We start from the raw sequence: 144,179 nt of genomic DNA, 5'->3' as shown, positions 1-144,179 counted from the left end.
CCCATTATATATTCCAATATTATTATTATTATTATTATTATTATTATTATTAGATCAAATACATATTGAGTATGTTTGACCGATCAATGATTTGACATTGGTTAGTTACTTGAATAAGATTAGTTAATTTTTATATTACTTTCATTAATGGAATTTTTTTTTTATAATATAGAAAAATTTAAGTTGTATTTATTTTTATAAATTTATACAAAAAAAAAATTAAAAATTTCGTCAAAATTTGTACTTCTAAATCAAATTTAGATACTTGATGGGAATTGAATATACAATGTATATATATATTCATATTTAACTTGCACATGCTAAGGGATTTTTTTTTTTTGAATTGAAATATAACATAATAACATTTAAATTGTATTTAATTCCTTATAAACTATTAAAAAATTAAAATTAAAGATTTCGTCAAAATATATATTCCTAAATTAAGCTTGAATATTTTGATAAGAATTGAATATGCAACATAAAAATACATATTCATATCCAACTTACACATGCAAAGAAATTTTGGGTAAATCCATACTTTAAAATAAACTGTTTGTTCATATCTATTTGTATGTGTATTACTTTCAAATTCAGTAGGGTCTAATGTACTACTTCTCATGTTTTTAATGAAAATAAATAAATCTCGGATATTATTATATCATTATATTTATATATATATAAATATATATATGTGAAAATTTTAAATTATTAATGCATCTAATCTATCAATTAATTATGAGTCATCAATATAAGTACGTAATTCTACAAACATAAATAATATATTTAAATTAATTAACATGTCTTCAATAATACTACCGTTTTTCTTAGAAAATATAGGATTGTTACTTGTCATTGGGAGCCTTCACGTTAATCTCATTTCCTCCAATGTTATTATTTTTAGGATACATTCTTAAACAATAATCAAATATTATTTTAAAATCATAAATCTATTATTAATGTATAATAATATAACAAACTAAAAGAAATATCCTAAACTACCCAATCCTACCCAAATCATATTTTATGCTTAAGTTCTAGTAAAATCTATATACTAGAGTATGTAGAACTTATATCCTATTCTCTGATACCAATTGTAAGGACCCGAACCCGAGTGGATTTCTACATATAAATTTTTCAGCGAACGCAAATAAATCTAAATTATTTTTATTACCAGAGTACTAATTAGCTTTATTACAAATATATGTCTCAACTATTAAAATGCAAATTTCTAAAATTCTAAAATACACAAACATATTCTAAATTGTATTATGCTAATTTTTTTTTTATTCTACTCTGCTCTTTTTATTTCCGCACATACACTTGCTACACCAGATTTCTGATACTCTCTTCAAAATGATCTGAAATGTAAAATAATGATTGGGGTGAGACAACGCTCAGTAAGAAAATAAGATTATTATTAGTATGTGGTCAAAAAGAGTTTTCATAATTTTGTAAAATAATATTTAATACTATAAATTCAAAAAATGCTTTTAAAATAAATATAAATTTAAAAATTTCTGTTTAAAAACTTTTGTCATTAACTACAACAATAATATTTTATAATCTAAATTAAACTTTTAACTTTCAAAGCTATAATTATAATTTTTAATTATATACATATATATATTTTTTCTTATACGTTACCTTTAAATCATCATTTAGGCACAATAATGGTCATGTTCATATAAACTTATACTTTACTTTCAAATCATCAATAACTTTGTATACGTAATTAAATATGTATATACATATACTGTAAAAATCACTCTTAGACCTGTTAATTGTAAGTCATGTTTACCTCCATGATTGGGTTGTGCGGTCTGAAGATTGAATTTAACTGACTGGTTGGCCAAACTAAATCAACGTACATCATTATTAAGTAAGATTTTCCTTATTAAACCATAATCCGACTCAGGTGTATACTCAAGAGAAATCTACTACCATATAAAATCACTTTGTAAATAATGTGAGTGTACTCTGATCCGTTTAAACTTTAAGTTGCGGTATCGAACATCTGTAACTTTGAACTTTCTTTACCATAAGGGGTTTTAAAAATATTTTTACTATATAATTTGTACAATTAAAAATAATATCCTTAAATTTCATTTTTACTCATATTTTCATGAAATATGTAACGTAAAAAATCAACTCATGTAATCTTTACTTATATTTTCGTGAAATATGTAATATATAAATAAACTCATATAATACAATTTTTGTGTTAAAAATATTTTCTTGAATAGAAATTAATGATGTAAAATATCCGAGAAATTTAGAACATTTTTTAACTCAAAAATAAATACAAGTATATTAAAAATAAAACTAGTACAATTAAATATGCGTAAAAAATAAACTCAAAAGAATTTTATAAAATTAATTGACATAATCGAAATTTACTTACAAATAAATTCGGGTATGAATTTTAAATAAAAATCTAACATAATCAAATTTACTTACCTTTTCTTTTACTTTATGCTACGAACACAATGAATATCTCTAAGAAATAAGATCGCAAAGAGAACTTACTCAAAAATTCTCTCTCCATCACTAATTCTTTTACTCACTAATCCTTCTCTTCCTTTGAAATTTTTTGTGAAAAATGAAGGTTAAGAGCTTCCTATTTATAGGAAAATTTTGGGAAAGAAATGAAATTTGTAAAAGTATGGGGAAAGCGGTGAAATTATAATTTTTTTTAAAATTAAAGAATGGGCAAGGGATGATTTAGGTATGAGTTGAATATAAGATAGGGATGGAGGTCATGTGGGAGTGCTTACCACCACTCCCATTTAATTAATTCTTAATTAATTAATTATTTTATTTTTTAAATATTTTTAAATCATTACTACTACTACTACTACTACTTCTACTATTATTACTATTATTATTATTATTATTATTATTTTTAAGACATGTTTTAGTAAAAAAAAAAAAAATTCGAATTTTGAAAACTCATGTGGGTCCCACACAACGTCGAGACTCAAGTAGGTCCTACGTAACTCCAATAGTCCTCACACGGTTTTATGAGCCCTATATAGTTTCGGGACTCATGTAAACCCCACATAACTTCGGAACTCATGTGGACCCCACATGGTGTTGTGGACCCCATATAACTTCAAGACACAAATAGGTCTTACGTAATTCCAATAGTCCTTATATGGTTTTATGAATCCTACACAGTTTTGGGACTCATGTGAATCCCACAAGACTTCGGGACTCATGTGGGCCCCATATAGGATACTTATATTATTATTATTAGTATTATTATTATTATTATTATTTTACCATATATTTCTATAAATTATGTTTGTCAAAAAACTATTTTATATATATGTACTTATTTACGTGTATAAATAGTGTTTATCCTGTTTATCTTATGGAATTCCATTTTAACCAGGCCAACCTCCAGGGAGCGATTGAGCCGCAATGGTCTCTGAGCACTCACTAAGATAAGGTCTTTTTTATGCATCAAATATGGAATCAATGATCTTACAAAAAACACTTTTGTATTGATATTAATTTAATGACCATTTTTATTATTTTATTATTATTATTATTATGTTTTAATCATACATATATTTTTGGGTCATCACAGAAACCAAGATCGTCCTTTTGGACTTTTCTAGCAAAAATTTATGTTCCAAATACTAAAAGGTGTTTAGGACTCAAGGCACATTACGTTAGTCGATAATTGCTTTATTTTTCCTTGTTAGAAAGCCTTTTAATGACTTAAAACTTTCTTGGAGAAAAGTATATGAAATATACAAGTCTAATGAAGATCAAAACTTGTCTAAGTGAGTTTCCCTTTGAATATAAGATATATTGTTTATGAAAACATTTTGAAAGCTTATTTTGATAATTTATATGCTTAGTATGTCCTTTAAAAAATATGCTTGACTTTCTTTGAACCTTTAGGACATAAGACTTGTTTTGATAAAATCGGGACTAAGTATGTAAATGTTTATAAAACCAAGATGTTTGAAAACTTATCCCTTTAGAAAACATATTTGAGTTTAGGATTCATTTGACAAACTCTTAAGTTTAACTTTGAAAATCATGAAAGTTGAATTTGTGAATTTAGTGCAATCCTATAAACTTATGTGTCCTAGTATGCATGCATTTGCTCAACTCTTGCTCAAAAATCGTGAATGAAACAAAACCGTAAGAATTAAAAAATAGACTACCTTAAACACATACCCATTATAGAGATTCTACACTAAGCTTCCTTTGGTTGTGCTTGGGTCCATCCGAGTACATGACCTTTTGATCTTTCCTACTTCGATTGTCAACTCGGTCTGATCTTTGCCTTTTGACCAATACTTCAAGTATTCGTCCCTTGAACCTGTACTAAATATAATTTGCAAAGATGGAATGCATAGGGAATAACAAGTAGGTTAATATTGTAGAGACCCAAAAAATTATAATAATTAAATAATAAAAGAAAAGAGAGAAAATGATTTTTCAAAAAGGAATTTCAGCAGGGTCTCACTGACGAGTGAAGAAATGCTCGTCGACGAGCAGGGCTCTTGGGCTCGTCAACGGGAACGCGTGTTTCGTCAACGAGAAATTACCGAGATGACTATTTCCAGAACCTGAAACTCATCGATGAGGAGAAGGTGTTCTTCGACGAGCTCCCTTCATTGACTCGTCGATGAGACAATGTGTCTCGTTGACGAGGTCATGTGAACCAACATTCTATAAAAGACCAAAAATCACTTTTGTGCGAGAGAATCATGTAGAACCCCTCTCTCTCTCTAAAAACTCGTCTCCTCCTCCTTTTCTCTAGAATTACGACCCTGATTTACGTCGATTCGACGATCCGAAACTGCCACGTTACTCTTGGGAAGATTCTCTACAAATCTATTAGAGTGATTTGTTAGTTAGACCAACTTGGGGCACCATCCCAAAAATTAGGTAAGTTAATTATTTTAATATTTATTAAGGTATTTGGTATTTCTAGGCTAAGGAAATGTATTAGATGAATTTATACTGAAATTTTGTTAGGAAAAATGTAATTTTAGGGTATTGAACTGGAAACAGCACAGGTGTAGGATAGGTTAATTTGTGGGCTTTTCAATAAGCCATGTAAGGATATAAACTAAGTCGGTATTTTTCATGAAATTATTTACCATATTACAGTATTTATTTTTAAAAATTATGTATGTATTAGCAAAGTATTTAGGAATACTGCAGTTGAACAGGAAAATAGATTTAATGTTATTTATCAGGGAATATGATTTCAAATCAGGTTTATGTTTAAAAACATTATTCATATTTGTGTGGCATGAGTATAATTTTTCATGAAATTGTATTTATCATAATATTGTGATTTTCCCATAATAAGCATGATTTTCTTAATTTTTAAGAAAACCATGAAAACAGTACATGAACTATGTTTAAAGTATGGTATTGAAATAGTACATGGATTTCAAAACTATGTATGTTAAAATATGCCGACATAAGGGTCATGGTTTTACACGATATACTCTGCCGGCGTAAGGGTCATGATTTTACATGATATACTGTGCCAGCACAAGGGCTGTGATTTTACATGTTATGCTATGCCAGCGTGAGGATTGTGATTTACAAGATATAATATGCTGGCGTAAGGGCCATGATTTACATGATATGATATGCAAAAGTTTATGAAAATATTATCATGACATATATTATTATGAATATTATTGAAGTATCCACTAACTATCTTTAATTATCTTAAAATAATTTTTAAAAACATATTAATTTACTATATTAAAACACTATTTTTAATTTGTTATAGTTATTGGGCAAAAATTGCCGAGCATTTGTGATACTAGCTGTACTAAAAAAGGTTATATTAAAAATGTGGTGACTTATATTATTTCATAATATAAAGACATAATGATTTTTTTAAAGAAAATTTACTAATTTTTTTTATATAATTGATGAGATAAATATGATAATGCACATTTTATTTCTATTCCTAAAATGTCAAATGTAAGAGAAATTATTAAGCACTATGTATAAAATATAATGTGATTTAGTTATTGCGGGGACAATAGAAAGGGTAAGGGTAGGCTTAAAATAACTTAAGGATTTACACAAAATCGAAGCACTTCTCTCAACCAATCACCTCAAGTTACTTCAGGGGTTCACGGATCCTCCAAGGACCCGAAAACACCAGATCATCCAAGCCCATCTTCCCCACCAGCGACCATCACTGGACAGAGTGAGCATAGAACCGAGTCGAGGCGAGCAGTGAGTGATTAGGGGAGGGCGCGACGATCAGCGACGATGTTCCTGCGGGTAATCGCGCGGCCATTGATGGCCAAGGTGAAAGAAACGACGGGGATCGTTGGGTTAGACGTGGTGCCCAACGCGAGGGACGTTCTAATCTCTCTCTACGGCAAAACCCTAAAGGAAATCCAGTCCGTCCCCGAGAACGAAGGGTACCGTAAGGCTGTGGAGAGCTTCACACGGCACCGTTTGAAGGTGTGCCAGGAGGAGGAAGACTGGGAGCAGATCGAGAAGCGGCTCGGGTGCGGCCAGGTCGAAGAGCTCATCGAAGAAGCCCAGGACGAGCTCAAACTCATCGCCAAGATGATTGGTCAGTAGACTCTTTATATTTCACAAAAACCAATCTTTGTTTCTTCTTTAGATGAATGATTGTGGGTACATTTCGTGAAAACCCATCTTTGTTTATTCTTTAATTTTGTGTGATTTTTCTTGTAGACGATGATCGGTCTGTACATTTCAAGAAAACCCATGTTTGTTTTTTGTTTATTTTGTGTGATTTTGGTTGGAGAGGCGTGGGGAAATGCAGAAACAGAAGAGAGTACAGTTTTGGGTTTTCAAATTTTCGTTGGTTTTTTTGGTATGAGAGCAGTGAATGGTAACTGTGGTGAGTTGTGTGAATGCAGCTCGTTGGTCAGTTTTATTATCTGTTAATCAAGTCCTGTTCCTGTTGTTTGAATTGGAGAACATTTGGTATGTTTGGTTGTTGGGGAAATGTGGGAAGAGAAAGGAAAAATGAAGTTTAGAGTTTAAACTAAAAGAGTAGAACCTGTAACCAGTGTTGTTTCGATTTTTGGTGTGTTTGGTTGCCGAGGAAATGTGGGAAGAGGAAGGAAAAATAAAGTTTTGAATCTGAAGTAAAAGAGTAGAAATTTTAATAGGTGCACTTTGGTTTTTCAGTCTATTCAGCTTGTTGGTCAGTTTAATTATCTGTTAATCAAGTCCTGTTCCTGTTGTTTGAATTGGAGAACATTTGGTATGCTTGATTGCTGAGGAAATGTGGGAAGAGAAAGGAAAAATGAAGTTTAGAGTCTAAACTAAAGGAGTAGAACCTGTAACCAGTGTTGTTTCGATTTTTGGTGTGTTTGGTTGCCGAGGAAATGTGGGAAGAGGAAGGAAAAATGAAGTTTTGAATCTGAAGTAAAAGAATAGAAACTTTAATAGGTGCATTTTGGTTTTTCAGTCTATTTGGTTGCTGAGGAAATGTGGTAGAAGGATGGAAAAATAAAGTTTTGAATTTCAAGTAAAAGAGTAGAGAATTGTGCAGTTTCATCCATCTAACTAGATCGCTAGTTTGATCTGTTTGGTAGATGAGAAAATGCAGGGTAAACTAAACCTGAAGTTTGAATCTCATACTTTTCACCTTTTTGGGACTTAACGGGGGATGAAATTCACTCTCTTAGCATGTTGAAGTGTGGCACGGGAGCTTGACTTTGTTTAATATGTGAAAAAGAAAAAAAAAAGAAAAAAATTGGGTTTTAAACTTTATGTAAACACTAAACATTTGGTTTAACATGGTTTTCAATAATAGTTGTGAGTACCTTAGCATAACGGTAATGGGTGTAGGAGGAAGCAAGAGTTGTGGATGTTACATAATAGGAAATGGGGTGTAATGGCTATGAATTTTTTTCAAGCACGCCTAAGCTTGTGCATATTGTTTTATTTGCATGTTTTAAGCTCTCAACCCTTCTTAAAAAGTGTTTAAGTGTATTTTTTTTAACTCAACTTACTAGCATTATTTAGTAAGGCGATAAATTTTACATTTGTTACTTTTCATTTATCATATGTATTGTTGCTACCAAAAATTGGCTAGAGAATGTGGATTGATCTTTGATTGTGGCTACCCACAAGGAATCAAACAAAAGAGACTTAGAGGACTTAGGATGTGCTCAGGGGTATTGTTCCGATGCCTAAGATAGGGAGTGTGAGAGGATAAGATTATTGCAATAGTAAGAATAGATGAGAATAAGATCAGATGAGATGACTTACGTTCCACGGGGAGTTATTTTAATAGGAATTCGAGATACCCTCCTCCCCCCTCCCCCCTCCCCCCCTCCCCCCTCCCCCCCTTATTGATTTCCCTATCAATGGATCACATGGGTTACATTTCGAATAGGTTAGGCAGTAAAGATTGGTGTGCTAATCCCATACTTTAATTAACGGACGTTACCTTCTTTTCATTAATCTCTCAATGTCGTTTTAGTTTTTGGTCTTACATTACTTAATGTTGAGTTTAATGCTACGGTCGCTTTTAGCTTATATCAGTTGCCTCCCTACTATCGAGTCTTAAAGAGTTACCTTTTTGAGTCAAAAGTATATTGTATTACAATAAGTCCTTTTATTATCACGACATTCTAATGAAGTCATCAAATGAGCATCTTTGGGCCTCATAAGCGATGCTCATTTGATTTCATTAGATGGACCAATACTTTACTGAACAGTGCCCGTTTCTTGTTGGATTATGAGTGGTGCTTATTAAAATGAATCTGTACTTTGCCAAGCAATGTCTGTCTTTTGCTGCCTCATGAGCGTTGCTCATTAGATGCATATTTTTGGGCCTTATGAGGGATGCTTATTAAATGGACAATTTTTTTGTCAAGCAGTGTCTATCTCTTGTTGCCTTATGAGTGATACTCATCAAATGGATATTTGGGGGCCTCATGAACGGTGCTCATTAGATTGGCCAATTTTTTGTTGGGCAATGTATGTCTCTTGTTATCTTATGAGCAATGCTCATCAAATGGGCATTTTTGGACCTCATGAGCGGTGCTCATTAGATGGACCAATTTTTTGTCAAGCAATGTTTTTGTTGCCTCATGAATAGTGCTCATCAAAAGGATATTTTTTTGGGTCTCATGAGCTATGCTCATAAGATAGACCAATTTTTTGTTGAGCAGTACCCGTTTTTTGCGTAGATTTTTCTAGCTTGATTCACATCTCTTAAAGCCTCGTAGTCTATGTCATCTCCTTTTCTCCTATAAATGGTCTCTCTCACCTTTTCTTATTCTCCATATTTGGAAGGGAAGTCTTTACTAGAGGTATGTTTCCTTACTCCTCCCCTGATGATTTCATCAACGTCTCTAGTATATTTTCTCTTCAAATTTGATATGCTTGTTTATGTGATGATTATCTCCTTTAGGTTGATATATTTTTAGGCTCACACCATTAGTTCTCCTAAATTACTCAAGGCTTTCTTCCCTATGAAATTTAGAAAGTTACAAGCTTGCAGAGTTGTTGTCAAGGCGGCTACTATTACTCTATGGTCAAAGTTTCTGATCACCAGAGTTGTGTTGATAAAACAACTCATGAACTCTTTCAGCATCTCCTCCTCTTCTTAAATAAGACTTATAAGGTGGGCCGAAGTCTTCGCCATTTTCGATTGCTAACAAAATGCCTCACAAACTGTTGCTTCATCTTAGAGAAAGACCCAACCAAGCCGGGATTCAATGTCCAGTACCACGCTTTAGCATTTCCCTTTAGGGTTGCTGCAAATGCTCAGCACATAATGACATCAAGTGCACCTTGCAATTGCATCAAAATTTTAAAGGTGTTGAGGTGGTCGAAGGGATCTAACAACGCATCATATACTTCTATGTGAGGAATCTTGAATTTACTAGGCAGAGGGATCTGCATTATTTCCTTGGTAAAGGGAGGATCAAAAGATCTAGCTGAGGTTTCCCCTATTAAGGGTTGGTTGTGAACTTCTTTTACCAGCTTTTCCAATTGATCAATTTTCTTGAGTTTTTATTCCAATTCTTGGAATCCTTGTTCATTAATGCCCAAACTATTGGCGCCTTCTACTTTCTTTTTCGGATTTGAAATTTTCAAGTATGCTTCCTATCGTACCACCACCTTATATATAGCCCAAACTATTGGCGCCTTAGATATCATTTCTGTTTGAACAACCCCTTAGCCATGTTCTTCAAATTTTTTTTTCTGTTGTAAGATCATGCTAAACATATCTTTCACTCCCTTTTGAAAAGCTAAGAATTTGTTTAGGGGCACACTTTGCGATGAATTGCCTACCGGCGTAGAGTCGATCAATTGGGGTGATTGATCCTTAGCAACAGGTCTTGATTTGGAGTTATGCACGTGACCATGGTCAAAGATAAGAATCCTCCCGGTTTCCCATAGATGGCACCAATTGTTACTACCAAAAATTGGCTGAAGAACGTGGACTGATCTCCTGACCATAGCCACCTGCAAGGAATCAAACAAGGGAGACTTGGAGGACTCGGGGTGCACTCTGGGTGATTGCTCTGATGCCTAATTCAGGGAGTGTGGGAGGATAAGATTGTTGCAATAGGAAGAATAGATGAGAATACAATTAGATGAGATGACATACCTTCCTTGGGAGGTCCTTTTTATAGGAATTCAGGATACCCGTATTGATTTCCCTACCAATATATCGGAAGGCTTACATTTTGGATAGGTTACTAGGGAGTATAGATTGGTGTGCTAATCCCCTACTTTAATTAGCGGATGTTACCTTCTTTCCATTAATCTCTCGTTGTCTATTCAGTTTTTGGTCTTACATTAGTTAATACCAAGTTTAATGCTAGGGTCTCTTTTAGGTTATATCATGTATGATAAATTTATTATAAAATAATATACATTATACGCTCCATTAATTTATTAAGCATATAAAACATACAAATAATACAACAATTTACAAGTTCTGTTATTTTTCTTGTTGATGTAATAAAAATCTAATAAGTTTAGACGATAAGTGTAACTCCTATAAGAGATAAGATAAGGGAGGGGTGGTGTAGATGGTTTGGACATGCAATGCAAGCCAAATAGTTCACCAATGACGAGAATTGAACTTGTTACTATGAGAGGTAGTATAAGGGATAGGAGTAAACCCAAAATGACTTGGAATGGGACAGTGAATGAGGATTTAATAGCCCTGAATTTTTAGGAGGAAATTGCCCATTATCATTGTGTAAATTGATGGGAAAGGATTCATATAGCTGATCCCACTTAGTGGGACTTAAGGCTTGGTTTATTGTTGTTGTTGTCTCATTAAACAAATAAAGTACTAACAACTTGAACACGACAAAAACTAGAAAGAGAAGAAGTTTGTTGTTGAAAAAGAAAAGAAGGCATGCCTCCACACACACGTAGTTTGATTATCTGTGCATACTAACTTTCATCCAACTAGATTCTGCTTTTGGTCTGTTTGGTTGATGAGAATGTAGGGTATAAAACTAAATTTAAAGTTTGAATCTCAAAACTTTCCATTTTTTGGGACTCAACAGGGGATTAAATTAACTCTCTTAGCATGTTGTAGTGTGGTGTGGGAGCTTGGCTTAGTTTAATATATGAAAATGAAATCAGCATTGGGTTTTGAGTTTTATGTAAACACTAATCATTAGGTTGAAGGTTATATTTTCCTTTGCTTTCTTAGTTTCTTTAGTTTTCTCAAAACCCAATAGGGGTGTAGTGTACTAGGTTATTATTAGTTTTACATTTGTTTTTTCAGTGGTGAAATCATTGCACAAGGGACTTGAGAGTTATTTTGCTAGCACATGTGGCGCGAGATAAGTTTTACTTTGTTTTGTTTTGAAAATACATTGGGGGCGTCATTTTGAGATATTGTAAACCATGTCTATTTTATGGATATGATTTTGAAACTTATTAGTTGCCAGACCCTAGGAGCTATAGGGTGAGCAAGGAAAACCAAAAATTGAACGAAATCGACCAAAAAATAGTTAATTATCTTACGGTTTTGTTTCAGTTCAGGATTTTTAATTGTTTTGGTTATTGGTTCGGTTTTGGTTCAACCTAGCCAATAATCATAGTTAAATGAACCAAATCGATATATTATAAATATTAAAATTATTATATACATTTTATTAATTTTAAATTAAAGAACAATTGTATTACTCAAAGATCGATGCTTAAATTCTAATAATGAATATATTAAAATTTACATGTTGATTATTATGGAAGAGTGAATATTAATTTATAGTGCTTTAAAATTTTAAATTAGATCAAACGGTTTGGTTCGGTTAACATTGGATATTGTTCTAAAAACTGGTTAACTGAATTTCAGTTAACCATTTGAAATGGTTTGGTTTTAACTTGCATTTTCTAGTGAGCCAAAACTTTAGTTTGGTTAAAGATTAAGGGTGTATGACCGAACCATGCACAACCCTAGTTGGTGACTCTTCCACTTCAGAATATTTTTCCCTATGCATATAAACTTGATAGAACTTCACTCCAATCATGACAGAATTTCACTCCCGTTACAAGAAACAGAGTTTCCGCTCCCATCTAATAGCATAAATGTAAACTGATTCACGGACCTGTTGTTCTACCTTAAGCAATGTGGCATATCCATTTCTAACGTGTACATAATTAACCTGTCATACTCCTTCATTTTCTCTTATTCCTTGCTTTTCTTCTGCTTTATCTCACTTCTTTTCCTTTTCCTATCCTTAATTTAGCATCTCTCTCTTTTGCCCTTCCTGCTTATTATAACGTGCCCCCCTTCTTTCATTTCTCTCTCTCTCTCTCTCTCTAACCATGCAGGTCATTATCACCAATCAAACCACACGCAAGCATGCCTGCCAGCACACACATGCACATCCTCTGACTAAACATTGAAGTAGTTCCTCCTTAGACGCTTAAGTAATTTTCTCCTTGCAGTACTGTTTGCAAATGAATAGACCTTGAGAGTGCTTTTAATTGAGAAATCAGCTCATTTAAAATTGTCATAAAATATTGTCTCACTATTTTTACTCACCCTGCAATTCTCAAAATTATTGTTTTCTAATTCGACTATTAAAAAATAATAATAAAAATTAATTATAAACAACAATATGCATTGCACTAGGATTTGCCTAATCATTATAATGTATAAACCTCAAAATATTTTTAGTAGTCACAGAGGTTTATTATTATGGATTAAATAGAGATGGAGTAGCAATGAAATTTTGCTTCTGTGGCATTGTTTTAAGAAAATATTCTGTGCAATTGTGTCAGCTGGACATATATTACATACTTATATATATATATATATATATATATATATATTTATGTTTTGAAAATATCATACTTATAAATTTCATAGACACTCTCTAAATCCATATAATCTTTGATGCTTATATATTTCCTTGCTCCCCACCCCGGTGCTCACACTTCATGTATCTGTCGTCTGAAATGTCCTCATTACCTTCAACCAACCAGCACCTCAATACAATTACATGTAAATTAATATTTGTCTTAATTCAATTTGGATTTGTAAAATTTGTCTTTGAAAGCTGCCAATAATTATAACATTCAAAGTGAAAAAGCAATGATTTGTTTCTAGATTGGATTAACAACACAGGAAAGTTCATTTGATGATTTTGGACTGAGATGTGTATGTATATATGTATGTAAATATGTATTTATTGTTTTTTTTGGGGGGGGGGGGGGTATGCGTCTGTTAACCAATATTATATATGGCTACCTGTCACAGATTGATTCATCATATAATCTTTTAGATCAAAATTTTTTTTTTTTTTTACCAAAAAAGAAGAGAAAGAACATTATTGTGTCATTTTTCAGCATATGGATTCTCATCTCCTCCTCTTTTGTTTCCATACTCCTTACTGACATCCATTCAAGACATCCAACAGTACTCCACAACTTAATTGCTACGTTGACATTTCTCGTCTCCATCACATACAAAAGTCTTGAGTGGACATTGATATGTAAGCCCACATAGTGGAGAGAAGCATAGATGCTGTGAAAGAAGAAGTTTGAGCCCATTGCTGGTCTCTTTTATGGCCCAAATATGCTTGTTTTTGTATGCATCAACATTCATTCACCATCTCTCTTCAGAACTCCAGTTGATTGATGGACCGTAATTCTCATCTTATTCTTAGGTACCATCAAGGATCTTCTCACCCAGAGCAACTCCTAATAGAGCTAGTGGTATTTTATCTGTTTTGAGTTTGCTGATGATTTTGTATTCCTTCTCTCTTTTTAAGTGTCCAAGTAAGCTGGAAGATTGCCAGGCTATTGATGTCATGAGGTCATATGGACTAATAATAATCTTAAATGGAAGCATTGATTTTAAAGATTAGGTTGTTGGAGCAGTACGACAAAAAATAAAAAATAAAAAAATTTGGTTGTTGGACTAGCAGTCAGCCTTTTAATCAGCTGGAGATGAATTTTCTGTTGATGTTCTTGATCGCAAGTGTTCTCTTCTATAATTTTTGTTCAATTCAGTGTATGCTAACTCTGATGACTCATTACATTGAGGGGAAAACAGTCACAAATCAATTTTTGGTAATACATTGAAATGAGCAACGGGTACGCATATAAAGGGATGTTTCATATGGTCTAATCCAGTTGAAATGGTTTTTCCTGTATTCCATATTGCCTTTTTCATTCTACCCTTACCAATTATTCATCTTCTCATATTGCCTTTTTTATTCTACCCTTAGCAATTATTCATCTTCTCTGTAATGTAATTCTGGAAGAGGATTCTACTTCGGGCACTGCATTGTTCTAGATGGAAGTAGTTAAAAAGAGTCTCTTGTTATTTCAAGGATGGAAAGTATTTGAGTGAGATCAACTGTAAAGAACTGATGCTTTATTGCTCACTTTTCAAGCATTTGTTCTCTTCACATGGAAAATAGTTGGAAGCCAAGGTAATAAGCTTGTTGCTTTGGCATCATCTAGTTCCATGATACAAGCATTTTGATCCCTTTGTCTTTTCTTGTCTGTTACCCTTTCCTTTTTATATTTTCCAATGGCTGTAGACCTCTAGCTTGCTGTACTTTGAGATATCTATTGAATATTAGCTGGAGGATTATCAAATTAGTAGCAAAACTAGAGCAAAAAGGGGTTATAGTGTTACTGATTTCTTTATTTTTTTTCTTTTTCTGAGAAGTTCCCCCTTTTGTCGTGTTGGATTGCAGAGTGGGACCCATGGGGTGTTCCTGATGACTACGAATGCGAGGTTATTGAGAATAATGCTCCGATTCCTAAGCATGTTCCACAGCACCGGCCTGGTCCTCTCCCTGAAGAGTTCTACAAGACACTGGAGGCTGCTACCACAGACCCTAAAAAAATTCAGCCAGAAGTGGCATCCAGTGAGTCACAGTTGAAGGAGTAACATGCAGCGCAGTTTTATTTTCTCACCAAGAAACCAAAGAGTTCTGAGGCTGAATGTTGTATTTCTCCTTCGTGTTTATTTGTTAAGCCTGTGTTATATTTTGCTATATTCGATAGACCTTAATTGATGGGACAACTTGAACTGTTTAATTAATAATCTCCAGTTCAAATGGTTTCTGAACTTTGTCATTGTTTTGTTGATAAGTTATGATTCCCCAATGTAATGTGAGAGTTGAAATGATTAGTTTCCCATGTAAAGGTAAAAAAATTTTTAGCTCAAATTAATTTTATGCCTATAAGGTGACAATACAATTTAAAGTACCTTCGTCTCGGGCAGTGACAATGCAAGTGACCCCTAAAAACTGAGTTTGTTACTGTATATGAAAATTTGTTTTTCATACCTAATTTGTCTTGGTGTTTGGAAGCAAAGATTTCGAATATTGGATTTGGATTTGTGTGGATTTGGAATAAAATTTAAATAGTATTTGGGAGTATGGATTTTGAGACTTGGATTTTGTTTTGTATGAATTTGAAAAAAAGTCTGTACAATTTTGTATTTATGTTTGATTCAGGTAAACACATTCAAATTCAAACCCCAAAATACACACAATTGCATTCTATTACATTCATATTCAAGCTTAAATTCCATGTTTATAAACATGGAAATTAAAGTACAAGAAAATATTTTCAGCAAGAAGGTAGTGAAACACCTTTAGCCTTTATGGGATTTTTTAGAGGCTTGAGTGTTTTTTCTTCCCTTTGACAAAACTACATTGAAGTGTTTTTGAAAAAACTATATTTAGAGAACATAGTTTAAACTTTTAATGGCAACACATATTGTTGCTAAAGGAGATGAATCTTGCTTGCATTACAAGGACAATTAACCCTTGGTGGTTTGTAAGCTACAAAAACCGTTCAATGAATTCGGCCTTGAGCCTAAGTGGTTCATGTCCCGGCTCTCCGTTAGGGAGACTAGTTCCTTTGGATGAAGGATTTTCCCAAATTTTAGAAAGACGTATGGTGGGTTTGCAATGCTAAAGGCGCCAGGAGAGGGGAGTGGGGGTGTAACGACCCCGACCTGCCATGTGGGCCCGGAGTGTTACTTTAGTGATGTCAGTATACTTAATACCGTATTCATCAAATATAAAATACACATACGCAGCGGAAATAAAATATAAAACTCTCAAATTACATTACCAGAGTTCTAATTATCTTTATACACAAATATACTCATTTTCACATAATTACAACAAAAATAAAATCTCTATCTACACACTATCTACAAAAATTTACACTTCTAGCTCGGCTCCACTAGCCCACTAGACCCGATCTCTAAGATTTCCTGAAAAGATAGTTTGTAAAGTAGAGGTGAGACACAACTCAGTAAGAGAATGACTAAGTTAATGTTAGTATGTGGCCAGCATGCATTTAGTGTACAGAAAATAACCAGTTCACTAAATAGATAAACACATTAATGAAAACTTTCTTATTTTACACTCATACACCCAATTAGCCGAGGATAGGGAAGATTACCTGTAACGTCCCGAATAAAATGGTAGTTAAATAATAAAAGAAAAGGGATATGGAAACCGGAAACAGAAGGAGGCCGTCGACTTCGTCGACGACATTGAACTTTGGAAGGACTAAAGGAAAGGGGGTCAGCAGGGCTTCGTCGACGAATACAGGGGATTCGTCGACGAAGGCTTTAAAGATTTCGTCAACGAACACAGGATTTCGTCGACGAGAAAATACCGAGAGGGGTTCTGAAGCAGCCTGAATTTTGTCGACGAATACAGGATCTCGTCGACGAAATTTGTGAAGGACTTGTCAACGAAATCCTCTGTTTTATATATACGAAAATCCGAATTTTTATCTTATGAAAGAAGCCATCCCTCTCTTCTCTCTCTCTCTCTCTCTCTCTCTCTCTCTCTCTCTCTCTCTCTCTCTCTCTCTCTCATCATTTTTGGGTCAGATATACGTCGGATCGACAATCCGAAGTCACCACGACGCTCCTAGAGGAGTTCTCTCCAAATCTGCTGGAGCGGATCGTGAGAGAAAGTTAGTTGGAAATCATCCCAAAGTTGAAGTAAGGCTTTTTAAGTCATATTTGGTCTTACACTAGTTATAAGAAATGTTATGCGCATGAAAATATTGAAGTTTAATACTGGGGGTTTTCAGTTTCAGAGTATTGGTCAGGGAACCCCTCAGGTGCTAAACTTGAATACTTTTGGATGAAAACTTTCTACTCAATATTTGGGTTTTTGGAAGTTGAGGAAAATATTGTATGTTTCGAAATACTGAACTTTAATTCTGAGATTTTCCATTTTCAGGGTGCTGAGTTAGGAACCCTGCGGCTGCGGGACAGTTTTATTAGGGGCTTTCCAGGAATCAGGTGAGGGGATAAACTAAACTAGTTTCCGTTTTTGAGAAAATGCTTATATATATATATATATATATATATATATATATTTATCATTTGATTTATGGAAAATGTATATGTTTATATATATATATATATGTTTTATATTTGCAAAATGCTATGAAAATGATCATATGTTGAATATGTGGAAAATCTATTGTGTGGCATGAGTAAAAATGTTGTGAAATAATGTTTTTCTAGGAATGTGGATGATATGGATTTTTATGATGGAAAACCGGCGTACGGGCCGAGATTTTTATGTGATTTGCCGGCGTACGGGCTGTGCTATGTGACTGTGATTTGCCAGCATACAGGCCGTGCTATGTGACTGTGATTGCTGACGTACGGGCCGTGTTATGAGATGTGATTTGCCGGCATACGGGCCGTACTATGGGATTACTCTTTGCCAGCATATGGGTTGTGCTATGTGTAGCTGGCGTACGGGCAGAACTATGATAAAATGTGTAATACCGACGTACGGGCCGATGATTTTCATGATACATGTATATATTTGAAAGATGGGGAAGTTACTTTAGTAAGTTGTTTAATGAAAACCAAATAGAAGGCTTAAATTTAGAATTGTCAAATGAGGAAAAGACTAAAAATATAAGATTTATTCGCAAAATTAGAGTTAACGAAGTTAAGTTTGCACTAAAAAAGATGAAAAATGGGAAAACTATGGGACCAGATAACATCCCAATTGAAGTTTGGAAATGCTTGGGTGATAACGGAATTATATGGTTAACTAATTTATTTAATACAATTGTAAAAACTAAGAAAATGTCAGATGAATGGAGGAAAAGCACTTTAATACCTATATACAAAAATAAAGGAGATATTCAAAATTGTAATAATTATCGTGGAATAAAACTTATGAGTCATATGATGAAACTATGGGAAAGAGTAGTTGAACAGAGATTAAGGTTAGAAACGAAAATCTCATAAAATCAATTTGGTTTTATGCCTGGGAGATCTACCACAGAAGCTATTTATCTTTTAAGAAGATTAATGGAAAAGTTTAGGAAAAAGAAGAGGAACTTGCATATGATATTTATTGACCTTGAGAAAGCATATGATAAGATACCTAGGGAAGTTTTATGGTGGGTTTTAGAAAAAAAGGGTGTATGTTGTAGGTATACCGATGTCATTAAATATATGTACGATGGAGTAATGACTAGTGTAAAGACTATAGATAGAGAAACTAGAGAATTTCCAATTACCATAGGTGTACATCAAGGATTTGCTTTGAGTCTTTATCTTTTTGCTTTAGTAATGGACCAATTGACTAAGAGTATTCAAAAGGAGGTACCATGGTGCATGTTGTTTGCAGATGATATTGTATTAATTGACGAAACTAGGGATGGAGTAGAGGCTGAGTTAGAATTATGGAGAGAAGCTTTGGAATCTAGAGGCTTTAAGATAAGTAGAAATAAAACAGAATATATGAAATGTAATTTTAGTAATGATAGGAGGAATATTGGAGACAAAGTTAAACTTGATGATGAAGAAATAAATAGCACTTGTAGATTTCGATACCTTGGATCTATTATGCAAGTTGAAGGAGAAATTGAAGATGATGTAATGCATAGAGTTAAAGCAGGTTGGGTAAAATGGAGAAGTGCTTCAAGTGTTATATGTGATAGTAGAATACCCTTAAAATTGAAAGGGAAGCTTTATAGGACAGCTATAAGACCAGCTATGCTATATGGATCAGAATGTTGGGCGACGAAGAAACATAATATCCAAAAAGTAAAAGTTGCTGAGATGAGGATGCTTAGATGGATGAGTGGTATAACGTTGAAAGATAAATTAAGGAATGAACCTATTCGTGGTAAGCTAGGTGTAGTTCCTATAGAAGATAAAATAAGGGAGGGACGACTCAGATGGTATGGACACTTGCAACGTAGGCCTTATAGTGCACCTGTGAGGAAGAGTGACTTAGTTACTGTGGGGGGCAGTAGAAGGGGTAGGGGTAGACCTAAAATAACTTGGGGGGAGATAGTGAGTAAAGATTTAATATCTTTGAATTTATAAAAAGAAATGGTCCATGATCGCATAAATTGGCGAAAAAGGATTCATATAGCCGACCCCACTTAGTGGGACTAAGGATTGGTTTTTTTGTTGTTGTTGTTATGTATATATGTGAAATGATATGATTGATGTGAAAATAAATGATATGAGATATTTATATATCACGGTTTCAGTATATGTATATGATATCAGAACCCGGTTGGTTTGGTTTAAGCTAGCACTTGTATGGTACCGTTGCTATGTGTCTATGGTCCTCGTGATCATGATATCTGTGTTAACGCCGCTGTACGGAGTGGTGTGAGATTGGATGGTCGATGTGGTTATTTTAAGAAGTGTGTTGTTATCGCCCCTGGTGTACGGACCAATCTAGGTAGACCCATCGGACCTACAGACTAGACTATTGACTTGGCAGTGGTCGGCCAACCATTGTTAGGTCCCGCCTTCGGGCCACACATGTAACGACCTGCTTAATAAATTGAATTTTTATTTTTTTACTATGATTATCTACATGTTCTGATACCCTACTGAGATAAGCCCATCCATAAACCTAAATAGCAAGAAACAAAAATTGAATAAACACATCCATATACGTTATGTACAATACCAGAGTGCTAGTATGTAACCTCTGAATACACATGTATCACTGTTCCCAAAATAACCTTAACTGGTGAGGGCTACACAAAAATGCTCTCAAAAATTATACTCACTCTGCTGACAGGGCACTACAGATGCCCCCTATTTACGAGCCTGATCTGCTCGCCTACTTGGATCACCTGAAAAATATTTCAACACTAGGATGAGCCAACGCTCAGTAAGAAGAAATATGCTATTATTAGTGTGTGGCAAATGAACTAACAATAATGTGCTAAATCTGATTTCATATAAACATGTATAACTGGATATGTTAAGTACAGTATCAGTAAGAAAATGCATCCCCTATCCATGTTTCATAACAGTATTGTAAGTTATAACTCAAAATATTTCTAATGTACATAAGTAGGGTCCCCGAACCAGTAAATCCATACCTATGTAATAATAACTGAAATTGTTCCCTGTGACTATCTGTGTCATGACATGCCCCTCATGACGAGATTGTGCGGCATGTAGGCTGGATTTACCCTGGCTGGCCAACCAGGAATAAATCACTGAACTTTGTCAGTCAACCTGCCCACCTCAACCCATATCTGGATGGGGAGCCTAACCTCTTCAAGGGCCTAGGTGGTTGACTTTACCACGTATATCTGAATAGGTGGTTGCACTCGTAAAGTAACATAGTATCTGTAGCAACGGTACCGTGCTCTGTAGCTGCAAGTCCAATAGGGTCTAATATCATATAATATATTTCTATACATAACTAACTGATTTACCATGATTATGAAGTACTAAAATAATCATGATGCTGCATAACGTATTGAAATCTGAATAATCATAACATGGAACTGCATATCCGTAATACTGGAATTCGTATAATCATGGTACTGAGATTCACAAAATCATGGTACTGAAATCCACAAAATCATGATACTGAAGTTCGTATAACCATAATACTGAAATTCATAAAATCGGGAAACTAAATTCCTAAAACATATCCCCGTACCATATACATAATCACAAGCCACACCATACTAAAATACGTAATTTTCGTAAATAAATAAACTGTATAATATTTAGAAATTTCCTAACATAGCATATTTCCCTTACTTGACTATTGGAAAGCCCCTAGGGAATACAAGCCTAACACCTGCAGGGCCTCCTACAAAACACCCTGAAACCAGCATATGTCAAAACTAAACATCAGTATTTTTCCATCTATATCATTTTCTATAACTACCACAAGGCCAAAAGGAGACTAAAAGGCATTATCCTGAATTTGGGATGATTTCCAACTCCGATTTTTTGATGATCCGCTCCGGTAGATGCATGGAGAATTCTGCCAGGAGCGTCGTGGTAGCTTCGGATCGTTGATCCGGCAATTGGTGGGGCTGAAAATGAAGAGAAAAGGGAGAGGGAGTCGTAGGAGAGAGAGAGAGCGGCGAGAGAAATGTGATAAAATCCCGGGTTTCCACTATTTATAAGGCCAAGTTCGTCGACGAGGCCCTGTGTTCGTCGACAAGCCCTTCACAAAATTCGTCGACGAGGCCCTGTGTTTGTCGACGAAATTCAGAGCAGCTCAAACCGTCTCTCGGTATTTTCTCGTCGACGAAATTCTGAAGATCTTCGTCGACGAAACCCTGTGTTCGTCAACGAAGCTTGGCAATTTCTGAAATTTTGATTATTTAATATTATCTCCAAAATGCAATGTTGTCGACGAAGTCTACGGCCTCCTTCTGTTTTTGGTTCTATTTTCTCTCCCTCTAATATTTAAAATGCTATGATTCTTCGGGTCACTACAACACAACCTAGTCATGTGGGGGTAATACATGACAACAGTCCGCTAACCTATCAGGGATTGTTTTATGTTATTATTATGATATGAGATGAGATATTATGTGATGAAAATGCAGTATGTTCTTCCATGTTTTGAAATACATATGTTTTCCCAGATTTGATAAATAGTATTGAATATGTTATATATGATATATGTAGAACACGGATACTCATGTTGCCACACACTAGTATTAGTTTATTTCCCTTATTGAGAGGTGTCTCACCCCTAAATCTTATACATTTTTAGGAGCCCCTGATAGGAGAGCGGGAAAAGCCCCGCTGATCTAGAGTAGTGTTTGCCCTCTTTGGAAGGGTAAGTTTTTGGTAGGGACAGTTAGGATTTTTGTGGAAATTGTCCCTGGATATATTTTTGGGATGTATACATACTGAGAGATAGTGTTTGTAGTACTCTGGTATGATGTATTGTACATTATGACGAGATGTATATGATTTTATACTTTTTGCTGCGTAGGCTTCTGATGTATGTTCTGATGTATCCCTGGTACCTACGAGTCTAGGTGGATTGTGACCTGCTGAGTTGTGATGTTTGATGTTGATATTATTTTATATAAAAAAAATATATGTAGAAAATGAGCAGGTCGTGACAGCACCCGCCTATACAAGTAGCTTCCCTCTACTTTAGTACCATTACTGCTATCAGGGCACTCACCTTTCCCTGTAAGCCCTCGAAGTTATCTTATTAATTAACCATATTCACATAAATTAACAGATATGCATATAAGACACTCCTTGTGATAAACTCGCCATTTACATTCCCATGGCACTGGTTGTGCGGCCCGAAGGCTGGACTAAGCCTGGGTGATCAGCCTAAACAAAATCAAATACAACATCCTCTGCAAACACATCTGCATGCATCCACAACAAAGCTGCAGGTCCAACGCCCTTACTTCAACCTCACGCAGACAGTCTACTGGACCCCGTACACTTCTATCCAGACAATGTGGGTGCACATGGTGTAACTAACAACGGTACTGTACTCACAATACACTGGTCCCCAGGGTTCCTAAAGCATACTATGCAATTTAGATAATAGAAATCATCATTTAAAACACTAATTCATATATATTTCCTGTTATTCCAAACACCTAGCCCTGACCACAAAATACAATCCGGCATATAGCCACCAATTAAAACTCAGTTCTCGACCGTCAAATAATAATCCTGGCCCTTGGCCAATCAAATAACACCCTGCTATTGGCCGTTAGTTCAAACTCCTACATTTCATAAACAGTTCTAGTATTTTCACAAGCATTTCCAGTATTTTTCAACCAATTCAGTGTTTCACAGAAAATTCAGTATTTTAAAATCCCAAATCCAGATATACAATAATCCATACAAATTAAATCATCTGCCACACGATTTTTCACATTTTAACAAATTCATATAAACAAACAAACTTTCCACCGTTCATTTTATTCAAAAAAACCATACCATATATCTTAGGTTTGTAAAAACCATTTTGAACGATTGGTTTCCAAAATATCTTTTAAATTCCTAAATGAATAAATAAATAAATAAATAAATAAGTATATTTATATAAACATAACAATTTAATTGATTCAAATTTCATAAAATTGCTAACTTAACTTAATCCCCTTACCTGATTCCTGAAAAAACCCGATAACACCTCGACCTATGCCCCAGGTGTTTAAAAACCCCTAAAACCCTGAAATTCAAAATTCACTATATTATTTGTCACAATTTCTAGAGCAACTTTCTCTAAAATTCCCCTAAGTTCTAAATACCCTAAATAGCCTAATAAAATTCTAAATTATCAAACTTACCCCCGATTTAGGATTGGTACCCCAGAACTCTAATTCGAAAACTCGCTCCAGCTAGATTGTAGAGAATCTCCCAATGAGTCTCCTGTCAATTTTTGTTCGTTAATGCGGCTTATAGTTTAAGAGAAATTGAGATAAGTTTGAGATTTGGCCTTACCCTAAGAGATATGCCTACGCCGCTCCCACGACAGATCTGCTCTAATAGAAATGTCGGTGGCCACGAGCGAAACCCAACGGTATTTTCTAATTTTTGATCAACAAAATAACGGAGACGAGATGGAGGAGAGTGGAAAAGAAGAGACGAGGAGTGAACGAAGTGGGAGAGGCGTTGGATGGCGTGTCTGAGATTTCAATCTTAGACTATGATCTCGATCTTGAGATCTCAGTGTGATCTCTATCACTTTATATATATTATATATATTACTATAATATTATATTATTATTATATTTATATTATTTAATTAATAATAATTAATTATTAATTAAATATTTTTAATTTTTAATTTTTTAAATTTTAATTTTAATTTAAATAATTTAATTTTTATTCATTTTTTTAAAATTTTTTTTCAAAATCACTACATTCTCCCTTCCTTACAAAAATTTTGTCCTCAAAATTTGTTAACTATTATAATCACATTCTTAACTCACTATCTCTGTCTACAAAAGAGTCAATAGCCACCCACATAGTGGCCCTGTCCCACGTTTATTAACTACCCTCACTTATGCCGGAGGAATACAGTGGTTACAATATTGCCTTTGGGAAATTACAGTAACCATAACAAATTTTCCCAAAGACTATCCATAATTAAAACTATACACAACTAACCACACAACCTACTCTAATCCCTCTACATACAACCATACCCTTACCCGTCTGGCACTAGCCCTCGCTGAACAGTTGCAGGTACTTCTGGATTATTTCCGTTTCTAACTCCCAAGAAACCTCATCAACTGCATGATTTCACTACAGCACCTTCACTAACAGTATATCCTTAGTACGCAGTTCCTGTATTTTCCGATCCAAAATCTGAACTGGTACCTCCTCGTATGCTAGAGTATCCCTGATCTCCAACGATTCATAACTGATCACATGTGAGGGGTCTAGAACATACCTCCTCAACATGGACACGTGGAACACGTCATGTATCTTGGACAGCGCTGGGGTAATGCTATTTTGTACGCCGCCGAACCAATCCTCTCTAGAATCTCGAATGACCCAATGTATCTAGGGCTCAACTTGCCCTTCTTTCCATACCTCATCACCCCCTTCATCAGAGCAATCCTCAAGAATATCATATCACCTACTTCGAAATTCTAGTTCCTGTCGGCGAGTATCCACTTAACACTTTTGCCAACTCTGGGCTGCCTTGATCCTTTCCCTGATAAGTTCGACCTTTGCAGAGGCCTGTTGAACAAGTTCTGGACCCAAAATCTGCCGCTTGCCTACTTCATCCCAGTACAACGGGGATCAGCACCGACGACCATACTATATGGTGCCATTCCAATGTTGGCCTGGTGACTGTTATTGTATGCAAACTCAACTAATGGCAGATATCAGATCCATCTACCCCCAAAATCTAACACACATGCCCGTAGCATATCCTTGAGAATCTAAATAGTTCATTCAGACTATCCATCCGTATGAGGGTAAAATGCAGTACTGAAAGTGAGTTGAGAACCCAATGCTCCCTGTAAACTCTTCCAAAAACAGGAAGTGAACCGCAAATCTCGATCTGAAATGATGGACACGGGCATGCCATATATTCTAACTATCTCCTGAACATAGAGTTCTGCCAACTTATCCATGGAATAACTGGTTCTACCTGGAATTAAATGGCCAGTCTTTGTCAATCTGTCAACCACTACCCATATGGCATTCTGCTCATGCAACGCTGAAGGCAATTCAGATACAAAGTCCATTGAGATACGCTCCCATTTGCACGTAGGGATGTCCAATGCTTGAAGTGGTCCCGCTGGTCTCTGGTGTTCTACCTTCACCTGCTGACATGTCAAGCATTAACCCACAAATTTAGCAATTTCCCTCTCCATGTTACTCCATCAGAATGTTTCACATAAGTCTTTATACATCTTCGTACTACTTGGGTGAATAGTATAGAGAGAGCGGTGAGCTTTCCCAATAATCGTCCTCTTTATCTCTGCGTCATCAGGCACACACAATCGAGGGTGAAATATGAGAACTCCATTCTCAGCAACATTAAAGTTTGTGTGCTGCTTTTCTGTATCTTCTCTACTATCTCCATCAACTGAGTTGTTCTGATTCTCTCCTATAAAGTTGATTAAACCATCAGACTAGAAATGAACACCTGATGATTCCCTTCTACCAATTCTACACCCAACCTCTCCAAGTCCATCACGATATGGTGAGAAGCCATAACTGCTGAGGCTAATGTTCCCCTAGATTTTCGTCTTAATGCATCGGCTACCACGTTCGCCTTTCTTAGGTGATAGCTAATGGTGCAGTTGTAATCCTTTATCAACTCGAGCCATCTACGCTGCCTCATATTCAACTCCTTCTAGGTGAAGAAATACTTGAGACTCTTATGGTCAGTAAAGATCTCGCACCTTACACCATAAAGGTAGTGTCGCCAAATCTTCAATGCAAACACAACTGCTGCCAGCTCCAGCTCGTGCGTAGGATAGTTCTTTTCGTACTCTTTCAACTGGCAAGACGCAAATGTAATGACTTTCCCCTGCTGCATTAGCACACAACCAAGTCCTTTCTACGATGCATCACTGTAAATTATAAATCCACCCTCACCTGATGGAAGGGTTAACATTGGGGGTAGTGACTAGACACTGCTTCAACTCCTAGAAGCTCTGCTCACATTCGTCGGTCCAGTCAAACTTCATATTCTTCCTCGTGAGTCATGTCAAAGACCCTGATAATCTGGAGAACCCCTCAACAAATCAGCGGTAGTATCCGGTAAGACCTAGAAAACTTCTGACTTCTTGCACATTCTTCGGCCTTGCCCAGTCAACTACAGCCTCCACTTTAGTCGGATCCACTAAAATCCCTTCCTTGGATGCCACATGACCTAGAAATGCAGTCTGCTTTAGCCAGAATTCACATTTCTTAAGTTTAGCAAATAATTTCTTTTCCCTAAGCACCTGAAGTACTAGTCTCAGATGCACTTCATGCTCCTCAGAGCTCTTTGAATAGACCAAAATATCATCTATGAACACAATGACAAATTGGTCTAAGTACTCGTGGAATATCCTGTTCATCAGATCCATAAAAACCGCTGGAGCATTCGTCAACCCGAATGGCATAACCAAGAACTCGCAGTGGTATAACGAGTTCGAAAAGCAGTTTTCGGTACATCATCTGATCTAACCTTCACCTGAGGATACCCAGATCGTAGTTCGATTTTAGAGAAAATCTGCGTACCCTGAAGCTGATCAAACAGGTCGTTAATTCGGGGTAATGGATACTTGTTCTTCACCGTTACCTTATTAATCTCTTAGTAGTCGATGCACATCCTCATCGACTCGTCCTTCTTCTTCACAAACAACACCGGTGCACCCCAAGGCGATACACTCAGTCTGATAAACCCCCTGTCTAGAAGCTCTTGTAGTTGCTCCTTTAACTCTTTTAATTCAGCTGGAGCCATTTTGTATGGGGCTTTGGAGATTGGTGCTATCCTTGGGATCAGATCAATTGCAAATTTCACCTCCCGATCAAGAGGCAACCCTAGTAAATCCTCTAAAAAAACCATCAGAGAACTCCCTTCTCACTGGGATATCTTCCGACTTGAGTTCCTCCTTCGGTGCTTCCTTCACCATTGCAAGGTTACCCTGGCATCCCTCCAAAAGTAACCTCTTCGCTTGAATAGCAGAAAGTATCTGTGGTACTGAACGTACACACGACCCAACAAATACAAACTCTTGCTCTCCATGAGGTCTGAATACCATCTCCTTCCTGCGACAGTCAATGCTTGCGTAGCTAGATGCTAGCCAATCCATGCCCAGAATAGTGTCAAAACCATGCATATCAAGGACTATCAAACTAACAGGCAACACTCTCCCTTGAATCTCAAGTGGATAATCCCTGATCACCTTACTACATACTAGCACTGACCCTATCGGTGTGCCCATTACTAACTCTATCTCTAACAATTGAGTCTCTAACCCACATAGTTTAACAAATCCTAGAGACACAAATGAGTGGGTTGCACCTGAATCAAATAATACAATGACACTATCTGACAATATGGAAATAGGATATAACCCGACTTAGAAATTTCACATTTAACATAACTAATGCAAATATGAAATAATGGAATTGATTTAATATACAGGTTCTAATTTAATAATTCATATTTCAATTTTATCACAAAACCATTAAGGTAAAAATCTCCATCCTAACATTAACTTTACACATATACCCACTCATCCTAACATTCCAACCTAAATTTTCTGAGTTCAAGTCCCTCAACCTAGAAACGAAACCATCGATGGATTTACCATGATTTTTTAAAACTCGCGACTGATTCAGAAAATCACAGAAGTCCGTCAATAGATTTTTGCCTCCAAGCTTCCAGACCAAAACCCATCTTAACCTATCCAATCCTATCCCTATCTTATTTCAACCTATACTCTGGTAATTATCGATCCTCAAAGTCTGCAGAACCTAACAAACCTAGGCTCTGATACCACCTGTAACGACCCCGACCCGCCATGTGGGCCCGGAGTGTTACTTTAGTGACGTCTACCGTATTCATCAAATATAAAATACACATACGCAACGAAAATAAAATATAAAATTCTTAAATTATATTACTAGAGTTCTAACTATCTTTATATACAAATATACCCATTTTCACATAATTACATCCCATAAAACTAAACAAAAATAAAATCTCTATCTACACACTACCTACATAAATTTACACCTTTAGCCCAGCTCCTCTAGCCCACTAGACCCGATCTCTAAGATTTCTTGAAAAGATAGTTTGTAAAGTAGGGGTGAGGCACAGCTCAGTAAGGGAAAGACTAAGTTAATGTCAGTGTGTAGCCAGCATGCATTTAGTGTACAGAAAATAACCAGTTCACTAAATAGATAAACATTTATGAAAACATTCTTATTTTACATTCACACACCCAATTAGCCAAAGATAGGGAAGATTACCCGCACATACAAGTAGCTTCCCTTTACTCTAGTACCATTACTGCTACCAGGGCACTCACCTTTCTCAGTAAGCCCTCGGAGTTATCTACCATATTCACATAAATTAACAGATATGCATATAAGACACTCCATGTGACAAACACGCCATTTACATCCCCATGACATGGGTTGTACGGCCTGAAGGCTGGACTAAGCCTGAGTGATCAGCCCAAACAAAGTCAAATACAACATCCTCTGCAAACACATCTGCAGGCATCCACAACAAAGCTGCAGGTCTGACGCCCTTACTTCAACCTCACACAGGCAGTCGGCTGGACCCCCTACACTTCTATCCAGACAGTGTGAGTGCACATAGTCTAACTAGTAACGGTACCATGCTCACAATACATTGGTCCCCAGGGTTCCTAAAGCATATCATGCAATTTAGATAATAGAAAAATATTAATTCATATATATTTCCTGTTATTTCAAACACCTGACCCCCGGCCACAAAATACAATCTGGCATATAGCCACCAATTAAAACTCGGTCCTCGACCGTCAAATAATAATCCTGACCCTTGGTCAATCAAATAACACTAGGTCATTGGTCGTTAGTTCAAACTCCTGCATTTCATAAACAGTTCCAGTATTTTCACAAGCATTTCCAATATTTCTCAAACTCATATAAACAAACAAACTTTCCACTGTTCATTTTATTCAAAAATACCATACCATATATCCTAAGTTTGTAAAAATCATTTTGAACGGTTGGTTTCCAAAATATCCTTTAAATTTCCAAATGAATAAATAAATAAATAAATAAGTATATTTATATAAACATAACAATTTAATTGATTCAAATTTCATAAAATTGCTAACTTAACTTAATCCTCTTACCTAATTCTTGAAAAAGTCCGATAACACCCCGACATACGCCCCAAGTGTTCAAAAACTCTTGAAACCCTGAAATTCAAAATTCACTATATTATTCGTCACAATTCTTAGAACATCTTTCTCTAAAATTCCCCTAAGTTCTGAATATCATAAATAGCCTAATAAAATCTTAAATTATTAAACTTATCTCCGATTTAGGATTGGTACCCCAAAACTCTAATTTGAAAACTCGCTTCGGCTAGATTGTAGAGAATCTCCCCACGAGTCTCCTGACAATTTCCGTTCGTTAATGAGGCTTATAGTTTAAGAGAAATTGAGATAAGTTTGAGATTTGACCTTACCCTAAGAGATATGCCTACGCCGCTCCCACGATAGATCCGCTCCAGTAGAAATTCCGGTGGCCACGAGTAGAACCCAACGGTATTTTTGGATTTTTGATCAGCCAAATAACGAAGACGAGATAAAGGAGAGTGAGAAAGAGGAGACGAGGAGTGAACGAAGTGGGAGAGGCGTTAGGTGGCGTGTTTGAGATTTCAATCTCAGACTGTGATCTCAATCTTGAGATCTCAGGGTGATCTCTATCACTTTATATATATTATATATATTACTATAATATTATATTATTAATATATTTATATTATTTAATTAATAATAATTAAATTATTAATTTTTTTAAATTTTAATTTTAATTTAAATAATTTAATTTTTTATTTTATTTTAGGATGACTAGGAGGTGGGAGGCGTTGTTAGCTGTGGCGGACCAGTGGTCCTTATGAGGGTTATGCGTTGGTTGCATGATTTATTAGAAAGAAAAAATAATAAAAAATAAACGCAAGACTACTACAGCCTTTCATGGCAATAAATGTTGTTGCTAAAAGATATGCGTTTTAATTTACATTAGCAAGAGCTTTTGTCTCATTCACCAACATCAAGAAATCTCATAACTGGATTTCTTTTTAAAAGGAATACCTGTGGTGCAGAGAGCTTTCATGGGATGTAAAGTTTTAGTGGCTACTTTCGTTATCACTAAAAGATATTTTCAACATTGCTTGTGATCTCCTAAAGGGACCTTATTCATTTATAAAAAGTTACACTGTAGTGCCTTTGGAGAATTTCACAATCTAAAGTTGCTGTAAGAGATGAAGTCTTGTTTACATTAAAAAGACTCTAATATTCATTTGCAAGCTTTGGAAATATTGAAAGAAACTCATGGCTAATAGTTTCCTTTTGTTTTCCAAGTTTCAATTGAGTCTTGTGCAAATACTACAACTATTAACTCTTACTATGTGTTTAATTTTGAATTTGGATTTAGTATAAATTGTATTAAATTTTTTCTAAATCTATACAAATCTAAATTTCAAGCCTCAAAATCTGCGTTCTCAAACACTGGTCTGCTAGTGTGGATTTTAACCTCAATTTGAATTTATAATAATTTGAATAAAATGTAATATAAAATTGTATTCAAAATTTTTATCAAATACAACCTCCAAATTGCATGCAAGAGACAAGCAATTACATTTGCCCCAGAAGAAAGTCGAGCAACCCCTGCCAGTGGATCCACGAGATTTGACATCACTTCATAAATGCAGCTTGAAACAATCAGAGAAACCCCATAAAAGAGGACTCCTGTTGAAGTCAGTCCACGAGATTGAAATGAGTGCATCATTGAGAGAATAAGACGAGCAGCTAAGCATCACAGAGACTATTAAGAGCAACGTTGAGAATCCTGCGCCATCTTCACCAGGAGCAGCTATGGTCAAACTTGACATCTACAGAGATAGAGCAGAAATTGAAATGGAAAAGGGGCACTTAACTAATCAAGCTCATTAACTTCTGGATAATTGTAAAAACAAGTAGAAAATGGATAGGTTAGAAAAGGAACATATAATTGATTGGAGATACTCAAAAGTCATTCACCAAAGGCAAAGAGTGCTAACATGGTAAATACTAATGAGCTAAATGTACTTCTTGTGGGCATTTGGGTTGTGCCATTTGATTGAAGTGAACGCTCTTAAACAACAGTAGTTGATGTGGAAACTATGCCTCAAGAGGATGTGAAAAAAGAAGTGGCATCACTAATCTGTTTCCTTATCCTCCTTTCCTCCCTTTTTTTCTTGTACAAGAAATCTGAAAATCAAGCTGTCAATTTGGCAAGCCAAGAAAGGTAACTACAATTTCTGTCATTGCATAAACCAGACCGGCATCTTCTCCAAGTAATGGTTTTAGGTCCTCATGTCATGGAAAGAAAACTCAATGCCAAAAGTGGTTGTTGTTCTGAAATCTGAAGGGACATGTGTGATGTTGTCTAGTGCTTGACTCTTGAGGAAATGACCTGGGGTCTGATGTTACTTGACTACAAAACTAAATTTAATCCCCCAGCCTCTCAAACATGGCAAAAGCTGAACGCCACCATACATATATACCAAGCCTATATATATATTCACTAGTTTATTACAAACTTATCTCCTAAAATAGAATTTCTTGCATCTCTTCGTAATGGATTGATACCCAGCACTTTCTGCGGTGATTCCTTTGCTGTGGTTGGTGTCCTTAATGAACACGAAGTTCAGTTATTGCGATGCAAATCCAGTAAATGTGATCACTTGCAGAGGAGGAGAAAGAAGAGCCCTTTTGACCTTCAAATAAGGCCTCATAGATCCTTCAAACCGGCTCAGGTCTTGGACAGGTGAAAATTGTTGTCTGTGGGAAGGAGTAGGCTGTGACAACATAGCTGGGCATGTTGTCCTGCTTAATCTCAGCAATCCATATGATTCATCTACTGAGTCCACAGCGTATGAAATGTCTCGATTGGGTGGTAACATATGCAATTCTTTGCTGAAGTTGAAGCATCTTCACTACTTGGCCCTGGACTACAATTACTTTGGAGGAACGCAGATTCCAGATTTCATTGGCTCCCTCAACAATCTGGAATACCTTGGCCTGTCTGGTGCAGGATTTGGTGGTGTTATTCCTCCTCGGCCTGGAAATCTTTCAAAGCTACAGTATCTTGGTATTGGAGGCTATGGTTATTATTTAAGCATCAAGGATATTGAATGGATTTCTTGGCTTTCCTTCCTTCGATTTCTTTGCCTGACTGGAGTTGATCTCAGAATGACATCTAATTGGCTACAGGTGATGAATCAGCTCTCTTTTCTATCTGAGTTGCGTTTATCAGGTTGTGGTCTTTATAGCATTGAACCTCTTCCGTATGCCAACTTCTCACATCTCATTGTCCTTGACCTATCATCCAACTACTTTACTTCTCCAATACTCGACCTTTTTCTGAGTACCGTTCCGTCTCTTGTTGAACTTGATGCAAGTCGCAACCTTCTTAAAGCCATTCCCATTGCTCTAAGGAACATGAGTAGCCTTGTGGTTTTACAATATCACTAGCCTTGAATTCCTTAAACTTTCAGGCAACAATGTTGGAAGTACAGTTTTAAGCTTCATCCATAAGCTCACTTCACTCACAGAACTGCACATGACACTTGCTGGCTTTGAAGGGGAAATCCCAAGATCCTTGCGAAGTCTCTGCAACTTAAAAATTTTAGATTTGTCCCTCAACCAAGTCAATGGAGGCACATCTGAATTTTTAGGTGGTTATTCCGCACGCACTGGGTTAAAACTAGAGCAATTAATTTTGGGGAGTAATAAATTTTCATAGAATTTGCCCATTGAACAACTGAGGAAATGTAAAAGTTTATCCATTTTGGACATTCCCAATGACTCTATCTCGGGTCCAATTCCTGAGTCCATAGGAGAACTGTCGTCCCTGATATATTTGGACCTCTCCAGGAACCACCTAAATGGGACTCTTCCAGTAAGTCTTGGCAATCTTTCAAAACCTGTAGCATTAGGCATATCTTATAACTCCTTTGAGGGTGCTCTTTCTGAAGCCCATTTTGCAATTCTAGCATCACTGAAGGCCATTTTTGCCAGCTCAAACACGTTCACTTTGCAAAGGAACTCTGATTGGATCCCTCCATTTCAACTCACATTTATGAGAATGGGTGATTCCCATTTGGGACCTCAATTTCCCACGTGGCTTCAAATACAAAAGAACTTAACAAATCTGGAACTATACAATGCTGGAATCTGTGACCCCATTCCGTCTTGCTTTTCCAGCTTCTCCCAACTTTCACTTCCAGATCTCTCCCAGAACCATATCCATGGCAATTTTCCAACCCTATTTCAGAGCTTGCCCAAGCTTTCATATCTGGATCTCTCTCAAAAACAGTTCGATGGCAATTTGCCCCATCTGTCCTTTGGTGCGGTTTTCTATCATGCCTCCAACAACTTCACCGGCACGTTGCCTAGTATCTCTTTTCAAGTAAAGGCACTTGATCTTTCCAGAAATTCATTTAATGGGTCACTTGCTTCCATGCTATGCCAAGGGACACACAAGCCCAGCAAGTTGGACACGCTAGACCTTTCAAGAAATCTGCTTTCTGGAGAAATTCCCAGCTGTTGGGGGAACTGGAGGAATTTGACAGCCGTAAAACTGGGAGATAACAATCTAGCTGGAAACATACCCAGCTCCATTGGCTTTCTCAGTAAGCTTGGATTACTAGGCCTGCACAACAACAGATTCTCTGGCAGCTTACCACCATCTTTGCAAAATTGCAAGTATTTATTGTCTTCGGACATTAGTGGCAATGAATTTTCTGGAAGCATACCATTGTGGTTAGGAACTAGTTTTTCCAACCTCCTAGATCTTTTGCTTCATTCAAACAGGTTCAGTGGTTTAATTCCCTTTGAACTTTGTCACCTCAGTTTACTTCATGTCTTGGACCTTGCACATAAATATAATAATATCTCAGGGACTATTCCAAATTGCCTTGGTAACTTAAGTGGCATGATGGCAACCCAAACTAGAGCAGATCTCCATATTGTGTCTCCACATACTGTAGATCTTTCTTTGGAATTGGTGGTAAAAGATCAAAGGAATGAATATAACAAACTTCTCTTGGTGAAAACAATGGACCTTTCTGACAATAGTTTGTCTGGGGAGATCCCTGCAGAACTAATGAACCTTCATGGTTTTATTTCCCTGAACTTGTCCAGGAACAAACTCCAAGGAAAGATTCCAGAGAAGATTCATGCCATGAAATTGTTGGAGTCCCTTGATCTGTCACTGAACCAACTCTCAGGCCAAATTCCTCAGGGAGTGGCAGATTTGACATTTCTGAGTTGCTTGAATTTGTTTTACAACAACTTCTCAGGCCCAATTCCACTGGGCACCCAAATTCAAAGCTTTAGTTCACTCAGTTTCGTGGGTAACCACGAGCTCTGTGGACCTCCAGTCTCAAACAACTGCAGCACAGATGATGCATCTCCAAGTTTACCTCCAAAAGATGATGGGAATGAAGACGATGAGGATGATGAATGGGTTGATATGAAGTGGTTTTATATGGGCATACCATTTGGATCTGCTGTGGATTTTTGGGCAGTTTTGGGTTCTTTAGCATTGAACAAGGCTTGGAGGTATGCTTATTTTCTGTTCTTGGAGGGCCTCGAATACAAATTATTTGGGTGCACATTGTCTGAAAAGTTCATGTGATTGTCAAGCCATGTTTGGTAGCGTACTAAGTTTGATGTAGCTGTATTTTATCTATTTTTCAGGGCATTAATTTTGCTTACTTCGCATCACTTGCAGAAATATTAGCATAACTGAATAAAAGCAGATGGTGTCCTTAATTGTAAGCAATGGACAATGGGTATTATGGCTTGTTTGTTTTGCGGAATGGAACCGAGGAAAGAACATAATCAAGCTAGGACTGGAATCATTGGAATGGAATGAAATTACACATTTCATTCCAATGTTTGGTTCAAGTACGGAATCAAGAATGGTATGGAATGCCAATTCCAACTGTTTGTTACGAATAATAAAACCATGGAAGTAAAATTAAATTTATGTTAAATTTACAGTGTCTTTACGTACAAACAATATTCAACTCAACCCATTAATTTTGGTTAAAAAATCCCTGCCTATTTAATAAATTTACTCCCATATTCAACTCAACCTAATGATTTTAAGACACATTAAACTGCCAACTAAACCTAGAAATTTTGCCATGAATTATACTATAAAATTACTATTTTGCTCTTGGAACTTCTAAATGACAAATTTACCTTAAAATGTGAAAGATTATTGATTTGCCCCCAACAGTTTTTTTCCTTATTTACTAGTCAAAATTTAGTTAATATATCACCATGACCCAATTAATTTTATAGTGGCAAAGAACGACCACATGCACTTTAAAATCATTTCAATTTACTACTATTGAAGAAAAGTAATTATAAGAAAGATACTTGGATTACACTGTCCAAAAGTTCAAAATGTTGTGTAAATCAATGCTGAACAGAAACAAACAACCTCCCAATGCAACACTTAAAATTGAAACATACAAGAAACACTATCACACGGATTATAATGAAAGCAATAAAAGAATGACACGAAAAATTACGTGGTTCGGCAATGCCTACATCTACCGGAGCAAACAACAATGGATTTTTCATTATCTTATGACAAAAGACACTGAGTTACATCATACAACATGTATATATGACTTTCCTGGAGGTTTTCCCCCTGAAACCCAACCTATGTAACTTCCCAGTTCAAAATTCGAAAACCAGCGCTGAGTAACCGGGCCAAAACGTTGACAGTTTCAAACATACCGTCGACGGTTCAATACCGAGATCAAATACTCGATGTGACAGAACCAAAACAGTTGACTATTTCTTCATATCCTGACAAAACCACTGATGGTTTGCTCCTGCAAACCACAACTGCTGTTTTCTACCATATTTTCTCATTTGTACATGTATTCCACTCAACATATGAGCCACATATTACAAAACAAACCATCTGCATGATTACCCTTCTCAAAATATAGCATGAATGTAGGACTTCAATTTTCAGGATGACAATTAATCTCATCTACTAAGGTCTCCAATGCTATTCAATACATATAGCCACGATTTAAACAAAATAAATATGGAATGTAACAAAAGGAAATCCTCTAAAAACATAACTAGCAACAAACCAACATCATAGAAAGGTAAAGACACAAACTGCCCCAATTCAAGATAAAGAAAAAAAATTAAAAAAAACAATTCAAGGGCAACAGGTAAACCACAATTTAGCTGCATTAGGTCCGATCATGCCACAGATGAGAACCTGCATAGGCAAAAGAATAGAAATAATAGAACACAATGAATATATGATAAACTGAGAATTAGAGATTTAGAACTTCAAGCATTATATGATTTTTGAAACATGAGGAAATCATTATTTTAGGACTTACGCAGAGACATTCTATCCTTGCTTATTGCATATTAGACTGGAACATGCCTGTCATAATAAGTACAAGAAAAACTATCTACCATGCACCCTTTTTTAATAGATTAGGAAAAAGAAATCACTCCCATTGAAAAAATAACTTGAATTAGCTAGCTAGCAAAAGATAGTAATTAAAACATACAAACAAATGCCTAAACACAAAATGCAATAAAAATCCTCCATCTCATGGGCTAAAAAATTGGCATATTTAGAACAGGTGAAAGCACATTAGAGTAACCAATAGTGAATTAGTTTGATTTCTCCATATAAATGAAAAAGCATGCAAATGCAGTAGCAGGTTCAAGAAACAACAATGAAGCCATCAAGAGTACAAAACACATCCAAAGCAATTCGAAAAGATCCTTTGCGCATCATATAATCATTAATAAATTGCTACAAAGTCAAAGTAAGCATTTCTATGGATCTAAACAACAAAAATATACTTTAATAATTAATTTATTGATTTTTTCCCCCTTATTTTTAACTTCTTTCAGTCATTGCTTAACTTTTTAATTTTTTTGGTTAAAAGGGCGACACCTCCAAGCTTTATTAGAAAACCCCTCACTTATGGCGGAACAATACTGTTGTTCCAATCTTGAGACTTTGGGACAACAAAAGCAAACTCCAAGACCCTAAAACTAACTTAACCAACATAAACCAAACCAAAAAACCAAAGACCCGCAACCAAACAAAAAACACTAAGAACTAAACAACTATAAGTGGAAAACAAACAAAACTCCAAAAGATAACACAAAACATCATGAGCGCAAAGAAGGAAAACCCAACAAATCCAATCGAATCATTCCCCTAACTTGCTGAGGAAGATCATCCTGACAACTATATGATTGAGAAATACCAGATTCACCCTGTTTGGCAAAGAAATCTGCACTTTTATTCGCCTCCCTGTAAACATGTTTCACTTTGAACTGTATGCCTCTCAATGCTAGCATAAGCTCTTCCCACAATTCCCACAAGTTCCAAACCGAGCACTTCCCATAATTTATCCACTGAACCAACAAAGCAGAGTCACATGCAATCTCCACTTGATCAAATCTGAGATCTTTGCACAGATTAATCCCTAAAATAATCGCCTTCAATTCAGCCATGTTATTTATTCCATAACCTAATAATGAGGAAAAAATTGTTTTAAATAAACCTTTTTCATCTCTTATCATGCCTCCACCACCACAATTACCTGGATTACCTCTACAGCTCTCATCCACATTCAACTTAACCCAACCTATCCCAGGTTTACACCATCACTTGTTATGTGAATTGGAACAAAATATCAAATTTTCAAAAATTGTTAACACTACTTGTAAAGATACACGTTTTGACAGTATACATATCCAAAAGGCAGTGGCTGTTGATGCTACCACAATTTTCTCACCTACCCATGCCTCCAACACCCAGCATTTCAAGTAATGCAGCATGGTCAAACAAAACATAGCCCTTGCAGTAATTAATGAGGTCGAGATATTTATAATAGAAGAATCTAGAATTTGATTCATCAGCTAATGATTGGCCAATGGTCATCATGACTTAGAAAAAGTCTAGAATTAGCTGGAGTTTCCTTGTTTGCTATGAAGTCTCTAACATCATCACCCCAATGGATATTGGTGGCTTAATGAACCTGAACCTCCCCTATTTTTGTAAAATCTTCTCTTAGACTTTTTTTTGTTTTTTTTTCCAGATAAACTAATCAAGGACGTTTTTGTTTTGTCTTCTGTTTTTTGTGTTTTTTTTTTTTTTTTTTGTTCTTTAATTTAATTTTTAATTTTTTGTATTTGACTTACTGCAACTAAATCAAAGAGTGGGCGTTAGATCAATGGTAAGATTGCTCCTTTGTGACCAGTTGGTCATGGGTTCAAGTCTATGGAAAGTTGCAAACAACCTCTCTGCATAAAAAAGCAGGGGTAAGGCTGCATACATTGTGACGATCCTCCCCCTACACTCACAAAGCAAGGAGGCTTGTGGCCCAAAGACACCCTTTTGCAACTAATCAGATATACTTTCAAAAAATAACTGAGTGCTATCTGGCCTCCAAATCACATTAGAACCACTGGTTTTACAGTCTCCCATACAACCTCCAGAACCAGAAAATGAGTTGGAAAAATGGGAATAGAGGCCTAACATGCAGAACCACAAAACAAACACTGGTCTGAATGAAAATTTATATGCTTGTTAGAGGTTATATATGTCTTTTAGTATTATTATTAAGTGTGTTAGTTTGTTAATTAGTGAGTTAGTAAGGGTGCTATTGTCATTAGAATGTATTTAATTTGTATTATAAATAGAGGGAGAGACCTATCTTCAAGTTAGGTTATTCATTTTAATTAAATCTTAACATGGTATCAAAGCGTGATCCAACATACACCCTATTCTCCTCACCCATCGCCAGAAAACACCATTCCTGCAGCTGTCCTTCCCAGATCCACCTCCACCCCACATTATTTCACAAAACCAACCATACACCCAGAAACAGAACCTGCAAAAGCCTAACCCCAAAAAACCTCATCGCCGGAGGAGCTCCAACATGCCCCCACAGGCCAGCCAAATGCCGGCCATGCTGACCCCACACACCGGCAGGGGGCTGCATTTCCGACCACCTTTTTCTTTTTTATTTTTTCTTTTTTTTCCTCTGCCATTTTCTAATTCCTTCTCTAGACAATATTATCAAGCTGTTAGACCTATTTTTTGCTCAAAATTTCAACCTTTTTCGACTGTGCACCTGCGATACTTTTTTAATCTCTGTTCAAGATCAGTGAAGGCTTCTTTTTGAGTTCTTTGGAGCAGTGGCAGCATTCGTATGTTCAGTTGTGAGGCTGTGGCAGTGCTATATCTGTCAGTGAGTCGTTCACCACATCCATGGTTGTGTCGATGCTTCATATAGTTTGTGTTTGTCCTGATTAGTTTTGAATCTTTTTATTGTTCTTCTTGTTTGACATTGGTGTGGTTACTGATTTGTGAGTTTTGGAATGAAATCTATGAATCCGAAAAATTTGTTTCCTACATTGCTGCCACAAACAATGACTCAAAAGTTGGACGGAAAAATCTATGTTCAATGGTCTAAAGTTGTTCAGGTTTATTTAGTACAAACCTAACCACTTGCTCCAATCTAATCCCTCTAATGAGAAGAGAAAAAAGACACGTGAGTTCAAGAGGATGCCTTGATTGTTACCCTCTTATGGAACTCAATGGAGCCACAGATCGCACAGATGTGTATGCATCTAGACACATGCAAGGAGATTTGGGATTATGTCGATCTTCTATACTCTAGTAATATTACTTGTATGTATGATTTATCCCAAGAGTACTTTCAGTTACGACAAGGAGATAGAAATATTGTAGATTATTTTGGAGAGATGAAGCATATTCATGAGAAGCTTAACTTTGTGCAACCTATAATTGCCGACATGAGATGCAAAATCAGAGTGAGCAGATGACAATTCTTCATGTTCTAGGAAGCTTAAGACCCGAGTTTGAGGCTGTCCGGTCCCAAATACTTAGAAGTGCCAAGCTGCCATTATTTGCCAATGTTTATTCTCATGTCCTTCATGCGTCCTTTAGCATGCATTCTCCTGCTCTTGCATATAGCTCTAAGAGGATAGCCTTTGGTACACAGGTTGATTCTAGTTCTCTACCAAACAACCGCAAAAGTTATTGACGTGGTCTGAGTGGTCATAGTGGTAGAGATGAACGAGGTAGAGGTACTCCTCGCAAGTGCACTCATTGTGGACGAAGTAATCATACTATTAAGCAGCGTTGGGATCTTCATGGTAGACCTTCACGTGTTGCCAATGCAGCCACCACCAACTTCTCACCTTTGGGGCTGAGCAGGGGCAACATATTGTATCCATGTCAGAGGAAGAGTATTCCAAGTTCCAACAATATCAAGCATCACAACAAGTTTCTCTTCCAATTGCATCTATTGCCCAAACAGGTAATCCCACAGTATGTCTGTAGAGACCCAGATAATTTCCATAAATTAATAATAGGAGAAGGAAAGAAAAGGAATTAAAGTTGGAAAATTAACACAGGGTCTCGTCGATGAGAACACACGAGGGTCTCGTCGACGAGGGCGAGTCTTGTCGACGAGAAGATACCGAGAGGCTATATTCCAGTTTTGAATTTCGTCAACAAGTAGACATTCGTCGACGAACTTCCTTCTTGAGCTCGTCGACGAAGTGACGTGGCTCGTCGATGAAGGTCAGTGTATAAATAGCCTAAACTCGAGTTTTCTGCAGATTTTTCACACAAAAGCTCTCCTCTCTCTCTCTCTCATGTTCGTCTCTCCCACCTTCTCTCGAGGTTTTTGGGCCGGGTTCTTGCCGGTTCGACGATCCAAGGCCACCAAGACGCTCCTAGGAAAGTTCTCTTTAAGTCTTCCGGAGCGGATTGTTGGTGGGGCTAGTTTGAATTTCATCCCAATCTCAGAGTAAGACATTTTATTCAATATTTGCCTTTCCCACAGTTATAAGAAATGTAGTATACGAAGAAATACTAATGTTTGGTTCTGGGAAATGTTATTTTTAGGGTTTTGAGCGGGAAACCCTGCAAGTGTAAGGCCAAGGTACAGTAAGGCTTTCTCAGAAATTAGGTAAGGGAAATATGCTATGCTAGAGAGTTTTTAGTATGTATAACAAAAGATTATGTATATTTGCAAGCATGTTGATCGGTTATTTTTCCAGAATATCATGAGTATTGTTATTTCAGTGAAATTACATAAATGAAGCATAAGATTTTAATTACACAGTTGTGTGGCTTGAGTTTATAATAGTTTAATATGTTGATTATGAAATTTTACAAATATCCAGTTATACAGTGTATTAGTAGAAAGTAAGATTTACAGCATTTTTCAGAACAACATGATTTCTAAACCATAACACTCAGATAGATATTACAGATATTTCAGATAGATATTACAGATATTACAGACAGATATTACAGATATTTTAGATGTTACAGCTCAGCTTTATAGTGTTATGGTTGTTTTGAAATCATGTTAAAACAGCAAGATAAATATATATTTATATATATACAGTATTACACAGTATCAGATCCCTGTGGATATTACAAACAGAGATATACAGCAGAGCACGGTACCGTTGCTATTACAGATAGAGTGCAACCACATTACTCAAATAGTATGTGGATTCCGTCTAACCGTGTCAGGAGAGATTGCAGTCTCCCCAACAAGATGGGTTGAGGTGGCCGGTTAGACGAGATAGATTTGGAGATTGCCCAGAGAGATTGCAGTGGGCCAAATTGGCAGATGTTAGATACAAATTGACTTGCCTGGTAGGCCAACCAGAGTAAGTCCAGCCTACGGGCCGCACAATCCTGTCATGAGGGGTTATATCATGACCTACAGATCCCGAGGTATAGCAGAAGTTCCTATGTATATATAGATATATCATACAGCAGCAGATTATTTTATCATATTAGCAGTATGTACAGATAGTAAACTTAGATACACAGTTATATTTTAAACTACATTACATGTGTTTTGTACAGTATATCAGCTTACTCATTGTACAATATTAGTATTATTTCAGTATATTAAATATGCAACTCAGCCACCACACACTAGTGATAGCATATTTCCTCTTACTGAGCGTTGTGTCACCCCAGTGACTTACTATTATTCAAGAGATACAGTTAGGTGAGCAAATCAGACTCGCGGGTAGAGGTTGTCTTGTGCTGCCCTTGCTGGAAGGGTAGGTGTATTTTTGGTGCTAGTGAGTTGGGGTAGATCCTAGGTTTTTTGATGTTGTCATTGGGTATTTTGTGTTGCAAATATACTTTAGAATATTATAGCTTTCTGGTATTGTATATACGACAGTTTATAGTTTCTTGTACACTGCTGCTTAGGTGTGTATGACATACAAAGTTTCCTCAGTGCTCCTTTGAGCCTGAGATATTTTCAATAGTATCTCAGACAAATGGCATTTATGTTATATATATATATATGGAAAAATAAATGCTATATAAGTAGCAGGTCCTTACAATGTCTATCATTTAGTACTTCTCATCCTAGTCCTTGGGTCATAGACTCCACTGCCATTGATCATATCACAGGTATACCCAGCTTCTTCTTCACTCTTCAATATTCTACAAATTTACCTTGTGTCACTCTTGCTGATGTATCCACCATTGCAGTCAAGGGAAATGGGATTGTAAATTCCACTTCTTCTATTTCTCTTCCTTTGGTTTCATATATTCCCAAATTTCCTTTCAATCTTATGTCCATTAGCAAAATTACTAAATCCATGAATTCATAAGTGACATTCTTCCCTGATTTTGTGGTTATTTAGGATTTGTAGAGGAGTAAGATGATTGGCGGAGGGCATGAAGTTGGACTCTATATCACTTTGAGACGCTATCTCCTTCTACCACCTGCACTACTGCTGCCCCACCTTTCCAAATTCATTCTTGCGTTGGTCATCCTTCATTGGAAAAGTTAAAATGTCATGTTCCTAGTTTGAGTTTTGTGACTAGTCTCGATTGTGAGTCTTGTCAGTTGGGAAAGCACCATCGTGTTAATTTTGCTTTCCGAGTTAACAAACAGCCTGCAAGCCCTTTTATGTAAGTTCATTCTAATGTTCGGGGTCCTAGTAGGATTGTGTCGAAGTTGGGTTTCTGGTACTTTTTAACATTTGTGGATGACTTGGTTATATTTAATAAAAGATTGTTTTAAGTTATTTCATGTATTTTGTATCTTTTGTTCTGAAATAAAGACTCAATTTGGTTTGCCAATTTGAATACTTCAAAGAGATAATGCTAAAGAGTATTTCAATGCACAACTCACTACTTACATGACTCACTTTGGTATTGCTACCAATCATCTTGTGCCCACATTCCTCAACAAAATGGAGCTACAAAATGGAAAAATAGACATCTTGAAATCACTCGCACATTAATTTATCAAATGCATGTACCTAAAGTGTTTTGGAGTGTTGTTGTACTTACTGCTTGTAATCTGATTAACAGAATGCCATCCTCTGTTCTCAGTGGTAAAATTCCCTACTCCATCCTCTTTCCTAATTCACCTTTATTCTCTCCCTCGTATATTTTGGTGTGTGTCCTTTGTTCATCAACTAACTCGTTGGGTGGATAAGTTGGATTCTTGTGCTATAAAATGCGTCTTTCTGGGTTACTCATATACTCAAAACAGATATCGTTGTTATAATCCTGTGCTCCATCTCTTCTTTGTTTCTGTTGATGTTACCTTCTTTGAGTCTACACCTTACTATACCTAGTCAGTGAGTGCTTCTAAGCTCAATGAGTTTCTTCCTCTAACTAATCTTCCAGATTCTACTTTGTTTTCCTTGCTCAACCAACCATCTAAGTCTCCATGTAGTTTGAGTCCTTCTCATCATCTTGATCATCCTGATTTGCAGGTGTATTCACGATTGTAGCTCCAAGGCTTCTACTACCACACCTTTGATTTCCTTGTCTAATGATCATACTCCCTATGATGTTGATCCTCCTATTGTTGTTCGGAAAGGTAAACGTACATGTACTCAACATCCCATTTCCAACCATGTTTGTTATGACTCCTTATCACCCTCCTATTATTGTTTTGTTACCGCTCTATCATCAACTACCCTTCCTAAATCTGTTTCGAAAGCCTTCGCCCATTCTGAGTGGAGGGATGCTATGGTTGAAGAGATGAATGCTTTACATCACAATGGTACCTAGAACTTGGTACCTCTTCCGCTTGACAAGTGTATGGACTAGTTGGTTGTCACTGAGTTTACATTGTGAAAGTCAACCCTAAAGGTTTTGTGGCTTGTCTAAAGCCCATATTGTTGCTAAGGGATACATTCAAGTATATGGTCTAGATTATTCTGATACTTTTTCTCTGATTGCCAAACTTACTTCAGTATGTCTATTCATCTCTCCTTGGCTACTACTTGTCACCGCCCTATACATCCATTAGATGTGAAAAATGCCTTCTTGCATGGCATCCTAGAGGAGGAGGTTTATACGGAGCAACGACCTGGGTTTGTTTCTCAAGGGGAGTTAGGCTTAGTGTGTCAGCTCAAGAAGGCTCTATATGGTTTAAAACAATCTCTCAAAACATGGTTTGGTGGTTTCAGTGCTATAATACTTGAGTTTGGACTTCGATGGTGTGTTGTGGATCATTTCATGTTTTATTGTCATACTTCATTAGGTAGGATCCTTCTTGTTTTTTTGATCCTAAAGGTAAATGTATTGATCAAAGTGTATATTTACAACTACACTGGGCATTCCTAGGCATAGGGGCCAATAAAACCCCATCCCAAATGCATGGCATTACATCAAAAATGAATTTACATCATAGCAAAATTCTACAATCAAATACTACAAACTACTAATCCAAAATGCCCAATTACATAGAAATTTACATAGAATGTATTCCAAGTTTATCAAAAACCACTCCGAAGGTGTGTCTCTATATTACCCCAATCAGCTCCTCTGGAGTAATGGATTTGTCTTCAAACCTCTTTCTGTTCCTAAAGTTCCAGAGGAAGTGCACAGTTGTAGCCAACACAATTTTTCTCCCAATCGGCTTTACTCCATTTCCTTTTGCTTCCTTGTGTAGCCATTTTACAGCCGCTTTAAGGACGTTATAGTCCTTGATATATCTAGCCAACTCCTGATATAATCCCATACCCGAGAGGAGTATTTGCATTTGAAAAATATATGATCAATTTTCTCATCCATCTCCTTACAGAATACACATTTTAGGTCACCCTCAAACCCAACTAAGTTACCACATGTGGGGAGTTTACCTTTAATACCGAGCCACAAGGTGAAGGCATGTTTGGGTGTGCTCCCACTCTTCCATACCACACTATACCAGGGCACCTTATTTGCTTTGTGTCTCCAGAATTTATAGCGCTGTGCAGAGCTTTTGTGTTCTAGTTCCCACCCTTCTACCGGCCTTTCCGCTGTATCAGGTTGATTGCCACATTTCATCAAAATCTAGTTCTTGATAATTATCATTTTCTTAAACAGTGGAGAATCTTCATGCTTAGAAGAAGATTCCCACAAATTAGCACCTTTCAAGTACACATGATGAACCCATCTGGACCATAGGGAGTCCTTTTTCGCTTGAACATTCCACAAAGTTTTTGTAAGAAGTGTCATGTTCCAAGCTTTTAGATCAAGGAACCCTAGGCCCCCTTCATCTTTTGGTAAGCATACCTCCTTCCATGCCACTAGTGGCTTGCTTCTACCACCCCAAAGGAAAGCTCTGCACAGCTTTACAATGTGTTCTAGAACATTATTTGGAATGGGGAATATCGCAAGCCAAAAACATTCTATTCCCTGAATTACGGAATTAATAATCTCCAGTTTACCTGCATATGATAAAGTATTCCCAGGCCAACCTTTAGACAAGTGATGATATTGTTATTACAGGTGATGGTGACAAAGGCTTTCAAAATCTCAATCTTTTTCTAAAGACTACGTTTAAGACGAAAGATTTGAGACCGTTAAAATGCTTCTTGGGTATAGAAGTATCTAGATCTCGTATGGGAATTATTTTGTCACAAAGGAAGTATGTTCTTGATCTGTTGAATGAAATTGGATTGTTGGGATCTAAACCGGTTGATACACACATGGATCCTAACAACAATTTAGTGTCGGATGAGGGTGATTTGCTACCTAATCCTGGACAATACCGGAGACTTGTTGGAAATTTGAATTATCTCATAGTCACTCAGCTGGATATATCTTTTGCAACAAGTGTTGTGAGTCAATTTCTAGATTCTACGAGAATAACTCAATAGTACGCAGTAATTCACATCTTGAGATATCTCAAAGGTAAACCCCGGAGAGGTATTTTATATCATGATCAAGGTCACACTTATATCCATGGATGTATAGATGCAGATTGGGCTGGGTTGCCTTCCGATGGGAGATCCGCAAACGGTTACTATATCTTAGTTGGCAGTAATTTAGTTTCTTGGAAGAGTAAGAAAAATACTATGGTGGCAAGGTCAAGTGCTGAATCAGAATATAAAATTGTGACTCACACTGCCTGTGAACTTGTCTAGTTGAAGAACATGTTAGAAGAATTGGGTATTTCTCATTCTCAGCCTATGCAGTGCAGCGGTTGATGTGTGACAATCAAGCTGCTCTTCATATTGCCTCCAACCCGGTCTTTCATGAGCGAACGAAGCACATTGAAGTTGATTGCCACTTTGTTCAGGAAAAACTTGTACAGAAGCTCATTACAACCACTTATGTGAAGTCGGATATGCAGCTTGCTGATTTGTTTATTAAAGAGTTGGGGGGTGCTTGTGTTAAATTCATTTGTAACAAGCTAGGAGCATATGACATTTTTGCTCCTACTTGAGGGGGAGTGTTAGAGGTTATTTATGTCTTTTAGTACTATTATTATTAAGTGCGTCAGTAGGTTAATTAGTGAGAGTTAGTAAGGGCATTATTGTCATTAGAATGTATTTAATTTTTATTATAAATAGAGAAAGAGACCTGTCTTCAAGTTAGGTCATTCATTTTAATCAAATCTTAACAATGCTGAACTAACATCTCCCTGGCATCTGTTATGGCAACCTGAAGAGAATCCAGTTCTCTCTGGCTCATTTTTAAACTATAGCAAGCAATAATGGGATTTTCTGGGAAAGAAATTGTTTATTTGAATTATTCATAAGAAGTATAAATACACATTAAAATATAGACATGCCTGAAAATTCAGGGAAAGATAAACTTACTGAACTTACTGATTTTGATACAGATACATAGATATAATCTTCGCAGTTTGTTTCTAGTAAAATCATGGTTTACTCTGGGAATAAGAAAGTTGATAAGAAAAAGCATTTTATTCATCTCCTAATCCTGGCACTTCATAAGGGGCTTAGTTGGAAGAAATTGTGCAGCAGATGTCTCTCAATATTCCAGAAAAGGCCACGTAAACTGCACATACAGGACTCCCTTGCATCATAAGGTAAAACTATTCTAGCATCACTCATCTCACTAGCCCTTAAGCAGGCATGCCATTTACTTGTTTCTTCTTATATTTGGAACATATGAATCATGTAGCTCTTCAAAAGATCAAAAATAAGTAAGCAACAGTATAAGTAGCTCCTCTCTTCCACACTTTGGTTACTTGTTAGGGTATCCATGGATATGCTAAGAACTACAGAACATTTTGCCATGCTTTCAGTTATTTTTAGCTTTGGCAGTAAAATTGTATGCAACATTGCATACAGTAGCAGCTGGATAGTAGAGAAAATCCAACTGAACAATTTTTCAATTTGGCTATCCAATGTAAACCTTGTCGCACAAACACAACCCTACCATAAGTTGCCAGAAAAGGTTGAATGAAGAAATTAAATTTGTTGAAAATTGAATTAGATGGTGTCATCTTCCCTTCAGCAACACTCATAACTGATGGAGTATTTTCAGAGAATCTTCTCCACACCTCGCAACTGACTTTAAACCTCTGTTTATCCAAGGGATCTACATTACTGACGAGGAAAATAATCGGTTTTGTCAATAATTTCATGGTCAAACAGACCTGTTTAAAGGCCTTACACAATCAATTATTCATGCACAATGCATTCTAATATGCTTCATAGGACCATACGAACACTGGAATCAGAGCATTGGAACCACTGAACCATCAAATATTTCATGGCACTCAGAAGAGCATTCTTTACATACATCATGCCTGAATACAACAATGACATTCCTGGACTTGCAGGCTATACAAAAATTCATGTATAACTGCACCACAGGTAGGGAAATGGTGTCAGAATTATCAATCGTCTTCTTCAAAATTCCACATAAAGAGTGTAAGAAAAAATATTTTACATTGCATTGTTGAATAGGGTCCTCTTAACGTGCAGGCCGCAATCTCTAATGCATAATGCACTACTAGTAACAATCCTTGCTCACACCATCGACAATCTTTCTCATGATTCCAACAACTCCACCAGCCATGCCACAAAAGACATCATTCTGATTTATGTTGACTAACGAGCTTAGGTTTTTTTCATCTCCTCTAATATTCCAAATAATTTATCCACGCTGCACTTGCAGAAGAAACCACCTGTATCACACCAGAGTTGTAGCAGAATAGAAGAATGGATCTGGGGTACAGCTGGCCCTCACAAAAACAGCTTGCTGTCATATCAACATCTACGTATGTTTACAGAAGTCAACCACCAAAATGCCAAAATGGTGTAATCATCCACTTAAAAATCTCATCTGGCACATCACATAATAGCATAATCAAATACAACAAATCCATGAAAAGTTTCCTCCTCTGTGATGCACTACCAATAGCCTCTGCATGAGCATGCTCCCTTCTTGAAGGAATGGAAGCGGTTCCCATCCCTCACAATTATTTCTCTATCAACAAGCTGAGTAATAATCATTATAAATTTATGACAATCTCTACAAATGCGTATGTTCTTAAATATGCGTATCGGAGCCACTGTCGGCATATTGAGAAGGCCAAATGCAACAGCCAGCTTCTCACTGTGATAAGATGTATCTCCATTTTCTTGATACATATACCCTCGAGTCTTTAACTCAGCTATTAAAGATTCTATCTTTCCATGAATCTCATTTATCTGCGGATGCAACCTATCTCCTGCCATGAAGGAATGGATCTGGTTCCTTATCTCCACCCAGCTCTGGCCAGGGTTCTTCCTCAATCCTTTTTCCCTCATCATCTGGCGAGTTTTATCACCTAAATCAGACTGGCCATGATCGTCATACATGTTTGCTAGCAGCACATATAATGCTGGATCAAAAGGGTCAAGCTGTATACCTTTCCTTGCCATGTCTTCTCCAAGAGGTATGTTTCCATGTAATTTGCAGGCATTCAGTAAGGTTTTGTAGATCAAGGCATCTGGCCTAAAAGGCATGGTTTCTATCACATTCAAGGCCTCCTCTAGCCTGCCAGCTCGGCCAAGAAGGTCAACTAAACAAACATAGTGATCCAACTGTGGTACTATATTGTCTGTTTCTCTCATATTTCGGAAATAGTCAAAACCCAAATCAACCAAACCTCCATGACTACAAGTGAAAAGCACTAACAAGAATGTAATAGAATCTGGTTCGACTCCTGCTAACCTCATATCTTCGAAGGCAGAGAGAGCAAGAGAGATATGCCCATTTGATGCCAATCCATGTATCAAACCATTCCATGAGACAACATCTGGCTTAGTTATTTCCCTAAAAGCTTTATGCACATCATTTATGCATCCACACTTCCCATACAAGTCAACTAAGGCATTTGAGACTGAAATCCAGCTGCCTAGGCCAGATTTCACAGAGTAACAGTGGAGCTGCTTCCCTGTTTCCATCGTGGTTAGGCCAGCAGATGTGGATAGGAAGCTTGCTAGACTAAATTCATCTATCTTAACATTATCATTAAACATATGGGTGATCACGCTTAAAGCCATTTCATGAAAACCTGTCTCATTAAGTCTTGTAGCTAAGCTTGTGTATGTAACAGCATCTCTCTGATTCATCATACTAATTACATGCCAGGCATCATCTACCACCCCTAATCCAGCATAAACGTCTACTAGAGCATTCTCAACCACTATATCGCAGTTTGGATTAGTTTTAATTATATATCCATGAAGCTTCCTTGTTTGACTTAGAGATTTTATTGTACTGCATGCCCAAAGGACTCCACAGAGAGTAAAAGAATTTGGTTCCACCCCCAGGGCTCTCATCTCCATAAATGAATGAAAAGATTGCTGTTCAAGACCATGTTCCACAAAAGCAGAAATCAAAGATGTCCAAGAGATGACATTTGGTGAAATTATCCCTCTAAACACTTTGAAAGCACCTTCTATAATGTGGGAACATCTTGCATACATATCGATCAGAGCATTGCCAACAGAAACATCACCCTCGAAGCCAACCATGATAACCCGTGAGTGGAACTGTTCCCCCAATTCCAATGCGAGAATGGATGAGCAAGCATTCAGGATTCCAGAGAAGGTATAGTTATTAGGCTTTATTCCAGACACTTCCATCTCATGAAATGCAGAAATAGCCTCCCTGAACTTCAAGTCTTGAGCAAAACCTGAAATAATAGTGGTCCATAACAATACATCATATTCCAGTGTCTGGTTTGAAACTGTAATAGCATCCTCCATCCTTCCGCATTTTACATACATGTCAACAAGGGTTGTCTTCAAAACCAAATTGAGCTTAATTCCCCATATTATCAGAAGAGCATGGACTAATTTCCCATAATCTAAGCCGAGAAAACTAGATGAAGCTAAAAATTTCACAAAAGTAAACTCATTTGGAGCAACCCCAGCTTCAACCATATGGGGATACAGTTGCAAAGCCTGATTCCATCTCTGAGCATGGACAAGTGAAGAAACCATTGCTGTCCATGAAACAGTGTCGTGATTATTCATGTACTCAAATACTTTACCAGCTTGTTCAGTTTGATTACAATTGGTGTACAAATCAATCAGAGTGCTGCCCAAAATCGGATTTGACTCAAACCCATGTTTTATCACATAGGCCTGAATACGAGTACCCTGTTCAAGTTCCCACAGAGAACAACATGACCGTAAGGCACTGGAAAGAGTGAACTCATTGGGGTATTCACCAGAAACTGTCATCAAATCAAACAATTTAAGGGCCTCCTCGGGGTCTCCGTTTTTGTTGTATGCGGATAAGATCCCCGTCCAGGACACCACATCCCTGTGAGGCATTTCATCAAACAGCTGGCGTGCCTGTCCCACTCCAGAACATTTCGCGTAAAGCGACAACAGATTGTTGTTTAGATACACCTGGTCTTGAAGACCCAGTTTGATTATTGGGCTGTGAACACAAACACCCTCTTTCAAAGAATGTGATTTGCAGAAGGAGAGAACCTCCAAGCAGGCTTGTTTGAAGTTGAACAAACCCAATTCGTTTCTGTTGGAGATTTTGGGCAGTGTCTTCCACATTGTTCCTCCTCCATGAACTGAACTAGTGTCGAATAAACACTGGCGTCGTGATGTTGCTCATGACTCTTCTTTACTCTTCAAGTGAACCTCGTCAGAGAAATCATCCATCGTACTTCGCGTTTTACCTGCAGAAAATAAAATTAATTTTACGCGCGAAACGTTGATCGTTGAAAAAATTCAAACGACGTCATTTTATCAGGCAATTTTATATTTTTATTGTTTTTTCGCCTCACGGAATTATAAAAATAAAAACATTTGATTTGTTCTTATTATTGAATGACCACATATGCCTAAGATTTTCAGATTTTAAATAATTACAAAACTATTGATTATTCAAGATATTTAACTTTTTAATTTTTTAATCACATCATAATGTATATTAGTAAAATATTATTATTAATTATAAACTTTGCACCATAAGAAAATATATTGTAAACTTAGTTATTCTATTTTAAAAGCTAATTATTTAATTTAATTCGACTAATTAATATTTAAATAAATTACTAAAAATATGTTTTTATCCACTGTCAACTAATAATATATTCCTCAAAATAAATATGACTTTGACTAAAGAATAAAAAATTAAATTTACTAATTTAGAGCATTTTTTTAAAAAAAATGTAAATTAATCTATGAGTCTACTTACTCATATAATGATTGTGTCTTATTTTTTGAAAATAATCTTATAAATACATATTTAAACTAAAAAAATATTATTTATTTATTTAATCATATAAATTTATTTTAATTAGTTTTATTATTTTTTATATTTTTAATTCAAGGTTTCAACAAATTATCGTTGTATTTTTATTTTCTTCAAAGTTTTTCATCTAAATCTTGAAAATTTGAAAGTAAAGTGACACTTTTGAAATTATATAAAAGGTTGAAACTAAATATGACAAGTACTTTATGCAATTAAAAATACGACTAAGAGTTTGGTTGATAGACAATGCTCTTTTTTATAAGGTTTGCAAAAATATATAGTCTATTGATAACATTTTGTGGATTTCTTTTAGGTATTGTTTGGAGTGTGAATTAGAGTTTGGCTTTAAATTTGTGTGGTTTTGGAATAAAATTAATAAAATTTGGTATTATAATTTATCCAAATATCTACAAATTCAAATTGAAGGTGTTAATTTTATGCTTTCAGATGCGATATTAATATTTGGTATTTTCAACACAATACTTTTTCCTAAAACTACAAAGAAGTGCATGTCTATTTGTCAAATCGGATGCTTATGAAAGTATTAAAATCTCATACAAAATTCACATCTTTTTGCCAAAACCTCAGGCCTCGGAGAGATTAATATATTTTACCCTAAAAGTCTTTATTTATTATTTATTTTTAAATAGTTGAAAAATGATAAAAGAATTCACTTTAGAGCTTATTGATGGCCAAAAATCAAAATGAACCTCTTATTCTTGTAAGTTAATATAATTTATTTTGAATTATTTTGTCTTCCACCAACTTTAATTGCTAGGATGTCTCTTAAGAAATTTGATGTTCCTAATTCTAACTGTAATATATAGAGTTTTTGGCCATCATAAGAAAAAAAAAAATACTTTTAATGTTTGGTCTGGGAGACACAGCGAGAGAGAAAATAAAATATAAGGTGAATCAATAAAATTTTGATTTGCGCATAATTCTATAAATAATATTTTGAAAATTATATCATAACAATTTTTTTTAATAATACTTAACATAAAGTGAAAAATATAATTAAAACTAAATTTACTTCTTACTTCTTAACCTCTTTTTCACCAAACAAAATCTTTAAACAGAATTTGGCTGGTGATATCCTTAGCAATTGATTATCCCACATCAGTTGTTGTAAGGCTTGATGGTTAGTTATTAATTGTAAAAAAAAGTTTAATCTCATGAGCTAACGTTTGGAATTGAGAAGATCTTAAACTACCCATCAGTGGTATCAGAGACATAGTTCAACATTCTCTCTCTTGCCGGATTTGTGCTGCCGCTGCTATTCTTCTAATAAGAACATAACAAATCAGCTGGGCAGGTGAAAAGCTCTCACCGACTATTAACCCGCCATCAAGGGAGCCACAAAAAAACTTTAGTGGCGAAAACCCAAGTATGGATGTTTGTGCATTTATGCCTTGGGAAAACATGAGATGACACATGTATTTCTATATATATATATATATATATATATATATATATATATATATATATATATATATATGAAACTTATTCAATAACAACTCTTTTTAGAATTAATGGTTTTGCCTTTGATGATGATATTTTCTCTAGCTGCATTGATAGATTAGAGAACGGTAAAATGTGCATAATGGTTGACATCTCTAGAAAGATCAACTTGGGAAGTCATCTTGGTTATTGGATTGGCATGACCAAATGTTTGGTTTCCCCAGGAAGAGAATTACACAACTGAGGACATTGCAGTAGCAGACGTACGGAGAATTGGCACAATTCCATGCACAATTCGCATGGTAGAAATTGTGAGTTGGCTTGTCCTAAAAGGTCTTGAAGCATTTTGCAATGTTTTTGTGCGAGGCAAGTGCATAGTTTAGCAGCAAGAAGCAAAGGACTAGTGGACCTAAACCATCAAGTGAGCCTACATGCTACAAAGTGGAAGTTTAAAATGGTGAGAGAGTCATGGCAGGCAAGACATGAAATGAGTGCCACTAGAGCTTCACCATTAGCATAAGAAGCTGAAGTTGGAGAAGGTGAATTGTCATTTCAACCAGCTCATCAGAGTGTGCTTGACTGCATTACTTGTTTTCGATTGATTAACTGGCTTTATCGCAGCCAAGTAGTGATTAATATTGATTCTTGATCGAGGTTCACTACCCATGGGATGATGATATCTCCTCATCGGTAGTGTTTCATTTTTTCTGGTGTTCTAATTTTTTATCCTCACATGATGTTATTTGTTTCAGTGTGTCAAATGTTTTGGTGTATTCTAATATGAACACAATTTAAGTTTGTTATGAACTTATCAGGGGGCCTTTTTAATGCATGATCTTTAGGCTTGGTTATTGAATGATTAACAACTAGAATTGAAGATTGGTAATGGGCAAACTTGAGCAAATCAAATAGCCTAATTTTCCAAAACACAATGCCTTATATCCCTCTTTAGAACAAATTTCTCGTTGGACGTGAATCTCTCTACAAAGGAGTAGCACGAAAACCAAGTACAAAATGGCTATGTTGATTGAAATATATTTGATTTATAAAATGTATATTCTTCAAACTAGAATTGTTACAGTATAAATTTAAGAACTTACAAAGTAAAAAAATTGCTGAAAGTTCTATAATTCAAATGACAATGTAAAATTATTTTGTAAAAAACAAAATAAGACATGAACATATGTTTCTATGTTAAATTTTTTATAATAATCATTCTTTGTGGACAATGTGCTCTATTGTCCATAGAAAAGATAAGTTACATCATTAGAAATAGTGCATGAAGTTTCACTAAATTGTATTTCACTTTTTCACTTTTTAAGTCTAAATTGCAACATTTTGATCTTTAAACATTCAATTTCCATGCCGATGAGATATATGAAATTTAAGAAATACATTTAGAAACTTCAGAGATGTAGTAAAACTTCATATGCTTGGAACTTGTTTACCTAAAATTAAAAGAGGAAACACATACCAAGGTGATGATTGCATATCCATGTATTATGACACTTTGAGCAAAGGTAGACACTTACATGGTAAAGAGAAACAGTGAGGGAAATTAAGAAAATCATAATTTTGGCTCCTGGGAAGTTTTCAATTGCAAACGATTCGACAGGACAAGTTTACTCATAAAGCAAAGATAATGATAATTAGGGCAAACTTTAATCGATTTTTAGTTTATGTTGTAGTAGAATTCGAAGAGAGATATCATTCAAGTTTTGAGCGATATAATAGTTTTTTTGAGAAAATATTTGGTATCCTAATTGTAATAATCAATATGAATGGTATGTGTGGATTAGTTAGATTTTTGTTGCACATTCATGCATCATGTACAGAGAAAGTCTTATAAGTAGCAGTCACTCCACATAAGGCTTGAAATCCTTCAATAACAAGATGTCATATTAGCGTTAATATCCATACAAGGACTATTGCTTTATGTGTGTCTTAATAATGTGAAATCAACATTCACATGTTAATATAATATATTGTAATTGGAGGGTTTCAAATTTTAGATTGAGAGACCATTCCTTACAAGCCTTTCTCTGTATACGGAGTCCCAAAATTTGTATCTTAGAGATATCCTTAATATAGTCTTCGCAACTAGCCATGTCTCATTGAATGTCTGTCACAAGACAAATCACAAAGCCACTGATAATTTATTTTAATTGAATTAAATATTAAAGCAAACCTAAAGCAAACCTAGCATGCTCAGTAGTATTCTAACTCAATATTTAATATATGATAAAATAGAATATATCATAAATGTAACAAAATAAAATATAAAAATATATGAAATTATATAAATCAATTTCATTATACTTTGTTTAATTTTCACATATCAAACTTATTATAAATATACTTTATATTTGTAAAAATTTTGAATTTAAATTTATATTAAATTTTTTTAAAAATATACTATAAAATTATATTAAAATTTATTTAAATTTATACAAATTCAAATTAATATAAGGACAAATTTCTATCACTCTATTTTTTTTTCACTTACTCCAAAAAGCCCACCCTACCCCGGTTCCTTTTTTTTTTAAAATCCCGTTTATAGACCTTATTTACCCACTGCTATCCTAATCCTTATGCGTAATCTCTATCCATATTTCCGAAGTCAAGCATCTTTCTTCGGCACTCTCTAATCAAAGTCTTCTCAAATCCCCCTTCCAGAGCCTTCGCTAACCCTCGTGTTAATGGCTTCGGATCTGGAGACGAGGGCCAAGGAGGCCTTCATCGACGATCATTTCGAACTCGCCGTCGATCTTTACTCTCAGGCCATCGACATGGACTCTAAGAACCCCGAGCTCTTCGCCGACCGTGCTCAGGCCAACATCAAGCTCAACAACTTCACCGGTACCGCTCCTTACTCAATGCTTTTCGCCCCTTTTATTCCTCTGCAGGCAAAGGAAATCAGGAGAGAACAAGTTTTGGCTGTTGCTTTGGTTGTTTTTGTCGTGCTTAAATATTTTGGAACCTCGAATTTGTTAGCTCCGAAATCAACAGTTTCACCGGAACTGCTGGCTTCCTGCTAGTCAATGGGTGCTCGTTTTTGGTACCCATTTGGCTTCCGAGATAGCTGAGAAGAATAAAAAGGAAAGAAATATTTATGTTTGTATTGGTGTTGTTTTTGTTGATTTAGTATTTAAAAAAGCGAAAGAAATTCTTAGTTTTGTCCTTCGTGCTGTACTACTAGTTAAAAAATTTGAAACTAAATTGGCGTCTTCCCTCCTCTCTGATTTTCCCTCGTGCTTGGGCTATGCATTTTTTCCGGGCAAGCAAAGGGAAAGACCGAAGTGAGAAGAGTTCAGTCCTGTCTTTATTTATTTAGTAATTGATTAAACATTAGAAGTTTTAAATTTCACTGTTAAAGTTATACCATTGTTACCTAAAACTGGAACAGTTTTGGTTTGGGGAACCGAAAAAGGATCACGGTTTGGCACATGCTCTAAAATGTGGAATGTTAGGGGTATACTTAATTAGATATATTGGTGTTAGAACTTAGAAGTGTAATGACACTTGAATAATTTGGAGAGGATGTTGAGCTGTTTCTAAATCTAGATTTCTGCTGTGGTATAGATTAATAATGATAGAAATATAATTAAATTGTGATGATTCCCCGCTTTTACCTCAGAAAAAATTATGGTATGTGAAAAATATTCAACTAAAACTTTGGATTGTTAGATTTTGTGCTCCAGAAGAAAATGTACCATGTTTGGAATGCTTGTACCAATACATGGTTCGCTAGGGTGTTAGCTTTTTCTGGTAACTTAGGAATGGACATTTTAATGGTGAAATTTGGGAATAGTTATTTATTGTTATGGATTTAATAAAAAATTTTACAGTGTTATTTTTCATATAACTAAGTGTAACTAATCTATTAATTATTATAACTAATCTATTGCTAGGAGTAGGCATTCTTTGAACCAAACGTAACCTTACTATTTTGCAGTAGCAGCTTTTAAATCCAACTGATTCTGTGTTTCTAATGTTTTTATAATTAAATTCTCCTGTATTATTTACCCATAAATGATTTTTGACTTGTTGTGGAGAAAACAGAAGGAAAGAAAGGAAAAAGATAAATTTGAGAATTGTGCCTGGGGTTGTAGAACGACATATTTTGTGTTTTCTGTTCCCGCCTTCAAAATCATATAAATTATCCTAAGCCAAGTGGTTGTTTGAGGCTTGGTCTTGTGGAACATATTCATTCTTGTACCTCAAATATGGGGAATTTAAGGTCCGAAACACTCATTTATTGTTCTCTTTCCTATGGTTTTGAGCTTGAGTTTGCTATTTTTGGTGGCAGACAGACAGACTGGATGTTGTTCTCATGCATAACAAGGTTGTTGAAGATGCCTGGAGGAGGAACAGAAAAGGCTCTGTGTTTAAGTTAGATTTTTGGAGAAAACTTATGAGTTGATTTTTTTTTTGGATGGGGTTTTGGTTCAAGATGAGGACAGTAGATTAAAGGTTGTTCCTCATCGTTGTTATGATTGTTAATGGAGAACCTGACATTTGGTTTTGGCTTCTACACTTTAGGCAAGGGGTTTAACTGTCTCATTTTTTATTTCTATTCTGTTCGTTAATCTTTTGGCTAAAATGATTGATAGGTATGTTTTGTTCACAGTGATCAGGGTTCATGATGTTTCACATGCTACATAGTTTTAAGAAAATTTGGAGGCTGAGGATTAATTTTTGTAAGAATGGGCTATGTGCTATTAATTTAATTTCATATGACACTTCTAGTTTTGCTTCTTTAGCATACTGTAGGGTTTTGTATTTTATAGTGCCTTATGAATTATGTAGGAGTCTCAGTAGGTGCTAGGCTGCTAACCCTTTATCTTTGTCTTGACAAATGGGGATCTGTTTCCTGTGGTCTCCAATTCTCATTGGGTTAGCAGCTAATTTTGAAAGGGTTATGAACTTATGAGAGAGGTTCTTTGGTCTGGACTTTGGTGCCGGTTAGGATCTTTTGAGTTTGGAGGTTGTTTGTAGGTTTTAAGACTCAAGGGAGAATGGTCCTAATAATTTAGTGTCTAAGAATATTGCTCTTGTGATGATTTAGTTATGGCATTTTGCCATTTCTGTTTAAAATTAGTTCTCTTTTGCTTAAAGTGACCAAGAGTAAATTTAGTGGGCGAAGATGATGGATGGGAGGCTAATTTTGGAGTTAGATTTTCTCATGAAAGCTCATTTGACAGATTTCGTACCTATGGGCATATCCTTTTATAAATTATATAGGAGGAGCTGGTTTTTGGGTTTGTGTTGGGAGGATTATGCTTAGGGAAGCTTTTGCTTTTTGGTTGATTTTTTCTGTTGTATTTTCTTCTTATCACCCTTTATAATAAGCCTATGTCCTCTTTAATTTTTGTGGGGGTTGCATGTCCTTGATCTTGACTTTTGTAGGAATCAAAATGATAGGGGGAGGCTAATCTTTCCCTACTTCTTAAGTGGATGGTTATGGTTAATAGAGTAAAAAAAAACAGTTGGAGATCCCCAGAAGACTCTGTTTTAATTTGTTAAGTGGATGGATATTTTTGTTTGGATTTGCTTGTTATCTTTCAAAAGTAGTAGTTGTTTTCTTCAATTCATTAGATATTGTTTTTCCTTATTGTTATTATAACAGTAATACTCATATTTTATTATTATTCTAATTGTTATTCTCATTCTTATTGTTGTTGTTATTATTTTTCAATGTTTTAAAAGCGAAAGCATAAGGTGAGACATTTTACCTTCCGTGAGGCAAGGTGTAAGGCTCAGGCGTTGAGGCTTGAGCATTTTGGGACTGTATTTTTTTTTAAATAATTAGTAAATAAAATAAATTTATGTATAGTATAAAAATGAGAAAAAATTTATAGTAATGGAGAAAAAAATAAAAATATAATTCTTAAGTATCATATAGGCCAATGTTAGCTAACAAACTCAAACAATGCATGTTATTGAACAGCAACAATCAGCAGCTGCAGCAGGAAATTAATTATTTTTTTAAGAATTGAGCTCTTTGCAGGACATGGGAAAAAGAGCAGCAGAGAAACAGCAGCTCTTCAATATTTGTGGACAATTTAGGAAAAATTGAAAAAATCTAAAATAAACAGCAAGGAACATTGGGGGATAACTGGATAACTAATAAAAATTGAAAAGTTGAAAATTGAAACAGGCTCAAACGGTAGTAACCGAAAATTGAAATGTGAAAATTGCAGTAATTGAAATTAGAAATTGGAACAGCAGCTCTTAAATCAACAAGGATTCATTAGTTCATTAATTGATTTCATTCTTTCAAAATTTTCCAATTTTTCATAATTCATAATTTCATATATCATATATGAAAATTGAAAAATGAAAAGTGAAAATTGAAAACAAATCAAAACCTGCTGCAACTCACCTCGACTTTTAGAGACATTGGCTGAAACCTCAAAGATACCTCAGACTGGAGAGAGAGAGAAAGAGAGTCAAATCAGTTCGAGTCTTCCAGAAGAGACCTTGAAGCATAGAGGTTGTAGGGTGTCGCGTAGAGAGACGAGAGGCTGTACAGGGTCGCTTGAGAGAGACGAGTGGTCAGAAGGAATCGTCGAAGAGAGATGAGTGGTTAGAAGGGGTCGTTAGAGAGAGGCAAGTGGTTAGAAGGGGTTGTTGGAGAGAGACGATAGGTCAGAAGGGGACTCCGGAGGCAGATGATATGTTGGAAGAGGTCGTCAGATAGAGACGAGAAGATGGAGCGAGTTGTCGAAGACAAACAAAAGCTTGAAAGAAAGAAGACTGTTGTTGTTCAGATTCCCCCCCGGGGGGGGGGGGGGAGGGGGGAGGAGGTCGTCATACAAAGACAACAAGATGGAGGGAGTCGATGAAAGCTTGGAAGAAAGAATAAGTTTATCGTCGAAACGAGAGAGAGAGAGAGAGAGAGAGAGAGAGAGAGAGAGAGAGAGAGAGAGAGAGAGAGAGAGAGAGAGAGGGGTTGTTGACGTTCTTTAGCCCTAACAGTTATGTTTATTTGCCTCTCTTTTTTAATATTTAAAATATCGTCTCCTCCCAAAGGCGTATGCCTTCCCATTTGAGGCTTAAAAAGCGTGCTTTCTATCTTGAGGCGTATGCATCTTCCCTTGAGGTGTGTGCATTTTAGGAATCTTGCCTTTCAAGTTACACCTTAGGGCGGCGCCCAAAAGCATCCTTAGGAATGCCTTTTAAAACACTTTTATTTTTTTTAATAATAATTGCTATTATTATCAGCATAGCATGGTTTGGAGATGGTCAGCATGTGTTTTTTTTTTTTTTTAATTTATTTTTCAGTAAGGGGCTACAATTGTATTTAAAAAAAAAAAATGGATTTAGGACTGAAATGTATTTCCTACATGTGAGAGGAGGAAACACCATTCCATTGAATTGGGGAGAATTTGCATTTGGGGCAAAATGTGATTCCATCCTCATTTATGCGAACCAAACATGGGAGTGGGAACGGGGTTAGAACTCAGAAGTTCAATTCCCTTCTATACCTGATTCCTCAAACCAAACTAGGGTAAGGATAACAAAAAAAAAATTGTAGCAAATATACTTCTTTGGTTATAATTGCTAATGATGCTACATTAATTTTTTTGCCAATGAGTGTTATTTCTTTTTCGTGTTGGCTAATTTTTGCACTTTTTATGTGTAGAGGCTGTTGCTGATGCTAAAAGAGCAATTGAGTTGAATCCTTCTATGGCCAAAGCATATTTGCGTAAAGGGTCAGTTTCTTGTAAATTATTGATTAGATCTTGTTTGGTAATATTTTACTGGTTCTGTGAATTTATTGTGCAGTATCTGACTAGTTGTGGCGTCATTTGAAAATTTTGACACCTTTCGGATTTATATATGCAAAATTCATAGTATGTATATTAGCTTTCGCTCGCTGAAAAATTTGTGTGATCTTTTGACACTTTCAATGAGTATTTTTTACTGCACTTGATCATTGTCTTGAGAATGGTCAATGAATTATTTGAAATCTCAGGCGGTAATTTAGAAGTTTCAACTCTCTTTTTTTTTTCCCCCCTCCTTTTTGTAACTGATATATATATATATATATATATATATATATATATATATATATTTTAGGCTGTACCATTTCATCTGTAGCAGCAGTTGGTATCACTCATACCTGTTTTCTTTGTGATTGTCATCACTATTTTTTTTTTTTTTTTAATATATACAAAATGGGAAACTATACAGACACAGACTCAAAACTTCACATCACCTCTACTCTACCCCGTATCTTCTAATCTCTATAATAGTCTTGTTAATCAAACTATCTAAACCCTCATTACTTCTAAAGACTACCTCATTCCTGACAGTGGCTGTGCACATTGTGTTGACCTTTTGTCTCACATCGCCACCCATCCCTTCATTCTAGTTAAAACATCCTTCCAATTATGTCTCTTGGTATTTGAGGTGATGCTCTCCAAAGAATTTTCCAAAATAGTCCTCCTGATGGAACATTGGAAGAATAGATGAACTCTAGTGGCCCTGTGGTTCTTGCATAGAACACAGTTTACGTCAGTTATGTTGCCCCAAGAAATTGCCCTTGGTCGAAAGCTTGTTCAAAGCTGCCAACCAGCGGATAAAAGAATGTCTTGATTGAGTATGCTTAGACCAGATTACTTTGTTCCAGCTCACTATCTGCCCCCTCTGTCTTATGGCTTCCCAAGTTGATCTGAAACTGAACTTATCCTTCTAACCCCCTTCCCATCTTAGTTGATTTAAAGTACTATTAAAAGGGTGAAAGCTTACTTTCTGAATAAAGTCTGCGGAGCAGCCCCAGGATCTGCTTGGCTAGTTCCATGAGGACCCAGAGATAAAGTGCTGTAAGGTACCGTTTCTCTAGATCTCTAGGTCATACTGCAGCTGGCAGCCGTAGTGATAAATTAAAGGGATGCAAGGGTGCCAGTTATAAAAAAGGATCTGAATGGAGCTACCATTTCCCACCTTCCATTTGATTTTCTTATACATGTCTATCCTGCAGTTCAAGATATCTTTCTAGCAGCAAGTCATATGGCCTGATCTGCAACTCCCAAAAATTTTTTCCTTTGATTTTATGTGTGTATCCATATCACCCATAAGAACGCTTTAGAGGTACAAATAAATCAGCAAAGCTTCGTAACCGCAGCTTTTTTCCAACCTGAGAGAGATTTCAGACCAAGACCTCCTTCTGTAACAGGCTTACAAACATTGCCCCAGCTGACTTCACATGCCTTTGAGTTCCAATCATTGCCCTTCCATAAGAAACATTTAAACTTCCTTTCAACCTCCTTGAGGACAGACAAGGAATATTAACCATTCCAGCCCAGAAATAAAAGATACTATGTAGTACCGATTTCAGCAGTTGAAGCCTACCTGCATAAGTGGGAAGTTTGTAGGCCCAATGATTAATCCTGCCCCCGATCTTTTCAATTAGAACCTGACAATCAGCCTTGCTCAGCCTTTTTGTGCTGAGAGGTAGGCCAAGGTAATGACTGGTAACACACCCTTTTTGATGCCCAACTAAGCAATCATTTGCTCCATCCCTGCATGATCAACCACTGAAAAGAAAACCATATATTTAACTTCACTACAACGAAGCCCAGACATCCTGTAAAAAATACCCAAAAGACTCCTAACACATCTGGCAGAAATAGGGTCCCCTTTGGGAAGGATCAAAAGGTCATCAGCAAAACACAGATTTACTAGCTGAATCTTCTCACACTTAACATGGAAAGAGAGGAAATGTTTTGTAGCGGCATTCCTCAACATTCTATTGAAAACCTCCATGATCATAACAAACAGGCAAGGGGATAAAGGGTTGCCTTGTCTTAACCCTTTCTCCCCTTAAAAGAAACCCCTTGCAGTCCCATTGATGAGAAACGAGTACCAAGGGTTGCAAATACACTCCCCAATACATTGAACAAGCTCCATGGGGTATCTAGGCATTCCAGAACTTGCAAGACGAACCTCCAGCTAACAGAGTCATAAGCCTTCATAAGATCGACCTTTAGGGCCATTTTAGGCATCCCTAAGTTCAGATGATAATTACTCCACAAATCTTGTGCCAAGAGAAGCTATCATTGATGCTTTTCCCTTTAATGAAAGCAGATTGATTCAAACCCACGGAATTGCCAATGCAAGTCTGCAATCTATTTGCCATCAGCTTGTTAATACATTTGTAAATAAGATTACAGAAAAAAATGGGTCTGAAATCCTTCATGTCGGCAGGATGTCATCACTGTGTTCGACAACTGTTTTGCACATTTTATCATTTAAAATGTTGCACTGGTATGTGCCAATGCCATTTGCTCAGCATGAAGTTCCCCGTCTCTCTAATCATTATATTTCTTATGATGTTCTATATTGCCTCTCTTCTCTGTTTTTTCTCTCAGTTTCATTTATGATTTGTTCTTCTTACAGTATGGCTTGCTTCAAACTTGAAGAATATGAGACTGCTAGAGAAGCTTTGGAAAAAGGTGCTGCTTTGGCACCGGGAGATTCCAGATTCACTGATTTGATTGAAAAATGTGACAAACGCATTGCTGGTATGTAGTTGCTTTTAATGTAGTTCTTACAGTGAATATGCCAGTTATCTTAGCTGGTAAAATCTATCGATTGGGATTATCCTTTGTATCTCTACCTATGCTGTATAAATTTTATTTTTTTGGTTGGGCTTGAGGGGCTTAAATTTTCCTGTGCCAACCTGTGGAAATTGTTAAATTCAATATTTTTCTATGTTACTAGAATAGGTTTGGTTCTTCTGGCCTTCTCTTTTGGCAGGGTTTTTAACTTTATCGCATATATCACATTTTTCTGGCATGGTTAATTATTTGATAGACCTTATTGCAGTGCTCAGGGTATCTGTATCCTAGTTATAATTGATGCCAGTGCTTTTTGGGATTTAAAATTCCTTCAAAAACTTTGTTCTGTCAATTTGAAGTTCAAAACAAAACATTTTATGATTTGGCACCTAATGATAATTTATGAATCAGTATGTAGTTCCATCCTTGGAAAAATAAGAATTCAGCTGTCCTCAAGAGACCTGGATTAGCATCGCATGGACTGAACACGTAATCCTTGTTTGCTTATGCCTTAGGCTCTTATGAGTGCATCGATGGTTAACTAGCAAGCTGTTTTCACATGCTGCTGGTCCTTCTTGTCAGGAAAATGCTGTGGTGGATTTGTTTTATGTCATTTACATGTAGATGTAGCTATCTTTCTGGAATGATTCAGCTTTGTTATGCTTTGTTGCTTATCCCTTCATCATTATTCTTCTGTTGTGTTGGAGAATTAAATGTTGCTTGGGTGCTTGCTCTCTTTCCTTGAAACCTGCTAAATTGCTGGTTTGTACCATTTTATGCTGGTTGTTTAGTTCATGCATAAAACTCAAGTCATACCTGGATACACTAATAAATGGCCTTGTAAGTGATAAATGAATGAAGCAGTTTATTTTATTTTATTTAGTTCTATTGAGGTCTTCTGTTTCATTTTCATTTTACATATGCTTGCTAAATTTGTGGGTTTTTAGGTTTCATTATGCTTTGGTGGAATAAAAATTTATAATGATTGTTGTGTTTGTATTCATATGACAATGAGGGAAGATGTGTCATATTTAATGCATGACAGATTTGGGGAAGATCTGTTCTTGTGGCTTAGGTGCACCTTGGGAAAGTAAGTGATTTGAGGTTTGTGGTTAGGGTAGGAAGTAGGTCCAGAGTATTGAAGTAATATAAGCTAGATTCAATTGGCATTTGATTGAGAGAGGGGCTAGAATAGATGGAACATGGAGCTAGACATTGTGGCAGCTGGAAGATTAGGAGTTGAATCACTAGGGTAGAGTTTTTATGGTGATGAAATACGAGAAAATAATCCATGGTTTTAGGGCTTCTCTTGGGTAAAAGGGGATGGAATGATGGTTTTTAGGGTTGCAAGGAATGGAAAAAGAAGTGCAGGATCACTGAGCAGTCCCCAGTTGAAGAAGAGGAAGAAAGAGTGTTAAGGAAATCGGAGGAGAAATCTTACTAGGCATACTTTGCCTTTTGCCTTCAATAGTTCAAACAATTTAGAATTTCGTTAAAATGGGGACAAAAGACACTCATACCCTTGAGGTTTGGTAAAAAGACAGAGATCTCCTTGAGGTTTTAAAAATGCCTCAGGCCTTCCCTGAGATTTTAAAAATGCTATATACCTCCCTTGAGGTTTGCCAAAAATACGCAAACCTCCCCTAAAAGAACTTTCTTTTTACAAAATACAAAGGAACATTTTTTGTCTTTTTGGTAAACCTCAAGGGGTGTTCCTGAAGTTCTTGATATCTTAGGGGAGATCTCTAGAATTTTTGAACCCTCCGGGGAGGTTATTATCCTTTTATCAAACCTCAAGGGAGGTCAGTGTATTTTGTGCTTAAAAAAATGCTCATTTTTGTCTTTAAATTTAAATAATAATATAATATTATAAAAATATAAATAAAATAATAAAATTGCAAAATAATACACATTAAAAAATGCAATTATTTTACTTAATTGTTGTACTTTCAAAATTTAATTTAAAATACAATTTTATTTGACATGACAATTGGAAAATGTTAAAAATATTTTGTAATTGACTTTATTATTATTTTTTTGAAATTTATGTATGTTTTTATTTTAATTATGTTTAAATTCATATGATCATTATTATTTTTATTTTATTTTATTTTAAAGTGTATAAAATGGATGATTTAATGTAAAAGAACTATTTTTGGATATTAAAATTTTTGACTACTGGTTGCCAAAACAATTGAAAACCATAAAATATGGTTTTTAGCTTTTTCATAAAAATCTGAAAACCGACAGCATAAATTGAAGACTGACAACATAAACAAAGGCGTTTTTATAATCTGTTTCTTCACTGCAGAAACAAGAACAGAAAATAGAAAATAACTACAATATCACATGCCCTATAAAATTAAGGCCCAATTTTGAAACTTGATCGTTGTAAGATCAATGAATTACAACTATGATCCATTGCCAAAATACACCTGAATGCAAAACTTGTTTAAACTGACAATTTATTGGTATAATGTTCTAATAGTTGCGATTGATGTCTTTTGTCTAGACCCGAAAGGGAATTCCTTGCTGTTGAAAACCCCATAACTTCAGCCTTCAGCTCCCAAAGAGGAGGATTTTTGTCTAGCCAAGTTATAGATATGCCATCAATGGTTAAGAAGGTGCACTGTGATGCTTCACAGTCTTTATGCTATCAATGATTACATATTTATGCAGCATGTTCTCTTCATCTGAAATGAATTAACCTTGGTATAATTTAAGGCTTAACTTAAAAATGTTATAGAGGATTGCTTTAGTGGATCTTACATGCGTTTTGCAGAGGAAGCTGTTGATCTGCAAAAGCAGTCGGAAAAAGTCAGAAACAACATGTTGTCTTCTCCTGGGCTCAATGCATCAGATGAAACTATTGTAGCTGCAGCAGATGCTGAGCCAGTAAATGACCTTTCTGATCAGGTGGCGATGGCCATGTCAGCTAAACCTAAATACAGGTAGTTCAGGATTTCTTTGCTTTCCATGTCTTGTCAAGTTCCGCAGCTTGAGTGCTTCCATTTATGATATATCCTTTAGTTCCATGAATTTTATTTTCAGTGTCTGCATTTATGTTGACATTGCCTGTTTAGCTTGTCATTGAGATGGATGTAGTATGTTACTAGCCTTTGTTTAATTAGCAGGGTTACTGGTGGAAAATTATTGATGCAGGCATGAATACTATCAAAAGGCCGAGGAAGTTGTTGTAACTATATTTGCAAAGGGCATACCAGCTAGCAACGTTGACGTTGAATTTGGTGAACAAATAGTCAGTATAATATGCTTTTTATCTCTGTACTTTTTTTTGCATTTTGGTTTTAAGGTTATATTTGGCAGAAGTAGGTGAGCTTATTGGGGGTTACCTCTCCCCACCACGCTACACGTGTGCTGCCCCTCTAATTTCTTCTATCTGCTCTGCAGTTGAGTGTTACCATTGATGTTCCGGGTGAGAATCCATACCATTTTCAGCCTCGATTATTTGGAAAGGTGATGTGAACTTCATATTGATTGATAACTCCATTTGTTTAGAACCTGTGTTTATGCTTGTCTGGTAGGGGTATTAATTGGCTTCAAATTGCTCATTTGTTGGTATGGTTGTCATCTTTATTTGATATCTTCTATTTTGTGCAAAATTTTGTATAAAATAGTCATTTTTTTAATATGGGTAGCTTATTTTTCGCAAGTAACTGATAGATACCATTGGGTATCATTTTCCTTCATTCTCAAGAGGAATTTATTTTTATTTTACATCATTATCTGTTTTAAATATTTGGTTAAACAAGTGAAATATGAAATTGTATGTGCTTTGAAGTTGTTGACATCTTCCTGTAGTGCTGCAGGCAACCTAGTTCATGCCACTTGGATGTTAATACTATTTTTCATTGTTTTTGCCAAACAGATAATACCTGCAAAGTGCAGATATGATGTTTTGTCTACCAAAGTTGAAATTCGTCTCACAAAAGCTGAGGCAATTAACTGGATGTCTCTTGAATTCTGCAAAGAAAATTCAGTTACACAGAGGATAAATGTGTCATCAGGTAGGTTCATTTGTGAAATAGAAAATTGTAGCCACATGTTTATACGAATGGAATGCCCTGATATGAGTTAATCCCAACAATTCTTGATACTAGTCCTTTCTAAAATAATTGACTGCTGCATCTTAGATGTTGAAAACAATTTTAACTTTGTAATGTTACAAACTTATCATGCCATGATTTACTTAATGAAGTCAAGTTAGTATTTTTGAATGGCTAAAAAGTAGCTTATGGATTATATTTTATTTTTATATAATTTTCTTAATTTTTATTTATTTCAAAAAATGTGTAATTCCTTCACATATTTTTGTCAAAATAATAAAATTCTCAAAAACTTATGCATCAAAGCCTTAGTGCTTACTCCTTGCTCATAAGGGCTAAAGCTTGACACCTTTGACCTTTAAAATATTGTTGTAGCAATGAAGTACCCATATCCATATATTCCCATAGATAAAGACCATGATTCTCCCACCTTCTTCTTGGCATAGAAGATATGATGCAAGCATCAAATCAGACTGATGAGCTGCACAATGGGACTAAATTAAATTCGCTCTGCCTCTTCCAATATCCTACTGTCGCTATATAAGCAGCGGCATTATAGATTCCCACTACCATGTTCTTCTTCAATCTCCTTTATCAAGCCATTGAGCAACTCAAATCAATTCTGAAGGATCAACATATCACTTATGGAAATTAGCTGTGCCACTTGAAACTTCAAACAAAATTTCTGAGTGATTTCCTTTTGCCCTTGGTTCACTTGTCAGACATTAATGTGCAGCTCATTTTTCCTTTTTTTTTTTAAAAATATTTTAATTTGAATGAACAAGAGTTATTTAAGATCAACTTCTCTCTTCAAATGAGTTATCCTTTGCTTCATGATAAGGAGGCTTCAGGCACCTACTATATCTGCTTGGAGGCTTTAAAATCTGGATAACTAAGGGAATGTTGACCAAATTAAATTGTAGAGCATGGCCACAGATGCTATCAATTGATGTCTTGAAGTTTTGGTTCTCTGCATTACCATTTCATCTATGGTTGTTTGTCCTTTGTAAGAAAGACGTCCATTGTTCCCATTTTGGGTCCACATCTTACATATCACCATCGTTATTGGATTTCATGATTCTAAAACTTATGTACATCAATGTTTCCACTTCTGGAACTTTAACCATTTTTTGCAGCGAGATGATTTTTCATTCAAATTATACCACCCCAATATTTTTTTGACCTAGTAATTATTGTCCTCTGAACCTATTCCCACCCTTATTAGCATTAGCATGCTTATAATGATCCGTTATCTCCCCCCTGCACCCTTTGAAGAAACACAAGCAGCCAAAATTGACTAAAGAAATGCACAGCTTGAATTGTGAAACATGCAATTCTAAGTTTTTGACAACCTTGAACCCCAATTCTCTACATCTATGTGTTCACATCACAAGTGTCGTTTCTCATAATAGATGAATATAAAAATTTCAAGGAGGAAATACGTTTGTGAGACATATTGGGACAAATTGATTAGATTTGGTGGCATGGACATTTTATAAACATATTGAGCATATATTAGAAGGGGAGTTTAGGGGCAACGGTAAGGTTGTCGTTATGTGACCTGGAGGCCACGGGTTTGAGGCGTGGAAACAGCCTCTTGTGAAAATGCTAGGTAAGGCTGCATACTATACACCGATTGTGGTCTGCCCCTTCCCCGGACCCCGCATACCTGGGAGCTTTGTGCATCGGGGTACATTTTTTTTATTTTGTTGAGCATATATTCTTTGTACTGAATGCTTTATTGATTATTTCTCTGATGGATTTTAAAGGAACCAATCGACCTGCGTATCCAACCTCAAAACTAAGATCAGTAGATTGGGACAAGTTGGAAGCTCAAGTGAAGAAGGAGGTTTGCCTGCAACTTAAAAAAGCTTTTCTATTACCCTGTCTTCCATACTTATTACCTGTGTAAAAAGGCTGAGCCATGATATTCTGGTGGTTTTGAATTTCCAGGAGAAAGATGAAAAGTTAGACGGTGATGCTGCTTTGAACAAATTTTTCCGTGACATATATCAAGATGCTGACGAAGACACGAGAAGAGCTATGAGAAAGTCTTTTGTAAGATCCTTAGCATCCTTGGTCTCTTGATATTTTCTCTATTCATTTTTCTCATTTTGTTTCTTCCTCTTAATATTTTCTCTATTCATTACCTCCCATTTTGTTTATTCATTTATTTTTTTAACTTGTATGTCATGTTTGGTTTGCGAAATGAAATAGGGTAATAATGGAATGAAATGAAAATTATTTGAATGGATTATAATTTCAATTTTGTTGTGATTTTGATTGGATGGCAGGTTGAGTCGAATGGGACAGTGTTGTCCACAAACTGGAATGAAGTTGGATCAAAGAAGGTGGAGGGAAGCCCACCTGATGGTATGGAGTTGAAGAAATGGGAATACTGAGCTAGTCGGAAAAATATAATGCATGTCCAATTGTAATATTATCTGCGTACGATTTTGCCATAGAATCATATCTATTTCCCGGCCCTCGAAACCTCTCCTGCCTCTCCTGCTGTGTGATTGGTTGTGTGGATATGTGCAGATGTCGTGGAAGTGTTTGAAGTTGGACCTTTTTTTGTTCAATTTTAGGTTGTTTCTTTCTATTTTTTTCCCCCTTTACTTTTTTGGTTTGGATTATGAGTTGTGCTTCACTAAACAAAACTTATCTATGAAATTTATACTGTGTTATGTGAAGGTGCTCGTGTGTGAATTACTGGGTTATGTGTTCTGGAGATTGGCTTGTGAGTTTAGGCTCCTCGGCCTTTATGTTTTTCAGATGTGTTTGTTTTTTTGAAAAGAAAAATCTAGTGAGTGCAATTTTTTAGGATTAATGTTGATGACACTGGTTTCCTCAATAAGATTATTTTAGGTTGAATTGCCCTAAACATGAGTTTTAATGCTCTATGTTTGGTCGGAGGGAAGTGGAAGAGAAGGATGCAGGGATGAAGAACTTCTTGGTTCAAAAGCATTTATTGTCTTGGTTTTTATATGATGCGATATAATTGGGCTTATTTAAGTAATAGATAACACTTAATTTGTTTAATAAAAGATAAATTTAAGTAATTTTCTATCTAAAATATAATTTTTAAAACTCAAAATGTTTAATGGAGCATTCTTTTGAGAAATGCTTAAATAGATTTGATTCCATCTTATGGTCTTAGATTTTTGGGAAATGTTATTTATAAGATTTACATAATTATTGTATATTTTTATTACCAATTATGAAAACTCATAATTGTATACATTTTTATTATCTTTTGTTTTAAGTTATCTTTTAGTACACATTATATGTATTTTCAAATAGTAATGAATGCATATAAATAAGAATAAACGTTTAAAATTATATTTATGAATTTATATTTCCTTGGTAGACAAATTATTAACTCCGCCTGTGATGCACTTAATGTCCTAATTTTTTTACACACAGCCGGTCCCAAGCTAGGATTAAGGAGGAGGGTTGCGTTAGGTAGTTGACAATCAGCGTAAAATTTGTCAGATCACTATGATATGAATCTTTATCGAATATTTGATGGGGCGTCCCCTACGAGTGACGCGTTGCACTTGAACCACCTGGGTGTAGCGAAAAGTGGGTGAGGGTGGGTTAGGTTGTCGCCCCTAAGTGATGCGCCATGTCGGCGCCTGATTACGGTGTCAAATATGCGAGGGTTCCTACATCATTCTGGACATGGGTAGGTAAATACATTAGTTCAGGAAACTAGGATTAGATTAGCAACTTGGAATATAGGGACACTTACGGGTAAAAGCATGGAAATTGTGGATACAATGATTAGAAGAAAAATTAATATAATTTGCCTTCAAGAAACTAAGTGGGTAGGGGAGAAAGCTAAAGAAATCGATAAATCAGGATTTAAACTTTGGTACACTGGAAAAGAAAAACATAAGAACGGAGTAGACATTATTATAGACAAAAACTTAAAAGATAGCGTTGTGGATGTAACTAGAGTAAGAGATAGAATTATAAAAATCAAGATGGTATTAGGACAAGACATAATAAATATCATTAGTGCTTATGCTCCTCAAGTTGGTTTAGAAGAAAATCTTAAGAGACAATATTGGGAAGATATGGATAGTATTATACAAGGCATACCAGGGACTGAGAAAATATTTATAGGAGAAGATCTGAATTGACACGTTGAAAGAGATAATAAAAATTATGAGAGGATACATAGAAGATATGGATATAGAGATAAAAATGAGTCTGAGAAGATAATCTTAGACTTTTGCTATGTCATATGATTTTAGTATAATGAATACTTGTTTTAAGAAAAGAGAAGAACACTTAATAACCTTTAAAAGTGGACAAAATAAAAGTCAAATAGATTTTTTTTTTAACTAGGAGGGTAGATCGTTTATCATGCAAGGATTGTAAAGTTATTCCATGTGAAAGTCTAACCACACAATATAGAATCTTAGTGTTAGATATATGCATTAAAAAATGGAAGAAAAATGATAAAATAAATCAGTGTAGGAGAACTAGATGGTGGAACCTAAAATGAGAAAATATAATGAAATTTAAAGATAAAATGATCAAAGATGGGGATTGGACCTTAAAGAATGAGATAGATTCAAATATTTTTTGGAATAGATTAGTTAGCTCTATTAAAAAGATAGCAAAAGAGATTTTAGGTGAATCAAGGGGAAGATTCTCAAATAGCAAAGAAAGTTGGTGATGAGATAAAGATGTACAAAAAATCATAAAGACAAAAAGAATTTGATATAAAACATGGCAAAAATGTAAAAATAGAAATAACTTTGAAAAATACAAGGAGACAAGAAAAGATGCAAAAAGGGCTGTTAGTGAAACTAAATATAGATCATTTAATAGTTTGTATGATAAATTTGATACAAAAGAAGGAAAAAGAAATATATTTAAACTTGCTAAAGTTAGAGAAAGGAAGAACAAGGACTTAGGAAATGTAAAATGTATAAAAAGTGAGGATGATATTGTCTTGGTTAAGGACGAAGATATTAAAGAAAGATGACGAAGTTACTTTACTAAGTTGTTTAACGAAAACTAAATAGAAGGCTTAAATTTAGAATTGTCAAATGAGGAAAAGACTAAAAATATAAGATTTATTCGCAAAATTAGAGTTAATGAAGTTAAGTTTGCACCAAAAAAGATGAAAAATGGGAAAGCTATGAGACCAGATAACATCCCAATTGAAGTTTGGAAATGCTTGGGTGATAACGGAATTATATGGTTAACTAATTTATTTAATACAACTGTAAAAACTAAGAAAACGTCAGACGAATGGAGGAAAAACACTTTAATACCTATATACAAAAATAAAGGAGATATTCAAAATTGTAATAATTATCGTGGAATTAAACTTATGAGTCATACGATGAAACTATGAGAAAAAGTAGTTGAACAAATATTAAGGTTAGAAACGAAGATCTCAGAAAATCAATTTGGTTTTATGTCTAGGAGATCTACCACAGAAGCTATTTATCTTTTAAGAAGATTAATGGAAAAGTTTAGGGAAAAGAAGAAGGACTTGAATATGATATTTGTTGACCTTGAGAAAGCATATGATAGGATACCTAGGGAAGTTCTATGGTGGGTTGTAGGTATACTGATGTTATTAAGGATATGTACGATGGAGTAATGATTAGTGTAAAGACTATATATGGAGAAACTAGAGAATTTCCAATTACCATATGTGTACATCAAGGATCTGCTTTGAGTTCTTATCTTTTTGCTTTAGTGATGAACCAATTGACTAAGAGTATTCAAAAGGAGGTTCTATGGTGTATGTTGTTTGCAGATGATATTGTATTAATTGACGAAACTAAGGATGGAGTAGAGGCTGAGTTAGAATTATGGAGAGAAGCTTTGAAATCTAAAGGCTTTAAGATAAGTAGAAATAAAACAGAATATATGAAATGTAATTTTAGTAATGATAGAAGGAATATTGGAGACAAAGTTAAACTTGATGATGAAGAAATAAATAGCACTTGTAGATTTCGATACCTTGGATCAATTATACAAGTTGAAGGAGAAATTGAAGATAATGTAATGCATAGAGTTAAAGCCGGTTGGGTAAAATGGAGAAGTGCTTCAAGTGTTCTATGTGATCATAGAATACCCTTAAAACTGAAAGGGAAGTTTTATAGGACAGCTATAAGACCAGCTATGTTATATGGATCAGAATGTTGGGTTACGAAGAAACATAATATCCAAAAAGTAAAAGTTGCCAAGATGATGATGCTTAGATGGATGAGTGGAATAACATTGAAAGATAAATTAAGGAATGAACATATTCGTGGTAAGTTAGGTGTAGCTCCTATAAAAGATAAGATAAGGGAGGGACGATTCAGATGGTATGGACACTTGCAACGTAGGCCTTAAAGTGAACCTGTGAAGAAGAGTAACTTAGTTACTGTGGGGGGCAGTAGAAGGGGTAGGGGTAGACCTAAAATAACTTGGGAGGAGATAGTGAGTAAGAATCTAATATCCTTGAATCTATCAAAAGAAATGGTCCATGATCGCATAAATTGGCGAAAAATGATTTATATAACCGATCCCACTTAGTGGGACTAAGGCTTGGTTTTGTTGTTTGTTGTTGTTGTAGACAAACTATTATTGTCATTTTCAAATATTTTCATTATTTTTCTCTGAAAAATGAAAATTAATAAATTAATGTTAAATTAAATCCTAAAAATATCTCTATATGCACATGGCACATGGCTGAAGCTTAGTATTATATAAAAGAAGAAAATTAGGTGGTAAATTGATGGTAATGAAAAAATTATTAATGCCCTTATGAGACATTTCAATAGTTCAGTAAAGAATTCTTGACTTTAAATGAGGGGCGAAAAATGGATAGAATGAGAGATGGATTGTCTTTTATCCTGCAGCTTTGGAATTGTAAGACCTTTGATAAAAAATAAAAAAAAATTAATTTATAATTTACAATAGATAAGAAATGATTTTGTCTAGATATTAAAATAAGAATTTTCATTTTTGTTTCATTGTATATTGGAAATAATACGTATTTTTTAATGAGTAATGGACATTTTACTAACTAGACACAACTTGATAATTAAGTTAGTGTTATGATTTTTTTTTTTTTGTCATTTAAAATTGAAAGACCACAAGGCTTATGGTTGCCATAGAAACGAGTAAAGTGGCTGTTTGAATTTGAGATATTAGTGGAATTATGTGTTAGAGTTGTTGAGTATCGGCTATGCATAAATGGAGGATTCTTATAGGGTCAGTTTGGATCAAACTTTTTATGTGGGAAAAAAAAGGAAAGAAAAATAAGGAGAAAACTTATTTTTCCTTATATTTTCTTTCTTTATTAAATACTACTAAAAATGAAAGTTTGTTTTAAATGTCTAAAAAATTTAAAAATAAAATAAAATATTATTGATATGTAAAATTAAATTTTGTTTACAAATTTGGTATATTTTTAAATTTTTTTTTCTCATTTTCCTCGATAACCAAACATGAAAATAAGGATTTCTTTTTATTTATTTATTTTTTTCCTTTTCATAATATTTTATGAGTTTCAAATGGGGCCATTTTGCATCATTCCTTAGTGTTTGTTCACTACCATATTTGAAGATAGTGAAGTATGCATCTTTCTCATTCTAGTTCAATTGTCTTAACCATTAATTCAAATATCATGTTATTGACATATTGCTATAAAAAACTAACATGAAAATAATTGGCAAACTTAAGCATGTATGCATTATAATTTTTCAGATATTAAATTACAACTGATACAATTTAAATGATTTCTATTCAGTAACAACATTAGCTCAATCTACTATTCAAAGAACTCAAACTATAAAAAATATTAACAATTATGTTTAGAGAATAAGAATTTCGACCTTAATTCTTAAATTTTTATGAATTTTTTAAAAATACAATACACAAATATATAAAAAATTAAACAGAAATTTTAAATTCATGCTTACTTTTTTTTTTTTTTGGTAAAAGAGGACGGCAACTCCTAACTTTATTAGAAAACCTTTCACTTATGGTAAAAGAAAACTGTGGTTACAATTTTGAGATTTTGGGACAACAAAAGCAAATTCCAAGACCCTAAAACTAACTTAACCAACATAAACCAAACCAAAAAACCAAACACCAGCAACCAAAAAACTAAGAAACTAAACCACTAAAAGTGTAATAACACAATACATCATGAGCATAAAGAAGGAAAACCCAGCAAGTCCAATTGAATCATTCCCTTAACTTGCCGAGGAAGATTATCTTGACAACTATATGATCGAGAAATACCAAATTCACCTGAAATTCATGCTTACGTAAATATGTATTTAGATTGGTTCTTAGAAGGTTGTTATGTGTAACAAAGAAACTACTTATGTAACGACCCGAATTTAAATTGAAAATTTGAGTAATAAAGAGAGAGGGAAATAGAGACAAAAACAGAAGGAGGCTGAAGCGTTCATTGACAACATTGCATTTGGGGAATAAAATAATTTTTAAGAGATTGCCTGAGTTCGTCGATGAACACAGGGTTTCGTCAACGAAGTCTTTAGGAATTTCGTCGACGAACACAGGGTTTCGTCGACAAGAAAATGCCGAGAGGGGTTCGGAGGCAGCCTGAATTTCGTCGACGAATACATTGTCTCGTCGACGAAATTTATAAAGAACTCGTCGACGAAGATCGGGCTCGTTGATGAATTCCGCTGTCTATATATATGAAAAATCCGATTTTTATTTCATTTGAAGCTTCCTCTCTCTTATTCTCTCTCTCCTCTTCGGCCCTCTCACTCTCTCTCTTCGATTTTGGGTTGGTTTTAAGCCGGATCGAAGATCTGAGGCTTCCACGACACTCATAGCGAAGTTCCCTACAAGTTTGTCGGAGTGGATCGTTGGGAAAACGAAATTGGAAATCATTCCAGAGTTGAGGTAAGACTTTTTAAGCCAAATTAGATTTCATGATAGTTATAGAAATTGAGTATGCATGAAATTACTGATGTTTAATACTGTGAGTTTTGAGTTTCAGAGTGTTGATCAGGAAGTCATGCGGGGGTTAGCCTAGGATATTTTGGGGGCTTTCTCAGTAGTCAGGTAAGGGAATAAACTAAAATAGTAATTTTCCATGCATATTATTATTAATTCTGAGCACATTTATTGTCAGAAAAGCCTATGCTATCTTTGTATATTACATATGAAATGTATGATTGGAAAATATTGCTATTGTGATGAAAATGTATATGTATGTATAAGATGCCAGAAATGATGATTTTAAAATATGAAGTAAGACTTAACAACACATGTTTGGCATGAACATTATTTTTATGTGAAACGAATCATGATATGAATGATTTTACGAGCAAAGCATAGTTATTCAATACCTATTTCATGATAGTTGGAACGAATCATTTGACGCACAAGATGCATGCATAGTACTACTACACTCCTTTAAGATGTTCATAAAATTAATGTGTTTTAATTTTTAATCTTATACTTTAAATTATGATTTCTTATATATTGAGATTTTACAAAGTTTAAAAAATAATCATAAAAAGAGAGTTATAACATTAATTCATTTATGTTTGATACCGCGACACCATCTTTCTTTTGTACCTTTTTACTTGTAAAAAGAAAAGTTAAGAAATAAAAGTAAAAGATAAGAGGTGCCATCATTTACTAAAAATAAATAAATAAAATATTAATTAATTATCCTACCAAATTATTCCTCTCCAATCGCAACATGCCACGAGCATAACTGAAAGGTACAATTTCCTCATTGCATCACCGTCAGGAGTACCAAGTTGACACCATCCAGTTAGCATTTTTATTATTATTATTATTATTATTATTATTATTATTATTATTATTATTATTATTATTTATTTATTTTTTTAAAAAAAGAAGGCGACACCTCCTAAACTCTATTAGAAAACCTCTCACTTATGGCGGAGGAATACCGTGGTTCAAATCTTGAGATTTTGGGACATTAAAAACAAACACCAAGACCCTAAAACAACCTTAACCAACATAATCAAAACCAATAAACCAATGACCAACAACCAATCAAAAACTAAAAAACAAAAAAACTATAAAGTAGAAAATAAACAAAACTCCAAAAGATAAATACAAAACATTACGAGCGCAAAGAAGGAAATCCCATCCGGTCAGCATTGCCTCTATATTCTCCTCACATCATTAGAGCTTTATTAGGAGAGAAGTGGTGCGGATAAGTATTTGACATCTGCAACTAGTTTTTGAGTTTTAGTCATACGAAAAATTTAAGGAGAATAATAAATTTCTCCCAAGAAGTATTAAAAAAATATTATACTCCAAAAAAGTAGGTAACTATATACCCTACATTTAGGAGCATAGACTTTAGACCTCAGATTTATATTTTGTGTGGATTTGCACAAAATTTAGAATAAAATTATACTAAAAGTATTTATAAAATTGACACAAATTCTTACTTCGAAATGCTATCTAGTTTTGCCAATGACTCATTTAAAGTGAAAAGACGTCATTCCTTCTAATTGTCTAAATAATTTGTTAATGTTACATATTTTATAAGATATTAACGACAAAAAATGAATAGTTAGATATAATGGGTTTTGAATTGGAATTTGTATACATTAAGTTCTACTTTTATTTTTATTTTTTAGGTTTATATATGTTGACCACTACCGCTTTTCAATTTAGGTTAAGATATTTGAGAAGGAATTAAACAAACATAATGATCCGTTCATGAATTTATGAAAATTAATTAAAAAGAACAAATGTGAATCACATCTAAAAAGCATATGTGTGCCCACCTAGTCCAGTGTTGCTAAATGGGTTGGTGACACACAATAGTCTTACTAATAGATGTAATAGTCAAACATATAATAAATAAATCTATGATGTCATCTTTCTAATAGTATGTGGAGTTATAATTTATATGATGAGAAATTTTAAAAATTGCAAAAGTAGTGTGTGTATATATATATATATATATATATATATTGTTTTTCTTTTGTTTTTTTGTTTTTTTTTTTAAAAGAAGGGCAGCACCTTCATTTATTTATTAATAAACCCTCACTTTTGGCGAAGGAATACCATGGTTACAAGACAATTATTAACGAAAAATCCAATATTATTGATAGCTCTCACTTATGGCGGAAGAAAACCGTGGTTACAAATATGTCACAAGGGAATTACAAATAATTAACAAACGGGTACCAAAACCAAAACAAGTCTAACAAAACCTGTATCAATAACCAACTAAAACAAGCTAAACATTTACGTACAATAATGAGCTAAACATTTACATACAATTACTTGAAAAATAACACCTAAACAACTTATATTTCAACTCATCCAAAACTTGAAAATAGGTCAATCTCCAAGCCTTGTTCAACATTAAAGGACCCAAAACAGTCCAAAAACCCACAACAAATCAGAACCGCATGCCCAAATAGAACAACCTCATATCAATCCATCCATCTCCTTCATTGTCGCAATTTGGTTTTGAAACTAGAGGCGTTTCATTTTTTTTGCATTCAGCGAGTGGTCGACCGCAGAGGTCGTGGTTGCCAGTGAAACTAAGTGGACTGAAGCTTTGGATCTGGGTGCCCAATGGAATTCTACCTGAGAAGTTGTTGTATGACAAATTTAAATATTCCAAGAATGTTAAATTTGACATACTTTGAGGAATTATGCCTGAAAATTTATTCATTGATAAATCAATAGACTCCAGTGACGCCATGTTGCCGATCATCTCAGGTATTCTTCCTTGAAGTCTGTTCATGGACAAGTTTAGAGATAACAAACGTTTGAGATGGGTTATTTCTATAGGGATCTCTCCGTATAAGTTGTTGCATGAAAGGTCAATGCTTGTTAATTTCTCGAGAGAACTGCTAAATTCATACATAAATTGCTTTAGCACAAGTGTTATCTTCTCCAAGTTTCTGCTTGGAGCATTGTACAAAAATTGATTAAAAAAACGTGGTTTGTTGATCATTGCACTGTAGTTACCAAGGCATTTTGGAATGGTTCCAGAGAGACTATTATTGGCCAGGTCCAAGATTTGAAGAGAATAAAGATGACAAAGTTGGGTGGGAATAGTATCATTCAAATTATTTAAACGAAGAGCAAGGACTCAAGGTTGGAAAGACTTTTTCCCATCCAGAATGGTATTTTTCCAAAAAAATTATTTTCACTAAGATCCAAAACTTGTAAATCATGACAATTTTTCAATGGTGGAGGCAAGTTTTCAGAGAGCTTATTCTTGCGCAAGTGTAGCGACGCGAGCGAAGTTAGAATACCCATGGAACTTGGTATTTTTCCTACCAAATTGTTGCTGTCCAATCGCAACACCCTTAAATTTTTCCAATTCACCCAACAATCAGGAATTTCTCCAGATAAAAAATTTTTTGATAATGCTAAAGATAACAATTTGGATTCCTCATCCCCCATTTGGTTACACAAAGAGGGAGCAAGAGATCCGTTCAAGCGATTATTTGAAAGATCAAAATATTTTACTGTGGCAGGGATGGGAGGTAACGAGCCTTGGATCTGGTTTTGAGATAGATCAACATATAAAAGTCGGGACATATTGGAGAGCCAATTTGTTGGGATTACACCTGATATTGAAGCATTTGATAGGAATAAATATTGCAATTTGTTCTGTGTTTGAAGCCACACAGGAAATAATTGAGGTCCCCCATCACGTGAGCTCATGCATATTTGACGGAGTTGAAATGGAGGAATCCAATTGTGGCTTATTTTCAAGGTCAGCCGGTTTAAACCAGCTGCAAAATACTCTAGTCTTGTCAGATTTGCAAAGTGAACTTTTGAAATGGTGCCTTCAAAGGAATTGTTAGAGAAGTCCACTCTTTCTAATTTGGAGAGACTCCCTAGAGATTCTGGAATACTTCCATTTAAAAGATTGGAAGAAATATCTAACCTCATCAAGGATGATAATTTCCCTATTGACACAGGAATTGGCCCTGAAATGGAGTTGAATGAAATCTTAAGAATGGACAAACTTTTAAATTCTCCCAAATGATTGGGCCATTGGCTCGAATCAGATGAATGATCTCCGAAAAATTCAGAAATATCTCCACTGAGGTTGTTCCTGGACAAATCTAAAACTCTCAAACTGCAGAGGTTTCCCAAGGATGTTGGAATCCCTCCTTCAAAGTCATTGCCAGATAACTGGAGTTCTGTGAGTGATGTAAGGTTGTTAATAGCACCTGAAATTGATCCTTGAAAATTATTGTCTGAAAGATCGAGAATTTGGAGGCTGGTCATGTCATACAACCACTCTGGTATTGCAGAGTTGAATTGGTTCTCAGCGAGATTAAGGAACCGAAGAGTAGTTAGGTTCCGTAGAGGGGCGGGAAGCAAACCAGGAATTTGGTTATTACTCAGATCAAGCGAAACAATAGAAGAGAGACTAGAAAGCCAGTTGGGTGTGGTAGAGTTCAAACGGCAATTAGAAAGGTCTAGGGATTGAAGAGTAGTGGACATGTTCTGAAGATATATTGGAATTGAACCCTTTGTAAAATAGCTGCTGCTCAGATGGAGTAAAGCAAGAGAAGTGAGACTGGAGAGCCATCCTAATGTCGAAGAATTCATGAAATTGTTATCGGAGAGATCAAGAGAGACAAGGGAAGAAAAATTGACATGAGAAAGAGGAAGATGGTCACCGAGGGAACAGTCAGACAAGAGTAGCGTGGACAAGGAAGGGAGCATGTTCATCATCTGAAGCCAAATATTAGATGCCCGGCTAAGATTGACAGAGCTCATGTCAAGGAATTCAATTGAGGAGAGATGAGAAATCCATCTTACATCATCTGTAACGTACAAATAATCATTCCCGCCAATATCAAGATAAAGCAAGCTTGAAAGATTCCCAAGTTGAGGAGGAATGGGGCCGATAAATCCCGCAGAAGACAACTTCAGATAAGCGAGAGTGGTGAGGGAACCAAAGAGCTGTGGAATCTGAAGTCCTCGAAAATAATTGCGACTCAAGTCCAGATGCTCAAGATGTTTCAATTGCAGCAAAGAGCCGCTTATGTTCCCACCCCAACGGGACCTCTTGTACGCAGCAAGATGAGATTCATAATCATAATTGTAGAGATCATAATCATCATCATCATCAATAGGGTATGGCAACGGATTGGAGAGGTTGAGATGGATGACATGACCAGTGGTGTTGTGGCAGTGAACTCCTGTCCACCTACAACAACCATCACCAACCCAGGAAGAGAGGCGGTTGGAAGGATCGGTGAGAAATTGCTTAAACTCCAGAAGGGCTTCTCTCTCCTCTGCCCTACAACGGGTGGCATTTGAATATACTCCATCCCAAGAAATCAATGTCAAAACAATCCCCAAAACTGCAGCTGGGTATCTCATTGAGATATACCAACAAAAATCCGACTTCTGCTATGGAAAGAAGCTGTTTTGTTATTTGAATTTGAAGATGAGGAGTAGTTTGCATTCATATTTATATATATAGGGTGGGGAAGGAATGGAGCCGTCGCTAGGAAATTATTAATTTGAAGTTCTGAGTTGGTGAATAATGTTTATCAATGTCATCCCAACAGCCTTCGCTTGTAACTTCCGCTGCTTGTTGCCCCAGTTAAATTTGTACTTTCAAAATATGGTTTCCAATTTGGACATTTAATTTTTCTTTTCTTTTAAATAATAAAAAATAAAAAGAAGCAACTCATACTTCTATTTGAACACACATGTACATCCACAACTGGATTCCTGTGAAATTTTACTGTCAAATGTTTTTTTTTCATAATGAAGAAAAGAAGTTTTAATTTCAGGTAAATAAATAAATATATAAGTGAACAGGCAATACACTGCACAACTTTAATTTCGCCTGTTTATTGCCCAAAATCAATAACTTCAAAACATTGATTTCCAATTTAAACATCATTTAAATTTGTTTAAAAAAAAAACCTCAGATTTTTTACAACAATGAAATTAGAGAATCAATTCAAAATTGCATAAGGGAAAAAGGAAAAGTTATTTAGTCCAACCCTTCGTGCCATGTGCTGCTGTGTGCACAATCAACTTCCTAGACGTGCAGTTTCAGTTTTTTGTCTTGATTTGTGCTTCAGTTTTTTTTAAAAGGAGAAAGAAGCTTGAAATAAAGAACTAAATGAATAGGTGCTATGGGGAGGAATAGAATAGTTTATTTACAAATAGTAGTCAATTTCCTAAAATTAACAATAGTTTGTATAAATTGAAGAAGATGAGTACGACTTATATGAGGTATGTTTAGCTGATTTCCTTTTGATTTTAGCTTATGTTTTATGTTGTTTATCTTTTGTTTTGTTTTGTTTTGTTTTGTTGGTTGAGGTTGGTTTCGTAGGTCCTGTTTTGTTTGGTCTTATATCCCGATTTTTGGCTGAATGTTGGTATTATTTTTTGGGAGATTTTTAACTTGTTGTCTTTTGTCATCTTCCATTGATTGTCTTATAAATACGGTATTCTTCTGCTAAAAGTGAGGGGTTATCAATAAATAAATGGAGGTGCCGCCCTTAAAAAAAAAATACTAGTCTATAGCTGCTTGATTTAGCAAAGACCTAATCTCACATCGTGTGTAATAAATCATTGTTCTTGTCATGACTTGAGAGGATTTAGGGACAGACTTGTTTGGTCCTGGAGGTTCACTCTTCTGCCCGTCAGAAGGGGCATTGCTTACATTGCAGTCTCCTTTTAGAGACTGCATTTTCCACACGGAGCTGGAGTCTCCATTTGCCCCTTAAGAAGGGGCATGACTTGCATTCGTATGTCTACAATTTTTTTGGCAAATAGTAACATGTCATTGTAAAGGCAAATGGCGGACCCTGCCAATGAATGTATTTGACTTAGCAAACCTCTCTCTCTTTTTTTTTTTTTTGGTTGAGTGCTGCTCTGAAGAGTCAACTGAAAAGTTGTCTGAATCTGATCATTTTTAGTTTATCAGATTTTTTTATATTATATATTGTGAATATTATTGCTTCTTTTCATTTTATGATCGACTATCAGATTTTAAATAAGGTACTCTTAAGCTTGCCCACTAAAGATTATTAGGAAACCTGTTACGTTCCCATGCTAATTTCTCCATTTTCCCTTCCAACATGTTATCATCAAAAGTAATTAGGCTATGATACATCAGCCCCTTGTTGTAGCAAAGTGTCTTGAATGGTAAATAAATGTTTTAGACATATGTTTTGGAACACCAAGCATTTTTTTTTTTTTTTTAAATCAAGTAATACAATTATAGGTTTTTAAAAGTTATATATATATAAAATCAGCTTCAGTTAGTATTCAGGCTTGAAGATGTTTAGTTAATTATATTTGAATGTATATATCTTCAACTAATTACTGCTGCAAAGATGTTTAAAAATATTTGATGTCAATTATGACATTAAAGAAACACTAGAACCAAAGATAATTGAATAGTTATGAACAAAGCAATATAATAAAAATTATGAAATTTTAAGATCCTTGCATTATTTGTGGGATCCCTCATGCTAACAGTCATATAGTTCTATGAATTTTTCTATAAAGTTTGTGACATAGACAAATAAGCCACATTGGAAGATAAATTCCAAATATGAAGCAATTACTAATTCCTGAGTTATGCAATTCTGCACAACATTAAAACCTTCAGTGTTTGATTCCATGAACTAAATTCAGTTCTTTAATGCTGCAAAGATGTCTGTGATATCTGATTCCAGTGGAAGGATTATGATTGGAGCTCAGTCCGGTTTGAATATGCATACACAAAATGGGGGAAAAAGGGATTAAAGATGGAAGCCAGCAACTATTCAGTTCTTCACTGTAGGGCATTTTCTGTTTAAATGGAAAGAGGTCTTCAAAGAACTTAAATGAGTCCAAACCGCTGCATATTCTAATATGTTGAATTGTAAAGTCATTTCTAGCATTCAAAATCCAACATAGGGGCAGTACTATTCATTTGGTGGCTGCACTATTCATATGGTGCGAGATATCTGTGTCTCACCCTATTTGTGAATCGTGGTTATATTTGTATTTTATTTATATCTAAGTTTTATCATTTTAAGCTGTTGCATATTCTAATATGTTGAATTGTAAAATCATTTCTAGCATTCAAAGTCCAACATAGGGGCAGTACTATTCATATGGTAGCAGGTAGCTGTACTATTCAGTTGGTGGCTGCACTATTCATATGGTGCGAGATATCTGTGTCTCACCCTATTTGTGAATCGTGGTTATATTTGTATTTTATTTGTATCTAAGTTTTATCATTTTAAGCTGTTGCATATTCTAAAATGTTGAATTGTAAAGTCATTTCTAGCATTCAAAGTCCAACATAGGGGCAGTACTATTCATATGGTAGCCGTACTACTCATTTGGTGGTTGCACTATTCATTTGGTGGCTGCACTATTCATATGGTGCGAGATATCTGTGTCTCACCCTATTTGTGAATCGTGGTTATATTTGTATCTAAGTTTTATCATTTTATGTTATTAGTTTTTCTAACAGCTATCAATATCCAATGTGTCTAATTTGGAGAGATACCCAAGAGTTTATGGAGTACTACCATTGAAAAGATTTGAAGAAATATCTAACTCCTGTAGTGATGATAATTTTCATAGACACAAGTTTTAGACCAGAAATGGAATTGGAGGAAATATCAAGAACAGACAAACTTATAAAGTCTCCTAAATAAACAGGCAATTGGCCTAATAGGTGAGTCCTACTAAAATATAAAGATTATATTGTTTCCTTGATGCAAAAATCATATGAATAATGTCCAATGATTCATAAATATCCACATTGGGTTGGGTCCTTGAAAAATTTAAAACTCTCAAATTACAGAGGCTTCCCAAGGAGCTTGGAATTCCTCCTTCAATGTCATTGTTAGACAACCAGAGTTCTGTGAGCGACGTAAGACTGCCAATGGTAAAATGGTTGGATGAAAGAAGCGGAGTTTGGAGGCTAGTTATGTCATGCAACCACTCTGGTATTGCAGAGTCGAAATGGTTACCCGCAAGATTAAGGAATTGAAAAGCTAGAGTTTGGAGACTGCCTTTCGCACACACAGATGGAGTCTTTATTTGCTCAATTAGAAGGATTGTATGCGATTGATTTAGCATACCTCCTCCTCCACCTCTCCCCCCCCCCCCCCCACCCCTCTCTACGCCATCTTCCTGCCATTATAAGAAGCTGATAGACAACTGATGAAAGTAACTCAAATAAGATACAAGCCAAAAAAATGTGTAATAAGTTGTGAAAAATCCACACATTATCACATAGCATAAGCTCCCTCCACATATTTTCAGGACAACTAGTGTGGCTTCCATGACCACTTGTCCATTTGCATTGTGCTTGTGGCAGATAGGCATATACACACCGTCCAATCTCTGTCTCCAATCTTTCTCATGATGAAAAAAGCCCCATGTGCATTTCAAGAACCACGACTATGTTGTGCCGAGCACTCCACTTATGTCAAACACCAATACTACAACTAATGCTATTGAATATATAAAAAACTAAAGCAATGCAAAAACTAATAATAAAAGACAGAAATAAAGAACAAGGCAAGAATTTACGAGATTCGGTACAGAATTACCTACGTTCTCGGGCGTGAATGATCAATTCATTACTTTAAGACAAATTACAACTTTGAGGTGTCTTTACAAATGGAGATGAAAGCTCTTTATATAACTTCAATTTCAAGTTCAAAAAACATTTCCCACCAATGTGAGACAAACAATAAACTTCAAAACAACTTTCCCACCAATGTGGGATAAACAAAAACCAACAGACTATAATTAAATCTACTCTCAAGTGGATGCACAAAGAGGCCAGGGGTACAAGAGTTCAAGCTGTTTCTAAGAAGGCTTGCCTTGCCATTATGGTTTACAGCCTTTCGCACACTAGGAACAAGAGGAAGTTTGAGGGAGTTGCAACCCTTCTAGAGACTTTCATCAATTCTGTCCAATTCCACGTTTACAGAATTGTTTATGATAAATTTCCCTATCTGATTGTATGAGTTCTGATGTTTGAGTAGTAATTATTCTAGCCTCGTATGGCTTGCTGATTGTTTTGGGGAAGTGCCCCCCTTTGGTTGACTGAGTTTGTTTGATTATTTTGTCATCCTGGCTTTTGCCCCTGGGGATGCCCGAGTTTTGATGTATTGAGTTGTAGTTATTCTCAGCCTTATAAGGCTTTTTGATTATCTGCTTAACATATCATTATTTGAGAGTTAATTATCCCTTTCCTGGGTATGCCCAGTGATATTGTACAGATCAATTTGGTCTATAATTATAATTTTCAAATAAAAAAATTTAAATTTATAAATTTTATTTTGAACTTGTTAAGGCTTGAATCAAACAAAAACAATATTTAACAAGCAACAGCAAATATAAAGAAAGTTATGAATAGTGTAGACTATTTTGTGCACACTATATACATCCTCACTGTAAACATTATAGGCAAACCATTTTACCTTCAAAAATTACTGTAAAGAGTCTAGAATGGTTCAAATGAATAAGAATCTATCTTTTCAAGTGTACTCTAAAATATTAAAATAATTATAAACGCTTTAATTAACAAATCCCAATTTATGTAACTATTTACAAATAATGTCAAGATACACATAATGATATACATACATATATATATATATATATCATTAACTTGCAATCATGTGGTTCATATTTTTACTAGTATCGTGAAAAAATCTTGTGTGCACTATTGACAAATTTTTCATAGGAACAGATTCAACGTTTTTATTTAGAATGGAAAAAAAAAAAAAAAAAACACATGCAAGGCATTTCAGCAAATGCACTGTTTAATATATAATCAAATTACCCAGAACGAGGGCTACGCCAAACTAACTGATCTTTTAACAGAAATGAGAAAGGTCCATATCACTAGGAGCGGGTTTCTGCTGCCAGATTTTATATTGAATCGTGGGAATGCAAGCTGGGCTGCTCATTTTTATGTTGATTGATACATGCAATAAACATGCATCACTTGAAGCCAAAAGATTTGGGAGGCTTTATATTTAGCACTAAGTCCAGCAGGCACGAAACGTAAAGCAAAAAAGAAGTAAAATTCACAAAAACTGATTGAGCTAAAATTACTACAAAGCTCTATACTCCAGAGAGGAAAATTGTTCTGTTATTCGCAGAATCTGATTGAGCTGCTATGAGTTTAGAGAGCCCATGATGGTAGTTAAGCTAGCGATGACAATCACACCAAACATGTTGTACATCACACGCACGCACGCAGACACATATTTTCCTTTTTAGATAATACACGGTATAGCTAAGTAAAACACGGCCCAACAATTGACTGCACTCACAAACAATACAGAAACAATTTATACATCAAATCATGCAAGAACTGAAAATAAGCGTATCTCCATGCCCTCTTGAACGCTAGAAGACCCCAAACAGCCCAAAAGCCTACGACAAATCCAAATGGTACGCCCATATAAAACCACATCATATCCATCCATCCATCATCCTCTTTGTTTTCATCACTGTCATCTGGCACTGGAATTGGAGGTGCATCAACTTTACTACAAATGTTCATAAGAGGAGAACCACAAAGCTCACAGTTGCCGATGAAACTGAGTGAAGTAAAGCTTTGCATTTGGGTGCCCTGTGGAATTCTGCCCGAGAAGTTGTTGTATGACAAATTTAAATAACTCAAAAATGTCAGCTCTGTCATGCTTTGAGGTATTTCACCTGAGAGCCGGTTCATTGACAGGTCGAGGGACTCCAATGATCTCATGATGCCGATCTCCTTCGGGATCATTCCTTGGATTTGGTTATCAGATAAGTTCAAGGATATCAAACCATGGAGACTGATTAGTTCCTTGGGAATCTCTCCGGACAAACTATTGCACGAAAGGTCAATCGTCGTCAGCTGCGGGAGAATACTGCTATATTCATACTGTATGTCTTTCATCACCAACAGTGTGTTGTCTGTGAAATACCTTCCTTTATAGAAAAAGTACGGAAATGAGTTTGGTCGTTTGAGCATGGCACTGAAGTTACTCAAGCATCGTGGAATGGTTCCTGAGAGATTATTATGTGCAAGGTCTAAGGTCTGAAGAGAATTGAGGTGACAAAGTTGCGAAGGAACTATGCCACTCCATTTGTTTGAACGAAGGATAAGAACCACAAGACTTGGAAAACTGTTTCCTAACCATGGTGGTATACTCCCTGAGAGTTCATTCTCACCAATGTCCATAAATTTTAGATTCCTACAATTTTGCAATGAAGATGGTAAGTTTCCAGAGAGCTTATTCTTGCGCAAGTTCAGTGACCAGAGCTGGACTAGAGAACCTATAGAGCTTGGTATTTTTCCTGTCAGATTATTGCTCTCCAATCTTATCACGGCAGTATGCTTTCCAAAAGAATGAATTGGGATAGTGCCATGAATTTGGTTGTTAGAGAGATCCAGATATGATATTTGGGATAAGCTCGAGAACCAAGATGGGATGACGTCTGAGATTCCAGCATTTGTTAAATATAGACCTACCAAGCTCGTTTGTGATTGAAGCCATGCAGGAAATTGAGGTCCTAGCTGCCAACATCCCATCAGCAAAAAATTTAGTTGAAAGGGAGGAATCCAACTATGGTTCACTTGAAGAGTCAGTTTGTTTGAGTCAGCATCAAATTCCCTCAATGATGTCAGATTTGAGAAGTGCGATTCAGAAATGATGCCCTCTAAAAAATTGTTCCAGATGACTAATACCTCTATCTTTGAAAGCTTACAAATAGCACTCGAAATTGTGCCACGGAATTTGTTGTAAGAAATGTCCAGGGTTTCAAGGCTGGTGACATCATACAACCACTCAGGTATTGTAGAGTTGATGGCATTGGCAGCAAGGTCGAGGTTTCTAAGAGTAGTTAAATTCACAAGACCAAGGGGAATGCCACTAAGAAGGTTGTGGCGCAAATTAAGTGAACAAAGAGATGGGAGACTCGGAAACTGGGTGAGTGTTGAAGAAGTAAAATTGTTAAGTGAGAGATCAAGATAGATAAGAGATGAAAAGTTGACATAAGGAAGAGGTTCAATGCTATCAAGTCTACAAGCAGATAAGATCAAATATGACAGGAAAGGGAGCTTGTTCATCACCTGCAGCCAATTAAAACTCTTACTGAGATCAACTCTGATCAGGCGAAGAAATTGAAGGGTGAAGGAAGGATGAAAAATCCATTCAAGATCGTTTACTTTAAGTTCATAATCGTAGCCTCCAATGTCAAGATACTGCAGCCTTGAAAGATTTGCCAGTAAAGGAGTAATGGCACCAGCAAATCCTGCACTACACAGGCCAAGGTATCTTAAATGTTTGAGGGAACCAAAGAACTCTGGAATTCGCATTCCTCCAAAATCATTCCCATATAGGCTCAAAATAGAAAGGTGCTTCAACTCCAAAAGAGAAGCACTTATGTTGCCACCCAACCGTGACATCTCGTATGCTCCATAATCAGCGTAAGGATTGTGTGGATTGCTGAGGTTAAGCATGAAAACATGCCCGTTCATGCTGTCACACCCAACTCCTTCCCAGAAGCAACAATTTTCCCCCGTCCAAGACTGAAGCCGATTTGAAGGATCCACAAGACCTTGTTTAAAGGTAAGAAGGGCTCTTCTTTCTCTTCCTCTGCATGTTCCGTTCGGGCTTGCAATACAGAAATTGAAGTTGGTGGGTGCCAAGGACACCAACAAAATCAAGAGAGTCACTACAAGTGTAGGGTATCTATCCATGACAATTGAAGGAAAGTTGTGTTTGTGAAGATGAGTTTTCTGCAAGTTGAGTTTGTATGTCGTATGGGGTAAGTGAATATTTATATATACAGAGAGAAGGAGTGCGAGGGAAGCTTTAATTATATGATTGCATGCGCATACTCATTGTTGCAGTGAGGTTTTGACATATTTGGGATGGTGGTCGTTGAAAGACAATGAAGTGGGAGCCCAAAGTCATCTGATGTGAGAGTCATGCACTAGATGACACTACTACATATGGCTAGGCCTAGTGTAAGTACAGAGAAAGAGGAAAAGTTGATGCAGAAAAGGTCTGAAAATATATTAACTTTCTGTGTGTATGAACTGTACACATCTTGTTTATTTATAGAGGGAAAAGTAAAAACAGATTGTAACAACTAAAAAATATTCTAACAACTAGTTAAAACTAATTGTGCAATTACATAATAGTACAAAGACACCTCACTTGTGGATGGGGCTATTTTGTAAATTACTAATGCAGGATGGGGCTCAAATCACCCCCGCGCGCGCGCGCGCAAGTCAGCTACTCCCAACTTGGATAGATGTAAGTAGAGTAAATGAAATGGTTAGGACTTGGTAAACATATCTGCAACTTGCAACTGAGTAGAAACGTGAGCAATCCGGAGAGTGCCAATGTAGTGACATAAAGAATAATGGTATTTAAATAATTAAGAGGGATATAAATGGAAAAAGAAATAAAAGGAGATTGTAAGAACCCGAACCGTGATATATGGATTTAATGTGTAAAAAAGGGGTAAAAATGGAATTGTACAGACTTTGTCGACGAGGCCATAATTTGTCGACGAAGGTTTAAGGCTTCTCGTTGACGAAATTCAGAAGCTCGTCAACGAGAGAATGTCGAGGGGTTTAGGAAAAATTTGAAATATCTGGCTTGTCGACGAGGTTGTCGATTTGTTGACGAGGCTAGTGAAGAATTTGTCGACGAGAACACAATTCGTCGACGAATCCACTCGGGTTAAAGGTGCTATAAAGGTATTTTTGGGTTGCTTTGGGGCTAAGTTTTCCCCAAACTTTTTCTCTCTCTCTAGAACTCTCCCTACACACTCTCTCTCTAGTTTTCTTTACCATTCGTTGCCAGATTCGTAAATCCAACGATACTGCGAGGATCAGTGAAAGATTCTCTACGTTTCTAGCGGATCAGAAGTCTGTTTTGTGCATTTTCGGGTTTCGAGCTAAAATCGAGGTAAGAATTGGTTTTCATTTCTGATTCAGTATATGTGTAGTAGTACGGATTGTAAGTATGTATTATACTGTGGTTTGTAGGTTTTGGAGTCTCGGTTCATAGTTTTGAGGACCGTAGAGTTCGTAGTTGGAATTCGAGTTAAGGTAAGGAGATTCTGTTTATATCAGTTCATTTTCGAAATCAAGATCGGTAAGCTTGTAGGTTATGATCGTATGTATGTTATGACTACTTATTTGAGGAAATCTATCGGGTAAAAATACGGGATTTTTGTGTTACAGTTTTTCAGGAAAATTAGGGATTTCGGGTATCATCTCTACTTTGTTTGGGAAACTCTTGATTGTATTAAAACTGTATTATTGAGGTGACCGTAATCCATATTTGCATAAACTGTATACTTGAAATTGTAAACCTCATGATTTGCCGTAAACCAAATAAGTGTGGTATGTATGGTGGTAAGTATTTGTTCCACGTATTTGTAAAATAGCTATATGGCGGCTAATTACCGTACGCTAAAATGTATAGGAACGTGAGTTCCAAAATGATTCCAGGGATTTGTAAAACAGCCATGTATTGGTTAACTACCATGGGCGAGAGTGGCCGGCCCTATATCTGGGGTGTGAAATATCACCAGTATGTTCTAGTTGGTCACCGAAGGGTGTGTTCTACACCGTATGTAGCAATGTAATCACTGTGGGCCTAAGTTGTTGCAGTGTAGTTGTGTATGTGGCAATGTAATTGTGGTGAGACTGGGTGACCTTGTGTAGTTACATATGTGGCAATGTAATCACTGTGGGCCTGAGTCATCACTTTGTAGTTGCGTGTGTAGTAATGTAATCGCTGTGAGACTAGGTGACCTTGTGTAGTTGCGTATGGAGCAATGTAATCACTATTGGGCTTGAGTTGTCGCGTTGTAGTTGCGTGTGTAGAAATGTAATCGATGTGAGACTAGGTGACCTTGTGTAGTTGCGTATGAAGCAATGTAATCACTATTGGGCCTTGATCGTCGCAGCGTAGTTGCGTATGTAACAATGTAATCGCTGTGAGACGGGGTGACCTTGTGTAGTTGCAAACTAGTGTGACGACACTGATCGTATGTATGTATGTATGTATATTTTGGGTAACGTATGAACTGGAATGGTTTTTGTGAAAATACTGGAACTGTATGGAATTGTATGAAACTATACGAATTGTTTCAAACTGTATCGTATGTATAGTGTTATGAAGTATGTAAAATGACACTCGTATGCCATATATTGATATAAACTGTTTTTTTCCTTACTGAGAGGTGTCTCACCCCGAATGTACGTACAATGTTTTTCAGGTCTTTCAGGTAGCGATAAGTAGCATCCTAGCATCCGGAAGTAAGGGGTGTCGTAGCTACTGCTAGTACCTTTTAGGTATGAGTTTTGGTATCCAGGTTGTTAGGATAGTTTTGTAGATACCTGGGGAATGTTTTGTAATATGGGAATGTATATCCTAGGTTGTATAGACTCTGGTATGATACTGGTAATGTGTAAAAAATCGTATTTCGTTGTGTATTTTGATGAGTATGGATGTTTGTGGGTATGTAAACAGGGCATCCGTTCACCCCACGGGGTTGGACCCTCTATTTGTATTGTATCAGGTATGTTTTAAATTTGATACAGAGACATGTTAGGTTACTAATTTCACCCCCGGGGTCCCATTTTTGGGTTCGAGGCCTAACCCCCGGGGTCCCACATGCTTGACGATTGATCTTTTCTCAATCTTTGTCGCTCATATCCTATGGTTTATCACCAAGAGCAATATCTAATTCTTGCTGATACCATATGTCCATCACCTCACATTGTCACATACCAAAATTATTGGTACCATCAAATTTCTCCACCTCAAACCGAGCATTAGTTATTGTCTTTGACGGTGATGTCAAAGCTGTTGGGGTTGGAGTTCATGTGGACAGAATTTCTTCTACTGCTATACTATTTTCTGTCATTTTTTATATATTCAATAGCAAAACAATAACGCAAAAAGCCTAGGATGAATAGTATGTACCAATTGTGTCTACTCTATTTATCTTATGAAATTCCACTTTAACTAGGCCAAACTCCAGGGAGCGATTGAGCCGCAATGGTCTCTAAGCACTTGCTTAGATAAGGTCTTTCTTAAGTATCAAACATGAAATCAATGATTCTAATAGAAAAATACCTTTGTATTGATACTATTCAACCTAACTCTGATACCAATTATTGTATCGGACAACCCACTTATGCCAAACATCAATACTACAACTAATGCTATTAAATATATATAAAAAACTAAAATAATATAGAAACTAATAATAAAGGACAGTATATTCCCCGACTCCTTAAAATTTTGAAATCAATAAAACTATTTGAACCCACTCTTAAATTGTTTTCAACATTGATTGTCAGTTGTGATGAGTTTTTCACTGAGTTTTGCCCAAGTTAAAATTGTAATTCAAAACATGGATTTTCAACTCTACCATATTTTTTTTTCAGATAAAAAAGAAAATAAAATTGATTTTTTTATTTTATTTTCTTGTTTCGTGCAGGTCAATTTAAAACTTTTCCTTCATGCAATGTGTAGTTTTGAACACAGATGGCCTCCACAACTAGCTACCTATGAACGCACACTTACAATTTTATTTTTGGGAAAAATATTTTTTAACAAAGAAAGAAATTTAAAGTAAATAAATATAATTTTAAAGTAGGATTGTCAAGCTACCATGGTCTAAAATGCTTATTGTAATTCAAAGGCCACATTTGTCCCCCCACACATCTAGCCAGTAAATTACTATTTTATGCCGTGTCAAGCAAGTTGTCACCGTTCATTGATGTTTTGTGTCTTTTCAAAATGTGACCTTGTTTGTATTGTATAGGACATGTTGACCCTTAACTCTTTTGTGCCTTCCCAAGAAGGCAGCCTCCGTTTGGAGACTCATTTCCCACTCGGAGAGTCTTCATTTGCCGTAAAAGAAGGGGCATGACTTGAATTCATATTTCTAAATTTCCCCTTTTTGGAGAATAGTAACAAGTCATTGTAAATGCCAATGAACATAATGTGATTGATTCAGCAGACCTCTCCCCCTCTTTTTCCGGAGTGAGTGGCTGCTCATCTGATTTCTGCAGCACTATCAATTGTGAATATTATTGCTTCATTTCATGTTATGATGGATCTTTGGGTTTTGGTTAAGGTACTCTAAGCTTGCCCCTTAAAGATTAGCAGGAAACTTGTCCTGTTCCCATGCTGCTTCCTCCATTTTCCCTTCCAACATGTCAACAACAAAGCAAAACCATGCTATTGTTTCAGGCAAGCAGCTGAAACTGTGGGATATTACTTTCACAGAACTAGTTTAGAATTAAAAATAGTAACACTAGAAAAAAAATGGATGCCTAAAAGAAGCTTCATTTTATATACATAATAAGAACAGATTAATATTTTCTTTAGGATATTATGAACAATCCAAATTCAGCATTTTGGAGAATCTGGATTGGCAACTCAGCTGATGGAAATAACTCGGATAAGAAACAAGCCTAGAAGCTCCCTCCATACATTTTCAGGACTACATAACTATTTACATGCCTTACATGGAGCCTTATACATGTACCAGTGTTAATCATAATTAATATATTTAATCTGGCTTAGTTACTTAGATAAATGAATTCATTTAGATACATCCTCAAATTCAAAAAGACCTTCCTTCTACTTATACCAAACACGATGAACAACCAGCTTTAGTTTGCAACAGATCAGCTCCGGCTAAGCAAACAAATTGAAGGAATGAAAGGTGATTACTCCATTCAAGATATATTTTTTGTTGGGTCCGGCCCACATAAGAAATAAAAAAAATTTATAAAAAAAAGCCCATTAGGGCAAATTAAAAGTGACAGTGTGTGTGAGGAGCGCAGCAGGGAGAAATGAAAACTTCTGTGGGCTGCAAACTGTGATTGTGTGGCCGTGCGTGAGGCATCAGCTAAACGATCGGAAGGTCTTTTGTGATCTGATTTGTTAAAATTTGGAGAGCACGTTCGGGATTTGTCGACCTTTGATTTGGACGGTGGAGATATGTTTTAGAGCTTTGGAGGACATAATTTTGTAGTACTGACAGTAATTGCGTTTGAGTGACTTCTTTCCGCTCATTTTTATTTTATTACGATTCTTTTAGGAATTTTTTTTACTCTAAGTTTGTGAGCATTTTTTGCGATTGTACTGTTGCAATTTTTGCCTCTATTATAGTGGAAATTTTATTAGGTCTCATAGGCTCCATAATCTTTATGTACTTATTTACGTATATAAACAGTGTCTTGTGGCTCCGTGACTCATGTGGACCCCACATAGTCTTGTGGGCCCCACATAAGATACCTATATTATTATCATCTTATTATGTATTTCTACAAATTATGTCTGTCAAAACACTATTTTATGTATATATACTTATTTACGTGTACAAACAGTGTCTATCCTGTTTATCCTATGAAATTCCATTTTGACAATGCCGACCTCCAGGGAGCGACTGAGCCGCAATGGTCTCTGAGCACTCGCTAAGACAAGGTCTTTCTTAGGCACCAAACATGGAATCAAGGATCCTACAGAAAAACACTTCTGTATTGATATTAACTTAATGACTGTTTTTATTATTTTATTATTATTGTACTTTAATCATATATATATATTTTTGGGTCATCACACTGTGAAATGGATTATGAGGTATCTCTGTGATACAACTGATTTAAAACTTTGTTTCGGTTCTAAAAAACCTATTCTAGTTAGCTATACAGATTCAGACATGGCTGGAGATTCGGACTCAAGGAAATCTACTTCGAGTTATTTGATTACCTTTGCAAAGGGAGCTGTGTCTTGGCAATCTAGGTTGCAGAAATGTGTTGCTTTGTCCACTACTGAAGCTGAGTTCATTGCAACTATTGAGACATGTAAAGAGTTATTGCGGATGAAGAAATTAGTTCGTGAACTTGGATTCACTCAGAAGAGGTATGTGTTATTTTGTGATAACCAAAGTGCTATTTATTTCAGTAAGAATTTAACTTTTCATGGTAAATCAAAGCATATTGATGTGAGATATCATTGGATTTGAGATGTTTTGGATTCTAAGTTACTTGAACTTGAAAAGATCCGTACAGATAAGAATGTTGCTGATATGATGACAAAGGTGGTGCCTCATGTGAAGCTTGAGTTGTATGCCAAGGCAGCCGATATCAAAATTGTTTGATAATCTTAATGAATGCCTCCTTCCTCTTATGGGCTAGAGGGGGAGATTTGTTGGGTCCAACCCACATAAGAAATAATAAAAAAAAAAAAAAAAAAGGAAGCCCATTAGGGCAAATTAAAAGTAGCAGTGTGTGTGAGGCGACGCAACATGGAGAGATAAAAAAATTATGTGTGCTGCAAATAGTGTGTGTGTGTTGCCATGTGTGAAGCATCAACTTGACGATCATAATTCGTCGACCCTCTATTTGGATGGTGGAAATCTGTTTCAAAGTTTTGGAGAACCTGATTTTGTAGTACTAGTATTAACTACATTCGAGTGACTTCTTTCCGCTTATTCTTATTTTATCGCGATTCTGGGAATCCTTTTTACTCTAAGTTTGTGAGCATTTTTTGTGATTGTACTGTTGCAATTTTTGCCTATATTATAGTGAAAATTTTATTAGGTTTCATAGGTTCCGTGATTTTTACCCTTTACATTGGAAGAATTTTTCACGTTAAAAATCGTGATATTCCTATTGTGATGTGTGATTTATTATAATTGTTGGTTGGTTATTTTTACTCATCATAAATTTAATTTTGAGAAAAATTTATTCATTGTACTAGTTATCTTATAACTTTTCCAACACTTTTGACATTCCCGTCTCAACGTACCACAACCTTGAAAGATTTCCTAGCTAAGGAGGAATGGCACTAGCAAATCCTGCACCACACAAAAGTAAGTCTGGAATTCATGAATTTGGCAAAAATATACTGTGACTTTTACTAGCCCAAATTCCTATATTTCAAATCCCTTCCCTCCCCTAGTATTTGAGAGCACAAAGTCTCCCCAAGCTCTTGCAGGAGAATTGATATTGCTATAAAGGTACCCTTTGCAGGTGCAATAGGGTGAGTTTCAGATGATATTTTTTAAAAGTAAAAATTAGGTATAACCTGTTTATTAATTAAATTTTTTTATTTTCAATAATTTTTTTCAAATTATAAATTTAGATCTTTTAAATACCAAGGATTAGCTATTTTTGATACGTTAATCTATTTTATGAATGCCATTATATTTTCATTGATTATTATAAAACTATCCCAGCATTTGGCAACTGGAGATTAACTTTTTTTTTTTTTTTTCTAAATTATTACAACTTTTTTTTTTGTTTAAATAACAAAAATAACAACCTAAATTAAATTTTTTTCGGTAAGCTTCTTTCAATTTTTTTGTTTTACCCACATAGTAAACTAAGCCTTAACCATAACCTCATAAGTATATAACAACAACAATAATAATAATAATAATAATAATAATAAAAGTATCTTTATGTAATTTGACAATTAATTTTAAAGCCTTCTCTAGCGTTTGATTGAAGTTGTCCCCTTTCCTTTAATTCAATTTCTCTACTTCTTTTATTTTAGGCCTTGAAAGAATTACTATTTCAAAAATACCGTAATTCTATATATAGAAATTTAGAATTTAAATCTTAAATTTATATTTGTATAGATTTAAATAAAATGCAGTGTAAAATTATAGTTAAATTAATATAAATTGATAGAAGTTCAAACTCAATGTCCAAACTCTTAAACATAGCGCGCATGAATCCGAAGGACTTGTTGGTGACTCGAATTCCTATGTAATAAAAAGAAATAAAAAATAAACATAACATCAATCCAATGTGACTTGATAGGTAACCATTATAATTAAATAAAAAGTAATTAATTTTCAACCATATTTCAAAAATGAATGTTAGGTTTTGTTTTTATTTTTAAGTTATTACAAGCGTCTTGGCAGGCTAACTCAAAATACAAGGACTTGTTTAGTATTATTATTATTTTTTACTTTTTTATTTTTATTTTAATTAAAAATATATTTATTTATATTATCAATTTTTTTTTAATTATCATGTACGATAAAATTGTTATTGTAAAGTAAAGTTTAAAAATATAAGAATCAAGTAAAATAATTATAATAATATTTATTTTTGTTATAATATTTTAATTTATATTATTTTATAATTTTATTATATTTAAAGGTGAAAATTTTAATTTTTAATTTAATCTATTTTGACATTGCAATTATTAACTAAATATGTTATTTATTTATTTATTTAATCTTTCATTTTTAATTTTCATTTTGATAATTTTTTAGAGGGATACCAAAACGAACCCTATTTTTTGCACAAACAAAACATTGAAAGATGGATAAAATTTGTGCAAAAACATGATTTATTATTTCTACAAATATTTTACAAAATTAAAAATAATATTGAATTAGCAGTAAAAGTACGCAGCTTTCTTTATTATTATTTTTTAAAAAATAAAGTGTAATATTTGATTAGTTAACGCTAAATTTGTTAATATTTTCAAAGTCCTAATTTTACAGTTGCTTAGTCGGGCCCAGCCTTACTCAAGAGCTGAAGCCCTTCTTCGCAGTTGCCGATCCGTCTCCGACCACTCCTACGAATTCTTCTGGAAGGCTTTTCCTTATTGATGATTGGCTGATTGATCAGTAGATCACCTGCTGCTGCTCTTCAATTGTTGTGCTTCGAGGTTTGAGAGTCCAATTTTCATCCCAGTTGTTGATCTGTGTGCATTCGAAAATCGACAGGGATGCAGTTCTTCGGTGGATCAGAGATTAGTCCGTCGCCACCAGCACCAACAGCGTCGGGAAACAATGCCCACATGATGTATGTGTTCAACAGGAATGGCGTGTGCCTGCTTTACAGGGAATGGAATCGCCCTCTCAGGACCCTCGATGGTCAACAAGATCACAAGCTCATGTTTGGTTTGCTTTTCTCTCTTAAATCCTTAACAGCCAAGATGGACCCGACTAGGTATCTTTCTTCGTCAAATATTTTATTCAAATCAGAGCTGTTATTAAGAGTGTTTGGAGGTGCAATGGAAATGAAATTAACGAAATTCATAGTTGTTTAAAGTGTAAATTTTGTTAGCGTTGATGGAGTCGTTAGGCAACGCGAACGTGCTTATTGTACGGATAAAAGATATGGAGTCTTTGCTAAACCTGATAACTAAAATTTTAGACGTTTTTCTTTTCTGAAATTCACAAAATAAGTGATGAAACTTACTAAATGCGGGAAAAATCACAATAGACTCATATAAGATGCTATCTAAAGTGTGAGATATTGAGTCTGCTTTTATAAGAGCCATAAACTGGTTTTTTCTTTTGGGAATGCCTGAATGATGCTTTAATAAATTGATCGACATCTAGTCAAGTAAAATTTACTTATTTTTTAGATTAATTAATATTTATTTGTCAAATAGATACATAGTTCTTAGAGAGGTTTTTGATTGTAGTGCATACAATATGATGGTGGTTATTACTGTATTGTTTTTGTGTCTAATTCTTGGCAAATCCATTTCTTGCTCTAGCGACTAATTATTGAAGCTATATACCTAATGATAACAAATGACCTACACTTGTTGTTGATGCAGAGGTTTTTTGCAGTATTTGTGGGTTCTATGTTTATTATGCTTATAGTATTATTATTTTTGTGCAGTGTGGAGAAAGGTAACCTTGGGGTGCCTCAATTACCGGGCCAGGGTTGTTCATTTCACAGTTTTCGTACTAATACATACAAACTTAGTTTCATGGAAAGTCCATCTGGGATAAAGGTCAGTGCTCTAAATTTTCTTGCTGTTTCTTATTATATTTGTCTCTGAATTTTCACATGCAACTATTGGATGAACTGGGGGCAGGGGTGGGAGTAGGATTAGTGCCACAATTACCTGGCCAGGGGTGTTCATTTCACAGTTCTCATTCAAATACGAAGTACAAACAAATTTAGTTTCATGGATGAAGGTCAGTGTTGTAATTGTTCCTGCTGTTTTTTATTATATTTGCCTCAAAATTAACACATGTAAGCATTGGATGAATTGGTAGCAGGGGTAGGAGTACGATTAGGGTGCGAGTGGAAAAGTGCTTAGCTAAGGTTTCATAGGTTTAGAGCATCTCAAAAGCATCCAATATATGAACATATTTGTGTAAAATATGTATAGATGTACTCACACATAGCATGCATGTGTGTTTTTTTTATAGAACAAGAAATTTATTAAGCGAGATATTTGCATGAGGACAAAAAATCTTTAGTAAAATAGAGGAAAAAGGAAAACAAAAATTTGCTTAATGCAAGAGAAAAAACAAAATTAAGCAAATAAAGTTGCCAATCACGCTGCATATTCAAAAAAGTCCATGCTGCTGGAACACCTTATGGAGAAAACCCACAACAACAAAACAACAAAACCAAGCCTTAGTCCCACTAAGTGGGGTCGGCTATATGAATCCTTTTCCGCCAATTTATACAATCATTGACCATTTCTTTTGATAGATTCAAGGATATTAAATCCTTACTCACTATCTCTTCTTAAGTTATTTTAGGTCTACCCCTACCCCTTCTACTGCCCCCCAGAGTAATTAAGTCACTCTTCCTCACAGGTGCACTATAAGGCCTACGCTGCAAGTGTCTATACTATCTGAGTCGTCCCTCCCTTATCTTATCTTCTATACGAGATACACCTAACTTACCACGAATATGTTCATTCCTTAATTTATCTTTCATTGTTATACCACTCATCCATCTAAGCATTCTCATCTTGGTAACTTTTACTTTTTGGATATTATGTTTCTTCGTCGCCCAACATTCCGATCCATATAGCATAGCTGGTCTTATAGCTGTCCTATAAAACTTCCCTTTCAATTTTAAGGGTATTCTACGATCACATAGCACACTTGAAGCACTTCTCCATTTTACCCAATCTGCTTTAACTCTATGCATTACATCATCTTCAATTTCTCCTTTAGCTTGCATAATAGATCTAAGGTATCGAAATCTACAAGTGCTATTTATTTCTTCATCATCAAGTTTAATTTTGTCTCAAATATTCCTCCTATCATTACTAAAATTACATTTCATATATTCTGTTTTATTTCTACTTATCCTAAAGCCTCTAGATTCCAAAGCTTCTCTCCATAATTCTAATTTAGCCTCTACTCCGTCCCTAGTTTCGTCAATTAATGCAATATCATTTGCAAACGACATACACCATGAAACTTCCTTTTGAATACTCTTAGTCAATTGGTCCATCGCTAAAGCAAAAAGATAAGGACTCAAAGTAGATCCTTGATGTACACCTATGGTAATTGGAAATTCTCTAGTTTCTCCATCTATAGTCCTTACACTAGTCATTACTCCATCGTACATATCCTTAATGACATCGATATACCTACAACAAACACCCTTTTTTTCTAAAACCCACCATAGAACTTCTCTAGGTATCCTATCATATGCTTTCTCAAGGTCAATAAATATCATATGCAAGTCCCTCTTCTTTTCCCTAAACGTTTCCATTAATCTTCTTAAAAGATAAATAGTTTCTGTGGTAGATCTCCCAGGCATAAAACCAAAATGATTTTCTGAGATCTTCATTTCTAACCTTAATCTTTGTTCAACTACTCTTTCCTATAGTTTCATCGTATGACTCATAAGTTTAATTTCACGATAGTTATTACAATTTTGAATATTTCCTTTATTTTTGTATATAGGTATTAAAGTGCTTTTCCTCCATTCATCTGGCATTTTCTTAGTTTTTACAATTGTATTAAATAAATTAGTTAACCATATAATTCCGTTATCACCCAAGCATTTCCAAACTTCAATTGGGATGTTATCTGATCCCATAGCTTTCCCATTTTTCATCTTTTTTAGTGCAAACTTAACTTCGTTAACTCTAATTTTGCGAATAAATCTTATATTTTAGTCTTTTCCTCATTTGACAATTCTAGGTCTAAGTCTTCTATTTGGTTTTCGTTAAACAACTTACTAAGGTAACTTCGCCATCTTTTTTTAATATCTTCGTCCTTAACCAAGACAATATCATCCTCACTTTTTATACATTTTACATTTCTTAAGTCCTTATTCTTCCTTTCTCTAGCTTTAGCAAGTTTAAATATATCTCTTTCCCCTTCTTTTGTACCTAATCTATCATACAAACTATTAAATGATCTATACTTAACTTCACTAACGGCCCTTTTTGCATCTTTTCTTGCCCCCTTATATTTTTCAAAATTATCTCTGTTAAAAACCCACATGGATGCCAAATAAACAATTCCATTCCATATCAATTCAAGAGTAAAAGCAGTAAGCATGATTTCTGAAGATGTGAGAATTTCTTTCCAGCCACCCATAGCTAAAATTGCATTTTGTCAAAAAGTGTTTTTTTTTTTATAATTTTTTTTTGCCTCTCAAAACCTCTAAAACCAATGAACAAGAAAGCCTACAAACAATGATGACAAACCCAACACTCTCCCAACATTCCAAAAGGTTTGTTACATAAACATGAAGCCACTGCAGTGGAGAAATTAATGAGCATGGTCCTTGCTTCTAGCATAAAACATAATGTATGCATTAGGTAAAGAGTCATATATGGCCTTATAATCTGCAGCAAATAGTTGGTGTTAACTCTACTAAGATTGCTGTCCAGACAAAGCCTAAACCTTTGAAGGAGTTTTAGCTTTCCACACTTGATTAACAATAGGAAAAGGATGAGAAATCGGGGTTGGATGTGAATTGAAAGATTTACAAGCAAAAACCCCATAACTATTCAAACATCAAACCCTAACATCCCCACTTTAAGAATAGCAATAGGAATTCAACAAGCTTGGGAGCAAGGAAAGCTGAAAATCCCTAGAAACACCAGTACTGTCATTAAGGAGATAAGAAGAATATGTATATTTGTCTTTGGTCACAAAGTAAGAATAGAAAAGAAGGTAACTGAAAAACACACTTGCCCAAGTGATGTATGACGGATATGGTTGGCCTAGGTCAATCCTCAAGCAAGCACATATACGTGAACACTTTAATTCAAGAATTCAATCAACCAAATATAAACATTATAAATTATGCGACGATTCACATGTTGTAAGAGTTTTGAAAAAGTGTATGATTTTATCCAAAAATTAAGTCCCAAGTGTTCCTTTATCAAGGAATCAAGTTTATGCGGAAAGATGCTCTTCTCAATTTTCAAAATTCAAGAATGCAAGTTCTACATTAACAAATCAATATTCTTACGATTGATATTAGAAAGTGTTGATAATATTGAAAACTAAGGGTTCAGGTGGTCTTCGGTCGCCTGAGCTCAGGCCTTAGTCGCCTGAAGATTTTAGAAATTGTATTTCAGAACAGGCAGTCGCAGTTCAGTCGCCTGAACCTATGCCTTCAGTCGCCTGAACATACACGGGATTTTAATGAAATTTAGGGATTCAAGTGGGCTACTTTAATAAGGGCTGCTGGGCTTTAAGCAAACATTCACAATCAAGCAAGAGCTTAAGAGAAGTAATGAACTTACCCAAGAAAATCATTGGATGACTTGATGTTGTTCAATATGAGCTTAGACCAAACCGAAAGTCCTTCAATCAATTGATGAAACATTAAGATGAAAGTGGGTGTGGTTGTGTAGAGGAAGAGACCGTGTGGGTGTTTAGAGGGGAAGGAGGGGATAATGGTGGTGTTGGATAGAGTGGTCTCTCACCGCTTGATCTCCGGAGAGAACGGTGTAACCTCGCACTATGCAATCAAAAGATTGGACAAAGCTTTAAGCTTCAACAATGGAGTTTTCTTTTAATATTCAAGACAAAGGCTTCCTTCTTGAGTTCTTACAATGAGAAGGATATAAAGACTAGTATGGGAGACAAAACATTAAACACTCTTACAACTCTCACACAAGCATGGGGGGACAAAGCACTAAACACTCACATTAAATCCTAACACAATTAATACTTACTAAAAAACAAAGAATTCCAACTTACTAGACACACACTCAAGCTTAGTTGTCTTGCACAATTACAATTCAAAATTGGAGACTCAAACATGTGTCAAAAAGAAGGCCAAAACTGTGTGGCCTATGGAGCATAAAATCATGTGGGGCCCACATGGGTCTTTGACTTGATCTTGCTTCAATATATTGACTTGGATCTTCATGCACCTAAAGTATTCAAGAATAAATATCTAAATCTTCAAAAGTCTTCAAGTAATTCCATATGTACTTACAAAACAATTTGAATAATAGTGGGCATCGGGAGTTCGTCCACGTGTCACCATATCGACAAAGGAGATAGTCAAAGCATGTCGATCCCCATCATCTCTCCCGGGCCCCAAGTAATTCTTCTCCGAAGAATGAGAAGTGATGTATTTTGAATACGACTCCTGGTTGAAACGAAGGAGGTCCTATTTAAGTATCTAACTCCTCTCGGAAAGTGGTTTGCCTCTCCACTTGACCAAGAACTTTTGGTATGATCCTGCTCGTGTGAATGTTGTCTCGTCATCTAAGATCTCTTCAATCTCATCAAGTTTCTTTGGTATGGGTAAAGGTGGAGACAAAGGTAACTTTGCGTTTTCATGCTCACGAGGAGTGGAGAATGGAGTAGGATTACCTGCAATGTTAGAATTGGAAGGCTCCACAAAAGATGATGCCTCAAGAAAGGGGGCTAGATCTTCAACATTAAACACATTGCTTATACCAAAATTAATAGGAATATCAAGCATGTAAGCATTAGAACTAATTTTTCTTAAAACTTTGAAAGGTCTCATCTTTTTGGCATGCAACTTTCTTACCTTTCTTACAGGAATTCGCTTGGGGCGAATACTGATCATAACCATATCACCTTTTGAAAATTCTTGCAACCAGCGATGTACGTCAGCAATAGATTTATAATGCTCATTGTTCAAGTTAATTTTTATTCTTATTTCAAAGTGTAGATCATATATGTGCTTTGCAAATGCATCAGCTTGCTTACTTACTCTAGCCTGTGGTGGTAATGGGATGAGATCTATGGGCTTCCTAGGTTGGTAACCAGTGACAACCTGAAAAGGACTCAATCTTTGGTTCTATTCACTGAACTATTAAATGCAAATTTAGCTATAGGAAGATACAAATCCCACGAATTTATGTTTTCACCCACTAGACATTTGAATAGGTCACACAAGCTCCTATTAACTACCTTAGTTTGCCTATAAGTTTGGGGGTGGTAGGCACTAGAAAACTGGAGCTTGGTGCCTGACATGGCCCTCAAGGTTTTCCAGAAATAACTCACAAATTTCACATTCCTATCATAAACAATGGTCTTGGGAAGACCATGTAGCCTTATGACTTCCCTAAAAAAGATAGTGGCAATTTTATATGCATCATGTATCTTGTTGCATGGAATAAAGTGTGACATTTTAGAGAATCTATCCACAACAACAAACACAGAATCATTCCCTCTAGAAGTCCGAGGGAGTCTAAAACAAAGTCTATACTAATGTCCTGCCAAGGCGTATGAGGTACAGGTAAAGGAGTATACAATCCAGTCTTTGGCTTTCTACCCTTTGTAGTTTGGCATGTACCACAATGAGATACAATTCTAGCAACATCCCTTTTCAAGCTAGGTCAAAAGAATCTATCCTCTACCATGACAATGGTCTTATCTCTACCAAAGTAACCTACAACACTACCTGCATGCAATTCCCAAATCAATTGGTCACGTAGAGATGTAGAGGGTATGCACAACCTAGTCCCTTTAAATAGAAATCCATATAGAAATCCACCATAGATCACAAAATTAGGATGAGATTTAGGAAGTCCCTATAACAAGTCAGAAAAGATATCATAGAAATCAGGACATTGGGAATATTCTCTCTTAATGCTTTTGAAGCCTATGAATCTCACCTCTAAGGTCTGTAAAGTGGCCACAACTCGGCTCAAGGCATCAACAACTTTGTTTTCAACACCGTCTCGGTGTTTGAGCAAAAAAGTGTAATTGCTGAATGTATTCAACCCACTTTATAGGCCTATGATTTTATTTCTTTTGGGTACTCAAATATCTAAAGGCTTGGTGGTCAGAAAAGAGTACATACACTTGTGGGAACAAGTAATGTCTCCAGTGCCTCAAAGATTGTACCACAGCATAGAATTTTTCATCATATGTGGAAGAACACTGTTTTGCAACATTCAATTTCTCACTAAAGAAGGCAACAGGATGACCCTCTTGACTAAGCACTCCTCCTATGCCTTCGCCAGAGGCATCATAAGCAACTTCAAACAATTTATGAAAATTAGGAAGGTGTAGCATAGGTGCTTTAGTTATCATGTCTTTTACGTCTAAGAAAGCTTTGGTTGCAGCTTTAGGCCATATGAATTCACCTTTCTTAGGACAATTTGTGATGAGTGCCATGATGGTACTAAAATTCTTAATGAACATTCAGTAAAATGTGGCTAACCCATGGAAGCATCTTGCTTCGTGAATGTTCCTAGGAGTAGGCCAATTTTGAATGACCTTGACCTTTTCAGGGTCAACAGAAACTCCACTTTAAGTCACAACAAATCCTAAAAAGATTACATGTGAGGTCATGAAAGTACACTTCTTCAAGTTTGCATAAAGTTTTTGCTCTCTTAACACTTCAAGCACTCTTCTCAAGTGAACAAGATGCTCCTTCCTTGTTTGGCTATAAATCAGGATATCATCAAAATAGACAACGAGGAAATGCCCAATGAAAGGTCTCATGATTTGGGTCATTACTCTCATGAATGTGCTAGGTGCATTAATTAGATCAAATGACATCACCAATCACTTATACAAGCCATCTTTGGCTTTGAAAGCAGTCTTCCGTTTATTTTCGGGTCTTATTCTTATTTGGTGGTATCCACTTTAAGATCAATCTTTGAAAAGATTTTGGAACCAACCATTTGATCAAGCATATCATCAAGCCTAAGTATGGGAAACCTATACTTGACAGTGATCTTATTAATTGCTCTACTGTCAATACGCATTCTCCATGTTCCATCTTTCTTAGGAGTAAGAAGGGCGGGAAATGCACATCGGCTCATACCATGGTTTTAAATCGCGGTAGTGGGTAACGTAACGTAACGGTAACGGGTGTAATGGGAAGCAGGAGTAGTGGATGTTACATAATGGGAAGCGGGTGTAACGACCATGATTTTGTTTGAAGCACACACAACCTTGTGCATATTAGCGTACTTGCATGTTTTAAGCTTTTAGCCCTTCTTAGAAAGAGTTTTAGTATATTTTGGATCCTTTAGTTCAAGTAACTAAGTTATTTGGTAAGGTCAACAAGTTTACATTTGTTTTAAACCATCATTGATAGAAAAATTACGCGCGTGTGTGTATTTATATTTCTCATTGTTCTTATCTGTGATAAATTCTTATGTGTGCTAAATTAATTAATAAAAAAAAATACATTATACGCTCCTTTAATCTATTAGAGACATAAGACATACAAATAATACAAATATAAAATAACTAGAAAAGAAAGAAGGTTGAAGTTGAAAAGTATAGAACATAAATATCACATTACTAATATTATCAAAATAAAATATTTTCCTAACAAGTTAGTATTTTCAAATTGTTAATTAATGCATCTATTGTGAGTATTTAAAGAAATAGTAAATTTTGTAATGTTGTCATCCTCATTATAATATTTTCCCCCTCTTGCCACTTGGTATATTGAGAATGATATATGAAAGAGAGGGAAAAAGTGAAGAAAAAGTAAAAAAATAAAATAATTTTTCGGTGTAATAGTCCTGTAGCGGTTACGTAACGGCCGTAGCGGCCTTTACGTAATGGTTGTGGTTTGCAACTGCCGCTGCGGCCGTGATTTTTCTTCCCACTGATTTCGCGGTGTGTAACGGTATCAATAACCAAAAAGACCGTTACGTAACGGCGTTACATAATGGTCGCGGCCGTTATTTAAAACCATGATCACACCTCCCAAACACGCCTAATAAGAGGCCTTTCAACTGACTGAAGTATTGTTTCCAGTAAGAAAACAATCTCAGGAGAACCCTGAAGGCTATCTTAAGGACCGTCCTTTAATGAGATGTCTTCTATTTTTCCTTTAAAAAAAAATCAGTAATAATCTTGCAGACTGCTTTGCACTTATTCTCATAGACTCCTCCCATTCCAACTAAAGATCCTCCTTGAAGACTAGAAACTACCTCCTTTACCCATAACCTGCCTAGTGATTACCCCCATAGTTAATGTACGAATTCAATTTTTGCAAGTTGCAACTCCCTGGCAACTCTTTTTTTTATTTATCATAAGAACTAAGTCAGACCTTCACCCTAGCCTCCTGGACAAAGGCATTAACTAACTTCAACCCCTATCATGGGAGGAGCTCTTAAGGATCTCTATCATCATTCTCAATCCGTAGTGGATCCATGGATACAGAATCCCCCCATCCACAAAGTCCCCTCAGCATCTGATTAAGTCAATAATATCATTAGTCTGCAGAGAAATTGGTAAAATCCCTTATTGGAACTAGAATTGTCATGAAAAATCGAAAGGCCATAAAGGTAGTCAGAGTGACTTGAGTGACTACAGCAACGTTGGTCTGTGAGTGAGTGACTCAAGCTACTGCAGGCAATGATGATCTGCGATTGACTTGAGAGTTGTTTGGTCGTCACGACATTATACACCTTCTAAGAGCAACAATGATGGGGGCCTGTGACGAGACCTACAATGAGCAACCTTGGCCTTTCTCCCCTGAAACCTGATCCCTAACCCTAACCAATTGCAAGTTCTGCAAATCGTTAACATTTCAAAACCAACCTAGCCTTAATCGGAACTTCTTCCCTGACTCACAGATAGGTCATGACCCTTGCGGAACCTATTTTTCATTGTCCAAGATACCATAGCCAAGATTTGAACGATAATACATGAAACAAACTCTCTTCAGTCGCCTACGTCTCCATTTGACAAGTTCTCCTTGGCTCTTCAGGATCATACAAGAGGAGTAACCGCAGCCTTAGTTTCTATATTATCCTGTATCCTTCTTGCTTCACCCCAGAGCCCCCTTCTCTTCCTTCTTTCGCAGATGTTAGTCAATTTGAGGCTTGGGGTGCAGAGATGGTAGAGTTTTCTGCGGTTAGGATTGATAGTAAAGTGTTCATCCTGATTCGAGTAGACCCTTCAACATTTGGTATCACTGTATATGCTGGGTGGTTTACTTCCTTCATTGGGCTGAAGAAAGAAGACTTTATATGGGTGAAAAAGGTGATGGGAGTTGAGAGTTATATGCGAAGGGCGGGAAGGAGTAGAGATGGGTAGAGGAGTTCAACCCATTTCAGAGAAAGGGAGGGCCAATCAACTTCAGGCCTCTTTCTAATGTGATGGGTAATTTTATCCTGCTGAAGAAGGAGAGCAGTGGAGGGAGGTGGCTGAATTAGAATTCCAGAAGGGGAAAAGTGCAAGGGTTGGAAATCCTTTCTTGCACCTTTGCTGGAATTGTCAAAAATGAGCAAGACTGAAGAATCTAGTTTCAAGGTGGAGCTAAGATCCCTAGATTGTGGGTTGCAGAAAATACGTAGAGAAGGGGAAACAGGCAGGAGGCTGGACGAACCTCCAGCATGCCCCTCTTTTGCTGATGTTATCAGGGATGCTCTAGTGAAGAATGTTACAATGGAGTTGAACACCAACGGCTGGAATTACAGGGATTTAGATTCAGTCCCTTTTATGAGGAGCATTACAGCTGTAAGGGATTTTTCAGAATCTCTAAATCAAAATTGGTTTAAAAGGTTGAAAATGAGTGGGCATAGTTTCCATGTCAGACGGGTCTAGTAAGTAAAAATTAATGTGGGTTGAGAAAATGAGGGTCTCTACCCCGAATGAGGCTGGCAGGTGTCTTTCAGCTGACAACATGAGTATTACCAGACCTGAGGATGGAGAGGGAGGCAAGCAGGGTCTTGACAGGCTGATCTGTAATGCTGGGCAGAAGGATGTAACAAACAAAAAGGAAGATGAGCTATACGAAAATTGTTTAGAGATTGGTGGTACCTCTCATTGTAGGGAAGAAGGCTCACAGTCTATCAAAAACTCTTGGACTGATCTGGAGGAATGTAATCATAATTTGAATATTCAACCTCCTCCAAAAAAATCAGTTCTAAGGAGAATCAGAAGACTAAGAGGAAACATAATTTGATTCTATGTATGACAAGGAGGATGATTTGAGCAGCATTTGCAAATTTGAGAAGGAACTTTTAGTTGATCAGATAAGAGCTGAGTTCAATCTTGCAAAGGTGTGCTATACATTTCATCTATTAGGAGAGTTTGGAAATGCTGATTTCAATGGATCGGGACAGAACGATATTAGAGGTAAAGCCTCGCAGCAAATAGAGGTAGAAGGTCAACATCGGAATCGTGATTTTGTTAATAGTTTTTCAGACCATTTGATTGCCTTAAATGAAAAGGGTTCTTTTCTGTCCAACCCTGAGCTTGAGTCTCCTCTTGCTGATAATTTAAATTCTATTTCTTTGGATGTCAAAGAGTTGGGGTGGGGATATTTTTTCCTTAAGAAAAAGATGCTTCTTTTGGGGAGCCTTGTTCCTCTAAAACTAGTAATGGTATTCTTCCCCTTCCCACTCAGACTGCTCTTGTTTCTAAAGCTTTATGCCAAAAGGGAGGTCCTTGTAGGGGAGAGGACTGTGGGCTTAGTTATGAGGAAGGTGAGAGAGACTTACAAGACTTTTAGAAACTCCTAGAAGATTTGGGCAACTAGTGGATACCTTAGGAAAGGAGGCGAGTTTAGGTATGAGCCCCAGAAAATATGAGAGAAAGAAAAAGAAACTTAGAAAGAATGAAAAAATCTCTTTTCTTCTATTAATTATGAGGGAGGTAAGGGCATTGGGAAGGGTGGCAAGTGAGCTAAATTATGAAGATTATCAGCTGGAATGTAAGAGGATTAAGGGGTATTAGGGAAAGAAGAATAAAGGAAGTGTTGTCTAAGCACTCTTTGGACATTGTGTTGATTCAAGAAACTAAGCGAGAGATGATTGATCAAGGGATCATTAAGAGTATTTGGATGGTCAGTGCAAGGAGTGGGACTTCTTACCATCTCATGGTGCTTCCGAGGGTGTTCTTATCACGTGGGAGTCTTGGTCTATTTCTAAAGTGGATAGTTTAGTGGGTTTCTTTTTCCTTTCGGTTCTTGTCGAAGTGAAAACTGGGGGAAGGGGGGGGGGGGGTTAGTGGTAGGTTTCCTCAGTGTATGGTCCATCTAGGCCTACTTTTAGGAGTGTGTTTTGTGATGAACTTTATTTTGTTTTTGGTTTTGTTCCCTTTGGTAGGTAGTGGGCCCCTAGCCCCGGGGGGGGTGGGAGGGGTGCTAGGGCTGTACTGGATAAATTCCTATTTTGTAGTGACTGAGAGGATGAATTGTCTAATCTCACCCGAACTATTCTTTCAAGACCTACATATGATCACTTTCCCACTCTGTTAGAATCTAGTAGGGTAGCTTGGCCCGCTTGGGGTCCCACTCCTTTTAGGCTTGAGAATGTGTCATTGGATCATGCTTTGTTTAAGCCATTAGTGAGAAGTGCTTGGGGAGAGGATATAGGGAGGGGTCAGGAAGGTTTTAGGCTTATGAGGAAGTTGAAACATCTTAAGGAAAAGCTAAAATCTTGGAATAAGGAGGTGTTTGGTGATGTTAGAGTTAGAAAATCCAGATTCCTAGGTGTGTTGGAATTGTTGGATAAAAAGGAGACAAATGTCTTGAAAAATAAGGAGCTAAAGGGATCTCTTTGAAGAATGAGCTGGAAGAGGTGATTTTTAATGAATTGAGAAACTAGAGGCAAAAAACAAAATTCAAATGGGTCAGGGAAGGTAATTGTAATATTGGTTTCTTCCATAGGCTTGTTAATTTTAAGATGAGGAGACATTTCGGTAGGGACTTTTTGGGGGGGGGGGGGGGAGAGAGAGAGAGAGAGAGAGAGAGACTATTATCAATGATCCTAATAGGATTGCTTATGAGATCTCTAATTTCTTTGAAAATCTCTATTATGAGGAGGAGGCTTGAGTTGGTGGTTGAGGGATTACAGTGGAATCCCATTTCTACAGATCAGATGCTTTGTTTAGAGAGACCATTTAAGGAGGAGGAGGAGGAGGAGGGGAGGGGGGGGGGTGGGTTAGTTTTTGGGATGGACATGGATAAGGCTCTAGGTTTGGATGGTTAATTTGTCTTTCTTTTATTACTTTTGGGATGCTATTAAGGATGACTTGGTTAAAGTTTTTGATGAATTTATGGGAATGGGAGGCTGAGTAAGAGCATTAATTCTTTTTTTATTACCCTCATGTCTAAGAAATCTAGATTCATTAAGATATTGGACTTTAGACCTATTAGTCTAGTCTCTAGTGTTTATAGATCATCACCAAACTTCTAGCTAATAGGTTAAGTGCTATTTCTATGACTTAGAATGCTTTTGTGGTTGTGGATGCTATTTTGGTGGCTAATGAGGCAGTGGAGCATATTCATAGGAGGAAGAAGTGAGGCTTAATTTTGAGATTTTATTTTTAAATTAGATTTTTGAGGAGGCCTACAATATAATTATTTGGAGTTTTTTGGATAAAATTTTTGTGAGAAAGGGTTTTGGTGAGCATTGGCGCAGGTGGATAGGGGGTTGCTTGTCTAATGTGTGGTTTTCGATAGTAGTGAATGGGGAACCTAAGTCCTGGTTCAAGGCTTCGAGAGGCATTAGATGGGGGGGATCTTGCTTCCCCGTTCTTGTTCGTCTTAGTAGTCAATGCGTTAAGTATAATGGTGATTAGGGGGATGGTGAGAGGGTTGGAAGTGGGGAGAGAGGGAGTTGGTGGTCTCTCATCTTCAGTTTGCAGATGATACCATTTTCTTTTTCAAAAGATCACAACTCATCTCTTATTTGTATCTTGGGTATCTTTAAAGTTCTTGAGAGAAATTTAGGGCTTAAAATAAATATAGGAAAAAGTGGATTAGTGAATATTAATGTGCTTGTTGATCAAGTTAGGGAGGAAGTGAACTTCTATTGTGGGGTGTGGTATATTAGAGTGGTCTCTAAGTTATCTAAGGATCCTGTTGGGGGCCAATCTTTGATGTGTGAATTTTTGGAACCCATAACGGAGAGAGTGGCTAAGAGACTTGATGGTTGGAAGGGGGCATAATCACTCTCACCTAGGCGTGCTTATCTAGTGTCCTGTTTGTAGATACCTTATTTTGTCCAGCCATTACGTGGCGAAACTTTTTTGTTTGTTTAAGTCTTGAAAAATCTTGAGTTTTCAAAATTGTTTTCTTTTGAAGTAAATACTTGATGTCCCGCCCATGAAAGAGACCCAAGTCCTAGTAGCCCTGCTAAATGGTACTATTTTAGTTCTTTTTAAGGTTTTAGGTGCCTTCTAAGGTATTTGCCTAAGTGGGCTCTCATATGTGTTTGGCTCTCTCATTCTCACCGTCCTAAGCATCCATACACTGAGGTTTGAATGACAAAATGTTAGTTCCATTCATCGTTTTTGCATTGCAAGTATAACATCAAAAACAAAAAAGAAACAATGTAAAATGAAAAGCTTTGAGCTTCATTCTTGGGCTGCTTGGGCGAAATCCCCTCCACCTGCATTCACCTGCATACATAACATGTTTCAAAGTCAGTTTCAAAGTTGAGGCATTTCACTTTAAAGATTGCAGCCCAATTTGGACCATGTTGTGATTTGGGTCCATTGCTTGCTTAAGTGCAATGGTATGGTTGTCACCGTGTGACCTGGAGATCACAGGTTCGAGACGTGGAAACAGTCTCTTGCAAAAATGCAAGGTAAGACTGCGTATTATAGACCCATTGTAGTCTGCCCCTTCCCCGGGCTGCCCTTTTTTTTTGCTTTTATTGCAGCCCAACTTGTGCCAATTTGGTGATTTAAGGTCCACCGTGGATCTTCTTTCGAAGTGGCAGCCTAGTGTGGGCTGATTTTTGTTTAAAGCCTGTAGTTGGCCTTTTCATTATTTTGATTGCAGCCCAATATAGGCCAATTTTTGTTTTAAGGCCCACTATGGGCCTTTCCTTTTTGATTGAAGCTCAATCTGGGCTTGGGATAATCCAGGGCCCCTTGTGGACTCTAAATTAAATCACAGCAGGGTCCCTAGGTTTTTGTTCCCCATGGCCAACCATGGCCAAATCCCCATACATTTGGTTCCCATGGCCAGCCATAGTTTTTAGTTCTTAGAAAACTAGTCTCCTTGCCCAACTTGCCTATAAATAGAGGTTGGAGAAGATATTGGGGAGGCTTTCTTTTGGGTAGGTTTTTGAGGGAGAGAGCTTTTAGTATTCAAAAGAAGAGTGTAGTGAGGAGAGGCAATTAGTAAGCCTTGTGCAATTGTCTAGCAGAGGTAGTGAAGGAGGAGGAAAAGAAGAGTTTTTGAGGTAAGTACTTAACTCTCATTTTGATGTATGCATAAATTTGTTCTAGCTATTTTGATAATTGTGGGTCGTTTGATTGAATAAATGTTGTAGAATGAATGGAAAAAATAGAGTCTATTGCATGAGTGAGTAAATTTCATGATCAAATCAAATTGTTGTATTTCGAAATGGAAAGTTGCTATTTGAAAAAATTGAAATTGATTTAACAGAAGAATGATTTTGCAGTTATGAATTCAAAGGTATTTTTGGACACTGCCTTAGCATGCATTTGATTGAATAAACCCAAAATACCCCATCCAGAATGGAAAATCAAGCCAAAATCCCTATACCCAAATACCTAGGTCAAAGTGACCTGAGTACCTTAGTCAAAGTGACCCAAGAACCCGGGTCAAACTACTCAAATACCTGAATCAAACTAACCAAATACTCAAGTCAATGTGACCCAAACTTGAGTCAACCATACCCGAATACTGGGGTCAAAGTGACTCAAACCCGAGTCAACCATATTTGTTTACCCAGGTCAACTTGACCTGAACCCTAGTCAAACTACCCTACCTGAGTCAACTCGACCCAATAATCTGACCCCTTAACTAACCCCGGCCTAACTTAACCCTAACTTGACTTGGGCCCAAAATTTAACCTAGGGTCCCAAACTAAGCCCTCAACCCAAATCCTAACTCTAGCCTAAACCTGAATTAAGCCTAGTATTCCTATCTAACCTAGGCCCAAAACTTAACCCAGACCCATCCAGCCTAGAATTGAGGCTGACCCCAGCCCAAACCTGCTCAAGCCCTAGCCCAAGCCTAATCTAACTTGAGCCCTACCCAAAACTTAACCCAAAACCTAGAACTGTGAACCAACTAACCCAAACCTAACCTAACCCAAGCCTAAACTCAACCTGAGTCAAACCTAACCTAGACCCAAATCCTAGTTGGGCCTACCTTAGATACCCCCTTTTTGTCTTGAGAAAAAGTGAAATAAAATGAAAAAAATGAAAGGAAAATAAATAAGAAAGAGTAGGGGCAAGAGATCAGAGAGGAAGACAAGAGAAGAAGAGAGAGAGTTAGAGAACATACTTAGCTCCTCGAGAGGAAGTCTGGCATCCATGGTTTTGGTTTGGGCAACACAGAGAACCCTAGGATTCTCTATGGTTTTGCGAGTACGAGGGAGAAGTGAAATAGAGAAAGAAAGATAGTTAAAGGAAGAGAGAGAGAGAGAGAGAGAGAGAGAGATCTAGAGTGAGAATTCACCCTCCCAACAAAAACCTATCAAGCCTACTAGCAACCTACCTAGCTCCCTATATACCAAGCAAAGGTAGCATTGCCCAAAGGGAGATCTCTTAACCCGCACTCCCTAATGAGAGAATCAAAATGCTGCATGCTAGTTGTGACTCTACCACACCCTTTTGTCTCCCCTTGGAACCTTACCACATTAAAGTCATTGCACACAATCCACCTAGGGGAACAAAAACCATAATCATAGTAAAGTTCATCCCAAAAAAAGAACTCCTCAGAGTTCCTTTAGAAGGACCATACACAGACGAAATCCATCACTAGCCCTCCCTCTCACTTCAATCAAAACAGAAAGGGAAAAAGAGCCCACCAAACAATCCACTTTGGAGATAGAACTAGTGTCCTACATAACAAGTAAAACCCCTGATGCACTCTTAGAAGGTAAAAAACCCAATCCCTACAATGACCTTCCCAAAAGCTCTTGATAACTCCCCATCGATCATTTCAAACTTTTTTTTTTTTTTGTGAATAAAAACTCCTAAGAGTCTAGAAGGATCATACATAGAGGAAATCCATCACTGACCCTCCCTCACTTCAATCAAAACAGAAAGGGAAAAAACCCCACCGAACTGTCCACTTTGTAGATAGAACGAGTGTCCCACATAACAAATAAAACCTATGATGCACCCTTGGAAGGTTAAAAAACCCAATCCCTACAATAACCATCCCAAATTAACTTGATAACACCTCCCCCCCCCCCCCCCCTCCCCCCCAAAAAAAAAAAGTCTATCATTTCCAACTTTGTTTCTTGAATAAGAATAATGTTGAGGGAGTACCTTGTCAAAATTTCTTTAATCAAACTCTTCTTCCTAAAATCCCCTAGCTGTATATTCTTATTCCATTAATGAAATTCTTATTTTACTACCACAACTACAACTAATAATCTTTGTAACTCAACATGTTTATCACCCTTTCCAACTCCTTTACGATCCCTATAATTTATAGAAGAAGCTAGGTTCTAATGTCTCTCCCATGCGTGTTGTAAGCAAAGGTCCAAGGAGCCTATCAAAATATTTGGCCAGATGCATTTGAGAGGATGGAGCCATATATTGGAACAAGGTGAAGGTGAGAAGAAAGCTAGGAGAGATTGTGGTGTTGTGTAGTTTTGGCTACTTTATAGGTGATTTGGCTTGACAGAAATGTTTGCAATTTCCTTGGTCATTATGTGACTACTTATTCATGCAGCTTATCCCCTCCCTAATAGGACTCGAGGCTTGCTGGTTATGGTTTTCTGTTTTGTGCGTTTTAGGTGCTATCTATGATTTTCAAAGAGATTGGATGACAATGTTTGCTAGATTTCTTGTCTGTTTTGTTTCTTTACACTTTTCTAATTTTTGGGCGAATCCTTTTTTTTTTTTTTTTTTTTTCCATTTTGATAACCCAAAATTCCAACCTAGATGAGTCCTTCGAACCACCCCACGCGGCACCAAACTGGGGAAGGACGTGACTGGCTCCATAGCTTCCTTTTGATAAATCAAAGAGTACCCATGCAGAATCAAACCAAAGACCTCTTATTACCAAGAAGCCTTGCAGCTCACTAATGTCAACTTAAATCAACCCTTGGGGGTGGGAGGATTTTTTTTTTACCTATTTGTATATTAACTTAATTTCATTTTCTATTAGAAAAATATTTCATTGTTATTTTTCAGAAACAAAAATGGTAATAAATATCTGACCTGATATCTAAATGCCCAAACTATGTTTATAGAGGGAAGAAAAAAGGCCTATTCCAATTGTGAAGATGATGCATGAGCATATTATTGTTTGAACTTTTTTTTTATCAGATCATTGATAGTGATTGACACAAAATTTGACAAATTGTATATCCTTGAAATTCCGGGACCGTATCCTCCTATTTTCATTGAACATACAGAACATTCCAAGTCTATCCATTATAATTTTGTTGTTTCTGGATTAATCATACCTATCACAAATATTTTCAATTTTCAATTTTCAAATAATTCCAAAACATTGTATAATGACAGTAAATCTGTAGTTTAATCAGTTTTTTTTGTTTTGTTTTGTTTTTGTTTTTGATATACAAAGACTTATGTTAAGTGAGAGAGAATAATTACATTGGATGTGTAGTGTCAAATTATGAAATATATTCCAAGCAATGAATTAGATAAAATTATTTTTATAATGTTATAATGCCTATAAAATTCATTGTGCATTTATTTTACTTCATTAGTTTACTTCTAAAAGGGAAAAATCAATTGTAAATATGCCTAATATGTATTTTTTTAAAAATTGGAAAACCTCCTGTGACATATACTAGTTTTTTGAAACTTGTTGTATTGGCGTCATATTGTGTCCATGATTTGTGTCGTTTTGGTACATCTTAGATGTATTTTTAATTTGTATGAAAGCCTATCAAAAACCATCAACTTACGTATATCCCTTTTGACATGTGCATCATCTAGTACATCAAACAGGTTCCTAGAGATTGAGTCATTGAAATTCAGCCGATGTACTCCATTCTTGTTTTGACCAGGTCATTGTAGGATCTCAAGAAAACAATGCTTCAAAGGCTTTGAAGAGATGCCTCCCGCTTGATGCTTCACCTCCATCTTGGATTCACGCAGACTAGGTTCCACTGGTGAAGACATTTCTCATTAGAGAATTAGAGATGACTCAACGAGGTGATAACCATCTCATAAGCAATAAGTACCTAGTCACTCTAAAGGTTATTCCGTAAGTACTGAGGCACTTTAAAGCCTAAGCAATAAGTACCCCAGGAACTCTAAAGGTTCTAATCTAGGGATATTCCAATTTCGCAGACCAAAATATCTTTGACTGCTCCATTATACATATGAGAACCCCCTCTTCTGATGAAATAGAAGAAGATTTCTGAGCAGAGAACTCTGAATGCGCAACACTAAGTTTGTGCCTCCTGAAACCTGAAAATTGAAAATTTTCCTGTCAGCCATGAAAGAACAAGTGAACAACTAAGTGCCATACTGCCATCCTCTTTTCTCTTATTGAATCCAATTTTTTGCTAGGGTACTTCCAAGTTTGACAAAAGCCAACTGATTAAACATGAGTACTAAATACCACCATTAAGATTTGCATGGAGAGATATTTAGCCCAAAATTTTTTCAAGTTTTCCCTGTAAACTTCTGATATTTAGCCTGAAAATTTTCCTCTGAAAACTTTCTTGAGCTTAATTGTTACACTGGAAACTTTTTTGAACTGGAGTACTCACTTGATAGTGATCATAAATATAAGCAACAAGTTCTCCAGAAAAAAATAACAAAGATTAAATGGAAAGAAAGCATATTAGGAACTAGCTAGGGATGTAAAAGGTAGAGAAATGGACTAGACATGTGGATGCTTTGGGTCCAGAAAATCCAATTTTATTTTATATTTTGATACTGTCATCTTTAGTATCTCATTTTGTTGTCTTGGCGCACTTTTGGGCTGGCATACCTTGATCAAAATCAGTTTTGGATTGTAAAATTTCCAGTACTAATATAAAACTTGGAAGCAGTTTCAAGCAAGCAATGTGCTGAGAGTTTTTTTTTTTTTTAAATTGTACTTTGAGTACTTGGAAGTAACTAGGACAACTTGGAGACAGAGAAGTAGAAGCATGATAGTAGCTTGAAATGAACAGAAATTTTTTTTGGGTTTAAAACATGGTTTTAAATCGCAATAGCGGGTAGTGTAACGTAACAGGTGTACCGAGAAGCAGGCATAGTGTATGTTACATAACAGGAAAGTGGATGTAATGGCTGTGAATTTTTTTTAAGCATGCACAACCTTGTTTATATTAGTGTATTTTCATGTTTAAGCTTTTTCTTAGAAAGAGTTTTAGTGTGTTTTGGATCCTTTAGTTTTACTGAGTTGTTTGGTAAGGACAAGAGATCCACATTTGTTTTAAACCACCATTGACAGAAAAAAAAAAAAATACATGCGCGCGCGCGTGTGCGCATTTTTACTTTCTCATTGTTCATACGCGTGAAAAATTCTTATGTGTGATAAGTTAATTCATAAGACAAAACACATTATACACTCCATTAATATATTACACATAACTACGTAAGACATACAAATAATACAAATATACAATAACTAGAAATGAAAAGAATATTGAAGTTGAAAAATATAGAACATAAATATCAAATTGCTCTTATTATCAAAATAAAATATTTTCCTAACAAGTTAGTATTTTCAAATTGTTAATTAATGCATCTTTTGTGAGCATTTTAAAAAAATAGTAAATTTTGTATCATTATTATCCTCATTATAATCTTTTCCTCCCCTTTCTACATGGTATATTGAGAATAATTTACGAAAGGGGGGAAAAACAAAAGTGAGAAGAAAAAGTAAAAGATAAAATAAAATTTTTTTGGCATAACAGTCCTCTAGCGATTACATAACAACTGTAGCAGCCTTTATGTAACAGTTGGAGTTTGTGACGGCCGCTATGGCCATGATTTTTCTTCTCACCGATTTTGTGGTGTGTAATGGTATCAGAAACCCAAAAAACTGTTAGTAACATTAGGTAATGGTTGTGGTTGTTATTTGAAACTATGGTTTAAAATTACAAAAGGCTTTCATTTAATGGTTCACATCGACCCTAGATTGACTGGTTGGTTGGAGTGTTGGTTATGTCTAGCTCTTTGGAGACTTTCTTGACTGATTTGAGAGGCTTCAGTTAGCTAAGGAATGTGAGAATCTTGTGATGATGTGCAGTTTGCTGTTTTATGGTGCTTTGGCTGGAGAAAATGCTCAGATTTTTTGAGATTGTGCTTCATCAATTGATTTGATTTGGGATAAGATTTTTTTTTGGCTTTAATGTGAGTTTAGTATATTGCGTGTTTTGGTACTGTGGTTTTCTATGATATTTTGTGTGATTGGTTGGCTTTGTAACTTTGTTAGCCTGCTTTTATAGCTTCTTATTGTGTTTGACTCTTTTTTGTTTACTTTATTTATTTTTCTTATGTATTGTCTAGAGGAATTCTCATTCTCCATGCACATCCTTTTACCTTGCTAATTTTTTTGTTCCATTAATATACCCTAGATTGACATAACTTTTTGTGAAAAATTGAACTTCTGTCTGGCTTGATTTACTAAAGATCAGACTCATTCTTGTAGTGCTTGATGTCTATATTCTATGATCAGTAGCCTCTAGAATTCTTGAACTTGACATTGTTCTGGATTTTATTCCAAGATTTTATTTTCCTAATCAAGTTGTTACATTTGATAAATCACACAGATGTTGCCCTGCAAAGATAGACTTTCTTATTTAGTACCTTATTTTGATTTTGTGACAAGCCATAATCATAAATTCATAACTCGTGTTATGATCTGATTTACTGGTATGAGTGAAATCTTAAGATTTTTTGAAAAAAGGCACTAGGATGTAAAAGAACATTTAATTTACTTGAATTCAGGTTTAGCTCTTTAGCTTATGTGTTTTGGTCTAGAAAATAAGAAAGATTTAACATCAAAGGCACTAGGATCTAGAACAACATTTAATTTACTTGAATTCAGATTTAGCTCTTTAGCTTGTGTTTAGGTCTAGAAAATAAGAAAGATTTAACATTAACTTTAACATTTTTGAAAATAAAATTTACTTGATTTCAAATTTTGCAATTTGTTTAGCTTATGTATAATTTTTCTAAAAAAAATGAGCTACACTTAGCTGCACCATCAGAATGAGGCATCATATCAGTTAATATAACAGTGCCTTTTAACATTTTCAGAACCACTCTCAATGGTAGGGGTAGCACTGATATGATTTGTCAAGTGCAATGACTCAATTGGCAAAATAAAATGTTTAGGATAAAAACCAGATGATTGCCTGTGTTCAAGGTTTAGGGGCTTTTAGTCCTAAACTCAATTCATACTTTACCAGCTCAACAAGTACCAAAGCTTCCCTAAATTTTATTGTTACTCTCTGGTAGGTCAACAAGGATATGTTTTTTGGGATGACTTATGACTTGAATAACTTTTTCTTAATAGACCATTTAAGATAAAGTTATTTATTTTAGTCAAGGGTCAAATAAGTCTCTTTTAGGGTCATCACAAACACCACTAACTAGCAAAGATATTAACTGTCTGAGAAAATACATCTTGAATGGGAAACTAGAAGATCTCTCAAGTCATACTGGCAGTGATGCCTTTGTAGCAGTCATATCCCTTCAATGTGTCTTAATGGGAATATCTGATTGGATATCACATCTGTTCATCCTTGCATAATGGTAAAACTATGATGGTTCATTATGCAATGACAGAACAGAATGCCCAACCTCTGTGGAGTATGGATACTTTTTCCATTGTTTTAGTGTCACTAAATCTTTCTCAAATTAATTTTGTTGCCTTTATTTCATGAATTTAAGATCATGTTGGTTTCTTTATATTGTCAATGTTTCTATATTTACTTGATCACGTGATTAAAGTCGCTATGTAAAGTATATAAGACCCTAGTATCTTTTATTGCTGTACAATTCTGATGGCATTGCTGTACAACATTTTTTGTCAGCTCATCTTGGTCACTCATCCTAGGACTGGTGATCTGCGGGAATCTCTGAAGTATATTTACAACCTATATGTCGAATATGTTGTCAAGAATCCACTCTATGCTCCAGGAACTCCTATCAAGTAAATAATCAACTTAACTCTTCACATTACTAAATAGAAAATCTATTAATTTATATTTTAGAGCTTTGATTTCTATTTGTTTTCCATTGCAAAAAATGAGTTTGTTTGGACTACAATAATATGACCAATGTATCATATCTGGACGAGTTTTTCGGATGGGAGTTGGTGTTTCCAGTGGCAGACGGGTGAGTAATGCTTAAGAACCTACCCTGTCATTCTAAAAGATGTGTTCCTCCATTCTAGTCCATTTAAAGTGGGTAAAGTATTACTGGCCTTGCCACTGGGTTGACACTCACCCATTGGCAAAATGTCTCCACACAATGGTCAAAATTAAGTCCTTCTAACATTGCAATGCAATTGCATAAACATACGTTCTTCTGCATTTTAAACCTAAAGGACATGCTTCAAGTCCCAAAAATAGTCTCTCCAAAGGTGGAGGTAAGGCTGTGTATGTCATACCCTCCACATCCTCGAGATGATGTGAATCCTTGTGCATTGAGTGTTGCATTTATGTGGAGTGATCTTGACAATTTTTTGTACAATTTATATGCCAAATATGTTGTCAAGAATTTACTTATACTCTGGGAACCTTAATTGAGTGGATAGTTAACTTGTTACCATTTTAGATTCGTAAATGGAAAATCTTTTGTTTGAGGTTTTAGGGCTTTGATTACCGTCAATTTTTGTTGTAGAGATGAGTTTTTTTAAGATCAATTTTCCTTTGCCTGGTTGTTGTCCCAAAGTGACACATTGTGCTGGCGTTTGGATATGATGTCAAACATGTGAGGGTCTACACCATTCTGAATGTAGGTGGATAAAGAAGTTCCTTTAGAGACTACAGTTAGTTAGCAACTTGGAACATATGACCCTTCCTATAAAAGTGTAGAGATAATGTTCATAACAAAATTTAACATAAACTAAGGGCATAGGAGAGAAATCTAGAGAAATTGAAAAGTCAGTATTTGAAACTATGGTGATGGGAAAGGAAAAACATAAGAATGGGGTAGACATTATTGTAGACGTAGACCTAAAGAATAATGTTGTAAATGTTACAAGAGTAGGGAACATAATTGTAAAAATTATGATGATCTCATGGCTAGAGATAGGGGTGTGCAATCGGTCGGTTTGGCTAATTCGGTTAATTGACCAAATTTTTTTTCGGTTAACCATCCTCATAACCGAACCAACCGAACTGAACTTTCGGTTAATTCGGTTAACCGAATTAAATTAACATTATTTATGGGAACTGGGAGTGCCACACTGCCACTGTCAGCTGCCGCTGCATGTGATGCGAAGTGTGAAGTGGGAAGAAGTGCCAAAGTGGGAAGTGTGAAGTCGGAACTGGGAACTAGGGATGGAAGGTGGAAGCCAAAGGGGAAGACTGGATCTGGATCTGGAAGTGGGAACTGGGAGTGCCACATTGCCACTGCCGGCTGCCTTGTTGTTTCGAGACATACTCAGATCTATGGTTTGGGTTATTGTGACACATTCTATTCGGTCACCAAACTTACCTCATGTCATTGGTATTTGCATCAGTTAGATGTGAAGGATGCCTTAGTACATGGTGGTCCTCAGGAGGAGCCTTATATGGAGCAATTGCCTGGCCCTATTGCGTAGGAGGGTTTAGAATTAGTATGTTGACTCAAGAAATCCTTGCATGGTCCTTAAAATATGGTTGGTTGATTTAATGTCATAATACTTGAATTGGTGTCTAGCGGTGCGCTGTGTATATTGTTATCATTATACTGCTTTTGGTCTGTTTATTGTGCTTGTGAATGATATTGTGATTATTGGTTACGATGATCAAGGCATCTAACATACTGGTACCTCTTCCTAGTATAGCATGAAAGTCAATCCAAATGCTTCCATTGCTCGTTTGAAGGTCCGCCTTATTGCTGAGGATATACTTAGGTGTGCGATTTGGATTCTTGTGACACATTCTCCCCAGTTGCCAAACTTGTCATGGTTCATCTTCTTAGTCGTCATGTTTCACTAGCCTCTACATTAGTTAAATGGAATGCTTCCTTACTACATGGTGATTCCAGAGGGGCGTGGGGGGAGGAGGTCTAGATATTCCTTCAATTCTTCTATTGGTCAACTTGGAGATCTATCATACGGCCACCTCCTCCTTTAGAAGGTTTAGAAGATATTAATCTGTCTGAAGATGAGGTTAATAGGGATGATAAAAAAATTACTGAGTTCTGCCTACTTTTGTTCAAGACAAATGTCCTAAGAAGGATATTGATACTCAGAGGTTGTTGGATGAGTTGGGCCTCAGGTTAATTGATCAAGGAGGTAATGAAGTCTGATTTGTTGATGGTGGCAAGTCCAAGGTGAAGAGGGTTTAGATGGAATTGGCTAATTTGAGGTGTTCAGTGAACTATGATGGGAAGGTTTTAAAGAGGGGATTTCTTGGCTGATTATTGCAGTTTTTTATTTTTGCCTTTTTTGGTTTTGCTTTTATTTATTTATTTATTTATTTATTTTTCTGTTTTTGAGTTTTCTTTTATTTTTATTTTATTTTTTGGAGGATTAAGTATCCTTGCTTCAATTGTACATTCTCTTCCTAAATATATTTTCTTTTATTATAAAAAAAAAAAGTGATGTAAACCAGTTTCTTGATTCTCCTAGAATAAGTCACTAGGATGCAGTCATTCATATCTTGAGATATCTCAAAAGAGCACTTGGGAGAGGTATCTTATATCGGGATCAAGATCACATTTATGTTATATAAAAATGCAGATTGGGTTAGGTCACCTTCTGATAGAAGATCCACAACCATGTATTTTGTTTTTGTTGGTGGTAACTTTGTGTCTAGAAAAAGTAAGAAATAAATTGTGGTGGCTCAACCGTGTGTTTAGTGAGTATCAGGCCATGGCTCACACTACATGTGAGCTTATTTTACTAAAGAGCATCTTAGAAGAAGTTGGTTTCCAGATTCTGGGGCTATGTAGCTGATGAGTGATAACTAAGCCAGTATTCATATTGCCTCCAACTTAGTCTTCCATGAGCGGACAGAATATATTGAAGTTGATTTTACACTTTGTTCTAGAGAAACTGGTCCAAAATCTCGTCACAACAACTCATGTGAAATCTGAATTCCAACTTGCTAATTTTCACTGAAGTCTTGGGGGTGCTCAAGTTAAATCCATTTGTAACAAATTAGGAGAATATGATATCTTGCTTGTGAGGGGAGTGTTACTAGTTACTTTAGTTGTTAGCATTACTGCTGTGTTATTGCTATTTGCTGCATTGATAAGTGACTAAGGGTAGCATGGTCAGTGCAGTGTATTTGGCATATATTATAAATAGAGGGAGATACCTTCCATTGCAATTATCATAGTTCTAAAACCCGGATTGTCCATCAATCCAGTAAAGCCACCAGGTTGGTCAGACTAGTTAGATCAGTGGGTAAACTGGTGGTCAAATCATTGACACGCTATAGTTATATATTTTTATTAGTTATTTTTTTTGTGTTGGCCTGCTATTTATTTATGTAGACACACACAAATGGTCATAATCATCTATTATCAAATTAATTAATAATTTTTATGACTCTTTTCCTACTATTTCAAATATTCTTCAAAAAAAATAATAATTAAAATACAATTATTATGATTATTATGATTATGGTCAAGGTTTGTTTCCTTTAAAAATTTAAGAGTATGATTAATTTATAGGCATTATATATATATATATATGCAAAAAATATTCTATATATAAATTTATCTTCATTTCAATATCAAAAGGACAAAGTAGCTACAATGGTAGGAGATATTCTCCCTTTGATGCTAGACACGAGTTCAAGTTTGCCCAAGTCCTATTATGCTTCAATTTTAATATATATATATATATATATATATATATATATATATATATATATTAGAGACATGGGTCAATTAGGTCGGTCCATTGGGTCTATCCAAGTCACCAAGTTTTGACCAGGTGAACACCATTTGGCATGATGCTTGTTTGACAACATAATCCGAACTGTCAACTTGACCGATTCCGATCCCACCTAGTTGGACTGGCCAGTCTAGTCTGGGTTTCAAAACCATGATTCTCTCTCTTTATATATATATATATAAAGAGAGAGAGCGCGAATCAGGAGTTTACTAAGAGTATGGAGTAAATCAGAAGACCTAATCACCATGGTTTTGAAACCCAGACCAGACTGGCCAATCCATCCAGGTAGGATCGGAATCGGTCAAGTTGACAGTTCGGGTTATGTTGTCAAACAAGAATCATGCCAAATGGTGTCACTTGTCAACTTGACCGATTCTGATCTTACCTGGTTGGACTGGCCTGTCTGGTCTGGGTTTCAAAACCATGGTGATTAGGTCTTCCAATTTACTCCATACTCTTAGTAGACTCCTGATTCTCTCTCTCTCTTCATATATATATATATATATATATATATATATATGTGTGTGTGTGTGTGTGTGTGTGTGTATATAAGGATATTGATAGTTAGAAATCTTTTAAGAAGATTAATGGAAAAATTTAGGAAAAAGAAGAGAGACTTGCATATGGTATTTATTGACTTAGAGAAAACGTATGATAGGGTACCTAATGAAGTTATATGGTGAGTTCTAGAGAAAAAAAAAGTGTCTAGTAGGTGTACTGATGTTATTAAGGTATGTACGATGGAGTAATGACTAGTATTAGGACTATAGGTGGAGAGACTATAGAATTTTCAATCACAATAGGTGTACATCAAGGATCTACTTTGAATCCCTATCTTTTTTGCTTTAGTGATGGATGAATTGATTAGGAGTATCCAAAATGATGTTCCTTGGGGTATGTTGTCTGCAGGTGGAGTAGAGTCTAAGTTAGAAGTATGGAGAGAAGTTTTGTAATCTAGTGGCTTTAGGATAAGTAGAAATGAGACAGAATATATGAAATGTAATTTCAGTAATAGTAGGAGGAATATTGGAGACAGTTAAACATGATGATGAAGAAATCAGTAGCACTAGTAGATTTCGGTACCTTAGATCCATTATGAAAGTTAAGGAAGAAATTGAAGAAGATGTAATGTATAGAGTTAAAGCAAGTTGGGTAAAATAGAAAGTGCTTCAAATGTGCTTTGTGATTGTGGAATACCCTTAAAATTAAAAGGAAAATTTAATATACAAGGATATTGACAGTTAGAAATCTTTTAAGAAGATTAATGGAAAAATTTAGGAAAAAGAAGAGGTACTTGCATATGGTATTTATTGACTTAGAAAAAGCATATGATAGGGTACCTAAGGAAGTTTTATGGTGAGTTCGAGAGGAAAAAAAAAGTGTCTAGTAGGTGTACTGATGTTATTAAGGTATGTATGATGGAGTAATGACTAGTGTTAGGACTATAGGTGGAGAGACTATAGAATTTTCAATCACAATAGGTGTACATCAAGGATCTACTTTGAATCCTTTATCTTTTTGCTTTAGTGATGGATGAATTGATTAGGAGTATCCAAAATGACGTTCCTTGGGGTATGTTGTCTGCAGATGATTTTGTCTTAATTGATGAAACTAGGGGTGAAGTAGAGTCTAAGTTAGAAGTATGGAGAGAAGTTTTGGAATCTAGAGGTTTTAGGATAAGTAGAAATGAGACAGAATATATGAAATGTAATTTCAGTAATAGTAGGAGGAATATTGGAGACAGTTAAACATGATGATGAAGAAATCAGTAGCACTAGTAGATTTCGGTACCTTAGATCCATTATGAAAGTTGAGGAAGAAATTGAAGAAGATGTAATGTATAGAGTTAAAGCAAGTTGGGTAAAATAGAAAGTGCTTCAAATGTGCTTTGTGATTGTGGAATACCCGTAAAATTAAAAGGGAAATTTAATAGAATAGTTGTAAGACCAACTATGCTATATGGATCAGAATGTTGGTCGACTAAGAAACAACATATCCAAAAAGTAAAAGCTAGTGAGATGAGATTGCTTAGATGGATGAGTGGTGTAACATTAAAAGATAAATTAAGAAATGAACATATTCGCGGTAAGTTAGTCATAGTCCTTATAAAAGATAAGATAAGGGATGAATGACTCAAATGGTTTGGACACTTACAACGTAGGTCACAGAGTGCACCAGTGAGAAAGAGTGAGTTAGTTACTATTAGGGGCAGTAGAAGGGGTAGGGGTAGACCTAAATAACTTGGAATGGGATTGTGAGTAAAGATTTAATGTCCCGGAATTCATTGATGAAAATTATTCATGATCACATAAATTGGCAGAACAGGGTTCATGTAGCCGACCCCACCTAGTGGGACTTAAGGCTTGATTGTTGTTTGTTGTATATCGACAGCTAGAAAATTTTAGTAGCTGTGGATTTGAATGATCACATAGGAAATGAAAATAAATTAAAGGTTATATGATGATGCATGGGGGACATGGATATGGTGAAGAAAATGATTCCAATGATAGGATTTTATAACAATGAATGGGTGCTTTAAAAAGAGAGAACACTTAATAACTTTGAAGGTAGGATAAAATAAAAGCTAAATAGTTTTTTTTCCTTCAAAAATAGGAGGGTAGAGTGTGTATCATGCAAAGATTGTAAAATTATTGAGGTGAAAGTTTAAGTACAAAACATGGTGTTATCTGGAATTGCGTTGTTGGCAAGAATGCTAATTCTTCCATTTGATGGAATAACACTCCACCTCTCACCCACACGAAATCCATTTATTCCAACATATTTTTTACAAGATCAAAATGACCTTTAATAATTAATATAATCTCAGATATACCCTTAACAAACCCATCGCTTTCTCTTGGCTCTCTCAATTCCCTCACTTGATGTCCCTAAAGTTGTCCATGGGTGCCAATCTCTTTCTTTTTCTTTAATTTATTTATTTATTTTGAATTCTGAAAATCAATCATGATAGAACTAAAGCTAAGTGTTTTTTATTGCAGCTTGAAAAATTCTCTACTAGTTTAATTGAGTGCTGAAACTTTCATAGAAATTTTGATGGTAAAGGTGGCTTCGTCATCAAGCCTCTCCGCAAGTTTGCAGGATTGGTACAATGAGAGGATGGGGACTTAAACATTTGGCATGGCTTGTGTGGTGGAACTTTTATATCTTGATGAGATATAAAATAGATATTATAGTGCTCTGCCTTTATGATTGAGCTTCTTAGCAATTAAGTAGTAGCAATATCCATGAGCATATTATCCACCTTTTGATTTGTTGCTGCCCATGGTAAACTGGTGTCCCTGTCCATGCAAGCAACTTATATTACATTTGATGGGGACTTAAACATTTGGCATGGCTTGTGTGATGGAACTTTTATATCTTGACGAGATATAAAATAGATATTATAGTGCTCTGCCTTTATGATTGAGCTTCTTAGCAATTAAGTAGTAGCAATATCCTTGAGCATATTATCCACCTTTTGATTTTTTGCTGCCCATGGTAAACTGGTGTCCATGCAAAGAACTCATATTACATTTGATAATTTAATTTTAAAATAAATTTTCTTCAATTTTTTGTCAACAATAAAAAAATGGGGCTTCCTTGTAGGGATGTTTGTAGATAATGACTTGCTTTTCATTTCATTTTAATGGTTATTCCAAGTGCAATCCAAATGTAGTAATTCCATTTTGACCTCATTTCTGTTTCTACTTTGATTCTGTCTCTAGCATCTAGCAGCCAAATGTAGTGTAAAGAGATGCAGATGAATGAGTAAAAGCACTTGAATATCTATCTAAAAAATAAAGGAGATATTCAAAATTATAACAGCTATCATGAATTAAACTAATGAGTAATGTAAAGAAGCTTTGGGAAATGGTAAAAACAATTACGAAGCTTCGAAACAAGAATTTCAAAAAATTAGTTTGGTTTTATGTCCATGAGATCTGCCAGGGCCTACATATATGTTAAAAGGATTAATGGAAAACTTCAAGGAAAAGAACTTGTACATGGTTTTGTTTGACAGTGAGAAATTAGATAGAATATCTGGGGAAGTCCTATAAGTAACGATTAGTGTTAGAATTATAAAGGGATTATAGGCAATCCTCAATCACAATATGCCCACATCAAGGTTATGTTTTAGCCTTTATCGGTGTATGATCTATGAATCTACCATACAATAACAATAACACCAAAACCCCGCCTTAAGTCCCACCACGTGACCAAAATGGGCTATTACATATGATGTTTGCAGAACATATTGATTGATGAAACTTGAGGTGGAGTAGGATCTATGAAAATTATAGAGAATAATTACAAGCAAGACAGAATACTTGAAATGCTATTTTAATCATTCTAGGAGGAATAAATAGAAATATTAAACTTTTTTGGTCAATAAATTTCTATAATAGTAGATCTGGGTACCTTGGATCAACCAACTGCCAAGTGAAACTAAAGATGTCATACATTGTGTTAAAGCAGGTTGGGTAAACAATGGAGAAGTACTTCGGGCTTGGATGTTTCCTTTACATGGAGTGACCTTACAGTTTATCACTTGGTAGTTGGTAGATCTAATGTTCATCATGATATAATTAGTTGTATGCAATGGCTGGTTATAATAGTAGAGACATATTCCTTAAAAAATTTCCGTCATATTTTAAAACTACTTTTTAAAACTTAAAAAGAAAAAGTTTTAGAATCTTAACCCCATACACATGTTCTAGTTACATGGCTATATAAGAAGTAAATGAATGATTAGCACTGTCCCTCCGTTTTTTACTTTTCACTTATTTATTTAATTTAAATTTTTTTTTTTTTCAATTTTTTGTGTGTGCTTCTTGTTGAGGTTTGCTTGTATGTATTTACCTTCACAGCTTTTATGAGTCTTTGGTTTTGCATACTTCAGTTTTCCTTTTAGGCACAAAAGTTGTGTTTTCTCAGTGGATGCACCTGTAATGCTTTTGTGTAGGTGTGAGCTATTTAATACAGCTCTCGACCAATATGTAAGGGGCATCGCATAGCGTCTCAAAGGTAGTGATCTTCCTCCGCCTGGTTATTTGGTGTAAATGCTGTGCACATGACCAAAGATTGATTGTAAATGTGTTTGATGCTCCATTTCAAACAACGAGACAAATCTAAGTTTCTTTCTGACAGATTGCACTCTGTTCTCATCAAGTACTCCAGGACACTTGGTTCCCATGCCGGTCAGTGCATAGTTAGCATCCTGTGCAAATTCTTATTGCAAAGATTTTTTTTTATCACGAAGATGCTTCATCATTTTTGTGGATGAAATTCAGAATATATATTTTTTCTAAGGCACTATTTTTTCCCCTAGGAGTGAAAAATGTATTGGGAGCACTGAAGCAACACCATAATTTGTCATGCCCTTATTTTAGTGGAAAGCTTTTGTTGTCTGTTTCTCCCTTATGGACTATGCTATCTCACCATTCATTATTTACTGATGAGTTTGAAGATTCTACGTTGTTTTCTGGGCTCCTTATGTCTCTGCTATTCATTACTGACTTGCGGGTTAAAAAATTCTCTCTTGTTTTCTGGGAGCATGATTTGAATCTAGTATCTGTTTCGAAATTGTATACGAAATGAATCCTCTTATAACAGCTATGTATTTTTTCTTTAAATGCGTAGAAGTGGTGACTTTATATTTTCTTTTAATTAGTCCATCTGTATGATAAGACTTCTGCTTATACCAGAGTATCGAACATGAGTTTCTTTTGCTATTGTGTAGGTATAACAGATCATTGCATGCTTAACTAAAAGTTGATTTGTTTGAAGCAAACCATGCTTTCTGTGCAAATATAGTTTATGTTTTCTTCTAATGAGTCCTTCAATCTGGTAGACTTCTGCTAATATCACAGTTGAACTTAGTACGGTTACTATTTTTCAGTGCTACAGATCCTTACATGCTTAAATAAGATAAGTTGATTTGTCTGAAACAGAAGAAATTTTTTTTTTTTTTTTTTTCATGCAAATATAGCACATTGTCTGTTTTGCTTCAGGGTCCTATTTATTAGGGGAGCCACTAATCATATCAGGTAATCTATATTCCACTTGTTTGCTATATTTGAATTCAGTTTGGTAGTGTGAGCATAGATTTTGAGTCATGGATGTGAATTTGGATACCAAATTTTGTTGAGTCAAGGTCTGAATGTCTTGCATGCTTCCAAATGCAAGGTTACAATCACAAATCATAACATGTTAAATAGATTTATGTTGCATTTGGGAGTATGGATTTCAGGCCGATAAATTATAATATAATTTTATATTATATTTTAGTCAAGTTCAAATAAACATTCAAGATCTTTCCAATATGAGATTTAATTTTCTGTTCGTTGGAGGCCCACATGGTTAGATTACAAGAGGACTCCGTCTTTTTTCAATTTTTCTTAGTCTTTTTTTCATTTTTTTTCACGTTCTTTCTTATCCTTGATAAGAATCAAATTTGATATTTGAAACATGGATATATGATATTTTCACTCTGGAATTTTTAGACGCTAAAATGAAAATTCATTTAAATAAAAAGGAGTCTTATTTAAATTTGATTTCTTTTAAATAATTAGCATCTTATTTAAAGGGACGCTAAAAGTATGGCTAGTAAAACGACAAAAGCACATTAATATTAAATCGTAGGTTGAAACAAAATAAAGGCAATCCAAAGTTGGACGGCAATAGAGGGCAAGGCTAAGTTGGCAGAGTGTTTTTTCATTTTAATTTTATTATTTAATAAAATATTAAATAATACTTTATTTGAGAAAAAAAATTCTCACGTAATATTGTAAGTTGGTGTTGTAAGATTTAAATAAATATCAAAAGCTGTGAGATTTTTTGTTCCTGCCAGATTTGGGAAATTTTTTTGAAGACACAGATGTGCATGGGACACTTCTCTCGGTTGACGTGTGTTCGTTCTGTTGTGGGCCGCTGCTGTGAGTCCTAGTCACCATAAGTCCTTGTTGAATCTGTGTCACCATTCTAGCAAATCCATCTCCGCCATGAGTCTTTGCTTCATCGAATAAAAAATCTCATCCGGAACGAGGCAAATGAATGATTCTCCTACACAAGCTCGGTGGCATGCCATGGAGAAAATATTCCAAAAGAAGAAGTAACAGTAGCGAGTTTTTTTCGATTTTAAAAAAATATTAAATAATATCTCATTTTGAGAAGTATTTTTCAGAATGATTTTAACGTAATCTCCCTGCTCCAAGTAGCGAAATTTGTCATCCGTCACTTCAAAAATTAATTTCCTAAAAAATTATTATTTGAGATATTTTTTTAAAAAAATGATATACTTGTCAATTGCCGTGCATTTCGACGGCTGGATCATTCCCGATTGCTTACTTGCTTCACCATTAATTATCTGCTGTTCAGCGAGTCCTAGCCAACGGCAGAGGCAGGTGGCGGTTGTTAATGCTGCCATAAAAAGTCCAGATTCCAAGAGGTAGGGTTGGAAGGGCAGCTTTGATGGTATGAAATTACTAGGTTGCCCTCATTATTATGATTTGATGTTTTTTGGAGTTCCTATTATTAGACAAATAATAATAATAATAATAATTATTATTTTTTTGTATACCATTTCTTTTTTACGTTCATATGGCTAAAAAATTTAAGGAGTCAATTTTTTTTTTGGTTGAGCAAAAAAGTAAAAATGCACTGCATGTCCACCTAACTGTTAATTTATTTTAGAAAAAAATTCTAAAAAATAAAAAATTAGCTCTTTTTAAAATATTTTTTAAAGTAAAAATAAATATTAAAAATATTTTTTCATAACTAAATAGATCATTAATTATTTTCCTGAAAAAAATATTATTTAATATATATTTTTGTTTAAAAAGAACAAATTGGGAAAAATAAATATTTATGAAAACTTAAAAAAAATAAATATTTAGTTTAAATGTAAAAATAAATATCCTGAAAACTTTAAAAAAAATTAATGATCTATTTAGTTATGGAAAATATTTTTAATATTTATTTTTAGTTTAAAAAAATATTTAAAAAATAGCTAATTTTTCATTTTTTAGAAATTTTTTTAAAAATAAATTAACAGTTAGGTAGACATGCAGTGCATTTTTCTAAAATAAATTTTATGTCAGAGTCATTCTAAAATAAACTTTCAGGTATTATTTAATTTTTTTTTTTTTTTTTAAGTTAAAATCGGAAAAAACTCTTAACAGTAGCGCAGCACAGAATATGAGGACTCAAATCGCCCAACGGTGTCCCGTGCTGTGGAATCTGCAAGTGCTGCTTTGCCATGATTTTGAGGTAATGGCTTGGCAGCGACAACGTGAGCTGGGCGGTTGCACCCTGGGCGGTGAGGGACTTCAATGGCTATTCAATGCAATGCTGACAACACATTAAATGGTAGATTTCAAATTTTCACATTATTTTTTAAGGAGAATTAATAATAAAAGTTGATGGAACAAGAATAGGGCACCCCACACCTCTTCGACTCTACTGCATGCACCCAGCTAGTGGGCCAGTAGCTGTGTACAGAGCAAAAAAGAAAAATGATTTCATTTCGAGACGGTTGATGCCCTTAGTAGACATGGCTACAATAGGGCAATTGGTCATTTGGAGAGGTCCTGCAAGAGGAACCCAGAAGAAGCCAAGTCCAAGTCGCCTATAGGGAGTCTTGGAGGATTCAATGGCAGACACGTATCTAAAAAATAATTAAAAAAAAAATCTACATTTCAGGAAAATTAGAAAATCCAACTTCCAAAAATTTTAAATGTTGAGAATTTTATTCATGTGAAAACCAGAATAGAAGGCAATAGGCAAGTGGGAGCAGGAGACGAGCCGGTGGAGGAGTCGCATCACACAGCAGCTCGGGAACAGGAAAAATTTAATGATGAGTCCAATCGGCCATTCAAATTTTAAAAACAGTTCTGCAACTAAATTTTACTGAGGTTTTTTTTCCGTTTTAACCCTTTTTTAAAAAAATATATTAAATAATACTTTATTCTTGGAAGTATTTTTCAGAATGACTCTGACGTAATCTCGCTACTTGAAGTAGCAATTTTTAACCAAATCTCGCTACTTGGAGTAGCGAGATTTACTACGTGTCACTGGAGATTATTTTTGTAAAGCACAGATCTCGCTACTTGGAGTAGCGATTTTTAACCAAATCTCGCTACTTGGATTATTTTTTGTAAAACACAGATCTAATTATGTGTTGTAAAAAAATATTATTTAATATCTATATTTTAAAAAATGATAAAAAAGAAAAAAACTCGGTTCCTTGTGCTATGGTATTTTTTGGTTCGTTGAATGGATTGTCTCGGGTGGACAGCCCCAAAAATGATAAATAAAGATACAGTCATTGATTCTCCCGAGAGGCCACAATTACTGCGAGTAAATATTAATGACAAATGACGCATTTTTTATACTAATATTTGTACTTGCTCCGCTATTCAGCCCAAGCGTGGCTGAGGAAGAGTTACGAGGCGTAAAACAAAAAAAATATGCAGATTGGCCCGTGCATACTATATTGAATATAATGATTCCATCATTCATGATAAGATCAATAATAAGATAAATAAGTGTTGGAATATTACTTCAAGAATTGAACAGTTGAAACTGAAATCCAAAGCTACGCAAGTTAAATTAGAAGAAGAGAAGATTAGTTAATTAGTTAGTTTTCTTTATTTTTGATTCTTGTATTGTATAAATACAAACATATACTCTGTATTTGAAGCAGATAATAGAGAAGAATTTTTCAGCTTATGTAAAAATTTCACATGGTATCAGAGCACTTGCTTCCCTTCCGTAATTTTTTTTAAGTTTCAAGAAACTATGAAAGCTCTGTTTTTAGCCACACTGCGCCTCCAAATTCTGAGCAGTACGAATATTCAGAAAAATTCCGACGCTGATCAAGAGAAGCTGATAGATTAGTATTCTGTATCGGCATTATTCTGGTATCAAATTGCAAAGCCTCAAGTGAATTGCTTTTATCTCTGGTCTTTACAAAGAAAAATTCTTTGATCTACAAATTTTTTATATTTCTTGGAGAAATTCTAGATATGACTTCTGTTGATAATTCTACCAGTTCTCAAAATTGTCATCGTATGATCAATCTTTTTGATGATTCATCCAGTCCATATTACTTACATCCAAGTGATAATCCTGGTGCATTACTGGTTTCTGAAATTTTTAGTGGTGATAATTACATTGCATGGAGTCGGTCAATCACCATTGCTCCAACAGTTGAAAATAAGGTAACATTCATTGATGGCTATAAATCAGTGTTCTCTCCATACTGCATGGCTGCGTGCAAACAATCTAGTTCTTTCATGGTTAATGAATTCCATTTCCAAGGAAATAAGAAATAGTCTTCTCTATGTTACATCTTCTGTTCATCTTTGGAATGAGTTAAAAATAAGATACTTACGAAGTGATGGTCCCAGAGTTTTTCATCTTGAAAAATCTCTTGGTTCTATTACTCAGGGTTGTTTATCAAATACTGAATATTTTAATTCATTCAAATCATTATGGGATGAATATATTAACTACCGACCATTCCCTACATGTAGTTGTGGTAAAATGGCAACTTGTACCTGCAACCTGTTTGATTTTTTGTTGGTTAGACAGCAATCTGATTATGTGTTGAAATTTTTGATTGGTCTGAATGATTTCTATGCTCCAATTTGAAGTCAATTGCTTATGATTTCGCCATTACCAAGTATGGCCAAAGTATTTTCTTTACTGCTTCAAGAGGAAAGTGAAAGACAACTAAATAATGTTGTCAACAGTGAAACTCATGCTTTGATTGCCAAACAAAACATTTAGCCATCTGGTTTTTTGAAATTCTCAAAGGATAAACAGAAGAGATTTTCTCTATACTGTACACATTGTGGATACAATGGGCATACAATAGAAAAATGTTTTCATCTTCATGGTTTTCCTCCTGGCTGGACTGGACCAAAAGGAAAAAGGAAGCCACCTACTGCACATGCTGCCATGACAACTCCTGAGCTTTCTCTTCAACAAAGTAATGAGGATCCAAAGTTTTCTTTTACTTCTGAGGAATTCAATAAATTGCTAGTACTTGCAAATTCTACTTCATCTCCAATATCTCATCAAACATCTTCTCCGGCTGTTAACATTGTTACTTCTCAATTTTCTGGTAACCCTTCAAATTTTTGTTATTTAGTTTCTTCATCTCTGCAGAATGTACATTCATGGATTCTAGATACAGGTACAACAGATCACATAATATGTTCACCTTCATTATATTCTTCTCCACCTACACCAATCAACACTTCCATAAATTTGCCAAATGGAAATTCTTTTCCAGCTTCACACATTGGCAGTATTTGCATTTCAAATATACTGTCTTTACATAATGTGTTGTGTGTTCCCAGTTTTTCATTCAATCTGTTGTCTGTTTCTAAACTAACAAAACAATCTAACATTTGTGTTTCTTTCTTTAACTCATATTGCCTTCTACAGGACCAATTAACAAAGAAGATGATTGGGATTGCATTTGAAAAACATGGACTGTACCATTTATCTCAAGTTCCTTCAAAGGCTGCTACTCACAATCAAGCCAAGTTTCATTCTTCATCTTTGGCTTCAACCATTACCCAAAATCAATTAGATACCTGGCACTACAGACTTGGTCATGTTTCCAACTCAAGGTTACCTTATCTTAAATAGCTGGAGTCATCCATATCTTTTAATACCACACATGTTTGTGAGGTATGTCATTTAGCAAAACAAAGAAAACTCTCATTTCCTGTATCTTAGTCTAGTTCAAAGAACAAATTTGATTTGATCCATTGTGATATATGGGGACCATTCAATGTTGTTTCCTATTCTGGTTTCAAGTATTTTCTTACTATGGTTGATGATCATACTCGTTGTACTTGGGTATACATGCTCCAGATGAAATCTGAAGTTTCTTCTATTGTTAAAAATTTTTGCACAATGGTAGTAACCCAATTCAATGTTCCTGTTAAAATAGTGAGATCAGATAATGGTCCTAAATTTCTTTTAACTCAATTCTATAATGACCATGGCATTATACATCAAAGATGTTGTGTAGAAACTCCACAACAAAATGGAGTTGTGGAAAGAAAACACCAACATTTGTTAAACACTGCCAGGGTCTTACTGTTTCAAGCAAATATGCCTTTACCTTTCTGGAGTGACTGTGTATTAACTGCAGCTCACATTATAAACAAAATTCCAACTCCAAGTCTTAACAACCAAACACCATCTGAAATGCTTTTTGATAAACCTCCTAATCTTTCTCATCTTAAAGTATTTGGTTGCCTTTGTTTTGCATCAACACTTACAACCCATAGACATAAATTTGATCAAAGATCTACCAAATGTTTATTCTTGGGTTATCCTTCTAACATAAAAGGTTACAAATTAATGGACCTTAATAATAATAAAGTTTTTGTCGCGACGTCCCGGGAGCGCGTGTGCCCCGGGCGGCGGAATTAAAATCATTTTAAAATTTCAGGAAAAATGTTGGGAGTCGGAGTCGCCACTAACCTTTAGTGTGGTTAGAACACGTGATAACTACCCCGTTAGGGGTAAAATAGGTCTACATTACCAGAGTTAGGCTCAGGAGTTTGGTTACGCGAGGGGAAGGTACGAGCACCCCCTACGCGCCCGTTCTTACGAACGGTACCTAATTAATTTGAAATTATCCCTAAGTTAATCTAATAAGTCTTTAAATTATTCCTTTTTATGAGTTTATAAATACATAGAGAAAATAAATAAATAAATAAATATATACATATATTCCCTCAGAGCTTAGGGTACGTGATGCCCAAAGGCTCATACCCCCGCAATAAAATCATAGGGATAATAATTAAGAAAATACACTCCCAAAATTTTGAAATTATATATAAAATTTTTATAGGAAAATACTAACATGGGAGGTTTTTAATATATGATAATAGAATAATAAGCCTCACATACCTACTAACATATTATGAATGTCAAAATACGTAACTAAATACTATATAAATTAATATATTAAGGATACTTAATACTAAATATAGTAAGATTCTAATAATGATTAATACTAAACATATTTATATACTAAAAATAGCTGATACTAAAAATACTAGGATACTAATAATTAATACTAACTATATTAATATACTAAATAATAATAATAATAATAATAATAATAATAATAATAATTGATGCTAAACATGTGATTAAAATGCTAATTTACTAAGCATATAATATCCATTAAACCCTAAATCACTAAATATATAATATTAAAAAGAAAATACAAAAATGCTAGATATGTAATATTTACCAATATGCTAATATGTGATATACATATAACTAACATTATTAATTTACATATAATGTCAATGAAACACCAAGCTATGAAATATGTAATACCACATTATCACAATAATAAATTTACAACATTATAAAAATGCTAATTAATATAATATCAATAAAAATTCTACCACACTAACATTAATCATTTAATATATATACAATAGATACTACAAAAATCTAACCCTACAATATGAACATTAACATCAATAACAAAATTCAAACTTTGAATGTTGAAACGACAAAAAAATTCTATAATAATAATAATAATCGTTCAACCATAAACACAACAAAAATGTAAACATGAATATCAACATTTAAACAAATATTACAGCGTTATAAACCCTACACCATGAATATTAATTCATGTATAACAACAAGACAAACAAAGCATATATATTAAACATTAAAGCAAACATTACAATCCTAAAACCTTACAATAACAACCCTAGAGCATATGTAAACATTATCATAAAAAAAAAACTTTGAAACTACTCTAACAATTAATAATCTCAAACCCCAGATAAATATAAACAAGAAATAATGTGACTAATTCAACACCAATAAAAAAGTTTAACTTAAATAATAACAATAAATCAAGCATACTGAACATAATAAAACATACCTAAAAGACTCAAAATATTATCTTATCAATACTTGACCCTAAATAATACAATACTAATTCAATATATATACACATATACACACACACATAATACAACTACAAAAGATTTTTTTTTTAACTCTCAATTATTAAATAAATACACAGAAATCTAGAATAAAACAAACAAAAAGACTCTGCAGTAAAAATGACTGGTTAATATCACAGAAAAATAAATCATAAAAAAAAAAAAAACAATACACATGTGTATATGTAATGAACTGTGTGTGAGGCGTCTGTGCGTTCCCTGTTCATGGTGCCGTGTGTGTGTGTGTATCGTGTTTGAGTGCAGGGACTTACAGAGAGGGATGCAGTCGGTTATGGGAGAGACAGAGAGAGGCTGCTGTGCGGCTGGCAGCAAGATAGCCGAAGATGGAGGGTTGGCTCGCCGGAGATGTTGGTCGGAGGGCTGGCTCGTGCTCGGCTGGCTGGCTCGTGCTTGTCTGGCTGGAGGTCTGGTCGGTGGCTGGAGTGTTGCGAGAACAGTGGGGCTGGTGTGGTGGCATCGCAGAAGGGGAGTGGAACAGGTGCTCGGGAACTGCTGTTGTGCTCTGCTGGTGGCTGCTTGGGTGGTTGCCGGAGTTGCAGAGGGCGGCGATGGAGTGTTGGTTTCCGAAGAAGATGACCTGCTTCGCCTCAGTCTCCAAGGCTCTTATCTCCACGACTTGTTGCTGCTATTGTGTAGGGGCTGGCTGTGGTGCTGCGGGTGGTCGGAGGCTGGAGAAGATGAAGGTGAAAGAGGGGGCTGGTCCTTGTGGGCGAGGCTGGGATGGATCCCAGGAGATGACTCGCAGGAAGAAGAAGAAGAAGAAGAAGAAGAAGAATTGAAGCAGAAAATTTTTTTCTTTTTATTTGGCTGTCTCCGTGCTGCCGTGCGCAGCACCCCCTCGGCCGTGGCTTGAAGAGAAGAAGAGGTCCTTATAAAAAATTTTTAGAAACCCTAACCCATTTCTTTTCCTTTTTGGTTTTTTTTGTATTTTATGGTATTTTTCTTTTGGAAATAATATATATGAGTATAACTACTATTATGGTAATAAGGAAATAATAATAATAATAATAATAATAATAATAAGGTAAAAATAATAATAATAATAATAATAATAATAATAATAATAATAATAAAGTGAATATGGGAATAATAAAATAATATAATAAAACAATAATAATAATAATAATAATAGAAAAATAATAATAATAATAACATATAATAATAATAATAATAATAATAATAATAATAAGGTAATCAACACTATAATATATAAGATAATAGTATTAATAATAGTAATAGTAAAAATAGCATAATAATAATAATAATAATAATATTAATAACAAAATAAATAATAATAATAATAATAATAATAATAATAATAATAATAATAATAATAATAATAATAATAGGGGACCCCTTGTTCTGTTTGGTTAGGGCAAAAATAGGGTGTCTACAGTTTTCATCTCAAGAAATGTAGTTTTTTCTGAAAATATTTTTCCTTTTAAGGTTTTTTCACCTAATCCTGAATCACATTCTTTCTTATTCCCTCCATCAGCTTCTACATCTGATTTTTTTTATTCTTCTAATCAAACTCCTCCATCCTCTTCACATTCAACCAACAATCATCTAACATCTTTGAACAATGTTCCCATCCCAGATATTATTTCACCACAACTCAGAAAATCTTCAAGAATTACACGACGGCCAAGCTATTTGCAGGATTTTTACTGTGGTACAGCTTCCAAGGTTTCACTTGCAACTTCTTCATCTGATATTGCTAATTGTTTTTCTAATAAAGGTATTCGATATCCCATCTCTGATTATCTTTATGAAAAACAATTATCTCCTTCTCGT

At 35.4% G+C, this 144,179-nt stretch overlaps 7 protein-coding genes across 10 annotated transcripts; 4 read left to right on the top strand and 3 right to left on the bottom strand.

Moving 5' to 3' along the window:
• Positions 1-6,016: 6,016 nt before the first annotated feature.
• On the top strand, positions 6,017-15,565 carry LOC131145453 (probable NADH dehydrogenase [ubiquinone] 1 alpha subcomplex subunit 5, mitochondrial). The gene is made up of 2 exons (XM_058094537.1): positions 6,017-6,583; positions 15,189-15,565. Exons 1-2 carry the CDS (start codon positions 6,271-6,273, stop codon positions 15,383-15,385), a joined length of 510 nt encoding a protein of 169 aa, XP_057950520.1. The 5' UTR covers positions 6,017-6,270; the 3' UTR covers positions 15,386-15,565.
• A 17,321-nt stretch (positions 15,566-32,886) lies between these two features.
• On the top strand, positions 32,887-35,647 carry LOC131145667 (receptor-like protein EIX2). The gene is made up of 2 exons (XM_058094868.1): positions 32,887-33,462; positions 33,752-35,647. The coding sequence occupies exons 1-2, from the start codon at positions 32,887-32,889 to the stop codon at positions 35,645-35,647; spliced, it is 2,472 nt and encodes an 823-aa protein (XP_057950851.1).
• A 13,270-nt stretch (positions 35,648-48,917) lies between these two features.
• LOC131146304 (pentatricopeptide repeat-containing protein At5g52850, chloroplastic) lies at positions 48,918-52,428 on the bottom strand. The gene is made up of 2 exons (XM_058095821.1): positions 49,259-52,428; positions 48,918-49,171 (listed from the first exon to the last, which is right to left on the bottom strand). Exon 1 carries the CDS (start codon positions 52,375-52,377, stop codon positions 49,723-49,725), a length of 2,655 nt encoding a protein of 884 aa, XP_057951804.1. The 5' UTR covers positions 52,378-52,428; the 3' UTR covers positions 48,918-49,171; positions 49,259-49,722.
• A 4,686-nt stretch (positions 52,429-57,114) lies between these two features.
• Positions 57,115-71,869, top strand: LOC131145946 (protein SGT1 homolog B-like). The gene is made up of 10 exons (XM_058095117.1): positions 57,115-57,400; positions 62,190-62,259; positions 64,949-65,073; positions 67,892-68,060; positions 68,272-68,368; positions 68,521-68,586; positions 68,999-69,137; positions 70,946-71,025; positions 71,130-71,234; positions 71,471-71,869. Exons 1-10 carry the CDS (start codon positions 57,241-57,243, stop codon positions 71,576-71,578), a joined length of 1,119 nt encoding a protein of 372 aa, XP_057951100.1. The 5' UTR covers positions 57,115-57,240; the 3' UTR covers positions 71,579-71,869.
• Positions 71,870-81,266: 9,397 nt separating this feature from the next.
• LOC131145666 (receptor-like protein EIX1) lies at positions 81,267-83,546 on the bottom strand. The gene has a single exon (XM_058094866.1). The coding sequence runs from the start codon at positions 83,544-83,546 to the stop codon at positions 81,267-81,269; it is 2,280 nt and encodes a 759-aa protein (XP_057950849.1).
• A 5,938-nt stretch (positions 83,547-89,484) lies between these two features.
• LOC131145665 (receptor-like protein EIX2) lies at positions 89,485-91,905 on the bottom strand. The gene has a single exon (XM_058094865.1). It carries the CDS (start codon positions 91,903-91,905, stop codon positions 89,485-89,487), a length of 2,421 nt encoding a protein of 806 aa, XP_057950848.1.
• An 8,789-nt stretch (positions 91,906-100,694) lies between these two features.
• Positions 100,695-133,829, top strand: LOC131146285 (uncharacterized). 4 transcript variants are annotated; one of them, XR_009134294.1, is made up of 6 exons: positions 100,695-101,169; positions 101,854-101,968; positions 124,334-124,452; positions 133,322-133,383; positions 133,507-133,556; positions 133,688-133,829. XR_009134294.1 is itself a non-coding variant. In XM_058095764.1 (5 exons), exons 1-4 carry the CDS (start codon positions 100,946-100,948, stop codon positions 133,371-133,373), a joined length of 510 nt encoding a protein of 169 aa, XP_057951747.1. In that variant the 5' UTR covers positions 100,695-100,945; the 3' UTR covers positions 133,374-133,383; positions 133,507-133,829. The 4 variants fall into 4 exon arrangements, 3 of the variants coding, with proteins under 3 accessions (XP_057951747.1, XP_057951746.1, XP_057951749.1); XM_058095764.1 differs by having other exon boundaries at positions 133,507-133,829; XM_058095763.1 differs by having other exon boundaries at positions 133,322-133,829.
• Positions 133,830-144,179: the final 10,350 nt, after the last annotated feature.

The sequence above is a fragment of the Malania oleifera genome, chromosome 13, assembly GCF_029873635.1.
Source record: "Malania oleifera isolate guangnan ecotype guangnan chromosome 13, ASM2987363v1, whole genome shotgun sequence".
In the NCBI taxonomy this organism is placed as follows: Eukaryota; Viridiplantae; Streptophyta; class Magnoliopsida; order Santalales; family Ximeniaceae; genus Malania; species Malania oleifera.
The sequence above is the reverse complement of the archived record's forward strand: the minus strand, read 5'-3'. Positions and strand labels throughout refer to the sequence as shown.

Bases quoted from the DNA above. Each gene is read 5' to 3' on its own strand.
- LOC131145453 (XM_058094537.1), top strand. From the start codon at position 6,271: ATGTTCCTGCGGGTAATCGCGCGGCCATTGATGGCCAAGGTGAAAGAA. The intron at 6,584-15,188 runs GTCAGTAGACTC...GTTGGATTGCAG, and splicing joins ACTCATCGCCAAGATGATTG to AGTGGGACCCATGGGGTGTT.
- LOC131145667 (XM_058094868.1), top strand. From the start codon at position 32,887: ATGTCTCGATTGGGTGGTAACATATGCAATTCTTTGCTGAAGTTGAAG. The intron at 33,463-33,751 runs GTTTTACAATAT...AAATTTTCATAG, and splicing joins GGAACATGAGTAGCCTTGTG to AATTTGCCCATTGAACAACT.
- LOC131146304 (XM_058095821.1), bottom strand. From the start codon at position 52,377: ATGTGGAAGACACTGCCCAAAATCTCCAACAGAAACGAATTGGGTTTG.
- LOC131145946 (XM_058095117.1), top strand. From the start codon at position 57,241: ATGGCTTCGGATCTGGAGACGAGGGCCAAGGAGGCCTTCATCGACGAT. The intron at 65,074-67,891 runs GTATGTAGTTGC...TGCGTTTTGCAG, and splicing joins ATGTGACAAACGCATTGCTG to AGGAAGCTGTTGATCTGCAA. The intron at 68,587-68,998 runs GTGATGTGAACT...TTTGCCAAACAG, and splicing joins AGCCTCGATTATTTGGAAAG to ATAATACCTGCAAAGTGCAG.
- LOC131145666 (XM_058094866.1), bottom strand. From the start codon at position 83,546: ATGAGATACCCAGCTGCAGTTTTGGGGATTGTTTTGACATTGATTTCT.
- LOC131145665 (XM_058094865.1), bottom strand. From the start codon at position 91,905: ATGGATAGATACCCTACACTTGTAGTGACTCTCTTGATTTTGTTGGTG.
- LOC131146285 (XM_058095764.1), top strand. From the start codon at position 100,946: ATGCAGTTCTTCGGTGGATCAGAGATTAGTCCGTCGCCACCAGCACCA. The intron at 101,969-124,333 runs GTCAGTGCTCTA...ATTTTTTGTCAG, and splicing joins AAAGTCCATCTGGGATAAAG to CTCATCTTGGTCACTCATCC. The intron at 124,453-133,321 runs GTAAATAATCAA...GCTTTTGTGTAG, and splicing joins GCTCCAGGAACTCCTATCAA to GTGTGAGCTATTTAATACAG.